The sequence below is a fragment of the Humulus lupulus genome, chromosome X, assembly GCF_963169125.1.
Source record: "Humulus lupulus chromosome X, drHumLupu1.1, whole genome shotgun sequence".
Taxonomy (NCBI): Eukaryota; Viridiplantae; Streptophyta; class Magnoliopsida; order Rosales; family Cannabaceae; genus Humulus; species Humulus lupulus.
In genome coordinates, this window is record NC_084802.1 from 262,312,783 (window position 1) to 262,456,961 (window position 144,179).

Genomic DNA, 144,179 nt, shown 5'->3' on the forward strand with positions numbered 1-144,179 from the left:
CGTGAATGATGGTGGTTGTCCGACGGTAAGGACGGCAGAACCTCGTTCTTGAACTGGTGAAGGCGGTTCAGCAACTCGTCGATAGGGCAGGCCCAGGACGTGCGCTCAGGCGAAGGTGCAGATACTGGGACTGCTGAAAACAGGCGACGACGCAGGGTGAGCAGGCGGTGAAGGATGTCGTCGGCTATATCAGACATAAACAGTTCCTCAGTTCTTGGAATGGCTAGAGAGTGTAAAAGTTTCAAATGAATGTCCGAGGAGTATTTATAGAGACCCAAATCCTGGTCTCTGATCCAGCGGATAGAAATCCCCCCATCGGATGGTCCAAAATCATGCAGGGCATTTATGAGCACTCGAGAGCTAGATCCTCGCCATTTCAATCCAACGGCCCAGGAGAGGCGAATGTCAAAGGTCACCCCATCCTACGGTCCATCTCAGCATAGAAGCATTAATGAAGGACCCCTGTGCAGATGGGATGCTTCGAAATCCGTGCTGACACACTAGCCTAGGCCTAGCGACCCTTGAGGTGGTTAGGTGACCTTTCAAGGTCAAGTGCCATCTTTGTAGCAGTCGCTTGGCGACACGTGTATCCCTCGCCACAAAGCAGGACTTAGGTAAACAGACCCGGACACTGATAAATGGTCCGGGCTCCGCGTGCGGCCAGCGTCGTTGCCCTTTGCCACGAACCCACGATCCTAACCAGGAACTGGGATGGCACCCGTGGAGTACCAGGGAACAAGGCAAGCCTCCACCTCACAAACCCAGGCGAAGGCTTGAGGAGTAAATGTTATCCCTATTTCCTGCCTTGGGCCCGGGACGATGGTCCAGGCCCACACTCTGGGCAATTGGATTTGGGCCCGGCCCAGGCCCACTTAGCAGGGGAATGACCGGGAACGATGGCCAAGTGGGGTCCAGACCCAGACAGTGGCCATGATGGATGATCCAGGACGATAGTCCAGGAGACGTATGGCCAGTTGGGGTTACGACCGAAGTGTACGCAAAACGGTCCCGGAGCCTGGTAAACGATCCGGGCCTATGGTAAACGAAGAAGGGTAAAGGTAAACGAGCCCAGGTCAAGTCCTCCCGGTTGGCAAGAAAAAGCATCCGTGAACTTGAAGTCGCCCCACGACGCGTGGGGGTTGTCCCCACTTTTCACCTGCGGAAAAGGCCACATCGGGATTGCACGCCGTTGGTTCAGACCTGCGCTGCCAGTGCACTGACTGGCTTTGTCCCCTGAATCTGCCTCGTAACTCGGAGTGCCCAGACCAAAAGCCCCATTTTGTCGGTCGAAATGTAATTCTTGGGCCGCCCCATTGGGCCTTAATAATTTTTGGTCTTTTGTATTTTTATCCTTCGTATTGGGCCCCCGCCAGAGAAGCCAAGGGCACCCATATCTTTGATGGGCCCGGGTCATGCCGGGCCCAAGCCCAGTGCTCCTATGAGCCTGGAGAAGGGACCTCTCTTCGACTTGTATACAGTTATTCTGTCAAAATATAGAAAAAAACTCCATTGTAAGAGACTTTCCAAGCTCTAATACAACTGACTCGTGGACTAAGGCTCATTAACGCCCCAACCACGTAAAAAACCTGTTCTTACCCTCTAAATTTCATATCATTAATCTCGCTTATTTTTCATTAATACAGTTTCCGAAAATCTCGGTAAAGAGGTTGGTAACTTATATTTTTCATTTTTTTAAACAAAATATATAAATATATTTGATGATGTATGTTTTTATTTTTATTCACAAAAAAAAAATATTTGATAGCTATTATTTATAATTTTTAAAAATAAACATAAGAAAACTATGATAAAATAACAAATTAACAATTCAAAATATCGTTAATAGTTATGATAGAGAATTAACACTTTAAAACATATCAATAATTTACAAATGACCTCCAACTACTAAACACATCAACAATCTATGAGACTAACACGAAATCAAAAAATTGCATGGGATGTCGTTTTTTTACCAATGCATGGACGTTTACATATTGGTTGCGAACCAAAGTCCCATGCAGTGATGTACGACAAAAAAATATCTTACGTTGGTTGACACCAAACCGACATGCGGTATAAGACACCAAACATTGGTTGATCCACAAATGACATCTAAAAAGTGTCAATATAAGCCAATTTTGACGAATTTAGGACGCCATTTTCCTGGCGACAAACTTATGAGCTCGGAACAATTGTTCTGCGTCTGCACCCTTTTTTTGCTTATTATTTCTATGTGGAGCTCGTAGTTCTTTTATTCATACAGAGCTTTGAGCTCTTCATTCTTTAAGAGCTTTGAGCTCTTCTTCTGTTAAGAGCTTTGAGGTGTTTTGTGCTCTTTATTCATTCAGAACTTTGAGCTTTTCTTTTGTTTAGAGCAATTAGCTCTTCCTTACTTGTTATATCAAAACGATGGATTTCATCTTCTCAACCTTGCCACGCCATCAAGGAAAATCATTTCCCTCCAGTATAATTGTTGTTTAAAACGAAAAAAAAATTGTGTTTTATGCTCGTCACTATGTTCTGAATTTTTGTACAGTCAATCCAAATATTTGTAAGATAGGGTATATATTGATTTTTTTTTTTTTTAAAAGTTGAAAGTATTTTTGTAAATTACCCAATATCTTTAAAATAATTAGATAAATAAAACACTGGTCAAACATGCCTTAGAAAAAGGGGAAACTACACTAAAATTGAGTAAGGTATACGTGCAAGTGATCATAAGAAAAAGAGGCTATTTATAGTCAATACAAGGGTCATAGTCAACTGAGATCATATTCCAGGGATGCACTAGGTTATATATAGTGGAAACACAGATTTACAGTCAAAACAGGGTTATATATAGTCAAAACTAGTGTTATTTATGCCACAAACATGGCTTTCTTTATATAGTCGGAAGACTCAAAAAAAGGATTATATATAGGCAAAACAAAAGATTTTATTTTTGCTATATACCTGGTTTTTATTAGCCACAACAATCGTGGATGGTTCCTGTTTAATTACACACACACAAGAACTGTAAAGCCTTTCTCTCTGCCGATCTCTCCAAAAAAAATACAGAACCTGATTTGATATTGTCTTTTGGGTTTTCTTTTGTTTGGTTGTTGTTTGAGAAATTAAACAACAACTTATATAAAAAGAAAAAAACGAAAGAAAACCCAAAAAAAAGAAGTTAAAATTAAGAGAAAATGTGGTTTCCAAAACACCATTCCGAGAGAAAAGGAGGGAATGGATTGGTGGCAGTGGCCATAGACAAAGACAAGAACAGCCAAAATGCCCTTAAATGGGCTATTGACAATATTCTCCAAAGGGGACAAACTGTTGTTCTCATTCACGTCAAGCTCAAACAACACGGCTCCAACTCTTCAACTTCTTTTTCTACAAGTACGCAAGTCACTTATACAAATTATACACGCATGCATGCATGTATAGATATTCACATAATAAGTCAATCGTTTTTCTTTCTGGGATTTCACCTTTTTTAAGTATCCTTATGTATGCTATAAAATACTAATTTTATGTGTTTGTTTGTGTCTGCTTTTTTTTTTTTTTGCTATGCAGAGGTGGCAGAGGATTGTTCACTGATTTCCAAAGAACCTGATCCCCAGACAAGGGAGCTGTTCCTTCCTTTTCGATGTTTTTGTTCCCGTAAAGATGTAAGTGACAAAGTATCAAGTTTATGTAAAGTTGTTCTAAATATATCTATATATGCGTGTGTACGTAGTATCTGCTTTATTTATTTATTTATTTATTTAGATACAATGCAAAGACATCATGTTAGAAGACGTAGATGTAGCTAAAGCATTGATTGAGTACGTTTCCCAGGCGGCAATCGAGAATTTGGTTCTTGGTGCTTCGGTCAAAACGGGCTTCCTTAGGTACGTAATTAACTACCTTAAAAAACCTTCTTATAGACACCTGATTATTCACTGATTAAAATAGCATACTTATTGTTCTAACCATAAATGACTAGAAACTCAATGTGTCATTATGTGTCTATAATATTGTCGCTTGGATGTTTTGATCAAGCAAATAAATGCCTAGCCTAGAAGAGGTTTATCATTAACATTTTCTTATGTTGTGATTTTCTTTTTCCTTTTTTCCTTTGATTTGTAGATTCAAGATGACAGATATTCCTGGTAGCGTGGGAAAAGGGGCACCTGATTTTTGCAATGTGTATGTCATATCAAAGGGAAAGATTCAGTCAATGAGATCTGCCATGCGGCCAGCTCCGGCCAACTCTACCTTACGAGCTCAAATAATGAAACAATCAAGCCCAAAATCTAATGAGCCACAGGAGATACAAGTTTCCCTACCTACTACAAAAGGTCAGTTTTCTTTTTATACAATCTCACCTCCTCTTACATTACATGCTATATACTTTACCTCTGAATCTTTTATATCCTGTTTTTGCTCATTTCTTGTATCCTCCATCTTCTATATCAGCTGCTTTCGAGAAGCCACCAGACCCACTACGAAGATCCTATGATGAAATTGAATACTTCAGGTCAGTACTAATTATAACACTATACTGTGTATTACAACAAGAGAAACAATAACATTTTTTAGTGTGAGTGTGTCTATGAACATAATAATGGGCAAAGCAAAGGTTATATAGATAGCTAGCATTCTATGTATTGAATATTGAATATTAAATATGGTATTGGAAGCAGGTCTCCATTTACAAGCAGAAGAGGGCCAAATGGAAAGTCATATGGGGAACTTCCTATGTTAGACAGTGACATATCTTTTGTTAGCTCTGGAAGGCCAAGTCTTGACCGCATAATACATCCCTTATTCAATGAGAACGTAGACTCAGCAAAGACCTCTCCTAGGATGTCAATCGGTACAGAATTTGACTTTAACCACAGCTTTGAGTCTTTGCCGAATGGACGTAGGTCAGAGGATACCTTGTCTCCATCTGAGTTTTCTTCATTTTCTCAAGAGAGTGACTTATTATCATCTTCATCACCAGCCATGGTAAGGGCATATATATCAACTCATTTTGTTTACTTATCATCATTAGTGCTGGTGCGGGGAATGATGGCAATATTGACATTTGAAACTAAAGTGATGAAAATAGAAATGACATTTAATCTCAAATCACAGGAAGATGTGGAGGCTGAAATGAAGAGGCTAAAGCTTGAACTTAAGCAAACAATGGAAATGTATAGTACAGCATGCAAGGAAGCACTCTCAGCTAAACAGAAGGTATAAGAAATTGCATAGCTAACCATATGAGAATAGCCGGCATATGAGGATTTCATGGAATGTTTAATCTAATGTTTGCTCTATGTATATATATCTATATAGGCCATAGAACTCCAACGCTGGAAAAATGATGAAGAGAGGAGATTGGAAGAAGCAAGATTTGCGGAGGAAGCTGCGCTGGCAATCGCAGAAAAGGAGAGAGCTAAGTCCAAAGCAGCCATTGAGGCTGCAGAAGCTGCTAGAAGAATTGCAGACCTTGAAGTACAAAAAAGAGTCAATGCAGAATTGAAAGCAATCAAAGAATCAGAAGAGAGGAGGAAAGCAATTGAAGCTCTGTCAAAAACAGATCTAAGGTACAGAAGGTACTCAATTGAAGAGATAGAAGCTGCAACAGGGTTTTTCGATAAATCCCGCAAGATTGGAGAAGGAGGTTATGGGCCTGTATACAAATGTTATCTTGACCATACACCTGCAGCTATTAAGGTTCTTCGTCCAGATGCAGCTCAAGGAAGATCACAGTTTCAGCAAGAGGTATACAAATGTTATAGAAAATTTGAATCCAGAGAAAAACTATGATTGATTCTTCTTAACTTAAGTTGACTTTGCTTATAAAAAATAATGATGTACAGGTTGAAGTTCTGACCTGCATAAGGCATCCTAACATGGTGCTCCTTCTGGGAGCGTGCCCAGATTTTGGCTGCTTGGTTTATGAGTTCATGGCTAATGGGAGTTTGGAAGACCGTCTCTTCTGTCGAGGAAACACCCGTCCTCTTTCTTGGCAACTCAGGTTTAGAATTGCAGCTGAAATTGGCACTGGCTTATTGTTCCTCCACCAAACAAAGCCAGAGCCACTTGTGCACCGTGACCTTAAACCAGCAAACATCCTGCTTGATCGAAACTTCGTTAGCAAGATTAGTGATGTTGGCCTGGCCAGGCTAGTGCCCCCATCAATTGCCGATAATGTGACCCAATACCGCATGACATCCACTGCAGGAACTTTCTGCTATATTGATCCAGAATATCAGCAAACTGGAATGCTTGGTGTGAAGTCTGACATATACTCCCTAGGTATCATGTTTTTACAACTTATAACAGCAAAATCAGCAATGGGATTGACTCATCATGTGGAAAGGGCTATAGAAAAAGGGACTTTTGCTGAGATGTTGGATCCAGCTGTGCCAGATTGGCCCCATGAGGAAGCTTTAAGCTTTGGTAAACTGGCTCTCAAGTGTGCAGAGCTAAGACGAAAAGATAGACCAGACCTTGGCAACGTTATCCTCCCAGAACTCAACAGATTGAGAGCGCTTGCTGAAGATAATATGCAGCTAACATTGTTGGCTGGCGATGAAAGTCCAGGATTCAACCACAGCCAAGTCTCTGTAGTAAGTTTAACATTGCTCTCAACCTTTGTTTCACTGTTTACAATCACTAGCAGAACCAGCCTCCTTCAATCTCTTTATCATTAGCTAGCACACAAAATCAGCAGGAACTCTAGGTATACCCCAAATTCTAAGCGTAAAAGGGTCTTAATTCCATTCACCTACACATTTTGGCTAGAAGAAATGATTTTTTTTTTCTTTTTTTGAAATGGAGAAAGACATTATTTTGAAAGTTCAGAATATTTTGATTTAGTACCTTGGAGACTTGCAGACAAAGTATTAGTGATGTTTTATTTGTCACTTACATGATATTTTATGCCTTTTTTTTGGCAGGATAGTAACTCATTTACAAGCTCAATTGCTAGCTCAAGAACCCCATCATCCAGTATTGTGTCATAGTCGAAAGAAACCAAATATATATAACCATGAAAGGCTTGTAACAACACATGGTAAACGAGTAATTTTGTTAGAGAGTTGACTACATATATTTGAGTTCATATAATTAGTGTTATATGCCATATTGTACGAAGTACCGAGAAATGCTTACAAGGTTTCCATGGCACACATGAGGATGTGGTTTCTCTTCCTCCACTTCTGGTAATATTCGCGATTACACAACACCACCTTTCGAGTTTTGACTAAACTACTTGGCCTTTACTGAAAGTTGAAATAACTATGCTACGACGTAAGCCAGAGATGCCGGAACCAAAGAAGTTAGGTACTTTTTAAGCTACAGACGTGAATATAGTTTGGCCTGAATGATCATTTTAGGTATAGACTAGAGTTGTTCTGCTCATAAACAAATTAACAACCGAATATTCTGTGGTAAGTATTGTACATAAATTTTAGAAATATACATATATACAGGGTCTTTTTTTAAAATAAAATTAAAACATAAAAATCTCAAACAGGCAACAATGTTCGTTTTTCAATTGCAAAGACCATCTAAACTCTAAAAATGCTAATGGATGGATATGAACTAGTGTTAAGCAATTTCACTATCTTTGGTCGAAGAGTGAAAAATAGTATCACAGCCACACAGATCAGTATTACATATAATATAAATATTTATAGATATATTGTTACACTAGTTCTGGTTCACAGTTTATTGCTTATGGAAATATTTATTAACATCTTCCTTCAATGACTCAAATTTTTTGAGAATATCAATCTCAACTGAGCCTTGCATCACCCGGAAAAGGCTAATTAAATTGTAAAAAGAAAAAAATCCACCTAGACAAAATGATATCTATATAATTTTTTTTTGTCGCGAATGATATCTATATAAATAAATACAAAAACTTACAAAAGAATGTTTTTGTCCTGTACCCCTTCTAGCTGTGAAAAAGAATCTCAAGCATCTAAAGTGGACTGGTTCCCTTGTATAGCATAGTCAACTCACCACCAACAAAAAACAAGAGTTGCCTTGGGTTTGTGACAATAGTTGGTCACGGATCAGAAAAGCTTGTGCTTCCCTCCCTGTGCATCTCACGAGAATGACTACAAGGCCTCAACGGCTGCTTCAGCCTTCGATTTGGCCTTAGGTCGACCAGATTGTCTTACATCGGGACCATTTAAATACTTCAATGCTTTCTCTAGGTCGACTTCATTTGGTTTCACATTCTGCATATGAATCTCATGTCACCAACACATCCAACTGGGTATAAATCTGAGAAAATGTAGGGAGAACACAATTCAAGAGAAGACTAATAATAAATGGAAAGATACCTTAGGAACTGTAACAAAACTCCTTCTATATTTAACAACAGGCCCGCCCTTTGCCAATTTTAACACCACCGGCTGTCCATCGGCTGGATGGGAACCCTAGTAGGAGATGACAAGAAAAGGAAATTAGAGATCCGTTGAGACTGAGCAAAATAAGACAGGAGCAAGTTTAGGAGAGCGAAAAACAACCAGTGTCACCGGATAGCGAAGCAACTCAAGGGCATCTTCAAGTTTAACAGATTGAACGTCCTTTATCTGGAAAACGTATTAATTTCCCCACAAAAAATTAAACAAGGACAAAATCAAATCAAATCAAATACATAGGATAGGAATTCCAGGTAAGACACGATTCAATATGTATTCTGCTTTACATACATGGGAAAGGGAAGCTCTTTTAGGCAAGAAGCCCTTCCTATCCTCACCAAGCTGTACATAAAATCCATAAGGACCGCTCTTCAAAAGAATCTGCAGAAAGTGTGCTCTGTCAACTCATGCACGGAACATATTATGACGAGGTTGGAAGCTGAAAAAAGAAAGACTTCATTTCAGCTGATACAAAGATCAAAATTCTACCTTTTCATTGGAAGCTGGATTGAGCCCTAGCAACTTTGGCTCCTCTATAACGAGGTTGTTTTGAGGTGTTTCCTCCTCATCATCATCTTCCCCATATAATGTCTTAGCGATGTACCTTACTCCCAAGCAAGCAAACAACCAACAAATTTAGTTCTTGAATTAATGTCGTGGCAAGAAAATTGGAGTAAAAAATTGACATGAAACGTGCTCTTGCTTTCATAATATATAAAAGACCTACATTATTTGGTGCTCACAAAAATCAAGACAAAAATATCTCAGTATTTTCTTTCTTGTCTTCTCTACAGTAGTGGAATTCATCTCTAATTTAAAGACATTTGAAAACTGAGGCTTGAGAGTGAGAGAGACAGTTATTGTGGTTTATATTATTTACTGGATATCATAACAATCTTAACTCATACAATGTAAGTCAAAGGATAACCATTGAATTACTGTGTTCCTTTTTATGGTTTCTTTTTTCTTGGGTACAGAATGAACTATGAGAGTAGCTATATCCAGCAGGGTTAGCTCCAAGCCAAATTATCATGGGAAACATTATCCAATATTGACAGACAATTCTATGGTTACTGATGATTTCAACTCTAAAGAAAATAGTATCAAAATGACAGGTTTAAAGTCCAGCTCTTTCTCTTTCTTTCTTTTTTTCGGACCACCAGGTGCTTTAATATTAGTCAAAGCTAACATCAAATTCAAGTTACTGAATTTGAGGAAAAAAACAAAAAAAAGAAGCCACTGACTGTAGAAGCAATTAGGATTTATAAGAAATTCGAATTATCCAAATTGCTTGCTTAATTTGTTATTCATCTTAAAATTTGATTTTGATTAAGAGCTTATCCAATTTTAGTTTAAGGATCAGGTTGTTTAGTTCTACCTCTTTTTATGAATTCCTACTTTGTAGGACTCAGCTAAGCGGCTGAAGCTATATATAAACTCTTGTAATTCTTTTGTTTCTTAGTGAAGTGGATTTAACAATGTTTAAGTGTTTCCTTCCTTAACCAGCTTTACTCGTTATGTAATCTTCCTTTCATCTTATTGTTTGTTTTATCATTTTATTCTTCTTTTGACGATATGATTTTGACAACTTGTAAGTTTCAAATTAACTTCATAACTATTACTAAATTTTTAAAGAAAACATACTAATCTATATACTAAAATTTATCAAAGTGCACCAGACACTGTATAAGACAAAATATTCCTGTCCAGTCATTTCTACTGAAATCCAGTCCAAAGGTTTATTTAAATAACTAACTTCTTCGTGTGACTGGAGAATACATACCACAAGCGTAAAGCAAGCAACTAATGGCATACAGAACAGTTAGCTGAATACAGTAAGTTGTCCCCCGAAACCTATGCACACAAAGGAGCCAAAGACAACATATTATCAGGCAGTATAAAATGCTCCGAACTTACTTGCATTTTGGGTGTTGATCGCAGCCAATAAAGTAGCCGGCACCGAATCGACTGACTTTAAAAACCAATGTGCCCTCAAAACAGCTAAGAAGCAAAACCATGAAATAGACTAATTAAAATTTAAAATAAATAAATAAGCATTTAATTAGGCAGCATAGACATTCCCCATTAAAGAGGAATAATAGAAATCATGCCCCCCCTAAAAAATGATTAGCGCCAACCTTGAAAAGGAAAAAATTTAAAACCATCTAAGAACCATTATGCAAAGAACGGAAAAATAAAAGTAGAGAATTTTTAAAAAGCAATTCAGAAATGTAAAATAGAGAGGACAAGAATATTTCTACACAATACATTTTGCATAAAACTTTGCTATTACTTAATGTTGAAATTATCATTGATTTTAGGTGATATTACAGCCGTATTTTACAGCTGTGATCAGTTATTAATTTTCTCATTTGTAATAATGCTGATAGTATGTTATCAGAATATATCTTTATAAGCAATTAATTAGGAGAAAACTCTTATATATTCAACCTTAAATGAATGAATAAGTTACAGCACTATATATAAAGAATTTACAATAGATAAAATAGGAACTAACTAACTAATATCCTACGAAATAGGACCTGACTAAACAGCCTATGAATCAATCTTTATACAACTAATTCTACACTCCCCTCAGGATGATATATATCATACATCCTAAGCTTGTCTATTAATCGTTCAAACATAGGCTTAAAGAGAGCTTTTGTAAGAATATCTGCAGTCTGCTGTGAAGTAGGAATGTAGGAAACCTCAAGAATCCCTTCATCAATCTTTTCCTTTATAAAGTGACGATCAATTTTAACATGCTTTGTCCTATCATGATGAACAGGATTGTGCGAAATTGAGATTACAGCCTTGTTGTCACACCAAACAGTTATGGGACCTTGTTTTAGTATGTGTACTTCTTCAAGAAGATGCTTCAGCCAAAGAGCTTCACATATACCAAGAGCAATGAAACAGAGTTCAGCTTCAACACTACTCCTTGCTACCACAGTCTGCTTCTTACTTCGCCAAGTAACCAGGTTTCCAAAAACATAAGAACAATACCCAGAAGTAGACCTTCGATCATTCGGACAGCCTGCCCAATCAGCATCAACAAATACTTCAATACTCCTTTTAGCATGTTTTCTGAACATTAATCCTCCACCAAGAGTTCCCTTTAGATACTTAATATACGGTTCGCAGCATCTAAGTGACATTGGTACGGTGAATGCATGAACTAACTAATACATCTCACAGGAAATACAATATCTGGCCTGGTGTGTGCAAGATAAATTAATCTTCCAACCAGCCGCTGAAACATACCTCGGTCAACAGGTGAGTCCTTTGGATTTGCCTCTAGTTTGACATTCGGATCCATAGGAGTATCAACAGGTTTGCATCCCATTAATCATGTATCCCCTAGCAAGTCTAGAATATATGTTCGCTGTGAAACAAATATTCCATCTTAACTTCAAGCAACCTCCATTCCAAGAAAAAATCTTAGTTTCCCAAGATCCTTCATCTCAAAAGCTGCTACAAGGTGCTTTTTGATCCTGTCTATTTCTTCAAGATTATCACCAGTGATTATAATGTCGTCCACATAAACTATTAGTATAGCAATCTTGTCTTTAATTCTGTGATGAAACATAGTATGATCGGTGTGAGCTTGTTTGTAGCCTAACTGCAGAACTGTTCTGGTAAACCTATCAAACCAAGCCTTAGGAGATTGCTTTAGACCATAGAGAGCCTTCTTTAGACGAAAAACTTAACCCTTTTTATCCTTGTTAAACCCCAGTGACAGATCCATGTATACTTCTGTCAAATCACCATTCAGAAAGGCATTTTTGACATCTAGTTGAAAAAAAGGCCAATCTAAGTTGGCTGCAAGTGATACAACACTCGGATAGTATTGATTTTAGCCACAGGAGCAAAAGTCTCTTGGTAATCTATGCCATAAGTTTGTGTATACCCCTTGGCCACTAAATGCGCTTTGTACCTTTCAACTGATCCATCATTCTTGTACTTAATTGTAAAGACCCATTTGCACCCAACTAGATCTTTCCCTACTGGTAGGCTGACTATTTCCCATGTACCATTCTTTTCTAAGGCTTTGATCTCTTCACAGACTGCTGCATGCCACTATTTGTGTTGAAACGCTTCTTCAATATTTTTTGGTATCTTTGTTTCCGAGAGATTAGTTACCAAAGCTTGCAAAGATCTAGATAAGTGAGAATAGCCCAAAAAATCTGATATAGGATGTTTTATAGTACACAAACGAGTACCTTTACACAGAGCGATTGGCATATCCAATTCAGTGTTATCAGGATCTAAATTCGAGACAGATGATTGGTGTGCTGGAGGTGTCGGATTGGAGATACTTTCTATGTGCTTTCTTCTGCTGTAAGTTAAAGGAAAAAGGAGAAATTTGTGGTGCAACAGGTGCTGGCAATTGAGAACTTTCCTCATCAGAATTTCGAGATTCATGGGCAGGGGAAAAAATTAAGTCAGCTCCCTGATTTGGCTCAACTTTCTGAATTTGTGGAATATTTTGATTCAAATCAGAAAAATCAAAGATATTTTGCGAAATCTGTGGGATATTATTGGAAATATTTGGATTAATTTGATTTGAATTCAAATTAGAAATATTTTCTGGAATATTATGATTATCTTGATTTTGTTCCTGATTTTGGGGCAATAAAGTCTCCCCCTGAACCAAATTAGGAGGTGGATTTGAATTCCAAAAATATTCCCAATCGTGTGGAGCTGAACCAGAGAGGATCGAAAATTCGAGAGACATTTTCTGAGTAGAAGAAGCTGAATAAAAAAAATGATGTTCAAAAAAGGTGACATCTCGAGAAATAAAATATTTTCTTTGTGAGGAGAATAGCACCGGTAACCCTTTTGTGTAGAGGAATAACCAACAAAAACACATTTTTGACTTCTAGGATCCAATTTAGACCTAAGATGAGAATGAACATGAACAAAGACACTACAGCCAAAAATACGTAAAGGAAGATCAGAAAAAATGACTTTTTGGAAAGCATTCATGTAGGGCAGAAATTGGAGTTTTAAATTTTAAAACCCGAGATGGCAATCGATTTATTAAATAGCATGCAGTTAAAATTGCATCCCCCCAATAGTGTTTAGGCAAATTACTAGTAAAAAGTAAGGCACGAGCAACCTCTAGTAGATGCCGATTTTTCCTCTCAAAGACACCATTTTGTTGTGGTGTATCAACACAAGAACTTTGGTGAATGATACCTTTATTTGAACAAAAAACATTAAGAGTGAAATTAAAATATTAAGTTCCATTATCAGTTCGAAGAATTTGAATACGAGTGTCAAATTGAGTGAAAATCATGTTAAAAAATTGTTCAAATATATGCACAACTTCAGATTTGTCACGTAAAAGAAATATCCAACAAACACAAGAATGATCATCAATAAATGTAATAAACCACCTTTTATTTGAAATAGAAGAAATTTTTGAAGGATCCCATAGGTCACTATGAACAAGAGAAAAAGGTTTCGATGCATTATAAGAATGAATTGAAAAAGGAATTCTAGTGTGTTTAGCTAATTGACAAACTTCACACACAAAATTATCCGAGGAAAGAAATAATGAAGGAAACAAACGACGCATATAGGAGAAACTAGGATGGCCAAGGTGATGATGAAGCAATTTTATTTGGTGGTGACGCTGGGAAGAGGCAGATTCATGGACAGCTTGATAACAACTAACTACAGAAGGAGCACATGGAAAGTAGTACAATCCAGCCACTTCAACAGCACGCCCAATCATCTTCCCCAAGTCCTGATCCTGGAAAACACATAAATTCTTTGAGAAATTAGCCACACAATTAGAGTCTCGAGTTAATTTGCTAATGGAGAGCAAATTATATGACAACTTGGGAACGAATAGAACATTGTGTAACACGAAATGGGAATTAAAATTGATAGATCTGATTCCTTCGATGGGTGATATAGATCCATCTGCCAAAGTAACAGTACGAGTACCAAGATATTGTTTATATGAAGAGAAAATATTACGAGAACCCGACATATGCTCAGAAGCTCCTGAATCAATAATCCAAAACTCACCCAATGTATCTGACTCAGTCATAGCGAAAGAGGTAATACCATGAGCCATCAATGATTTAGAAGAGGAGAACAATTGGCCAATCTGTTCAAGTTGGGCTTGAGTGAAGGTCATGGAGGAGGAAGCAACTGTGTCAGATTTGGGGGTCGCGACATCTGATTTGGATGAAGTCGGAGGCTTAGGACCATTATTCTGGCACTGGTTGCGTGGAACCCAATCAGCAAGCTTACCGTGGAGCTTCCAACATGATTCTTTGGTATGGTGAGGCCGACTACAGTGTGTACACCAAAGAGGCGGACAGGAACCAGAAGATCGAGCAGCCATGGCAAATGCATCAGAATTAAGGGTCAGAGCAGAACTTGCAGAGGGACCACCAAGCATAATACGGCGACGTTGCTCTTCACGATGAACCTCCGAAAAAATAGAGTCAAGAGTCGGGAGAGTCTTATGGCTCAGAATACGACTACGGACATCATCAAGAACAGGATTCAGACCAGTCAAAAAATCATAGGTTCGTTCTGTGGCGAGTAATTTCCAATAGATCTCCTGATTTGTAGTGTCAGTCCAGATGGGCTGGGTAAAGAGGTCAAGTTCCTGCCAAAGTTTGATTAAAGAACTGTAATATTGAGTGACTGTACCTTCATCTTGACGCAGATTTCGAGAGCGATGTCGTAAATCGAACATTTGCGAAGAATCCTCCAAATCTAAATATGCTAAAATAACAACATCCCATATTGCTTTTGCTGTCGAGTAAAGAAGATAAATTTCAGCAACAAAGTCGTCCATTGAGTGTAGAAGCCACGTCATTACCATGGAATTGTTGATGTCCCAAGAAGCAAACGTTGGATCAGTAAAAGCTGGTTTAGGAATGGAATCATCAAGATAGCCAAAACGACCCTTTCCTCGAATGATGAGTTGAACTGACCGGGACCATTGAAGGTAATTCCGGCCATTCAATTTGAAGCTTGTGATTTGGAAAGGTAAGGAATTACCATCGATGGGAGTATGGTTGATTGGAGTGAGATTTGTGGAAGTAACGTTGGTGGTTGGAAGGTCGGTGGGAGTGATTGTGGGATTTGATTGATTGGTGTCCAAGGAGACATCAGATCCATCTGTCCCGCTCATTCCAAAATAATTCAAATTTTCTCAACCAAAAGACTGCGTTAAATCTGATACCATATAAGCAATTAATTAGGAGAAAACTCTTATATATTCAACCTTAAATGAATGAATAAGTTACAGCACTATATATAAAGAATTTACAATAGAAAAGATAGGAACTAACTAACTACTATCCTACAAAATAGGACCAGACTAAACAGCCCATGAATCAATCTTTATACGACTAATTCTACAATCTTTAAGTTTTATTCCTTGATTTCGCGAGAGATATTCTCTCCTGTAATCAAGGGATTTTCCTGATTATTTGTTATGCAGATTTGTTTCTGCTCTCTAGGATAAATACAATGTATTTTCTTGCTATGAAATAAGAAATAAAAAGATAAGTTCCTACTCTCTAAAAACTACATGGTAAATGATCCCAAATCTTGGCCAACAAATGACTAAACACAGGAGCCAACCAAACTACTGTTGAAGATAGTGCTATATCTGATTCAAAAGGTTTCAACAAGGAGCAAATAGAGATTTTACAAAAGTTGTTAAGCCAGCATGAAGCAACAACAACCAACTACACTATTGGAACTGGGTCCTTGGCACAGAGAAGTAAATTTTTAAATGCCTTAAAGGTTAAAAAGGAACAGACCAATACTTGGATTGTTATCTCAGGTGTTTCATACCACATGACTGGAGATGCATCAATTTTACAATATTATAAACCGTGTTCGGGTAATTTCTCTGTTCGAATAGCTGATGGCACTATATCCAAAGTGGCTGAAACTGGTTCAGTATTTATTTAAAAAAAAATCTCACTATTGACTCTGTTCTTTTGGTACCAAATTTGGATTTTAACTTACTGTCAGTAAGTAAACTGATAGGCCATTAATGAAATATACTTATGTAAGAAAGAAAAATAGAAGAGGGGCTGAGTGACGTGTATGGGGCTGAGGGAATTGGTGCTGACTAATAGGAGAGATAGTGCTTTAGTTAGTTACTGCTTTGTGTAATAAAGGGAGTAGTGGGAGAGGAGAGAGGTCATGGGAATTTTGTGGATTGTGGGAGAGACCAGGCTCTCGAATCTCTGGTGGTTTTCCTTTCCTTTTATTATTGTATTTCTTTGTTTCTGAGCAATACAAGCTGATTCTATACTGAGGCTACTATTAAGCTTCAGATTGGTAGTTGTTCTTGGTTAATTGCAGCAATTCAAATATTTCCTACTGCTAGAAACGTAACAAGTGGTATCAGAGCAGTCCAATTCTGAGGAGAATGGTTCAGCGTAAAGTTGAAGCACTTGAGGAGAGACTAGACGTGGTGCAAGAGGAATGGCAGGAGGAGTTGGAAGTGTCAAGAGAGAGAGATTATCCAAAGAGATTGCAGGGGGAAAAGAGGTAGTACAACACATTCTGGTGTTGGAGCAGCCAATCGATGACATTTAGAAAACTCTGGGGGCAATGCAGTAGAAATTAGATTTTGTACATATGCCTATCTAATATTTCTACACTCCCCCCTCAAGTTGAGTTGTATATGTTATACAAACCCAGCCTGGAATTGAATTCTTCAAAACTTTTCTTGGTAGGGCCTTTGTTAGGATGTCGGCAATCTGTTTCTTTATAGGAATGTAGTTAAGCTCAATGATCTTTGAATTCACCTTCTCAAAAATAAAGTGTCTATCTATTTCAACATGTTTAATTCTGTCATGGTGAATCGGATATTTAGCAATGCTAATTGCAGTTTAACCATTATTGTACATTTTAAAGGACTCAGGAGAGTCACCTCAATTCATTCATAAGCCTTTTAATCCACATTCCTTCAAAAATACCTAAGGCCAAAGCACGATATTTTGATTCCGCACTACTCCTTGAGACCACAAACTGTTTTTTGCTGCACCAAGTGACTAAATTACCCTAAATATAGGTGCAATAACCACTGGTTGATTGTCACTAAAGTCTATGTAAACTTCTAAGTCTCGGTTGTTGTGTTTTATGAAGTGCAAACCGAGACCTGGTGTCATTTTTAGATACCTTAGAATACAATACACTGCTTCCAAGTGCTCACAAAGACTGTGCATATGTTGACTCACAAAGCTGACAGGCAAGGCAAGTGAAGACCGGCAACAACGAGCTGTGGACAACGATATTTCATCAAATCCCACTCCAATTTCACCAACGGTTCCGACTCCGCCAATGACTTCGACTCCATCGGCGTCGGGCCAAACTCCAACACTGTCGTCGGCTCCTATGGACTCGCGTTACACAACCCAAGCTCTGGGTATGGATTTTCGACCGCCTAGGATGGAACTTCCATTGTTCTCGGGGGATAATCCAGATGGGTGGATATATAAAGCTCAGAGATATTTTTTGTTGACCCGTTTGTCGGAAGCTCAGATGTTGGAAGCAACGGTGGTGGGGTTGGAGGGTGATGCATTGACTTGGTTTCAATGGGAAAATTAGAGGAGGTCGGTGACGTCTTGGGCTACGCTGAAACAGAGAATTCTTCTGCGATTCGGAGCGGTTCCAGTTGGGTCTCCTTTGGAGGAATTCATGTCCCTGGTGCAGACGACCAGCGTCCGGGACTATCCTCTGAAATGGGAAGCCTTAACTTCACGGGTGTCGGAAGTTATGAACATATTCTGGAGGGGAGTTTTGTGAAGGGGCTGAAGGAAGAAATTATAGGGGCTCTGCATATCTTGCAACCCGTGGGCTTGGCCCAGATTATGGAGACGGCCCAAAGGGTTGAAGAAGGGCACCAGTTTTTCGCACCAGGCCAGGGCTCTAGGGTCCCAATAGCCAGACCAAATCTCAGCCCAATCACACCATACCGAGCAATCATGCACCCATTCGGTGCTAGATCCTTGAATCCAGCTTCGCTGAGTAACACACCTTCCCCTCCGAATTCTACTTCGAGTGTCTCCAAGAATACGAAGTCCCATCCTACCCGTCGGTTGTTGGAAGCCGAGTACCAAGATAAGAAGGCAAGGGGGGTCTGTTTTAAATGTGATAAGAAGTTCCATAGGGGTCATGAGTGTGAGCAAAAGTTCTTACAGGTTTTATTGACCTTGGATGAGGAGGAGCTTATATCTCCATCAGAATCACCACCCCCAACACCAGATTCGGAGGAGGCAATGGGGTCGGAGGAGACATTGGCTACACTGTCCTTAAATTCTTTGGTGGGTATTTCATCTGCTCATACGATGAAGCTGGCTGGTCACATTGGGCAGCAACCCGTAACGGTGCTTATTGACAGTGGAGCAACCCACAACTTCATTCCCATGGAAGTAGTGAATGCAGTAAGCATTCTGATCACTCCAACATGTTATGGCATCCTTTTGGGGACGGGGGGAAAGGTGCGTACCGAGGGTATATGTGCTCAACTCGAGTTGGACTTGGGAGCATTGAGAGTGGTCACAGATTTTCTTCCACTGGAACTGGGAGGTGCAAATGTTATTTTGGGTATAAAGTGGCTAGAGACTTTGGGGAATATGAAAGTAAATTGGAGAACAATGATGATGCGTTTTGAGATGGACGGGGTTTGGGTAACACTACAAGGAGACCCGAGTTTATGTAAATCGCCTATCTCTTTGAAGGCGATGATACATACGGTGGAACATGAGGGAATGGGATTTTGGGTTCATATGGGAACGCTACAGACAGCGGCTGTAGAGTCACCAGGAGCTTCCACCAGCGGTAGCACACCTTCTTCAACGCTACAGTAAGGTTTTCTCTATGCCAACTGGTTTGCCTCCAAGTAGAGCACGAGAACATACCATTAACTTGAGAGGAGTTGTGCCAGTCTCAGTGCACCCTTATAGATATGCTCAAGTGCAAAAAGATGAAATAGAAAGATTGGTGTTGGAGATGATTCAAGCAGGGATCATTAGGCCGAGTACAAGTCTATTCTCGAGCCCGGTGTTATTAGTCAAGAAAAAGGATGGAAGTTGGAGATTTTGTGTGGATTATCGGGCTCTGAATAGGGAGACGGTGGCTGACAAGTTTCCTATTCCAGTGATTGACGAATTGTTGGATGAGTTGCACGGAGCACAAGTATTCTCTAAGTTGGACTTGAAGTCAGGGTACCATCAAATTCGGGTGGCAGCGCAAGATATTGAGAAGACGACATTCCGTACACATGAAGGCCATTACGAATTTCTGGTCATGCCTTTTGGCCTCACTAACGCACCTGCTACGTTCCAAGGGCTCATGAATGAGGTGTTCCGGGAGTTTTTGCGAAATTTGTGTTGGTTTTTTTTTCGACATCTTGATCTATAGTTCATCGTTGGAGAACCATTTATGCCATTTAGAGCTAGTTTTGGATAAGTTGGCTCATCACTGTTTGTATGCGAACAGAAAAAAATGCTTATTCGCTCAAGCAAGTGTAGAATATCTTGGTCATGTTATCTCGGCCAATGGGGTGGCAGCGGACCCGAGCAAAGTGGAGGCAATGGTGAATTGGCCAACACCTAAATCGATCAAAGAGCTAAGGCGATTCTTAGGCCTAACAGGGTATTATCGCAAATTTGTAAAAGGTTATGGGCACATTGCTCGGCCCTTAACGAATCAGCTCAAGAAGGACGCTTTTGGTTGGACCCCAACCGTTCAAGTGGCCTTTGCTCAGCTCAAAAATGCCATGTGCATAGTGCCTATATTGGCATTACCTGACTTTACAACCCCTTTTATTTTGGAAGCCGATGCCTTGGGGTCGGGATTGGGATTGGGAGCAGTGCTAATGCAAATCCAACGGCCCATAGCTTTTTACAGTCAAGTCTTGTCTCCAAGAGCGCAAACTAAGTCGATTTATGAGCGGGAGTTAATGGTGATTGTATTAGCAATACAAAAATGGAGACCATACTTCCTGGGACGTAAGTTTCTGGTTAGGACGGATCAGCGAAGCCTCAAGTACTTGTTGGAGCAAAGATTGGTAGCAACGGAGCACCAAAAATGGTTAACCAAGCTGCTTGGTTATGACTTTGAGATTCAGTTCAGGCCTGAGCTGGAAAATAAGGCAACTGATGCCTTATCAAGAATGCATACTGAAATTTCGTTGGCTGCAATTTCGATTCCTAATGTGCTGTCAATACCGGACTTGCAAGCACATATTGCTTCAAATCCAACTCTATCTAAGGTAGTGCAGGACCTAAAAGATGGTCGGGACAGCGGGGGATACTCCTTGGTTCAACGCTGCCTCAAATTCAAGGGACGTTTGGTACTACCAGCCACATCGCTGTTTATACCCCTACTCCTTCAGGAATATCACAGCAGTAGTATGGGGGGACATTCGGGGGTTTTTAAAACTTTTCAGAGGCTTGCAAGTGACTTGTACTGGTCGGGAATGCGAAGAGATGTCCAGAAATTTGTCGCTGAGTGCGTAGTGTGTCAACGGAGCAAGTATATTGCTCAATCTCCTGCTGGTTTGTTGCAACCATTGCCGATTCCAGAACAGGTTTGGGAGGATATATCGCTTGACTTTATTGAAGGATTACCGATTTCAAATGGCTTTGACTCGATATTAGTGGTGGTCGATTGTTTGAGTAAGTATAGTCATTTTGTTTCGCTGCAACATCCTTTTACAGCCATTTCAGTAGCTGTTGCATTTGTCCGCAAGATCGTCAAATTACATGGAATCCCTCAATCCATCGTCTCAGACAGAGACAATTTTTTTGAGTCTTTTTTGAAAGGAGTTGTTTCGTTTGCAGGGCACTAAGCTTAAGCATAGCACAGCTTACCATCCTCAATCCGATGGGCAACGGAGGTAGTTAATCGATGCTTGGAAACTTATCTCCGTTGTTTTGTGAGCTCCAAGCCAAATCAATGGTCCAAATGGCTTCCTTGGGCGAAATATTGGTACAATACAGCCTTTCACTCTTCAGCTGGAATGACACCATTTAGAGCATTGTATTGCCGTGACCCTCCACCCCTTATACGCTTTGAACCAGCAAGCACTCGAGTGTCGGCAGTGGAGCAAAACTTGCAGGCTCGGGATGACATACTGAATTTGTTAAAACAGAATCTTCATCGAGCCCAACAGAAAACGAAAGTCCAAGCAGATAGGAAGAGAAAAGATGTTCAGTTTGGAGTAGGAGACAAGGTTTATGTAAAATTGAGACCGTACAGGCAACGGACAGTAGCAAAGAGGCTGAATGAAAAGTTGGCTCCACGATACTTTGGTCCTTTTCCCATTACTGCCCGAATAGGTACAGCAGCATATAAGCTCCAGCTCCCACCTGATGCATCCATCCATCCAGTTTTTCACGTCTCCATGCTCAAGGCCGCATTGGGTCCGCATCAACATGCTACTGACCTGCCTCCAGGGCTATCTGCGGAGCTGGAATGGATTTTGGAACCAGAGAAGGTGCTGGTAGTAAGGCCAGGCACTCATAAGGCAGCACCACAAGCTCTTATAAAATGGGCAAACCTACCAGAATTTGAGGCAACTTGGGAGGATTTCCAGGTAATCCAAAACCAATTTCCTGAATTTCACCTTGAGGACGAGGTGAGACTTGTGGCCAACGGTATTGATAGACCACCAGTGACCTTTGTATACACACGCAGGAACAGGAAAGGCAACAGTAAGGTGTCTGAAGAGGATAGTTAGTTGAGAGGTTAGCTAATCTGTTATGAGGGTAATGTTAGTGTGTGTGAGGGTGCAGAGTTGTATAGTGGAATGAGGATAAATGTTAGGGGAGGAGTTCAGTAGTGGTTATGTTGTAATTGATAGGGTGCAACCCCTTGTGGGAGAGATCTAGGCTCTCGAATTCCTAGCTAAATCAATACAGAAACTCACCATTTCTTCACACATTTTCCTGTTTTTACCATTTCTTCACATATTTTCCTGTTTTTACTAACCCCTGTGCAGGTGACTACCATTTGGCTGCTGCATAAACTGCCCAAGAGGTGTCGGAGTTGCATCAATTTTGTCCTTTGAGAAGTGGCTCACTTTGTGAGAAGAAGTGGTGACATGAGCAGCTGATTGTCAAGTGGGTTTGGCTGATTGAAGAAGTTGAGTAACAGCCATTGATTTGAGAAGCTGGTATTTTAGAGATTGACTTTTTAAGAAAGAGTTGGCTGGAATATGCTTGTGAGGATTGATTTTTTTTTTTTTTTGATGAAATCGTGGAAGCAGGAGGGAGTGTCGATGAAGACATCATCGGAAAAACTCGTTGTCGGGGTGCTGCACGCACCAACTCCCGCCGCGGATGTGGGAGAATGGTCGGAGATGGAGGCGGCGCGTGGGGCTCACGCGCAGCTCTGCTAGGCATCGGACTTCGGGGTTTTGCTGGCCGAAGGTGTAGCAAGCTGCCAGTGTAGGAGGTGAGAGTAGAAGATCACCCTAAAATGGTTTTCTAAGGTTGAGCTCAAGAGTTCAAAATCCTAAAATTTTTTTTTTTTTTTTTTTTTTTTTGAGAAAAGGCAGAGAAAAAAAAAATTGGAACTTTCCAATTTTTGGACTACTAATGCTCTCATACCATGTCGTTTTTGTGTGAATAATACATCTAACCTGATTTTATTGATGAATAGAATGACCTATATATAGGCTGAATACAAAGATCTAGACAAGTAAAAATAAGAAAAAAAAAATTACAACCTAAACTTAGTTGTACAATATACTCTAGCTATTTACAATAAGATAAAACATATGCCTATCTAATATTTCTACAAAAATTAAACACAATCAAATAATTATTGTCATTGGTTGCTAATCAAGATTGGGCTCTACATCAACTCGATGTTAAGAATACATTTCTTAACGACAATTTGGAAGAAGAGGTGTATATGGACATTCCTCAAGGTTTAGTACAAAGGATGCAAACTTAATAACTCTCTTTACAGACTCTAAACAATCTCCACGAGCTTGGTTTGATCGTTTCACCAAGGCTGTTTAAAGATATGGCCACTCTCAACCAGACCACACATTGTTTGTTAAACACTCTAATGGAGGAAAGATAGCAATAATTATTGTATATGTGGAAGATATTAAATTGACTGGTGATCATGAGTAAGAACTGTGCAGACTCAAAGATTTGTTAGCAAAAGAGAGTAAAATCAAAGACTTCGGAAATCTCAAATATTTCCTAGGAATGGAAGTTGCTCGATCAAGGAAAGGAATCAACGGAAGTATGTTCTAGACTTACTAAAAGAAACTGACATGCTAAGGAGTAAACCAACAAATACTCCCATGGATTGCAACATCAAGTTCAGCTTAGAGGATACGAATGCCCCAGTAGACAGAAAGATATCAAAGACTAGTAGGAAAGCTTATCTACCTGTCTCACCAGACCGTATATAGGCTTTGTTGTTAGTACTGTAAGTCAGTTTATGAATAATACAAGGGAATATCACATGAACATTGTGTACAAGGTACTACAGTATCGCAAGATGAATGGAGGTGAAATCTTAGTTAAAGGACCTATGAAGATGTATTGTGATAATCAAGCTGCCATTAGTATTGCAAAAAATCTTGTTCACCATGATCGAACTAAACATGTGGAGATTGATCGGCATTTCATTAAGGAAAAATTGGAGGAAGGGAATATTTCATTGATCTACACTCCAACAGGACTTCAAATAGCAATTATTCTTACCAAGGCTCTACCCAGAATCAAATTCGAAAATCTTAAGTCCAAGTTGGGTTTAACTAATATTTACAACCCAACGTTAGGGTAGTGTTGAAATTATCCTTGATTCTAGGTGATAATACACATGTATGATCAGAACTAATTTCTGAATATGTCTATTGAGCCTTCTCCATTACAATTCAATCTCAGAAAATACAAGAAAACTAAAGATAGAAGGGGAAATTCGAGGATCCCTTGAGCCTCCAATTGAATTCAAAAGGATTCCCACAGTTACAAAATATTCCACACCCACTACTATCAATTCCTTCTCTATTTATTAAGGCTTAACAAACTAGAACAGTCCTAACAAATTCTAGAATTATCTTAATAGTTCTGCCACCTGTCCTCTACAATACAGCCAGCTAGCACTGCTAATGGCTAACTCTCATATAATCCATATCCTAACACTGTATTTTACAGCTGTGATCAGTTATTACTTTTCTTATTTGTAATAATTATGATAGTATGTTATCAGAATATATCTTTAAGTTTTATACCTTGATTTCGTGAGAGATATTCTCTCCTATAATCAAGGGATTTTCCTGATTGTTTGTTAGGCAGATTTGTCTCTGCTAAATACGATGTATTCTCTTGCTGTGAAATAAGATGAAAAGAGAAGTTCCTACTCTCTAAAAACTACACTTAACCATCAGTTTCAGATCTTTTCAGAGCCCATCAGTCAATAGATACATTAAAATGTATTCACTCCTCATTCTCTAAAATTAAATTGTCAATAGGAGCATAAGCTATTCATCGATTGTATTTATTGAAGTCTTTACACTCATCAAAATACATGCAAACTAATGAAAATTGTAGTCACCAATGTCCAATGAAAGACATTGTTAATGCAAAGTGTGCATGTGAAGGATATTTGTATCAGTTAATAGTGGTTGCCAGTTGCTACATCCACAGTCCTTAGATCAAGATATAAAAGCAGGTAAAAATTATTTTCCACCAGTAAGATTCATATAGAATTGACAGCACAGCCATACCTTGGACATGTCCTGTTGCTATCAGGTAAAGAAGCAAACAAGGATTCCCCAAATTTTTTCTCCAACATCTTCTCCACCTGAAAAATCAAACCAGTAAATGTAATGCAGGAAATACATGAGAAAATATACTCATAGTTAACAATGAAGAAAAAATAAATAAAAAATTACCTGATGGATATGAACATTGGATGTGCTTTCACAATAAGAGCTGAATCGTGTCCAATAGTCTCCTAAGAGACCTTTCCATTCAGTTAAACCAGCAGAAACATTATCAAGCTGAAGCAAAGGACAACGAATGATTAACCACATAAGATAGATAATTATTTTGCTCTCTTGTGATAAGAAGTTTGAATTTATAATATGAGAGCATGAGAGAAAATACGAATTTTTCACATAACCCCACTGGTTATGTGAAGCAAAATATCCATTTCCCCACTGGAATTGGACGTAAAAATGATTCCGTTCTTGTTAATCATAGTAACACCCTTAATCGTTATTGGAGTTTCAAAACAGAGCACAAGGTATTCATGGTCACTTTGACCAATGATGGAGGGGCAGTTCGATTATGTGAAAGAACAAGGCTGTCTGGATTCGAGATTAGGCTGTCTTTAGAAGGCGCAAGGTGGCTGGTTGAAGAGATAAGGCGTTTGTTGTCCTTAAAGGATGTCAATAGGAAAGGTTTCAAAAGCTCTTTCAGGAACAACAATCAGAGGGTGACAATTGAATGTTTCAGAAACATCAGAGGAGTTTTTCTCAAAGTTTCTTCCTTCATTCGTAGTGCTGTTAGATGTGTCATTATCCCGGATGAAGGTTGGGAATCAAGCTGGATGGAATTGAAAAATTTCCTTCAAGGGTCGATTGGGAGACATGCAGGATTTACACAGATGGAGAAGAATCAAAAAACCAGTCTTTCTAAAAAGTCGTGGGCTTCCGTGGTAGCAGGGAAGGAAGAGAAGGAGGTTGATGATAAGTTTAGGAGCCGTGACAGTACAAATTATTTGGGTAAAAAGGGTCATGCTGTGTTAGTGCTTCGTAGCAAAAGCCAACACCAATGGAAGATGATTTTAGAAGGAATACTGAAAGTTTTAGGATTCAAGGTGGATTCAACTTTTGTGTCTGATGATAGAATGATTATTTGGTGCCCTCATGAAGAATTACAACAGGAACTAACATGTAGAAGGGAGATTACTATTGCAGGAGACAAGAAGATTTTTATACAACCTTGGAACTGGAAAAATCAGATGGCAAATAGGAAAGTTAGTTGTTTCCAAAACTGGATTGGGATTGAAGGCATCCCTCTGAATATTTGGAACATTCACGTGTTTAAGGTCATTAGGGATCTTTGTGGCGGTTTAATGGCGGTGGACAAAGGTACATTAGAGATGAGGGATATTTCTTGTGCTCGGCTGAGATTGGTTGGAGATTCCAAGGGATTCATTCCAGGTTCTATCACCCTGCGGTACGAAGGAAGTTTCATAGTTTTAAAGTTGTTTAAATTGGGTGGCCAGCCTTTTCTTCCCAAAGATGGTGGTCGAAGTTTGTGGGTAAGAAAGGGGGTTGAGGATAGAGAACAGCTTGGGGAAATTAAAAAAGGTTTTCCCAGTTCAGAAAAAGAGTGCTTTGCTCAGGAGGCGGCGCTGACGTGTCCAGTGGTGATCGGCAATTCGGCGGCGTTAGGGATGGGTCACCTGGAAGAGACAACAGGCATTCAAGACGTAACCAATTTTTCCCCTGATTTTCAGGAACCAGACGTTTGTCCCTTGATTGCTGGAAGAAACGGTGCAGTAGTTAAGAAGCTTTTTTCAAATAGGAAAGTATTAAGCTCAATTGAGGTGTCAAGAATTTATAACAGAATAAAAAATGATTTGGCTGTGAAAAATAATAAGGTGATAAGATCGCTTGGACTGCATGGGGGGGAGAAACATTTAAGTGACACGTGTGGTGATTTGTCAGTCTTTAAAAGTGGGGGAAGTTGGGCTAAGCAGCTGTGTTTGGGCTTAGTTTTCTGGGCCGAGAGGTTGAGTCTTTTTAAGGAACAAGTGGTTGTGAGGAAAGGAACTGTATGGGCCGAAAGGTCAGGTGAGGGTTTGGCTTTGATGCTGTCAAAAAAATTTCCTGAAGGCCCAAAAGTACTTTCGGAAGTGGACCCAGTAGGAGATCTGAAGTATTTTTTGTCTCCTAAGCTGTCAAAAATTCATCCTAAAGGCCCAAAAGAATTATCTAAAGTAACAGCATATTACTGGACCGATTTCTCCCTTCCAGAGAAGAAATTTTCTAATTCTGTTCTTATGAAGGACTTAGAGGAAGATCCCTCTGCATCTTCACAGGCACGCAATATTTTGGTGTATGAAAGTAGGAAAAAAACTTCAGGGATGTTAAAGCACTTCAATGGATGTGAGGAGGAGGAAAAAGAGGCAGAGATTGGATGGCTTGATACAGAGAGTTCTCAAGAAGCAGCCATTGATAAGGGCCTGGAGTTTGGGGGATCTTTCCTCGACGATGCAAGCCTGGATGGTGGAAATTCAGATGTGGATGAGGAAGATTTGATTGAGGAGGGAGATCAATTTTCTGTGGACACTATTGAACATATACGCAGTTTGTGGGAAGACAAGGAAGGATTGGAAAATTTTCCCAGCTTTGAAAATATGGATCCTAAGAGTGGGAAGGAAAGAAAGTTAAGTCGAGAGAAAATGGATGGTCCTTCTAATCTTGCTGAGGAAGATATTCAGTGTGAGAAAAAGGGAGGTTCGCAAGAGGTTCTTAGTGATTCTTTTGAGGGCACTCTAAAAGCAATGGGAGTGGAGTTAGTGTCAAAAAGTTTGGAAGTTGATGATGAGCCGAAGCAGGATTTGACTGATGTCAGGAAAAGAAGAGAATTGAAGAAATTGGCCTTTAATATAAATTATGGAGGAGGGAGTAAAAAAAAGCGGGGTTGTGGTATGTCTAAATGAGGATTCTTTCTTGGAATGTTCGAGGTAGTGGTGCTTTCGAAAAGAAGAGGGCTATAAAAGAGACGGTATGTAAAATTAATCCAGATATTCTTGTCCTTCAAGAGGTGAAAAGAAGTCAAGTGGATAGGCGCTTTGTTGGTAGTATCTGGCGTTCTAGATTCAGAGCTTGGGCACTTTTACCATCTGTTGGGAGATCAGGTGGGGTTCTGTTAGTGTGGGACACTAGATGTGTCAAGGTTTTGGATTCTTTAGTGGGTAATTTCTCCGTTTCCATTCTGGTTCAAGCAGAGGGTAATCCTCCTTGGTGGTTCTCAGGGATTTACGGTCCGGTGCGCTATGGTAATAGGGATGAGTTTTGGGATGAGATCGCAGGCTTAAGTGTTATTTGTGGGGATTCATGGTGTTTGGGGGGTGATTTTAATGTAGTTCGTCGGGTGGAAGAAAAGGCTAACAGCACTTCCAATACGAGGAGCATGAAAATTTTCAATGAGTTAATTACAGAGCTCAAGTTGGTGGATCCTAGACTCAACAATGGGAAATTTACTTGGTCGAATTTCAGGAAGCATCCTATTTGTTGTCGGCTGGACAGATTTCTTTTGGGTAGAAATTGGTCCATGCTTTTTCCTTTCATCAGACAGGAGGTGTGTGTGCGGGTGGTTTCGGATCATTGCCCGGTGATATTGGATACTAACCCCCCTCTTTGGGGTCCCGGACCTTTCAGATTCGATAATATTTGGCTGGAGCATAAGGAGTTTGGCTCAAATTTCTTTAAATGGTGGCATGGTCCGTCAATGAGAAGTGGGACTGGAAAAATTTTATGTTAAAATTGAGAGAAGTGCAACGGAGGGTTCAGTTGTGGAGTAGAAGGATCTATGGTACTAGGAAGTGGGAAAAGCAAGCACTAGAAAGGCGTATTACAGAGTTGGATAGGATGGAGGAAACTGGTAACTGGGATGATTCTCTTTTAGCTGATAGAAGTAAAGTTAAGAGGGAGTGGCAGAATTTGGTTCTAGAAGAGGAGAGAGGAAATTGGTTGAAGCTCAAGTGCCAATGGGCCAAAGATGGGGATTATAATTCCAGACTTTTCCATAGTATTCTCAGTGCTCGTAAAACAAAGAATTTCATATCTAGAATTGAGAGATTGGACGGGAGTATGTTAATCGGGGAAAGTGAGATTGCCGGCGAGATTGTCAGGTTTTTTTCTAATTTATATTCAGCGGGTGTGCGTCATTGGAATGGAATTCGGGATTTAGAGTGGAGAAGACTACCTGGCATCGTAAGTTCATTTATTGAGAGGCTGTTTGAGGAGGAGGAGATCAAACAAGCTGTTTTTGATTGTTCTGGAGATAAGGCACCAGGGCCTGATGGGTTTTCTCTGGCTGTGTTTCATTCAAATTGGGATGTCATTAAGGATGATTTAGTGGAGGTTTTTAAGGAGTTCCAAGCCGACGGTTCTATCCCGATGGGTTCCAACAATACTTACATATGTCTTATTCCAAAAAAGCTCAATAGTTGTCGCGTGAATGATTTTAGACCAATTAGCCTTGTCACGAGTGTGTATAAGATTATTTCAAAAGTTTTAGCCAATAGACTGAAAGGGGTGCTATCAGAGACTATTTCAGAAATCCAGGGTGCGTTTGTAGAAGGTAGACAGATTTTAGATTCTGTTCTAGTGGCTAATGAAGCAGTGGAAGAATATCGGAGTAAAGGGAAGAGGGGTTGGGTGTTCAAGATTGATTTTGAAAAAGCGTATGATTGTGTGGAGTGGGATTTTTTGGATTTTGTCCTAGAACAAAAAGGTTTCGGCGCTCTTTGGCGAAAGTGGATGAGGGGTTGTCTCACTTCTGTCTCCTTTTCAGTATTTGTGAATGGGAAGCCTTGGGGTAAATTTGGGGCCTCTCGTGGGCTTCGTCAAGGGGACCCTTTATCTCCTTTTCTGTTCACCATTGTGGCGGATGTTATTAGTAGTTTGGTGGACAAAGCAAAGGCAAATTCAGTTATTGAAGGATTTAGGGTGGGCAAGGACAAGGTAGAGGTGGGTCATCTGCAATTTGCTGATGATACAGTATTCTTTATAAATGACGAGGTGTCACTTCAGGCTCTTCTAGATATTCTCAAGGCCTTTTCGGCCAATTCAGATTTGCAAATCAATTTGCAAAAGTGTCAATTGTTAGGGCTTAATGTGGAGGAGGTTGTGATTTCTCGTGCTTCATGTATTGGGTGTGAGGTTGGAAAATGGCCAATGAGGTATTTAGGTCTTCCTTTGGGAGGCAATCCGAGCCTTAAGTCTTTTTGGGAGCCAGTTGTGGATAAGTGTGCAAATCGGTTAGCTGGGTAGAAGAGTGCCTTTCTTTCTAGAGGGGGTCGACTGACTTTGATTCAATCAGTGTTATCATCTTTACCGGTGTATTATTTGTCGCTGTTCAGGGCTCCGAAAAATATTTTGAAGAGTTTGGAAAGGCTGATGTGCGTTTTTTTTTGGGATGGGGCAGATAACAAGGGGTCAGAGCATCTGGTAGCTTGGAAAGATGTTTGTAAACCAATTTTTCAGGGTGGTCTTGGAATAGGCCATCTAGAAGAAAGAAACAAAGCCTTTCTTCTTAAATGGTTATGGAGATTCCCTTTGGAGCGTAATTCACTTTGGCACAAAGTGGTGGTGAGTCGTTATGGCCAGGCGGAAAATTTGTGGGACACAAGGTCGATGGGGAGATTTACTGCGAGGGGCCTGTGGAAGGACATCTCTTCTCCTTATGGCGAGTACTTGGGGATGGTTCACTTTAAAGTGGGGCGCGGAGATTTGGTGAGGTTTTGGGAGGATGTTTGGATTGAAGGGCAAGCATTGAAGGACAGGTTTTCGAATTTGGCCATCATTTCTCAAGCTCAGAACATTCCAATTTATGAGTTGGGTGTTTCTAAGGACGGGGGAGAAGGGGTGGATTGAGATTTTCGTTTTAGAAGGCCTCTTTTCGATAGGGAAGTAATTTCTTTGATTGAGCTACTAAGGGTTTTGGAGTTTGTTAAGTTACCGTCTATTTTGGACGATAGGAGGGTTTGGGAGGCTGATCCCAGCGAGTTGTTTTCTTGCAAGTCCGCTTTTCAGAAGCTAAATTTTAATGATGTTTGGGCGGATGTGTTGTGGGCAAGGATCTTGTGGAAAAGCCCAGTCCCTCCTAAAATAAAGGTTTTCAGCTGGTTATAGTGTTTGGAGAAACTTAGTGTTAATGATGTTCTACAGCGTCGCTGTCCGTATCTAAGCCTCTCTCCTAGCTGGTGTGTTTGTTGTAAAAAAGCGGCTGAATCTGTATCTCATCTATTCTTGTTTTGCGAGTTGGCCCAGTCAATTTGGTAATAAGCTGTGGAGGGCCAAAATATTAGCTACTTTTTGGGCAATTTGGTTAGAACGGAATAGCAGAATCTTTGACGAAAAGACTAGCCTTCCTTTAATTATTTGGGAGAGAATTAAATTTTGGGTGGCTACTTGGGTATATCGCACAAAGGGTTTTGAGGGTTTATCCTTTTTGGATCTCTCTAGAGAGTGGAAGAGTTTTTTGGTAGTGTAGTCTGGGCTGTAGGGGGTGTCCCTTTGTCCTTGTATTATTTTCTTATTTGTACCAAGGTTTTCCTCCGCCATAAGCGAGGGTTATTAATTATTTGAGTGGGGGCCGGGACTAGTGCCTGGTTCTATCTCTTTTTTTCAAAAAAAAAAAAAAAAGTTCGTTTTTTCCAAAAGATAATTAATTATAGTAACAACAACAACAAAAGTAATAATATCAAGTCATATTATAACAAGTGCAGAATAGTGATTGCAGAAAGATCATCATGTAACCAAAAGTAGTCTAGGTGAAAATTTATAAGTCAATGTAATCTAATAACAGGATAAGTACCTCAGTCTCCATATCAGCAGTAAAACTGTAGTCGGTAACCTCAGAAAAATGGTGACTGAGAAACGCTGAAACCTATTGATAACAATAATATACCAGATATAAAAAAATAATAAATAAATAAAAATGAGGTTCCATATCAAAGTGAAATCTTATTTCATGGTAACGAAATTATGTTCAAAAGAAAAATGTAACATTAAGCAACAGAGAAAGCAGATTACCAAAGATATCAAGAGAACAGTGAACGTGCAAATAAGTCAAAAAAAAAAAAATGGACCGACTTTTTGTTATAAATTGAAAGTAACAATGCTATGAAATTACATGGTTTGTCAAATAAATCAACACCTTGCATATCGTATCATTAGAAAAGATTGTCCAAAAACATATCATAGTAACAGTTGTTTGTAGTGTTTTAACAAAGTTCTTGATTTCACTTTTTAAAAGATGAGTGATAGAATAGTAGATTACCAGTAATTAAAAATAGTAAAAATGCAAAACATACCATGCGACCACGAAATTCTGGATGTAGAACACGGCTTTTCACTGTCACGTAGTTTCTATCCTGCATCATTAAATTAGAGGTCAAAATTCCACATCGCGAAAAGAAGAGGGTTATTTACAAACTAAGTTCATCAAAGCTAACATTCAGCTTTAGTGATGGGCCAAGTGGGGACCGAAAATATGTGTGTCAAAACAATTCACATGCCCAACTAAGCTGAGCTTGGAGTTACTCCAGCAAGTTTAAGAATAAACTTCATCCTAGGATTGAGCTTGGACTCCTCAATAAGACCAAATTAAACAAGGGCTCACTGTCCATGAAGGCATAGGTTACTTGCTACGTAATCAAGTACCGCATAATTCCAAAATGAATTCAGAACCACAAACGTAACTTGTACTAACATAAGAGAACCTAAAAACGTAAGCTTCAATTATTTGCAGCTCAACATTACCTGTAAAACTTTCAATGTAGATGCATAGGTTGAAGGCCTTCCTATCCCAAGCTCCTCCATTTTCTTAACCTGGAAAGGACAGCGAAAGAAGTTGAAATGAATTGCATATAAAAAGGAAGGATTTTTCTGTTCTGTTATTTATATTGTCTAGCTTCCTATTTCCCAAATATATAGCCAACATTGATAATGCTAATAGTAAAATGAAATATCACAAATTCCTACCAATGACCCCTCAGAGTAGCGTAAAGGAGGCTGGGTATGATGCTGCTTGAGTTCCACATCAAGCAAATATAATGGATCTCCAGACTACCAAAAAAGAAAAATGAGAAGCTTTAGCAAATTTATGCAAGATTACCTGCATCGAATCCCTATTTTAACTGAACACAATTAAGGTCTACTACTTAATTTAGAACCCAATGGTATTTTCTTTGCTAATAACATCTAAATATTTTATAACTAGTAAATTTGAAAAATTAACACCTTTGCCAAAAAAAATAAAAATAAACAGGAAATAAGACACAAAGTAAGAAAAAGTAGCCTATCATGTTACCTTCAATGAATCAAGAGTTGCAAACATTTCATTGCGATCAATTCCTTCATTTTCTTTATATCTGACTTCTGCAGCTTCCATGTCCTAAAATAAAACAGATCCAGAAATTACAAAATCCCTCATGAATAATTGCAACTAAACACTAGCAACGCAAGAAATTCAACGAAAAGAAAAAGAGGCAGATGTCCCTCCTAGATCCCAACTATAGAACTGCTAAATAAAAGAAAATAATTTACCTCATTTTGGACATGTAGAATTTCACAATTAATCTTCTCAAACTACCCATAAAAAATTTTATAAAAAATTGACAAACCAAAAACAAGACTTAAAGCATAGAAATATTTGAAATTGCATGGACCGCAGCGCCAAGATGTACTTATGAGGTTTCGTCTCAAAAAAAGAAATGAAAAGAAAGATGCACTTAAGAGTTAGGAGAAATGAAATGGGGCAAAGGTATGAAAACATCAAGATTCATATCACAACTTAGACCTAAACAAATAAAGTTTTCAATAAACTTACCCCACTTTCTTTTTTCTTCTTTTAATTAAATAACCTTAAAGCATTCTCCCTCATTTGAATACAACGAACGTACAAGTTTTGGATTTTTTAGGATTATTGCATGGTAACTCAGGTGGATTCAACAGTAATGATAATTCAACGTGTTCCTTATAGATGATGTGGACAAATTCTCAAAATTTATTTTGGTAAGAATATTAGAAATTAATGAAGTTAGTTTGCAAACATTCACTTTTTTTGAAAAAGAGACAAAGGTCACATGTCTAGTGACCTCCTCCCAAGTTTATTGAGAGTCCTCACTTGTGGCTGAGGAAAACCATGTTACAGGTATCAGCATAAAAAGGCTAAATAATAGTACAAAACCCAAAATACAACAGCAAACACACAACAGAGACAATACATCAAAATAGATCCAAAAATAAAGCATAGGTGATAAACCAAAGAAAGGAAATCTCATTGCATAACGCTTCTCCAATCTCTGCTAAGATCTTGGAAAGAAAGCCCCTCAAAACCTTTAGTCTTGTAAACCCAAGTTGCAACCCAGAATTTGGCTCTCTCCCACAAAACTATTGAGTCATTCCCTAAATCTTTGAAGATTCTTCCGTTTCTTTCTGTCCAAACTGCCCAGAAAATGGCTAGAATGACTGCTGTCCACAGTTTGGAGATCCTCCTGCACCCTTTCAGTTTACACAACAACAGCTGGCTGCAAGATTGGGGCATACACCACTGAATACCAAATTCTCTGAACAAAATCTGCCACAAAAGCTGGCTGAATGGGCACTCGAGGAATAAGTGGGATATTGTTTCTCCATTTCTCTTACAACACACGCACCAGCCTGGAGACAAGGCCATATCAGGTACTGTTTGTACAAGGCTGCGATACCTTTCCAAGGCCCTCTAAGTGATAGTCTTTCACCTTTTCTAGTATCCCAGAAGTTATCAGCAGCGCCATATCTACTTTTTATTACTTTATGCCATAATGGCTTGTCTTCGTTAGGGAACCTCCACAGCCATTTCATAAGAAAAGCTTTGTTTCTCACATCAAAATTACCTATTCCAAGTCCTCATTGATCTCTAGGTTTGCACACCATATCCCAAGCCACCAGATGTTCAGATCCTAATAACCTTTTCTTTCCCCACTAAAAAACCCTTGAGTGAGAAGAGTTGATGGCTTTATCCACCATCCTTCCAAGGACATCCACCACAATAGTAAACAAGAAAGGGGATAGAGGGTCTCCTTGTCTTAGTCCCCTAGTACCTTGAAATTTTCCTCTAGGTCTCCCATTGATTTATATAGAATAGGAGACTGAAGATAGGCATCCCCTTATCCATCTTCTCCACTTATGCCCGAACCCTTTCCTTTCCATCACCATATCCAGGAAGTCTCACTCCACTGTCATATGCCTTCTCAAAGTCGATTTTGAACACTATTCCCCTTTTGCTTTTGTATTCCTCCAGCCTCATTGGCCTCCAATACTAAGTCTAATATCTGCCTACCATCCACAACGGGAGGTGTCAAGGCATCAACTCGGAGTCAAGGCATCAACTCGAAGGATCACCTTAGGCAGATGCCTAGGCCATCTAAAATGCACGCCTTCAATGCACATGCCTCAAAGGATACAAGGTGTTTGCCTAAGCAAATCTTATATAATTATGCATAGCTTATTAGCTTTGAGCTCTTTTAAATTGAAAACAACATTAGTTTTAGAAGCCAACAACTTGGGCTGCACAAAACCAACTAAAATGGCCCTAAGCAACCTTTTGAAAAAGGGAGATTATAATTAATGGACATATTATCACCTGCATGTTTAATTAATGTCCCTTACTTAAACTGATTTTAGATAAATGATCATTCTACTTTAGAGTTATTGGCGCAAAAACCCTTTATCTTTACAATTTCTTACACTCAACACTCCAATCTTTATTTTCGATGGCAATACCTTCCAAACTATCATTCCATTGGCAAATGTTGGCAAATTGACAGTCTCGTAATTTTCACTTTGTTATATGCCAGCATGGACACACGTGGCCATATAAAACAAAAGAATTATGAACAACGATTGGAGGGGTTAAGTCTAAGAAATTGTAAAGATAGGAAGTTTTGCCACCAATTACTCTTTAAGAATAAGTAATGAATTATGACATGGCATTAGTTTTAGATGATCACATGTGTCCATGCTAGCAAATAACGGAGTGAAACTAACGAGAATGTCAATTTGCCAACAGAATAGTGGTTTGGGAAGTATTGCCACCAAAAATAAAGGTTGGGGGTTAAGTGTAAAAAAATTATCAAAATAAAGGGGTTTTGCCGCCAATTATTCTTTACATTATACAATTGTCCATAAAATGTTATACAACTATACATTATTTATATAGCACTACACAAAACTATAGAGTATAGACTAGTGATCACCATACAAAAATGATTATATACACCAAAATTATAATTATATCATTATATACCAAAATTTATATATACTAACCAAGTATGATTACAACTCAAACGATACATGCTAACTAACTAAGTAAAATATTAAAGGGTTTATATTTTTTTGGACCCTGAGTTTTGTCTCCTTACCTGTTTAGACATTGTGTTTTGACAAATTATTTTTTGGACTCTGTGTTTCATACAATGGTTAAAATAGAACCCTACACCCGATTTTAGTCGAAATTTTTTGAACTAAAATCACAAATTATTCACCAAACTAACAATTCAAAACAAAAGCACTATCATCCTGCCTAATAAAACCCAAATCTTTTCAAAAGTTACACTATAATACTCAAAATCTTTTCTTTTTTTTTTTTGTAGTAGCAATAATACATTGCGTCTAGAAATCGGTGCAGCCATTGATACCCAGGATTAACGTATGACGTAAGAACACACGTGGCACAATTTTAAAGGTCCATGTTATTTTAATTATTTAAAAACAAATAAAAATAATTTAAAATTAAAAAATCCAAAAAGTATTACAAAAAATTAAACTTATTATAAAAAAAAGAAAAAAGAATCACACAGATTCAATTTTAAACTAATAAATAACCACTTATAATCATCATTAGAAAAAATTAAAATTAAAAACCCTTTCAACCGTTCCCACTTTGCTACTGCATCTTTTTCATCTTCATCATCATTATCATCTTCTTCTTACTGCTACTATAGGTTTGCTGGAGGTGGCTAAGGTTAGAGGGGATCGTGGAACCATCGAAGAACTTGGGATCGTGGAATCGTCAACAAACTTGTGACACAGGGAACTCTAGGAGTTGTAGAAGGGATGCTCGTCGAACGGCTAGAGATCTCAAAGTTGCAGATCTACCTTCACCTCTGTGTTGCTATGAATGCACGCATCGATGGAGGGTGGTGGTGGTTCAACTGGGTTGCATCGTGGCTGGGCGACCTATGCAACGAGGCTGAACAAAGATGAAGGCCTTGCCGTTGTGGCTGGGTGATGCCTCCGGCGAAGAAGATGATTCCCACTAGGCAGATCTGAATTTATTTTTGTATTTTTTTGTTCTAAAACTCGTACTGTTTTTTTGGGTTTAAATTTTTGGGTACCATTTTTCTAGGTTCTTCCCCTTGAAAAAATTAATCATGACTATGGAAGAAGGCTGTAACGCGACTCTTCCATATCAAGATAATGTTAGGATATGAATTATATGGAATTTAGCATTTACCAGTGCCATTCTATCTTTCGTTTCCTTGTATTTTTTGGGATTGAATTTCAATGGAGAAGGCTCAATAGCCATTTTCAGATTTTAGTTCCTATCAATTGAAAATAATTTAACCCTCTCTACTATCCTCTCCTCCTCTATTTATTCATGCTCAACAAACTAGAACATTCCTAACCAATTCTAGAATCATCTCGATAGTCTTGCCACCAGTCACTACTAAATGTTAAATCCCATATAATCCATATCCTAACATATAACAGTAGTTTTCTCATAAATGAGAATTGAAAATGCCATACTACAAGTGGTGAAACAAAGTCAAATAGAATATGTGCTAGTGATTTAGGTCAATTTTTCAAAACAAAACAAAAAACACAACACAATGCCAGTATATTATGGTAATTTGGAAAGAAAGAAAAAAAGTAACGAGCATGATATCATCTGATAAAGACAGAGGCACATATGAAACAAGCAAAGAGAAGAAAACGGTTGATACCTTGAAGGCTGCTTGATATCCAGGGAACTCAACCCTTGAGCTTGCAGATCGAAAAATAATGAATTCATCGCCATTTCCAACATCAAGTTGTATCTGGTTAAATTAAACAAATAAATCAGCCTGCAGACCATTAATATTTACACACACCCCCTTAACAGACAAAAAAAACTACAGTTGTCTACAAGAAAGAGAGCTATATTTTACTTTCCACCTATAGTAATAGTAAGGAAATTCTTATGCCAACCTGCTTAATGGTAGCAGGTTCCATTTGACATGCCATTGTGCGACACCAGATAAGAGTATACAGCTTCAAGGAATCTTTGTCCAGTGTTCCTTGAAGTGTTGCTACAAGTGGATATCAAACAATTTATGATCAATAGTCATATAAAAGATCAAAAAGATATTGATAACAAACTCAAAATAAAAATAAAAGACAAGGAAAGAAAATTGATCGAGAGAAAAAAAAAAAAAAAAAACAGATAGTAAGCATCATGTAATACACAAAATATATTTACTTACATGGCAGTCTTGAAATATCAGTGGGTCTAATGGCTTCATGAGCCTCTTGAGCATTCTTCACTTTCTTAAAATATTTCTGAGCACCAACTGATGCAAAACCTTTCCCATACCTGCAGAAAATATCCTTATTAACTAATCAAATAAAACATATAGCTAGTTAAACAATAGCAAAACACATCATTTGCATTTCAACAAACATCAAGGTGCACAAATGAAAGGCATACAAGTAAATAACTCTTGGAAGAGAATAGTAAGCATCTATCTATCCTTAGAATTAGTCCACTTCTATTGTTACCTCTTGATTTCTCCAGCCAACTATAAACCCATTCTAAATTCGACCTCGTATGATTTTATATGAATTCTCTTATATTTAACATACATCTATCCCTAGGAGAATTTGGGCAAGAAAAAATGGTCAAAATTCAGGTGAACTTTCATTACGTTGCCTAGGAACAAGCAACGCGTCGCACGTCCATAATGAGCGACACCGACGTATAGGTGGCAACATGGTAGGTGACGCATCGCCAAGGACGCATAAAGGCAGTGATACTTGAGGCGATGTCGCCAATTTCTAAAAATATTTGTTCCAAAAGTTAAAAAATTTTAAATTGCAACATCCGGGACAAGCCTAGGTCGCTGCTAACACTATTTAAAGGATCTTGGAGCGTTCAAAGGGACTGATTACTGAGTTTGTGAATAATCATTGTTTATTCATCAAAGAGAATTGCCTATTAATAGGCAGATTACAACTGAAAACTATAGGCTAAGTTGTACAATAAATCTAGGTCAACTAATCTCCTAAAAATTAGGAATAAACAATATATTAGGAAATAAAATAATTTTGCTTCCCTAAAGGAATGATGCTGAATAAATACAAGAAATTTACATAATTCTACACTCCCCCTCAAGCTGGGCTATGTATATCAAACATTCCCAGCTTGCACACTAATTCATCAAAAGTAGTCCTGTGAAGAGCTTTGGTAAGAACATCGGCTGTTTGAAGTCTTGATGGAGTATAGATAGTCTGAATCGTGGCACTCTCAATCTTCTAGGTGATGCTATCTCAATATGTTTTGTTCTGTCATGATGAACAGGATTTTTTGCTATGCTAATAGCAGCCTGATTATCACAAAGCAATTTTAGACTCTCCTGATTATCACAAAGTAATCTTTCCAGCCAAATCCCTTCACAAACACCTAGAGCAAGAGCTCTAAATTCTGCTTCAGCTGAACTTCTAGACACCATTGATTGTTTCTTACTTCTCCAAGTCACTAGATTACCCCAAACATAAGAGCAATATCCTGAGGTACTCCTGTCTGTTACATCTCCAGCCCAGTCTGCATCAGTGTAGACCTTGTTCTCTCTACTATCACTTTTCTTGAATAGAAGACCTTTCCCAGGATTCATCTTGAGGTATCTTGAGATTCTAGTAACAGCTTCCATGTGTTCTTCGGTAGGATTGTTCATGTATTGACTGACAACACTAACTGAGAAACCAATGTCAAGTCTGGTATGAGATAGATAGATCAGGCATCCAACTAGCTGTTGATATCTCCCCCTATCCACTGGTGTCTTGTCCATTCCTGAGCCCACCTTTTTGTTGGAATCCATTGGAGTTGAGGCCAGTTTGCATCCAAGCATTCCTATTTCCTTTAGTAAGTCTAGAACATACTTACGTTGAGAAACAAAGATGCCATGTCTCGATCGAGCAATTTCCATGCCTAGAAAATATCTAAGATTCCCAAGATCTTTAATTTCGAATTCCTTGGATAAGAAGTCTTTCAATCTCTCCATCTCCTCCTTATAGTCACTTGTCAGTATTATGTCATCCACATAAACAATTAGGATAGCTATCCTTTATCTGATGAGAATCTGACAAAGTGTGATCTACTTGATTTAGTGAATTTTCCAAACCATGCCCACGGAGACAGTTCAAGACCATACAAAGATTTCTTGAGTTGGCAAACTTTGTCTCGATTGGAGGAGTTCTTGAAGCCCGGCGGTGTCCATATAAACTTTTTCAAGGTCACCGTTCAGGAAGGCATTTTTCACATCAAGTTGATGTAGAGGCCAATATTTATTTGCAGCAAGGGATAACAGTACACGTACAGCACAAAAGTTTCTTGATAATCGATTCCATAGGATTGAGTGAAGCCTTTAGCAACAAGGCGAGCCTAAAACCTCTCAATGCTTCCATCTGCTTTGTGTTTAACAGTAAACACCCACTTGCAACCCACAGATCTCTTCCCAAGTAGTAGATTTGTGATTGTCCAAGCACTATTTTCCACCAAAGCATTAATCTCATTTTCTATAGCCTCTTTCCATCGAGATTCAAACAGTGCCTCTTGGATTGTGTGAGGAATTTGTATGCTATCGATAACAAAGACAAACGCCTGATGGGATGGTGATAATATTTTATAGGACACAACATTGCCAATAGGATGTTCAGTACATGCACGAACTCCCTTTCTCAATGCAATTGGCAAATCTAAATCATCATTTATCTAAACAAGATTATCGTGGTTAGAATTACTTAAACCCGAATGAGTTTCTGGAGAGTGAGGATCCGGTTTCGATTCATGGTGGTCCTCCAGACGTGTTGTGTGCTCTATATCTTTACCAGATTTTTTCCTTCTAGTATAGACAAGAGTTTCTTTGTTTTCTGGTCCTTGACGAGGAGCAAGAGTCATGGATGGATCTGAAGAGTTTTCGATGATTTGGGAACCTAAGAGATTAGACGAAGGACTAGATGAAGCTTTGATTGTCTATGACTTGAGAGGTGGAAGAACCCTCATGGTGAATACTAGGAGATGAAGTATTGATACTCAGAATAGTGTCCCAAAGATGAAATTCACTTGCATTCTCCCCCTGAATCTCAAATTTGTAGTAAGCATGTTTTTCAAAAAATATGACATCCATAGAGTCATAAATTTTTCGAGTTATAGAATAACATTTATAACCCTTTTGATGAGAGGAATAACCAATAAATATACACTTGATAGATTTAGGGTCTAGCTTACTACGATTTTGAGAATGAAGATGAACGAAGGTTGTGCAGCCAAAAACCTTAGGATCAAGAAGACTAATGAACCTTGTATGAGGGAATGCTTGCAAGATTGTATGACATGGAGTTTGAAAGTTGAGTACCCGAGACGGCATTCAATTGATAAGATAGGTAGTTGTAAGAACAGCTTCACCCCAAAATATTTGAGAACCTGAATAGAGAACATGAGAGAACGAGCAACTTCTAAGAGATGTCTATTTTTCCACTCAGCGACCCCATTTTGTTGAGGAGTATCGACACAAGAGCTTAAGTGTAGAATACCTTGTTGTGTGAGATAAGATCCGCGAATGGAATTGAAGAAATCTGTGGCATTGTCGGTCTTGAGGATTTGAATTTTAGTGTGAAATTGAGTTTGAATCATTGAATGAAAATATCACTGACTTCTGATTTTGTTTTCATGAGAAACACCCAAGTTAACCTAGTATGATCATCGATAAAAGATACAAACCATTTTTGTCTAGTTATAGTGTTTACACGTGAAGGACCCCACGCATCACTATGAATCAATGAAAAATGTTTGGAAGATTTATATGGTATTCTAGAATAGGTATTTCGAGTGTTTTGCAAAATGACAGATTTCACAACAAAATGAGTTTGGATTTTTATTAATAAATAAAGAGGGAAACATCTTTGACAAATACAATAAAGGGATAATTGCGGCATAAGTACCCAATATTTGGATTTTGTACGCGGCATAGACCCAATGTTTATTTTTAGTAGCAATAGTACCCAAAGTCAGTAAAAGTGTAATTCCGTCATTCTCCCCCGTTAGGTCTTAATGAGCTGATTAGGCAGACACGTGTCACGTTTTTATTGTTCCAAATCATAATTATTTTTAAAATATTATTGAGCTCGACCAATCACAGAGTGGCATGTGTTGGTCCAGTCCTCACAAAACGTAGAACTAACGGAAGAGGCTGACGGAATTACACTTTTACTGACTTTGGGTACTATTGCCACTAAAAATAAACATTGAGTCTATGCTGCGTACAAAACCCAAACATTGGGTACTTATGCCGCAAATATCCCTACAAAAAATTTGGATGACCAAGACGTAGTGTCCCAACATAATATCACCATCTTTATTCAAAATAGACGGCTTCTTTAGAGAAAACAAACTGAATTTTTGAGCTGTCCCAACGGATTGTGTCATCTTGTAGGATATAGAGCCCACAACACATCTTAGCACTGCCAATCATCTTCTCAGAATCCAATTCCTAAAACACAAATTTGAGTCAAACTTAGTTACACAATTTAGGTCACCAGTAAATTTACTAATAGACAGTAAATTACAATCCAGTTGAGGCACATAGAGAACAGAAGTGAGAGTTAGGTTCTGATTTATCTTTACTGAACTCAAACCCTCAACCTTAGAGGTTGTGCCATATGCAATTTTCACTGTATGATGCTCTGGACTTGTGTGAAACTCAAAAAAAATATTTGCATCTCCTATCATATGGTCTGAGGCTCCCGAATCAAGAATCCAAGGATTAGTAGTTCTTTTATTGACAATAAGAGCTACAGAATTGTTACCTTTCATGGCCAACAGCCCTGTACCAGGTGTAGTAATCGGTTGTGTGGTGATGTGTGACTGACTTAAGAGTTTCTGAAGTGCCTCTAATTGTGCCGTAGTGAACGGTGATGAATCAGATCTGTCCTTTCCTTCAGCACTGGTACTTGAAGTGGCAACAGCATTCCCATGACTCTCCTTGTCTTTATATGACTTTGGCTTCCAATCAGTAGGTTTTCCATGAATTTTCCAGCATTTTTCTCTGAAATGTCCAGGCTTACGGCAGTGATCACACCATGGACGACCCTTCTGTTGTCGATGATCCTGATTGGCACCTTGGAATTGTCCTCGGGCAGCAAGGGCAAAGGATTCTTGAGTGGATGGAAGAGTGGAAGAGCCCATCATGACCTTTCTGCTTTCTTCATGCCTACCCTCTGAGAATGCTTCTTTGACTGGAGGAAGAGGCTTGGTACTCATGATTCTACTCCTGGCTGCATCAAGATCCTTATTGAGACCATGAAGAAATTTGAAAGTTCTCTTTTTCTCCACAATGCTTCGGTATAAAGTAGAGTCTTTAGTACACTTCCAAGAATAGGATTCGAACATATCCAATTACTGCCAATACCGGGTAAGAGTGTTGAAGTATTGTGCGACAGAGGTATCTTCTTGACGGAGATCAGTAAGAGCAGCTTCAATCTCAAATAGTTCTGATGTATTTTCAGAACTTGAATGAGTCTTTAACAGCATCCCATAGATCCTTGGCTGTCGCATATAGAAGAAAATTTTCTCCTATATCGTAGTTCATGGAACTAATCAGCCAAGATTTAATCACGTGATTATATGCCTTCCATGTTTTATATGTTGGATCATTTGTTTTTGGAGTATCGATCTCTCCTATGAGGTATTCCTCCTTCCCTTTTCCACCTACGCCCATTGAATCAATTATTCCTTATGACAAAATCAGGTGCACCTTATACACTTCCACATGATCAACCAAATATTCCACCATTTCCATTTAACACTATTATGGTCTTGTGTCTTGTGCTCATCTATTCATGAATTATCCCAGGTATAATTCCAAAACTTTTGTGATAGGCGATGCTCCCTTCAAGTACATATAGGTTAAGTTCTTCTTGCATCTTTATTATTTTTTAGATGCTTGTTGCACTCAATCGAACTTTATTTAAAGCTAGGGGGTGGAACGAGGTTGCAAGGTGTCTCAGGGGGGTTCTAAAAAGACAAAGCCTGCAGAAGAATGAGAAACAGAAATCGAATATGGAGGATAACGAGTCTGTTAGGACAGGTGCTTCGAGGCCTTCTTACGCGAACATAGTAAAACAGACAAAAGAAAAAACGAGAAACCAACCTGGTGGCAGAAACAACGATTCAGATCATGGAGGAGGAATGAAGGCAAACGACGAGGCAATGAAGGCTAACGGCGGGTGGAGCAAACACGTAAAACAGAGTCATCATCTAGCAAATAAGAGCTTCCACAAAATAATACAGAATCGGGGCACTAATAAGCTAAGGTATTAGGACTTCTTACCAAAGGGGAATGGGAGTTTCAGACCAAGGAACAAGTTCCCGAGAGAGACACTGAGTCAGAAAAACTTTCACGAATTTTTACAAGCGGAAAACTGCGATAAGGACTGGAACAGGGCTTTAATAATGTTTAGAGATAATAGTAAGGTGGGATGGAGTGTTATTTTCTATAATCTTTCTCGGGAAATCAAGAGGAAATTAGTGGCTAGCCAAATGTATGATGATCGAATCATAATCTGGTGTAAGAATGAAGAAGAGATGGAGAGTTTGCTGAAGCTTCACAAGACTGTAATACCGGGTACAGGGGGCACGGAGGTCTCTTTTAGTAGATGGTCCATTGAAGAACAACACAGAGATATTAAAATAGACTGCAGGAGTTCTTGGATTGGTGTTGAAGGACTGCCTCTAAATTTATGGAATATAAAGAACATGAGGAAAATTGGTGACATGTGTGGAGGCTTGCTAGATGTGGAGAAGGATACAGCAAAAAAAACTTACATCATTTGAGACTCAAGATGGAAGGGGATGAAGAGGGTTTTGTACTTGAATATATTCGACTGCAACATGATGGTACTGAATTTTCCTTAAAATTATTCAGACTTAATGATTGGGGTTATAGATTTCATGGTTTTCTCAATACAATATGGCAGGAAGAGGGAGTTGTATTAGGAGTTGGGTTGAACGGCGACTCTGGGGGGAGGAGGTCGTCGGACAACAGGTTCCAGTACCGTCTGTCGGTGGAGCGGATGTTGTCGACGGCAAGGATTCTGGTGAGGAGAAGATCGAAGGGCCTTGGAGTGCAGAAATCGAAGGTGACAGCGTAGAGGTCGAGGTCGAGTTAGGAGAGACCCAGGAATTTGAGCCACAATCATTAAGCATAAAGGGGAGGCGATTATTCCCTGTAGAATCGAGTGGGGGAATCGAGGCTGATTACAGCAAAGAGCCGCAATCTTGCACGACTCCAGAGAAATTCAGGGAGGAGAATACGATTAGTCTTCACAGGGTTTTTAATCGTATTTATTGCTCACTCTTATTAAAGGAACCGGAGCCTAGGTTTTATTTAAAATTAAATATTAACCAAAAAGAGTTGGGCCAAAGGGGTTCTGGGCTTGGCGGGCCTTTATCTATTTTTCTGGAACCTAGGCAGGAGAGTTGGAGAATAGAGAAATGGGCCCTTAGGGGAATGAATTCATTTAAACTGAATAAAGAGCCAAGGTGGGAGATAAGGGGGAGCCAACGTGGCAGCTGGGAAAGGAAACTTCATGTCGCTGATGTGTCAAATGCAGAGTGGTCCAATATTCCCCAATTAAGAATGGTTCAAAAAGAAAGGGAGCAGATGGATTTTGTGAGGGGCTTTTTTATTAACAACCTCAGGAAAGTTAGTCCGAAGGCTAGGATAGCTTTTTCAAAGGCTGCAATAATTTTTTGGTCTGATTTTGTCAAGACAGCAAAGCAACAAAAGAATTCAGTCCTGTTAAAAGACGGAACAATTCTAGAAAATGAGGAGGAAAAGGTAGAAGGGCAGCTGCTTGTTTATAGAAGGAAAAAGAAAGGTAGTTCTAAGGGGGTTATGATGAATCCAGAAATAATGAAAAATAATATGGAATGCAATATAGAAGAACTGGAAAGGATTGAAGATTTTCAAGAGGAAGGCATGAATGATGACAGCTCGGAGGGGTGTCGTTCAGAGGAGGAAGATGACTACTCTATAATTCCTACAGAGAGAGTAGAAGAGATTTTACCAGATATGAGAAAGCTATGGAATAGTGGAGATATGAAAGAGTTGGGGGATGATATATCCTTACAACACAGATCCTATAACGGATATATGAGTGGGGCATCAAGGAAAGAAAGTACGGAGAAAGGGGGAATGGAGCCAAGTCAGAGTCACGAGAATGATTGGAGTAAGGTATCTGAATCGTTGAGTGAATTGGGGATGACGGTGGTAATTCAGAAAACAAGGAGTAGGGAACTGAAAAACTTGGCATGTAACATAAATTATGATAACAAATCTAAGAAGAAATGGGGAAGGGGACTACAGATAAATGAAGATCTTGACATAGAATGTGAGGGGAAGTGGGGCAGCTGAGAAACGAAAGACTATTAAGGCTACGATATGCAAGATTAACCCGGATCTTATTGTGTTACAAGAAGTTAAAAGGGAGATGGTGGACAGAAAATTTGTTGGAAGCATTTGGAGGTCTAGATTTAAAGCATGGTCTCTACTACCAGCCATGGGGAGATCAGGAGGTACTTTAATTGTTTGGGATTCGAGAAACATTAAAGTGTTGGACTCTTTAGTAGGAGAGTTTTCTATATCGGTACTTATTGAAGCTGAGGGTAAGGAACCTTGGTGGTTTTCAAGAGTCTATGGACCCAGTAGATACGGTGAGAGATCTGATTTTTGGGATGAGATAGCAGGATTAAGTGCTATATGTGGTGATAAATGGTGTTTGGGGGGTGATTTTAATGTAGTTAGAAGGCTGGAAGAGAAGTTAAACAGTACAACCGTGACTAAAAGCATGAAGCTTTTTGATGATCTAATAAGACAGTTGAGACTTGTGGATCCTAAGCTGAATGATGGTCAATTTACATGGTCAGGTTTTAGACAGCACCCAATTTGCTGTAGATTGGATAGATTCCTATTTTCTAGCAGATGGAATGAGATATTCCCATTTGTTAGACAAGAGGTACATGTTAGAATTGTTTCAGACCATAACCCGGTTGTTTTGGACTCCAACCCACCCAAGTGGGGGCCAAGTCCCTTCCGCTTTGACAATATGTGGCTAGAACACAGTTCTTTTAAGAAGGAATTTGCAATATGGTGGAAGAATGCTAGAGCAAAGGGTTGGCCAGGATACACTTTTATGGAAAGACTAAAAATAATTGAAGGGAAGGTGAAGGAGTGGAGCAATAAGGTATTTGGAAGCAAAAAGATTCTAAAACAAACATTAGAAAGGAGAATCTCTGAGCTGGATAGATTGGAAGGAAGTGACTACTGGAGCTTACAATTAATGGAGAAAGGAGATCACTTAAGAAGGAATGGCAACAATTGCTTTTCGAAGAAGAGAGAGGAATTTGGCTGAAATCTAAATGCAAGTGGGCTAAAGACGGGGATGCAAAAGTTTTTCCATTGTTTGCTAAATGCCAGAAAGGCCAAAAACTTCATCTCTAGAATTGAAAGGGAGGATGGGGTAATATTGGAAAAAGAGAACGAGATAGTAGATGAAATCACTTCTTTTTACACTAATTTGTATAGATCAGAACACCGAGAAGTGATTGGAATCAAGGGAATTGAGTGGAAGGCAGTCCCGGACTTCCTAGCTTCACATCTGGAAAGACCGTTTGAAGAAGAGGAAGTGAAAAAGGCAGTGTTTGAATGTGATGGGGACAAAGCTCCAGGTCCAGATGGCTTCTCAATGGCAATGTACCAGAGGAATTGGGATATCTTAAAAGGTGATGTGATGAGGGTGTTTAAAAGGTTTTCAGAAGATGGTATTATCCATGGGAATATGAATGAGACGTACATTTGCCTTATCCCCAAAAAACTGAATAGCTGTAAGGTGAAGGATTATAGGCCGATAAGCTTAATTACAAGCTTGTACAAGATAATTTCCAAAGTACTGGCTATCAGGCTACGAGGGGTATTGGATGACACTATTTCTGAAACTCAGTCTGCTTTCGTGGAAAATAGACAGATTTTAGATTCGGTATTGGTGGCAAACGAGGCGGTGGAGGAATATAGAAGCAAAGGAATAAGTGGTATAGTTTTCAAAATAGATTTTGAGAAAGCTTATGACTATGTTGATTGGGAATTTTTAGACATGGTACTAGCAAAGAAAGGATTTGGCCATAAATGGAGGAAGTGGATAAAAGGTTGTGTATCCTCAGCATCTTACTCTATATTTATAAATGGAAGACCGAGGGAAGATCTATGGGGCAAGGGGTCTAAGGCTAGGGGATCCGTTATCACCTTTTCTATTCAATTTGGTAGTGGACGTACTTGGAAGGATGGTAGACAAAGCTATTGAGTCCTCTCTTTATAATGGATTTCTTGTGGGGAGGGAGAAGGTATCGGTAAGTCATTTACAATTTGCGGATGATACGATATTCTTCATTAAAGATGAAGGTTCAGTTCAAAAGTTACTTGATATTCTAAAGACTTTTTGCTCTGCATCTGGGATGAATGTCAACATGAGTAAAAGTCAAATTTTGGGTTTGAACATGGAGGAGGAGGTGGTTGATTCCTTGGCGAGTTCGGTAGGGTGTGAGGTGGGTCAGTGGCCCTTGAAGTACTTAGGGCTGCCTTTGGGGGGGAATCCTAAGAAACAAGCGTTCTGAGATCAAGTTCTAGCAAAATTTGCGAAAAGATTAGATGGGTGGAAGGGCGCGTATTTGTCTCGAGGGGGTAGATTAACTATTATTCAATCTGTTTTATCACCCCTACCAACATACTTCCTTTCATTGTTTAGAGCACCCAAAACTGTTATCAACGTCCTTGAAAAGATGACGAGGGATTTCCTTTGGGAAGGGGGGGATCTGGGTGGGTGTGAGCATCTGGTGGCTTGGGAAAAGGTGTGTAAACCTCTTTTTCTAGGAGGGTTAGGTATTGGGCAGTTGGAAGCAAGAAACAAGGCTTTTTTGATGAAGTGGCTGTGGCGATTCCCGTTGGAAGACAAGACCCTTTGGCATAAGGTGATCAAAAGTAGATATGGGAGAGCTGATAACTTCTGGGATACGAAAAGAGGGGATTCTTTGTCGTTTAGAGGTCCGTGGAAGAGTATTGCAGCATTGTATGATGTATTTCTAACTAGGGTCCGGTTCAAGGTTGGTAATGGGAATAGAATCAGATTTTGGGAGGATGTTTGGGTGGGAGATGAATCCTTTATGAGACTATTTCCTAATCTTCTGCAGATTTCTAATGGGAAACAAAAAAGTATAAAAGAAATGGCGGGTGGGGGAGAAGGCTTGTCAATCTCTAACTCTGGATGGGACTTTCAGTTCAGAAGACACTTGAGAGATAGGGAGGTCCCTCATTTAGTAGGTCTGCTTCAGCTTCTTGAACAGAAATCAATTCTTGATGTGGTGGACGACTCTAGAATTTGGTCTCCAGGGTCTAATGGTATTTTTTCTTGTAAAAGTGTCTTTCAAAGCTTAGCTTCAGACCAGTATATTACACAAGGAAATTGGGCTAAGTCGATGTGGAAATGTTGTGCTCCATCTAGAATCAAAGTGTTTGGTTGGTTGTTAGCTTTGCAAAAGGTAAATGTTCAGGAGGTAATGCAAAAGAGAAGGCCATACCAGGTGTTGTCTCCGGGCTGGTGTGTTTGCTGCAAGAATGCTGATGAATCTCTTTCACATCTATTTCTTGAGTGCCCATTTAGCCAATGTCTATGGAATAGATTACTGAGAGAATTTGGTATAAGTTGGTGCATGCCAAAGAATTGTGCTGAGCTCTTGTCTTGTAAGATAGCTGGGGGGAAGAGGTCTGCTAGAATATGGGCAGCTACACTAATGGCTATCTTTTGGGCAGTATGACTTGAAAGGAATGGCAGAATTTTTGACAATTTAGAAAAGAAGAGTGAAGAAGTGTGGGATAAAGTTAAATTTTGGGTTGCAACATGGGTCTATAGGACAAAATACTTTGAAAATCTTTCATTTCAAGATCTTCACAGAGACTGGGGCTGTATTTTGTCCTAGGAAATTTCCCAAAATCAGAATCTGATCTGACCTATGACTTGTATTTATTTTCTATGTAATGGCTTTAATTCTGTAATAGTCCTAAGGTTTTCCTCCGCCTTAAGAGAGGGTCTTTAATGAAATTTGGGGGTCAATCACTGATTGACCTTGTCTCTTTAAAAAAAAAAAAGGAATTTTGATGGAACTTTGTAAAACTTACAACAAAGTAAAATTCAAATCAAAAAATACTTTACTTTATGTACCTACACCGTTATGTGCTGAAAAGTGAGGCCTATATTTAACCAAGTAGGGAAATGTTATGATTATTTAAATAGAAAATAGGGCAAATACTCATTTGGTACTTTGTGTTTTATCGAAATACACACTTGGTACCCTATGTTTATAATAATGATCATTTAGTACCCTATGTTTGTAATTCGTACTTGTTTAGTACCCTCCGCGAAAATCTGGTCAACATAAATTTAAAATATTACCATATTGCCCTTCATTTTAATGATTTATTTGATTTTCTTTTATTTTTGTTATTTTCAAATGATTTTAAAATATTTTATGAATTAATAAAACAAAAATAAAAAATATTTTTATAAATTAATCAATTAAAAAATTAAATCTAACCCCTAAACTTAGACGAAAAATTAAAATCATCACTCTAAACTTAAAAGCCAAAATTTAAATAGAATTCAAACAAAATAGTTTAATTGAAACTTTAAAAAAATTAGGATTTTAGTTTACTTTAATTACTTTTAAAATATTGCTTTAGTTTTTTTTTTTAAAAAACTTATATTTGGAATTAAAAATATTTATGTTTTTATAACCAATTAAAATTGTTTTATCAAATACTTTTATTTTAAAATTAATTAATTTATTTTTATTTAAAATTTATTTTCAATTACCTTTTCATTGATTGATTTATAAAATATTTTTTTGTTTTATTAATTCTATTAATAATTTTAAGGGTTTATACCTTTTTAACCCTTTTTGGACCTTGTGTTTTGTAAAATTATTCAAATAGAACCCTAAACTCAATTTTAGTCAGTTTTCTGAACTAAAATTACAAATAATTCACCAAACTAACAATTTAAAACAAAAACAAAATCATTTTGTATAACTGTTGTTATATTTAATTTTTTCTTCATCAAAATTGGGTTTAGGTGTATTTTAACCATTTTACAAAACACAGAGTCTAAAAAGAAATTTGTCAAAACATAAGGTCCAACCAGGTAATGGGACAAAACACAGGGTCCAAAAAAGTATAAACTCTAGTATTAAATCATTTTAAAAGAACAAAAATAACAGAAAATGAAATAAATCATTAAAAGGGGGGCAATATGGTCATATTTGAAACTTGTGTTGACCAGATTTCAGCATAAGGTAACAAACTAGTACGAATTACAAATAGAAGGTCCTGAATGATCATTATTATAAACATAGGGTACCAATTGTGTATTTCGATAAAACACAAAGTACCAAATGAGTATTTACCTTGTAAAATAAAATAATACACAAATAAGTGTAATGATCTAGAGAAAATTACACACGAGGTGTTAATTTTGAATTTTAGTAATTGGCAAAAAAAATTGACAAAATTGAGTTTGGATGAACACATTGAGGTGTAATAAATACATATAAACTTGTTGGAAGCAATTTGACAATTTTTTAAAAGATTTGGGCAAGAAAAGGGGTAAAAATTCAAGTGAACCTGCGTTGTGTCGCCTTGTCCATAATGAGTGACGCTGATGTACACGTGGCAACGTGTCACCACCTAGTAGGCAACACGTCGCTTAGGATGCATAAAGACGGCAATGTGTCGCTACTTTTTTTAATTTTGGCTCAAAAAGTTGCATTTTTTAAAATGCAACATATGAGACAAGCCTAAGTCGTTACTAATACTTATGTCTTAGCGTTCAAAAGGACTAATAACACTTTTGCACTTTCTCTAACCTCTCTCTCTACTCTCTAGCTCTCAAAAATTAACCATTTCCTCCAAGATACTCATCAAGAAATTGCTTGCTTGAAAATTTCAAAAGCTTGTTATATCTCAATTCTCATTTTTCTATTGAAAAACTCTCAAGAAAATTTCTCAATTTGAAATCAAAGCCTTGGTTGTGTTATTTTCATTTTGTTACCTTGTATCATTTGTATATTTACTTTCTCCATTGTTGACCAAAACCCTCATCCCTAACAAGCACCTCTATTGGTACCACACAATTTCTCCACCCAGCTACCAACGTCATCCTCTTATGAATAGATATAAATTCTCTTAGCTTTAAAATATCTCACCTAATTCTTGCTAAAATATATAGAATTTTAATTAATTATGTAATATATGATTTGCACTAAAGTTGAAATTAGCGAGCTATAAGTAGCACAAAACCAGGTCTTAATTTCAGCAGAAGCAGGATTTCAATTAAACCATAACTTAAATAATTATTTAAAAATGGGATTTCTTTGCATCACCTTTCAGTTACCAATGAGCGTATGTCCTTGACAGCTTCATCAGAAATCTAAAATCCATAGCAAAAAGTATTAGAAGAAATAAATAATTAAATAAGTAGCTATCGCTGCTACAAAACAGGACAATCAAACATCAATGCAAGAAAATATTCCTGTATCCAAAGTCATACATACGTGGAGTCCGTCTGTCCGAGTATATGTTATCAGACCTGTTGCTTTGCCATCAGACAACTGAACCCCCTCATAAAGTTTCTGTGCAAGCTGCATTGACAATTAGTAAATTCTATTAGCAAAACACATCAATTAAAAGGTTGTTAAAAAATAATCACCGGCAGTCATCTGCTTGCTGCACCAAATGGAAAAAATGTTAGTGGTAAAGATATAGAAATACAAATTAATAACATAAACTCCCCCAAACCTTCATAGTATGTGTTGATGAAAAATGCAATTTATTAGCAGCATCCTGCTGAAGCGTTGATGTTATGTATGGCGTTGGAGGGTTTTTCCGTATTTGGTTTACTTTATGCCTGACCACCCTGAGATTAACTGAATTGATCTTATTTTCAATCTCTTTTGCCTCTGTAAGAGAACTAATAGATAGCTGATTCAACTTTTTGGAATAATAATTAGTCAAGTGTGCTGGGAAGGAAACAGCATTGTCCACCGAATTCAATTCATTCTTGCTCAACTCAATCTTAACAGTCCAATACTCCTGTGGTTTAAATTGGTCTATTTCCATTTCTCTGTCACATATGAGACCCAAAGCCGCAGATTGGACTCGCCCGGCAGACTGACAACCTGGTAATTTCCGCCATAATAATGGTGAAATATTAAATCCAATCAGATAATCAAGAGCTCGCCGTGCAAGGTAGGCATGAACCAAGTTTACATCAATTTCTCTTGGAGACAACAGTGCTTTTTTTATGGATGGCTCAGTTATTTCATGAAAAACAACTCGTGATACAGTAATATCTTCACGTAAGGCATCCTGTTGTTGCAACATCTCAAATATGTGCCAAGCAATAGCCTCTCCTTCTCGATCAGGATCTGATGCAAGAATAAGATTTTCTGCTCTGATGAGAAATGCAAAGAAAGAAGAACGAGAATATTCAGAAACATTTCATCAAAATTGATCAGAGAAAGAAAAGTATAACAGTGAAAAAAAATGTTGGTTAACTGCCTAGAGCATTCAGTAGTTTTTCTTGCAATTAAAAAAAGAGAAGTGAGTTGTCCCACATTCTTTAGAAGGGTGTATGTATGGGTTTAAAGACATATGGCACATGTCTCAACACATCTCTAAGTTTTAGATGATCTTTTTCTGTGAGTAGTGGTTTTATTCCCATTTAGCATTAAAGGAGAAGATAAACATTTCCCATTGAAGAATTTAAAGAAAGGACAATATTTTCCACAACTAAAACAAGCCAAATTTGAAAAAAAAAAAAAAAAATCTTCATTATACCACAAACGTAACATCATAAATGCAACTTCAGGTTGATTAATCTCACAGAAAAAGATGAAAATCATACCCACTTAGCGCAACCTTTATGCTCTTAAGATGAGTCCAGGCTGCAGAAGGTACTTCCCACACCATACTAAATTCGTCATCAGGCCGAACAGATCCTGACCTAGCAGCCAAATCTCGAACGTGACCATAACTGGGCAGAACTTCAAACATGTCACCTAGATATCCCTGAATGACCTTTGCCTTTGTAACAGACTCTACCACTACAACAGATTTTCCAGTTGGGGGGTACAACTGCTTCAGGTTCATTTGTCCCTGAGGTTTTATTTGCCCCACCTGTTGTGCTTTTTGTTTCTGTTGCAAACTATTAGCTGCTTTCACAGGTTTCCCCTTTCTACTAGAGTTCCCACTTTTCTTATCAGACGAGAGTTTTGTTGAAGAACTCCTGACCACTTCCTCGGGTCTTTTCTTACTTTCCTTCAACTGAAAAACTGTAGTGTTAGTTGAATAATATTATAACGAGAACAGGAATAATCTTGTTTTTTCTTAGTAATCAGTATTTGCTTACCTTTGAAGCCTGATCATGGCCAGTCTTGCTCTTACCTGATTTCATTGCTCGAGAAGTACCTTTGGCTCCTTTCGCTGTACCATCCTTAAGCAGTGTATCCCCCGTTTGTTCTGTACTTTTCTTGGTTCCTGACTTCTTCTTTCCACTGACTTTAGAGGTCTCAATACTATTGCTGATGGGTGAACTTGAAAAAAACAATCCCGGGTTTGTATTATCCTTTTTGCCACCAACTAATACTTCACTTGAAGCTTCTAAGTCAATATCTTTGGAGGTACTAGAACCGGTTCCACTGTTTTTGCGTTTAGCAGCCAATGCCAATGCTCGATTCCTGTGTTTATTAACCCCTTGTAATCCAAAAGTACTTCTGCCACTTTTTCCATCTTGTTTACCCACATTGTCAAGTTTACTTGTCATGGTTTTCACTTGGGAAAAAAATCTCTTGGTAAGAGTTCCATAAGTGTGTAAGCTTGAATTAATACCCTTATAAAAGGATGCATTACTAAAATTATTCACAAGTCCAAAAGAACTTAGGAAGCCAAGTCCTAACCGAGAGTTTGAGGTAAGAGCACATTGGGATCCATCTCCACAACTTCTGATAAGATTAAAGTTTTGTCCAATTTTCGCCTGATTGGTTGAGATTATGCTGGACAATTTGACTTTTTTAAACCTAATCAGAGAAGATTTTCTACCTCTGTCACTCGTCCCAAAAGATGAATATGGTAAACAAGTAGCCGGGTATTTATATATTACATTGCACTGCAGCTGAAACACCCATCCAACAATATTAAAAAATAATAATAAATAAATACCATAAACTAAACTCAGAAACAAAACATAGCAAATCAAGATATTGAACTTAAAAATAAATGCAAAGAAACAAACAAATGAGAACACATTACTAACAAAAATAGCACAAAATGTTTTAAGACCTCGTTGTTTTTTATTGAGTTTGTTTCTGAAAATTATGGTGCCACCTAACATGAATCAATTTTTCGTATGAGTAAATTAAATGGAACTTTTACAATTATCAAATCTACCTAATATATTATTGGTAAACAGAGAATTAAAAAAAATGCTCAAAACTGATATAAAGTTCTCATAAGAGAAGTGTAAGACAGCAGCCAAAAACAAATGTGATAGTGAAGTATTGCAGAGAAGAAGTGTAATAGAAAATTTTGAGTTCATACATATAATAATGATAACCATAATAAATTTAAGAAAGCAGGCATGAAAATGACACAAAGGTAAAAAAAGGAGAAGATAATGAAATTGAGATTAAGTACCTTAGCCATGAAGGGGCGGAGTTGCAGAGCTGATGAAGTAGAAGAGTTCGAGAAAGAAACAGAAACTGTGGTTGTGGTGGCCGAACACAAACCCCTCTGAAGCTGAATCATCGCCATTACAGTTTCATGGTTTTTTATTTCAGATATATATATATATATATATGTATGTATGTATATAGTAGAGAGAGATGGAGAAGAGAGGGTAGGGTGGGGTGGCTCTGTATGGCAAGGGTTTTTCCTTTCGGAAAAGGGTTTTGGATGTGTTATGAGAAATGTAAACGCTAAATTTTTCTCTTTTTGTAAAACGCTAACCACCAATAGTTTTTTTTTTCGGGGGGGGGGACTATGGGTAATTTGAAGAATGATTTTTTTAGCCTAAAAATTCTTTTTTTATATATAAATACTAAAAAACAAAACGGTCCCTCGGTTATTTAAAAAATTATATTTTATTTTTCTAATACAAGAGATATTTGCGGCAAAAATACATAAATTATTGTGTTTGTAACACTTAATTACCTAAGTTATTTTTTTAGCAGCGAAAGTACCTTCCGCCCATGTTTTGATACAGTTTAGTGCATCTGTTTGTTTCACCATTAAGTTTGTTACCATAGCGTGAAATTTATTTATAACTTGGATACTTTTACCGCATATATCTCATAAATTGGGTACTTTTCGCCACAAATATATCTTAATTTTGGTACTTTCACCGCAAATATTCATTTAATTGGGCACTTTTGTATACATGTCATAATCAAACTTAACGGTGAAAATTGACGGTTGTACTAAATTGTACCAAAACATGGACAGAAGGTACTTTCGCCACTAAAAAAATAACTTAAGTACTTAAGTGTTACAAACATAATAAATTTAGTACTTTTACTGCAAATATCTCTTACTATAATAAAAAAGAGTATGAATAATATATTAATACACTAAATATAATAAACTGCACTAAAAACAATAATTTAAATATTGTTGACGCAGTTTTTCGCCAACAGCAAATTATGAAAATAGTTGGGATGAATTAGTGCTTAATGATAAACTGCAATAAGAAAATGATACTCAAGATCACCAGAAAAGAACTCTCAAGAACACTCGTATTTTTTACGTGGTTCGGTGGTTAAAATCCACCTAGTCCACGAGTCTATATTATTATTGTTTTTCTCTCTAAATTTTGACAGAGTTTTTGTATTACAAAAACAATCCTCCTTTTCCTTATCCAAGATCTTAGTATTTGTAGAGAAACTCCTTGGACAGGCCTTGGGGTCATCACGTGACTTAACCCCCAGTGTAATCTGTACCACACTAATTATAAATATTACAATTCATCCTAAGGCATGGTCCGATCATTAGGTAAAACTGATCTTGGATCCTCAGGGATCAACGGACATGCCCTATCTGACCATGCACGTCTATATAATGTATCCGGGTTTTCAGGGATCCGCGGACATGCCATGTCTGACCATGCACGTCTATAAAATGTATCCGGGTTTCTAAGGATCCAAGGATACGTCAGGTCTCCAGCGTACCCCGAGCTGAATGCACCGTGAGCTCGTGTAATGGATGCTATGCCTTATAATCATTACAAGCTCGTATTATTGACATAGGGAACTGTGCTGCCTTTGTGGAGAAAATACAGACTTATGGATCATCTATTACAGTTCTTTACTCGCCGCTGTACATGAGCTAAATAAAATACTCGTGCTGAATTTTAGGATGCACATTTTCCCCCCAAGTCCCTGCTCGTGTTTTATGACGTCACCTTCTGACTTACACGGTGGGGACTTTTTAACTTCCATCGCGATTACCCAGGCTTGCCCACTACTCGAGTATTGGACACATGGAACACTATGATCGGCGTCTATTCGAGTTTCGAGGACTGCAATAATGGTCTAGCCAACTTTTTGTCACCGTTTTGCCCTTCGAAACATAGCCCTTGGATCTGGTTTTGGCCAAATCGGGTGGCTCACATTGATCTATGTCACTTACGTATAAAAAGGGATAGACAATTCCCACAAACCACCATCTTTCATTGGAAAATTTTCTCCATCTTCTATCTTCTGTGTTTTCAAACCTCCTTTCTTCTCAGAGAAAAGAAAAAACCCCAAAACTCTTTGTTCCAAAATCTTTCGGAGACCCAGCTGTTCAGCTGCCCAGGAGTGAGTCTTCCAATCCTTACGAAATACACCTCCTCTATCGACGACCATACTGTAAGTCTTATCACTTCACATGGGCTCTTTCTTTATTGATTTCTGCATTTTATTTACCATGCTCCTTCATGCTTCGCCGTAGTCAATATTATGGTGTCTTCTTGATTTTTTGCCACATAGGTTTCAACTTTAGGTTTACGCAGAAGGTTTGGAACCTTTCCTAAAATTATGATATTCACGACATAGGATATTTTCTGGGTAGGTTTGGGTAACTTTTGGCAACTTTTGAAAACACCCATTCGGTGTATAGAAGATGAAAGGTTAGGGTTCAAAAATCAAATTTCTTAGGGAACACGCTTTCTTGGGTGGTTTTTCTCTAAACTGCCCCCCAAGGACAGTAGTGGCTAGGTTTTTTCTGACACACGGATCCCTAAACACCAGGGATTTGTTGGGGAAACCGAAGCGCGTAGCGTAGGATAGCGCATGGCATCACGCAACGGGCTGAGATTAACTCAGCTCGGGCATCAAAAGCACCATTTCCCTTCGTGCTTTCTTGCCTTTATCTTTATAAAATATTAGGTCGCCTATTAAGTGACTCGTCGTTCTTGTTCGCTAGGCAATCTAATGGCACCCAAGAAGAGCGTACCCAAGAAGAGTGCAGCCGGCCCCTCGTCTCAACAAACCAACAAGGGAAAAGAGATCGCCTCCGAATCTCCTATTCCTCATTTCGGCCTTGCGGTGGAGAAGGAGATCGTGGTTGATCCTAACGAGTTCTTCGAGACAGAGACAATTGTCTCCAAGATCACGACCCAAGGAAGGGTCAATAAAATAATGTTGAGCCACAACATAGAGGTTGGGTCCGATGTCCTTATTGCTCGCCCTCCGCTCGAAGGGGAACGGAGGTGCGCACCACTCCAGGATGACTTTGCGGCCTGGAGTGATGAGCACTTAAAGGCAGGGGCCTTCCTTCCCCTTGACCAATACTTTGCTGACTTCCTTAACTATGTGAAATTGGCACCGTTTCAGCTCCCCGCCCCCCAACTCATACCGGCTTCTGGCGGGGCTGAAATACCTCTTTTTAAAACACCAGTGGGAGGTCCCCACTATGGCGGACCTCCTCTATTTTTTCTGCCTTAAGGCCAACCCGGAGCAAAAAGCCCAAGGTGATGGATTCTACAACCTCACCCGGTTCCCGAATTCAGCCTCGGTGATCGAGCTCCCCAGCCACCCTAACGACTTTAAGGACCAATTCATTATGTCGAATGGGTTCCGCAACTGCGAGCATCGATACCTCAATCGCCCTCGTAAGTCTTTTTTCTTTTTTTTAGCTCGTGAAATCATTCTTTTTTACTTAATAGCTATACTCCTTGTACTCATACTGATTGAGTTTGCTATATTTTTTTTTGTGTAGCCATATTTGCGAGGACGGAGAAGTCTGCGACCCTCGGGGGTTAGTATAAGACTTTATCTAGGCTTCCAGCCCGTGAGAAGGATTACAGCTAGCTCGTTAACGACATCACGATGCTAGTGTGTCAATTGATCGGCGAAGGCCAAATGTTGTCCTTAAGAAGGACCTGGGCTACCTTTCCGGTAGTCCATAAGCTCCCACCTCCCCAAGAAGAAAACCCCGACATTGCTGACGAGGAGGAACAAGAAGAAGACGAGGTCCCTCTTGTGAGGAAGAGGCGGGCTCCCGAGGCTGCCTGGGGCCCTAATCTAGAATGAGTTGCATCGGGGGCAGCTGCCGGCCCCTCCGGCCAAGGTAACCCATATCCCTTTAAGGAACTAGACAAGGTTGTCGCTGATTTTAGGTTAGTTAGATTTAACCCCAACCATCTCGTTCACCGCCATTCTAGTAATCCAGATCGCAACCTAACCCTGCTCCAGTGTGTGGATCATCTAGTGTTACGTTATGATATGGATTATCCTAAGGGTACCTGTAACGACCCAAAATTTGCTAATAAGGCTTAAGGGCCTTGATTAGTGTGTCGGGAGGGCATAAATGGGATTAGAGTGAATATTACTGACTTGAATGTGTGAATATGTGATTGATGATGATTATATGATAATTAATGATATTATGTGATAATATGAAATATTTATGTGATATATGTGAGAACCACATTATTATGTGGCCAGGTTCATAGAGCGCAACTCGAGACGATCCTAGGGTCAGATAGCGGGAAAAGTCACAACGGGACTTAAGATATGACTTTGGGCAAGTCAAGGGTATTTTAGGTATCGGGTAGTGGTTTGGACTGTCGGGTTACGAAAATAAATATATGGAGATATATTTGAGGTTAGGATGTCTAGGCGGGAACATTGGGGGATTTTACCGTTTTGGCCTCGGGGACGGTTTGGGCACCCCGAGCCTTGAGATTAATTTAGAAATAAGATAAACTTAAGGGAACTTTTGGAAGAAAAAGATAAACCAACCAAAACACTTTTCCTCAGCTCTCTCTCTCTCAAGGGAAAACAAAGGGAAGAAAAAACACTGAAATTCTAAGCGAAAATCAGCTGAAGCTTGGTGGATTGAGGGAATAATCTAGAGGCTTAGCTTAGGAATTAATCAAGACTAAGGTAAGGGTTAATCCATGTGTTTTCCAGAAGTTTGATTTTGTATATCAACTGGTTATTGAGGTGCTGTCCAACTATTGATTAGGGTGGAATTGAGCTGGGAAACTTGGAATCAGCTGGACTTTGGTTAGAGGAAAGATTCTGTTAACAAGGTAAGCTCTTCTCCATGAATTAGAGGTTTGAATTTGGGTTCTTGACTGGTTAGTTTTAGGTGTTTATGTTCTTGGGTTTCATAAATTAAAAAGAGAATTCTAGTGTGTGTGTTGGGCTGGGTTTTCTGTGAAATTGTGTTGTTTAAGTCATGTTAAAAGTGTTGGGGTTGTTGGGTGTTGAAGTGGGGAGCTTAAGAGTGGTTTTAGCTGAGGTTTTGAGCCTTGAAATGGTGGATTTTATGGGTTCAAAGGGAAGGGTCGCGACTCTGTTCTAGAGCGCTGCAGCCCTAGGATGAAAAAGGGTCAAGGAGGCTTGGCCATGGGAGGGTGCCGCGGCGTCCAAAGCAAGGGCCGCGGCGCGCGTCTTTGCTCAGGATAGTCTTGGTTCTGCTTTGAGGCTAGGGCCGCGGCTAAGCTTCAAGGGCCGCAACCCTTGGTTGTACACATGAACTTTTGAGGGTTTTAGGCACGGGGATGTTGCTAGTATGCTCGAGATTGATTTCACCACCGTGCTTGGTGGAATTCGGATTCCCGAGGGTTAGTTTTGTAACCGGAAACCTATATTCGAGTATTAATGGAACCTTATACTTTGGTTGTGACTAGGTGATAAAGGCTTAGGCTCGGGATCGGATCGTGCTTGAGAGGCGTTGCTCATAATCAATAACCGTACAGACTAAAGGTAAGAAAACTACACCCGGTTGAATATTTGAACGGGACTAAGGGCTCCCTAATATAGATAACTGAAAGAATGGTATTATGCCATGTAAATTGTAACCAACGGCCTAACCGAGCCACGGTTAACTTGTGCAATTGGCACGGCTCGGACACTGGTATCCGAGGACAACTTATTATGCACTGAGCTCGGTTTAAGCGGGCCGGAGTCAGTGGGTTAAACAGAGGGTGCGGCCTAAGGTGTCGGCCCTAGTATTTGTGTAAAGTGAATGTTTTACTTGACTATTGGTGAGATTGTTGAATAATCTATGTGTGGTTGCGGTTGCTTGTATCTTGAAGTATGCTCTTAAGCTATGGGTTGAATAATTGAACATGTTTACTAGAATATCTGTTTGAGATTGCGATATATGTTGTGTATGTTGTTTTCTTGTTGGGCCTCGGCTCACGGGTGCTGCGTGATGCAGGTAAAGGCAAAGGCAAGGTCGATTAGCCCTGATTGGAGAGCTCTGCAGGGTGAATGTACATGGCAGGCCGCTCAGCCGCCACGGTTGAGGAGATTACAGGGACGAGAGGACCAGAACCTTGTATTTTTCCTTAGTATGGCTAATGTTCACTTTTAACTGTTGAGCTTTGCGAACCAGCTTTTAAACACTGATCTTTTGGGGATCCCTACTGTAAACTGTTTATAATTTATAAAATGTATCTTTTGAGAACAAAATGTCTTTTAACCCTAGAACACTTAAACTAATGACACATTTTTATATTAATGACTTGGTTAGCAAGTTTTGCACTTTATAAACATACAGTGTAGCGGTCTTGGCTATCCAGGGTGTTACAACTTGGTATCAGAGCGTCCTAGGTTTAAGGGCTCCTGAAGACAGGCTGGACATGTACATTCGCTGCTAGAGACAAGCTCAAATCAGGGTTTGGTAATGTGTATATGTGTTTATTTGCTTATGTGCTGGTGATGAGCTGTGAATGTGTTATATATTGGATTATTAGGAAACATGAGGTACTGATAGGGCCTGGCCCTTGACTGTTGTGTGAAAATATTGAGGCATGTTTATTAACATCGTTGTGCGTGTAAATGAATATATGGATGATTAATTGCATATAGTGCATGAATGGTTGCTTATATGACAGTTGTTTGAAAGTGGTTGTGTTTTTCTGGTGGATCTTGGAAAAGTTTTTACCCTATCATCATGGTCTAACTGCCGAGTCGTTATTTGTAGATTGACTTGGATAGCTATGCGTCCAAGAAAGTCTACACGATTAGCTGGCACTAGGTCTGGGGCCGGGAATGATGACCAGGGCTAGAACCCTCCGCCAGTCCCTGAGAACTGGCAGCAGTTAATGGTTGATATGCAGTCTCAACTATAGAGTCAGGACGAGCAGATCCGTATTCTGTGACAGCAGGCTCCATCAGGGAGTGTTGCCCTTATCGTACCACCTGCAGTGGTACCAGTTGTGCAGCTTGGGGAGGTTGTTAACAAGTGGGAACCGTTATATGAGCGGTTCAGGAAGCAGCAACCCCCAATCTTTGAGGGTGGACCGGATCCGTTAAAAGCCGAGCAATGGCTAACTATGATCACTATAATCCTGGATTTATGAGGACTGAGGGGCATGAAAGAGTGGCCTGTGCCACTTATATGTTGAGGGAGGATGCCCGCATTTCGTGGGAAGTGGCATCGCAGACCAGGGATGTTACCACCTTAACTTGGGAAGGTTTCAAAGATTTGTTTAGCCAGAAGTACTACAATGTTGCTGTCAGAGCAGCAAAGGTTAATGAGTTCGTGAGTTTGGTACAGGGCAATATGACTGTTACTGAGTATGCCCTGAAATTTGATAGGCTTGTGAAGTTTGCACCAGATCTTGTGCCTACTGATGCTGCTAGGCAAGTTCATTTTATCAGGGGGCTTAATGCCATGATAGCCCGGGATGTTGAGAAGGCTCTTACCGCTGAGGAAGCGGAGAATAAGATATGGAGGGATAGTGCAGCAAGAAGGGAGGGCCGCAGAGCGGTGCCTCCATATTCTGGGTCTGGTAGGGGCGGAGGCGTCAGTGACTTCAAGAGGAAGGCTCCTGACACTTCGGGCACTCCTGGTCCTGATAGGAGGGGTCGGGGTGGTCAGGGTGGCCGTCAGGATGGCGGTGAGGCATGGCGGACCTATCCAGAGTGCTCGAGGTGTAGAAGACGCCATCTGGGCGAGTGTCGGGCCAAGGCATGCTTTGTGTGTGGGGCATTAGGGCATCTTAGGAAGGACTGCCCAATGGTGAAGAAAGGTGAAGCAGGAAAGGTGGATAGCTTGACTCCAGCTCGAGTGTTCACCTTGACTCAGGCAGAGGCCGAGGCTAGTCCCTCGGTAGTGACAGGTCAGCTTTCTAGTGCTGGCTTTCCTTTTACAGTATTGATTGATTCTGGTGCTACACATTCTTTTGTTTCTAGTAGAGTGATTGATAGATTGTGTAGACCTAGTGAGTATCGGACTGCAGGGTTTGGGACTTTGCTGCCTATAGGAGAACTGGTAGTCTCTAGGAGATGGGTTAGGGCACTGCCAGTGATGGTTGATAGTAGGGAACTTTCGGTAGATTTGATTGAGCTAGATATGGAGGATTTTGACATGATCCTAGGGATGGACTGGTTGGCTAGATATGGGGCTATGATTGATTGCAGGAAGAAGATGGTTATTTTTGAGCCTGGGGGCGAGGACCCTTTTGTCTTTGTGGGTGCAGTGTCTGGACCCCACATACCCATGATTTCAGTATTGAGAGCCAGAGACTTGTTGCAGGGGGGATGCATAGGTTTTCTGGCTAGTGTAGTGGATACTGCTAGAGTTATGCCGGCAGGGCCAGGAGAGACTAGATTGGTGTGTGAGTTTTTGGATGTATTTCCTGAGGATCTTCCAGGGTTGCCGCCGTGCAGGGAGATTCAGTTTGAGATTGAATTGGCACCGGGGACAGAACCAGTATCAAGGACACCATACAAAATGGCACCAGCAAAACTGAAAGAGTTGAAGATACAGTTGCAAGAACTTCTGGATTTGGGGTTTATCAGGCTTAGCTACTCTCCATGGGGTGCTCCAGTGTTGTTCATTAAGAAGGACGGGACTTTGAGGATGTGCATCGATTACAGAGAATTGAATAAGTTAACTATTAAGAATAAGTACCCTCTACCAAGGATTGATGACTTGTTCGATCAGCTGCAAGGTAAGACGGTGTTCTCAAAGATTGATCTTCGATCTGGTTATCACCAGCTGAGGATCAAAGATGAGGATATACCGAAGATGGCCTTCCGGACACGGTATGGGCATTATGAGTTCTTGGTCATGTCTTTTGGTCTGACCAATGCCCCAGCTGTAACGATCCAAAATCACTAATAAGGTTTAAGGGCCTTGATTGGTGTGCCAGGAGGGCATGTCGGGATTTATGTGTGATTTTATTAGTTAAATGCATGGTTATGATTTAAAGCATGTTATTTGACTATTTATTTATCTGAGATGCATGACTATGTGTATTAGTATGCATGTAGGCCCTGATAGTGTTTGAAGGGCATAATTGTAATTTTGGCCATGATTGGGCACAGCTGTATTGATGTGTGATAAATGTATTCTGTGAATTGTACCACGTGAGTGTGGTGTTATTATTGTGATACACGTGCCGAGACGGTCCGAGTGAGAGAGCCAATTTAACTTAAGAGTCACAACGGGAAGTTGTACCCGGCTCGGGAGGAGCCTAGGGGTACCTTGGGAATTTTATGGTTAAGTTGAGATTTAGCGGGTAATGGTTATTGGAGATTTAGTAACCTGGGTAACCGTTAGTTACTACTGAGAGTAACAAGTTCTAGGTAGAAAATGGTAGAAATGGAATAGAAGTAAAATGACTTATGTGCCCTTGAGGTTTAGTTAGGAAAGGATAGGCAAGGAGGGGTAAAATGGTTATTTGGCTGGGAAATTTATATATGGCAGCTGGGTATTAAGGGGTACACGGTTTGGGGCTTGGTCACTTGAGGCTTTGATAGAAATTGAAGAGAAGAAAGAGAAGGAGAAAGAAGAGATGGGGCAAGCAAAAAGAAAAGAAAAAGAAGGGTAGAAGGGCTGAAGTGGGGGCTTAGGAGAAGTTCAAGGAAGCTTGTTGGGTGGATTCTTCACTTAAGGTATGGATTTTATACACACTTAAGTTTGGGTTCTGTGTTGATTTAAGGAATTTAATGCTTGAGTTAAGCTTTTCAAGGTTTTGGTTTGGATTGCTGAAATTTAAGATCAAAGGTGTGGATCTTGGGTGTGTTGATGTTTTGATCTTGATTCTAGTGTCTATAGGTTGTTAGATTGTTCATATGAAGTTTGGAATTGAGTTTTGGGGTTGAGATATGTGTTTGGGATGGTTTAAGGTGAGGTTTAGAGAGTAAAATGGTGGTTTTTTTCTGGGTTCGAAGGGTCGGGCCGCGGCATGGCTCTTGGTGAGCCGCGGCCCTTCGAAGAAGTTACATGCTGAGGGAGAAGGGCGGGCCGCGGCATGGCCCAAGTAATGCAGCGGCCCTTACCTGTTTTGGAGCCTTTGGGGGTTCTGTTTGGGGGCCATGTCGCGGCATGGGTGGCCTATGCCGCGGCGCTTAAGGGATTTTGGGATTTTGAAATTTTAGGCTTGGGAATTTAACCTAGGGTGCTCGGGGTTGAGTCTTTTACCATATTTGGTGAAGTTCAACGTTCCGAGTACTAGAGCTTGGCTTGGAAGCTCATTTAAGGTTGTTAATGGTGTCTTTCTTCATGGTTGTGACTAGGTGTTAAGCTAGGGCTCGAGGATCGGATCGCTCTCAAGGTGTATCGCCCGTAACTATCTCATTTGAAAGCTAAAGGTAAGAAAACTATAACACCCGTAGGATAGGGCATGGGCCCATAGTGTGATTGCGGGGCACGACCCTATATTGCATGTTGCATGATGAGATGATTTCCGGGCATGGCCCTATATTGCATGACATGTTAGGATGCAGACTTAAATGAATTATTATTCGTTCGAATGTTGTTGTGTTATACTATATGTGTGATTATAATAAAATGAACGGCAAGGGCCGAGAGCAGCGTAGGCCGGGTGCGGCAGCGGGGCTGGAAGTAACACTTAGCACATGGGATGCTATAGTCAGGGCAGGGCCCGGTGGATACATGTGTTATCCTTACGGTGTGAACCGATACCCCAGGCTTCGGTAAGGGTTCTGGGGCGGCATGGCCGTGTTTGCTTAGTATAATGGTTGACTTGTTATCTGTGGATTATCTGATATGATAGACTGTATAAATTGCATATGTTATGTTCTGCATGAGTTTTCTTGCTGGGCTTCGGCTCACGGGTGCTCTGTGTTGCAGGTAAGGGCAATGTCTGAGTCAACCAACCATGAGTATGGAGAGCGTGAAGCGACGCGTACATGTGTTGGCCTGTCCGACTGCTTTGGTTGGGGTTTATTCGAAAATGGCTGTAATAATCTATGATTTTAGTACTGATCAACTGTAAACTTATTTCAAGATGTAAATAGTTTTCAAACCTTATTTTGGGATCCCAAATGTCTATTACTAGAAGTTTTTATTGAAACAACGCATTTTCATAGGTTACAGCCTTAACTTTTAATTAGTCACACTTTCATTTCAAAACCTCGGTTAGCGAGATCATTGCACACTGTTTTGTCTTAAAACTCACTTAGTAACGGCTTTAAGGAAGTAGGGCGTTACACCAGCAGCTTTCATGGATCTGATGAACAGGGTGTTCAAGGACTTCTTGGATCAGTTCGTCATTGTCTTCATCGACGACATTTTGGTATACTCCAGTTCAGAGGCAGAGCATGAGCAACATCTCCGACAGGTTTTGCAGAGGTTAAGGGAGCATCAGTTATACGCCAAGTTTAAGAAGTGTGAGTTTTGGCTACCAGAGGTGACCTTCCTTGGACATATAGTTGGGGCAGAAGGGATTAAGGTGGGTCTGTCCAAGGTAGAAGCAGTTAGGGATTGGCCGAGGCCGAGGAATGCCTCGGAGGTGCGGAGTTTCCTTGGGTTGGTTGGTTATTACAGGCGGTTCGTGGAAGGGTTCTCCAAGATTTCTTCACCGATGACAGAGTTGACAAGGAAGAATCAGAAGTTCGGCTGGTCAGAGAAGTGTGAGAACAACTTTCAGGAGTTGAAGCAACAACTTATTTCTGCACTTGTGTTGAGTCTTCCTTCGGAGGAAGGGAAGTTTGTGGTCTACTGTGATGCGTGGAGGTTGGGTTTAGGCTGCGTGCTGATGCAGAATGAGAAAGTTATAGCCTATGCATATCGACAGTTGAAGGAATATGAGCAGAGGTATCCGACTCACAATTTGGAGTTAGCAGCAGTGGTATTCGCACTAAAGGTGTGGCATCATTATCTATATGGAGAAAAGTGCGAGATATACACTGACCACAAGAGTCTGAAGTATTTCTTTACTCAGAAGGATCTGAATATGAGGCAGAGACGTTGGTTGGAGTTGGTTAAGGATTATGACTATGATATCCTTTACCACCCTGGGAAAGCCAACGTGGTGGCAGATGCGTTGAGCCGGAGGGGCCCAGGACAATTGTATAGTTCTACCCAGATCTCAAGGAATTGGCTGATGATATGGTCAGGGCAAGGATAAAACTGGTGGTAGGCCAGTTAGCCAATATCACTTTGCAGTCGACCCGGTTAAAGCGGGTCAAGGAGGGTTAATTGACAGATGTGCAGTTGCAGGAAACTAGGCAGCAGGTTTTAGCGGGAACAGCTAAGGATTATTTTGTTTCTGAGACAGGTTTGCTTCGGTATCAGGGACGGATATGTGTTCCGGTAGATGAGAGGATTAGACGGGAGATATTGGATGAGTCTCACACTACACCATACTCACTTCATCCGAGTACCACGAAGATGTATCAGGATCTACGGACATTATATTGGTGGCCCGGGATGAAGAAGGATGTGGTTGAGTATGTGTCTAGATGTTTAACATGTCAGCAGGTTAAGGCTGAGCATCAGCGACCAGCGGAATTGCTTCAGCCTCTAGGTATCCCGGAGTGGAAATGGGAGGATATTACGATGGATTTCGTGGGAGGGTTACCCAGGACAGTTGGATTTCATGACTCAGTGTGGGTGACAGTAGACAGATACACCAAGTCAGCTCATTTTCTACCAGTGAGGTCGACTTATACAGTGGAGCAGTATGCAGAGTTGTATGTGAGGGAGATAGTTTGTATCCATGGGGTTCCAAAGTCTATTGTATCTGATCGAGATCCTATCTTTACCTCTAAGTTCTGGGGAGCTCTGCAGAGAGCCATGGGGACTCAGCTAAAGTTTAGCACAACTTTTCATCCTCAGACTGATGGACAGTCTGAGAGGACGATTCAGGTATTGGAGGACATGCTTAGGGCATGTGTGATTGATTTCGAGTGATCTTGGAGTAAGTATCTCCCATTGATCGAGTTTTCATATAACAACAGTTACCAGTCCACGATTGGGGTGGCTCCTTATGAGATGTTATATGGAAGAAAGTGCAGATCGCCCATTCACTGGGATGAGATGGGTGAGAGAAGGTATTTGGGACCAGATATGGTTCAGAAAACTAATGAGGCCATTGAGAAGATTCGAGCTAGAATGCTTGCCTCGTAGAGTAGGCAGAAAAGCTACGCTGATCCCAAGCGTAGGAACGTGGAGTTCCAGGTTGGGGACCACGTGTTTCTGCGAGTCTCACCATTGAGGGGTGTGAGGAGGTTTGGAGTGAAGGGCAAGTTGAGCCCTCGATTTTTTGGACCTTTTGAGATCCTAGAGAGGATTAGACAGGCGGCTTATAGGCTGGCCTTGCCACCGTCATTATCAGGAGTTCACAACGTGTTCCATGTCTCTATGTTGTGTAAGTATGTTTCTGATACAACACATGTGTCGAGATATGAGGACTTGGAGTTGCAGACAGACTTGTCCTAAGAGGAGAGACCAGTTCAGATTTTGGATCGGAAGGACAAAGTTCTGCGGAATAAGACGATACCGTTAGTGAAAGAGTTATGGAGGAATAACAAGATCGAGGAAGCGACCTGGGAGTTAGAGTCAGCGATGTGGGATCAGCATCCCGAGCTATTCAGGTAAATTTCGAAGACGAAATTCTCATTAGGAGGGGATAGTTGTAACGACCCAAAATTCGCTAATAAGGCTTAAGGGCCTTGATTAGTGTGTCGGGAGGGTATAAATGGGATTAGAGTGAATATTACTGACTTGAATGTGTGAATATGTGATTGATGATGATTATATGATAATTAATGATATTATGTGATAATATGAAATATTTATGTGATATATGTGAGAACCACATTATTATGTGGCCAGGTTCATAGAGCGCAACTCGAGACGATCCTAGGGTCAGATAGCGAGAAAAGTCACAACGGGACTTAAGATATGACTTTGGGCAAGTCAAGGGTATTTTAGGTATCGGGTAGTGGTTTGGACTGTCGGGTTACGAAAATAAATATATGGAGATATATTTGAGGTTAGGATGTTTAGGCGGGAGCATTGGGGGATTTTACCGTTTTGGCCTCGGGGACGGTTCCGGCACCCCGAGCCTTGGGATTAATTTAGCAATAAGATAAACTTAAGGAAACTTTTGGAAGAAAAAGATAAACCGACCAAAACACTTTTCCTCAGCTCTCTCTCTCTCAAGGGAAAACAAAGGGAAGAAAAAACACTGAAATTCTAAGGGAAAACGAGCTTAAGCTTGGTGGATTGAGGGAATAATCTAGAGGCTTAGCTCAGGAATTAATCAAGACTAAGGTAAGGGTTAATCCATGTGTTTTCCAGAAGTTTGATTTTGTATATCAACTGGTTATTGAGGTGCTGTCCAACTATTGATTAGGGTGGAATTGAGCTGGGATACTTGGAATCAGCTGGACTTTGGTTAGAGGAAAGATTCTGTTAACAAGGTAAGCTCTTCTCCATGAATTAGTGGTTTGAATTTGGGTTATTGACTGGTTAGTTTTAGGTGTTTATGTTCTTGGGTTTCTAAAATTAAAAAGAGAATTCTAGTGTGTGTGTTGGGCTGGGTTTTCTGTGAAATTGTGTTGTTTAAGTCATGTTAAAAGTGTTGGGGTTGTTGGGTGTTGAAGTGGGGAGCTTAAGAGTGGTTTTAGCTGAGGTTTTGAGCCTTGAAATGGTGGATTTTCTGGGTTCGAAGGGAAGGGCCGTGACTCTGTTCTAGAGCGCTGCGGCCCTAGGATGAAAAAGGGCCAAGGAGGCTCGGCCATGGGAGGCCGCCGCGGCGTCCAAAGCAAGGGTCGCGGCGCGTGTCTTTGCTCAGGATAGTCTTGGTTCTGCTTTGGGGCTAGGGTCGTGGCTAAGCTTCAAGGGCTGCAGCCCTTGGTTATACACATGAACTTTTGAGGGTTTTAGGCATGGGGATGTGGTCTAGTATGCTCGGGATTGATTTCACCACCGTGCTTGGTGGAATTCGGATTCCTGGGGGTTAGTTTTGTAACCAGAAACCTATATTCGAGTATTAATGGAACCCTATACTTTGGTTGTGACTAGGTGATAAAGGCTTAGGCTCGGGATTGGATCGTGCTTGAGAGGCGTTGCTCATAATCAATAACTGTACAGACTAAAGGTAAGAAAACTACACCCGGTTGAATATTTGAACGGGACTAAGGGCTCCCTAATATAGATAACTGAAAGAATGGTATTATGCCATGTAAATTGTAACCAACGGCCTAAGCGAGCTACGGTTAACTTGTGCAATTGGCACGGCTCGAACACTGGTATCCGAGGACAGCTTATTATGCAATGAGCTCGGTTTAAGCAGGCCGGAGTCAGTGGGTTAAATAGAGGGTGCGACCTAAGGTGTCGGCCCTAGTATTTGTGTAAAGAGAATGTTTTACTTGACTATTAGTGAGATTGTTGAATAATCTATGTGTGGTTGTGGTTGCTTGTATCTTGAAGTATGCTCTTAAGCTATGGGTTGAATAATTGAACATGTTTACTAGAATATCTGTTTGAGATTGCTATATATGTTGTGTATGTTGTTTTCTTGCTGGGCCTCGGCTCACGGGTGCTGCGTGGTGCAGGTAAAGGCAAAGGCAAGGTCGATTAGCCCTGATTGGAGAGCTCTGCAGGGTGAATGTACATGGTCGGCCGCTCAGCCTCCACGGTTGAGGAGATTACAGGGACGAGAGGACCAGAACCTTATATTTTGCCTTAGTATGGCTAATGGTCACTTTTAACTGTTGAGCTTTGCGAACCAGCTTTTAAACACTGATCTTTTGGGGATCCCTACTGTAAACTGTTTATAATTTATAAAATGTATCTTTTGAGACCAAAATGTCTTTTAACCCTAGAACACTTAAACCAATGAAACATTTTTATATTAATGACTTGGTTAGCAAGTCTTGCACTTTATAAACATACAGTGTAGCGGTCTTGGCTATCCAAAGCGTTACAGTATCGTTGTATTAGACAACACTACAACCTTTAGGTCATCTATTTTTGAGGAATATGGGACCAACCGTAGGTCGTTGCCTTCTTTGCTCCAAGGCATCTTTGCCCCTGGATTTAGGCAATGTGTAGATGAGTCTAGCCCCGAGGTAGGAGTTGAGCCTGAACCTCCCATAATTCAAGAAATTGTAGACTTAGACTCCCCCTCTCCTCTAGCAGTCCCAAGGCCAGAGGTCGTGACAATAGACTCCTCCCCTAGCCCGGAGGGTAGGACTATCATTTATTTCTTTTATGTAAACTGATGACTTTACTTGTATATTAACGTCCTTCTCATTCTTTTCAGGCGAAGAAATGGCACAACCAGGAGCTCCCAACATCCGAACGATTTTCCAGGAGGAAAAAACCAGCTTGGGGCCTGTCGTAAAGAAACCCCGGTACACAACAAAGAAGACACCCCCTACGACAAGGAATACTTCCAAATCTCCGGCTAAGGGGAAAGGCACAAGCTCGGCAGCTCCGGCTCCCATTGCGACGGAAAAAAGGGGTCCTCCTCTGCCTCCTCCTCGATTTCCACATGCTCTTGCTTAGGATCAGACAGTACAAGCTAATCCCACAACTCCTATTGTCCCCAACACCACCATGGGCATCCCAGTCAATCCTCAGGATTTTGAGAAGATCCCTGATACTTTTCGGGGGACTCTCTATGAGATGGCGAACCAAGTGGTGGAGCACATATACAAAGCCAACCCGAGGGACCTGAGGACAATAGAAGAGAGGAGCCCGGAGAATGTAACGCCCTACTTCCTTAGAGCCGTTACTAAGTGAGTTTAAAATCGTGCTTTCAACTCGCTAATCGAGGTTTTAAGTCAAACAGTGTAATAAAGCCATAAGCAAAGGAAAGACTTGAGAAATAGTAATTTCCATAGAAAATTATAAAAGTTTTACACTTGGGATCCTAAAATACAGTTTAGAAATATTTACAACATATAAGCTAAACCAAGTCGACTAGACGACAAAATCTAGGTTTATTTACAAGCATCTCCCAAAATCCTCTGGCTGTGACAGCCAGGCTGGCCAAACATGTACACGCCGCCTCACGCCTGCTGTACTCATGGTTGGTTGATCTTCTCTTTACCCTTACCTGCACCACAGAGCATCTGTGAGCCGAAGCCCAGCAAGAAAACCCACAAATAGATAACATACACAACACATATATCAAGCTTATAAACAGGCCACCAATGGCTGAACACATACGGTCTAGCCATCCCAGGCGTTTACCAAGCCCTGGGTTCGCGGACCACGCCGTGAGGATATCCCAGGTATCCTTCTAGGGACTCGCCCTGGCAACTCGCACTCCACGTGCTCAACGCTGCTCCCGGCCCCTTGCCGTTCTCGGCCTCGCACTCAACGTGCCCAATGCTGTTCCCGGCCCTTCGCCGTTCTCGATCTACACCGTTCCCGGCTCAAGCCGACCATTCACATCACAGTATACATAGCATAGCAAGCAAGTATAGAATTCTAGCATATTCAATTAAAGGGCTATGCCCCGCAGTTCTAACATATTGGGCTCGGCCCTGCATATCAATTCTATTCAAATACATTGGGCACAGCCCTGCACACAAGCTCTATGGGAACAAGGGTTTTTTTACCTGAGTTCCAAGCTTTCTGAGCACCGATGCCACGAGCACAGTCCTCTAACGTGAGCCTTGCTGAAACCCTAGTCACAACACATTAACAATGTCCATCCATCAAATTCTAATCCAATAAATAACTTCGAGCCATAACCCTAACCTCCGAGACCTTGAATTCTATCAATCCGGGTGATAAAATCCATCCCGAGCCTTACCCATTAAGTTCCCCAGCCTAAATACCCTTAAAAACTCAGATTGGCACTAAGGGTCGCGGCCCCACCCACAAGAGCCGCTCCTAGCCTCGAAATAGAGGCTAGCACCACACTGACCCCCACACGGGCCGCGGCGCACATGAGCTTCTCGGCCTCCCATGGCCGAGCGCGCACACGGGCCGCAGCGCGCCCCTCCTAGGGCCGCGACTCTCACCTTCAAACCCATAATTTTCCATCTTCTTCCCTACCTTTTCCTCAAGCTAACTCACTCAAAGCCTACTTAACAAACCTAGATAAATAACACATGTATACTAGCTCAATACCAACACTAAAACCCATCAGAAATCTGCTCCAAAATCCTACTAGAATACCCAAAAATAGATTAAGCTTGACTAACATGCATGCTCTAGGAAACCAGCAACAATTCTTAACATAATCCCAACAATTAGAGCTTACCTTGCTGAACTCAATCCCAGAAGTTGATCCTCAATCCTCAAGCTTTAAACTCCTAAGTTTCCTCAGCCAATTCCTTGCTTAAGCTAGTTTCCACCAAAATTTCCTTGAGTTTTGTCTTAGGGAGTGAAAGAGAAGAAGAGATAAGGTTTATCTTCAGTTGGGAGGAGGTGAGTTGGTTCCTAAGTCCTCTAAACAATTCCTTCCTTTTTTTTATTAACTTAAGTCTAAAGGGTTACCTCAAGGCTCGGGGTACCAAAACGTCCCCGAGGGCAAAATGGTAAATTTCCCCAATATTCCCGCCTAGACATTCTATCCTCAAATATATCTCCAAATATTTATTTTCATGTCCCGATAACCCCATAACACACTTAGTACCCAAATTACCCCTCAACTCGCCCCGAGTCCGAATCTCAACCCCGTTGTGACTTTCTGACTAACCGCTCACCAGGACTGTCTCGGATCGTGCTGCACAGACATATCACATATACATAACATTTACCACATTTATACCCCTAATATCCAGATGGGGCCCACATGCACATTTAACTCAATTAAACATGCATCATAATCACATATTCACATAAATCCACATATAAGCATAATAAATCATTTATTGCCCTCCAGGCACACTAATCATGGCCTAAGCCCGATTAGCAAATTCGGGTCGTTACAGAGAACGTCCTGGAGTCTGCCTTGGGGATGACCCTCACAGTAGGATAACTTTCCTCAGTTGAACATATATGTATTATTTTTTCTTTTTATTTTACCCCGTATGCGTCTAACTTGTTTCCTTATTTTTTGCAATCGGTCCTGGCTCAGCACCGCAGTATAGCCCGGGTTAGGGCTAGGAATGAGGAGCTTCAGGCTGAGCTCTGGGTTGCCCAGACCACCCTGACTGCTACCAAAGCTACCCTTGCAGCTGCTCAAAAAGGCGAGCTCAATGCCAAGGCTACCCTTGCATCATCTCAAGAAAGCGAGCAGGCTACAAAGGTTGCCTTGGCCACTCTTCAAGTTGGGGTTGCTGAGGCCAAAGCCAAGCAGCTGGAGGCCGAGGTTGCTGTTAAAGAGAAGAAAGCGGCCTCGCTGTCCTCCATGGAGAGCATGTTGTATCACTGCTGGGCCTTCAACCCAAATGGTAACTTCTCCTTCCTGGCTCCTGAAGTGTGGGATCCATACCTCGAGAAGTTCAAAGCTCGGATCCTACAAGAGCAGTTTGAGACCGGGGATGCTTCCACCGCAGGCGAGCAGGAGACTGAAGAGGTTACATCCTCACAGCGCCTTGGAGGGGCTTGATGACATTTTCCCTTCTTTTCTTTTTTCTTTTTGTAAACATTCGGCATTTGGCCTAGTTTGAGGTTATTTTTCCTCGAGACAATTTGCTTTTAATTCACATATCTAATTTTTTATCTATTTGTCTTTTCCTTGATTGTCTCTTATGTTTATGCTTTTCTAGACTTGCACATTCAAAATCTTAGGAATTGATTTTTAGATCGGGATAGATATTTTGAATTTGGTTATATCCAAAATTAATGTGTTGATTTATATCATACATGTTAAGTATCAGGCCTTGGACCCGGTTTTATCCAGGATTTTAAATATTTCAAACTTAGTCCACGTTAGGTTTACTGCTATTTCAAGCTTCTAGGGAAGCCATCGAATTTTCAAATTTGCTAACTTCTACGTTTTGGACCTAGTTGTATCCAAGGTTTTAAATGATTTAAAACTTAGTTCGTGATAGGTTTATTGACACCTTGTGTTTTCTTAAAAAAAACATCGATTATTCAATTTTACTAACTTCTAAGTTTTGGACCTGGTTGTATCCAGGATAGTTTTGTACCTGGTTATATCCAGGATTTTAAGTGTTTCAAATGTTCTGATCTATCTCGGGTTATATGCTCCCCAAATAACCAGAATGCGAACTTTCTCGGTTACTTGGACAAATGTTATCATACGAACTAATATATAAATAAGCTATATGAAAGACAAGAAATACATAATGATCCCTTCATTTCTTAATCAAATGGATTTTATAACTAAGCCTTACATAGATGGATGGTATCATCATTGATAGTACTTCTTCAGGTGCATGGCATTCTAGGTCCGTGGGACTGTTTCTCCATTAAGTCGAGCTAATTTGAAAGTTCCTTCACGCATGAATTCCACTATTTGATAGGGCCCTTCCTAGTTCGGACCTAAAGCACCATCTTTGGGGTCCTTGTTTGCCAAAAAGACCCTTCGGAGGACTAGGTCCCCCAAACCAAAACTACGCCTTTTGACCTTGGAATTAAAATAACGAGTGATTTTTTGTTGGTAATGCGCGAGCTGTAGTTGTGAGTCCTCTCATTTCTCATCAATTAGGTTGACAGACGCCTTGAGCAACTCATCATTCCGCTCCTGGTTGAATGTCTAGAGCCTGTGCGTGGTTACTTTTGTTTCGACGGGAAGGACGGCTTCACTTCCGAAAGTCAGGGAGAAAGGGGTATGTCCCGTGGAAGTCCGGTGGGAGGTCTGGTACGCCCATATTACCTGCGGGAGCTGCTCAGGCTAGACTCCCTTGGCCTCGTCTAACCTTTTCTTAAGACTCCCCTTGAGGGTCTTCTTCACGGCCTCGACCTGCCCATTGGCATGTGAGAAACTTTTAACTATGTCGTACTTTTCACAAAACTCAGTGAAGAGATCACTGTCGAACTGAGTTCCATTATCTGACACGATCTTCTAAGGTAGCCCAAACCGGCACACAATGCTCTTAATCACAAAGTCGAGGACTTTTTTTGAGGTGATGGTTGCCAAAGACTCGGCCTCTACCCACTTCGTGAAATAATCTATGGCCACCACCGCATAACGAACTCCTCCCTTTCCTGTAGGTAAAGCTCCTATTAAATCAATTCCCCATACTGCAAATGGCCACGGGGATGAGATCATTGTTAGCTCGACCGGCGAAGCTCCTGCGACTGTGGCGAATCGTTGGCATTTGCAGCACTTTCGAACATGGGAGAGGGAATCTTTTGTTAAAGTGGGCCAAAAATAACCCTGCCTCAATATTTTTAAGGCCAGGTTTTGCCCCCCAGCATGATCCACACAGAAGCCTTCATGCACCTCTTACAGAATAGTTTTTGCCTCCTCTGGCAGAACACGCCGTAGAAGAGGCAAGGAAGGGCCACGTCGGTACAATGTTCCATCCACGAGTACATATATTGGAGCTTGATAAAGTACCCTTCTCGCGTCTTTTCTTTCTTCAGGTAGCTTCCCTGTTGGAAGATATTCTATCATGGGGGTCATCCAGGTCGGCCTAGTGTCGATCATCTCGACCCCCATTGCGCTTCCTGCCATGCTTGGACTTCCCAAGAATTCCATCGATACTACGTTCAAAGTCTCAGCTTCCTTGGAGGTGGCGAGCCTCGCCAAAGCGTCTGCGTTAGTGTTCTACTCGCAGCAGATCTGTTTGACGGTGCCATACTCAAATTCTGATAGCTCTTTCTTCACCTTAGCTAGGTAAGCTTCCATCTTGGTACCCCGCACTTGGTATTCTCCTAACACTTGATTGACTACGAGCTGGGAATCGCTATAACACTGAACGGCCCTGGCCTTCAATTCCTTTGCCACTCTAAGCCCGGCTAACAAAGCCTCATATTCTGCTTCATTGTTTGATGCCTCAAACCCGAATTGTAGCGCGGTATGGAATCGATGCCCTTCCAGAGAGATCAATATGATCCCAGCTTTGGACCCGTTCTCGTTAGAGGAGCCATCCACGAATATTCTCCACAACATCTGTACTGGTTCTTTCAAAATCTCCTCTTGAAATCTGGTGCATTCAGCCATGAAATCAACAAGGGCCTGGCTTTTGATCGATGTTAGTGGTACGTACAATACTTCGAACTGGCTGAGTTCGACTGCCCATTTTAAGAGACACCCCGATGCTTCAGGTTTTTCTAATACCTACCTTAGAGGTTGGTCGATCATGACATGGATTGAATGGGATTGGAAGTACGGCCTAAGCTTCCTGGAGGCTAATATAAGGCAGAATGCCATCTTTTCCATTAGGGGATACCGTGATTCAGCTCCGAGAAGTCTTTTTCTTATATAATATACTGGTTTCTAAACCCGGTCTTCTTCCTGGACCAACACGGCGCTGGCTTCATTTTCTGTCACAGCCAAATAAAGGAATAGGGGCTCCCCTACCACTAGCTTAGACAATACTGGGGGTTCGGCCAAATGCATTTTTAGATCGAGAAATTCCTGTTCGCACTCCTCAGTCCATTCAAATTTCTTATTCCCTCGGAGCAAGTTATAGAATGGCAATCATTTGTCAATGGATTTTGAAATGAACCGATTAAGGGCTGCCACTCTTCCAGTCAGGCTCTGGACTTCTTTACGCGAGCTAGGCGAAGGCATTTCCAATAATGACCTGATTTTATCTGGATTTGCCTCTATCCCCCTTGTATTGACTATGAATCCTAGAAACTTTCCCGACTCCACTCCAAAAGTACACTTCTGGGGATTCAACCTCATGTTATATTTCCTTAGGATCTCAAAACATTCATTTAGGTCGGATACATGGTTGTCGGCAGTCTTGGATTTGACTAACATATCGTCGACATACACTTCCATGTTTTTTCCGATCTGCCCAACGAACATTTTGTTAACTAACCGTTGGTAGGTAGCCTCGGCGTTCTTTAATTTGAAGGGCATAACTTTATAAGAGTATACGTTCGTTAGAGTCATAAAACTAGTATGCTCCTGGTCTGCAGGATTCATCGCGATCTGGTTATATCCAGATTACGCATCCATGAAGGACATGAGCTCGTGCCCCACAGTGGCATCTACCAACTGATCGATTCTCGGCAATGGAAAGCAATCCTTAGGACAAGCTTTGTTTAGGTCGGAGAAATAGATGCAGGTCCACCACTTTCCATATGGCTTCGGGACCAGAACAGGATTCGCGACCTAGATCAGATATTTTGCTTCACGAATGAACTCGCACTTTAATAACCGAGCTACTTCTTCCTCCAATGCCTCAGCTCGGGTTGTTCCTAAACGTCTCTGTTTTTGGGATTTCGCAGGTACACTTTTATCCAAGTTTAGGGTGTGCATGATCACACTCGGGCTTATTCCCACCATGTCTTCATGGGACCAAGCGAAAATATCTAGATTCCCTTGTAAAAAATTTATCAGCTTCGTTTTCCTCTCATCGTCAAGATTTTTCCCAATCTTAACGATTCTCAAAGCGTCTTTGGGATCGATATTTACCTCCTCAAGCTCTTCGATAGCTTGGAGCTCTGATCTATCCTCGCCCATTCACGGATCGATATCATCACTTGGGGCGATGCCTCTATCCTTGGCTTTCTGAGGTTCTTCCGTTCCAAAAGGAACTTTTACTTCATGGGACTCCTTGCCTCCATCATGTATGGCTATTGTTTGCTGCCCGAGTTAGGATTTTCCCTTCATGGAAATGCTATAGCATTCCTTGGCAGCGAGTTGATCGCCTTTGACAGTGCATGTTCTCGCAAAGGAGGGGAATTTGATTGCTAGGTGGCAGATAGAGGATATGGCTTCAAACGTCATCAACGCAGGTCGACCCAAGATCGAATTATAGGTCGTTGGACTATCAATGACCACAAACTCAAGGAGTTTGGAGACAGTTCGTGAACCTTCACCCAATGTCACCACTAGTTCAATCGTCCCGATAGCCGCTCATCCCTCACCGGAAAATCCATATAAAATCATGGAAGTTGCCTTCAGGTCAGTTACACATAACCCCATTTTTTCTAAGGTGGACCTAATGAGTAAATTCACAGAACTCCCATTATCTACTAGTATCCTTCTCACTCTTCGGTTGGCAAGTTGAATCGTCACGACTAGAGGGTCGTTGTGTGGGAATTGGACATGGCTGGCGTCTTCCTCCATAAAAATGATTGGTTGCTTTTCTAACCGCTGGTGCTTTGATAGTCGTTGCTCCGGGATGAACTCCACTCCGTTGTGGGATTTCAACTCATTGATATACCTCTTCTGGGCACCTCTGCTCGTGCCTGCCAGGTGAGGACCTCCATAAATGGTTTCTATATCTCCTCCCGTGATCGTAGGAGGGTTGTCTTGATTAACTTGATCTCCATTTTGATTCATTGGAGCCTCCAAAGTTGATGGAATGTTTTGTCCAGCAGGCTGTCTGGGAGTTCCTCGATTCCGGGCGTACTGAGCCAAAGGTCCCGCCCTAATGAGAGTCTCAATCTCATCCTTTAATTGTCTGCATGCATCAGTATTATGACCAATATCATTGTGGAACCGACAAAATTTCGAGGGACCTCTCTTCGCCTTATGATTCTTTAACGGCTCTGGCTTCTTCCACGGAAGGCGGGCATAATTCGCCAAGAAGATGCGCTCTCTAGTATTCGTGAGGTCGGAATAAGTTGCATAGATCGATTTAAACTTCACCACAGATTTGTTTTTCTTTAACCTACTCTGACTGCTTTCACCATTTCCCTTTCTTTTACTACTCCCTTGGTTATTCTGGGCAATGGTTTGAACTATAGCACCGACCACATTTGTTGCTGTTCCAATGGGTTGAACAGGGGCTTGGCTGGCTCCTGCAACAGAAGCTCGTGCCTCTTTTAGATTAATCCACCTTTGAGCTTGGTTTAGGAACTCATCCACAGTGTTAACTCCCTTTCTCTATAGTTCTTGCCATAGGTTGCCTCCCACAAGGATCCCCGTCCTCATTGCCATGAGTTTAGAACTATCGTCGGCGTCTCGAGCTTGTGCGGCAACATTGGCAAACCTACTCAGGTATGCTTTCAAAGGTTCTCCGGGCTGCTGCTTTACATTTTCCAGGGAGTCAGCCTTAATCAGAGTTGCCTGAGAAGCCCTGAAAGCTCTCTTGAAATCAGTAGAGAAATTCTTTCATGAGCTGATAAAGTGTTTTTTGTACAGTTTAAACCATTGCCTAGCCGGCCTGATCAGAGTCAAGGGGAATATTAGGCACCTTAGCTCGGGTCCAATGTTGTGGGCCATCATCAGGGTGTTGAACACTCCCAAGTGGTCGGACGGATCTCCATCAAATTTGGATAAATAGGGCATCTTGAAACCCGGTGGGTATGCAGTTGTCGCAATGTTCGGGGCGAAAAGCTCGAGCTCATCCCCTGAATCATATTCATCTTTTTCCTTTTCTGATAGGAGTCTTTTCATCAGCTCCTCCATCTGGGCTAACCTTTCGAGGGCTTGGTCTTTGACTCCTTGGTTATTTTGGGGCTGTTCCACAGCTCCCATCCTACCGTACGCGTTTGGCGGGTTTTTGTCCCTCCAAGTCCGAGCTTGGTTTGGTGGGACATTCCCGTTATCACGTACTTCAGAAGGACCTCCCTCTTGACGAGTGTAACTGACTCCATTTTGGGCTGAATTTCTCCTCTGTGAGTTTAGGCGATCTCGAAGATTAGTTTGGGGATCGACTTAAGGGCTCTGAGCCGAACTCAGGTGATTTCTCAAATCTGTATTAGACCTGCCACTTCGACGACTCTCAGTCCAATAACTCCCATTAGCGAAGCTTAGTGCTCGCGGTTGAGGATGAGGATCTGGGATACTACCGCATGTCCGCAGGGCATAAGTAGGGGCAGCAGGAGGAGGATTTCTCCTGCTGTCCCCATATGCAGGAACATTTCGCACAGAACGAGGCGGTGTTGGATGTCTTATGGGCGATGGGGGATGCCTAACTGGTGAGGCAATTCTTGTCCCATTAGTAGGGGTGTTCATATAAACCATAAACTGCGGTTTGGAACCAAACCGCACCGCACCAAACTGCCAAAAACCGTAACCGGTGAAACCATTTTTCGATGGTTTGGTTTAACCGGACTGCTCAACTTTAATGGTTTGGTCACGGTTTCTAATTTTTTAAAACCAATTAAACCGGACCAGACTGTGAGTTTTTCTAAAAAAATAATTTTTAGAAATGATGGTTCAAAGGTTTGAACCCCTACACTTAAATTAATATAAAGTCTACCAAACCATCCAAGCCAAACAATTTAATTGTTTAGGATATGTTTTTAGTAGTATTTAATACATGCACAAATTTATAAAACTAAAAAAAGAGAAATGTAAAGTCCCACATTGTTTAGAAAGTAAACATTTCTTTTTCTCACTTCTATAAAATGATTCAAAATACCTAAACTTACAACAACAAAGACAATAAGCTTCTTGTTGACTTTTATGGTCTTAAAAGTAAAGCTAAAACTATTATTATTTAAATACAATTATTTAGTTAATTATTTTATAATAAAAAAAGTTTTAAATTTTAATAATTTGGTTATATGGTTAAAACCAAACCAAACCGCACCAAATTGTTTATTTATGGTTTGGTTTGGTTTTTTAATTTTAATGGTTTGGTTTGGTTATTCATTTTGAAAAAACCGCACCAGCGGTTTGGTTTAAAAATTCTTCTAAACCGCACCAAACCAAACCATGTACACCCCTACCCGTCAGGACGAACCAAATTATCTCGCGGTCGTTCTGCTCCACCATTTCTAACTTTCTACGTCTGGTGATCTGATCGTGACACAGGAGGGTTGGTTGGAACATGTTGCCTTTGTGAGTTTTCCCCAGATCTTCCCCGTGGGTTTCCATGGGCGTTTCCAGGTGCATACGACGGTGGTACTAAACTTGGGGTCGAGGTCCTAATCGACCGGCTGACTTGCCGATGACCCCTGGGTGGGCCATTAGGCTGAACATCTTGGTGATCTTGTGCCATGGGTGCAGAACTTGGGGCCAAGGTCCTAAAAGGTCTACTTGGTTTGGATTGGTCATTCCGGCGGGACTTATGAGACCCGCCTTGCCTCTTTCCGACATTAATGTCGGTTGCAAGAGGGGGTAGCCGAGCCAAAACCTCCTCGATTTACTTATTTGCTTTGGCCAAATGGCTTCTTAACTGCATGTTTTCCAGTTCTACCGTAGTCAAGTAATTCGTGTTCGGATTCGGTGGCAATGATGTCGAACTCCCAATGTCGTTGTGGCCCATCAGTTGTTTTCCCGATTGTTGCTGGCTTTTAGGGCTATGCTCATTTGAAATAACAGTATGGTGAACCTCCTGCCCACCAGGCTGTTCCATTTCATTACCGTGCCTCGATCAAGTGACCACCATGATGAACTTTGATTGGGATTTTGATGAAAGCACTAATCCACAACTCTCAATGAAAGCACCAAAATGTTGACACGGTTTTTGCCAACAGCGAATTATGAAAATAGCTGGGATGAATTAGTGCTTAATGATAAACCACAATAAGAAAATGATACTAAAAAGCACCAGAAAAGAGCTCCCAAGAACACTTGTCTTTTTTACACGGTTTGGTGGTTAAAATCCACCTAGTCCACGAGTCTATATTATTACTGTTTTTCTCTCTAAATTTTGACAGAGTTTTTGTATTACAGAAACAATCATCTTTTTCCTTATCCAAGATCTTAGTATTTATAGAGAAACTCCTTGGACATGCCTTGGGGTCATCACGTGACTTAACCCCCAGTGTTATCTGTACCACACTAATTATAAATATTACAATTCATCCTAAGGCATGGTCCGATCATTAGGTAAAACTGATATTGGATCCTCATGGATCAACGGACATGCCCTGTCTGACCATGCACGTCTATATAACATATCTGGGTTTTCAGGGATCCGCGGACATGTCATGTCTGACCATGCACGTCTATATATAACGTATCCGGGTTTCTAAGGATCCAAGGATACATCAGGTCTCCAGCGTACCTTGAGCTGAATGCACCGTGAACTCGTGTCACGGATGCTATGCCTTATAATCATTACAAGCTTGTGCTTATTGCTTTGCATTCCCCAGCTCGTATTATTGACCTGGGGAACCGTGCTGCCTTTGTGAAGAAAATATTGATTGTGTTTTACCCGAATACGCAATCAGCCACTGTGTTTTGTTAAATGACAATTCGAACCCTGTGTTTTATAAAATGGATCAAAATAGTACCCTAGACCTGATTTTGGTCAAAATATTTTATATTATAAGATCAATTATCGGGTCGTTAGTGATGCGATGGGTTCAAAGAAGTGAAGAAAGTGGTCGAGGAGTTTAGAATGAAAGATTATATTTGAATTTTTTTTTTCAAAATTGGGTATAAAGTACTATTTTGATCCATTTTGTAAACATACAGGGCCCGAATTGTCATTTAACAAAACAAGGGGACGATCACGTATTTGAGAAAAACACAAAGGCCAAAATGGTATTTTCCCTTCTTTTATTAATTATTTATTTTTTTATTTAACTTATTTTGTTTATCCAAACATATATGTGGTAGTATAATAGACATAAATATACATATTTTCTTATTTTGCTCTTTAGTTTTTTTAACGAGAAATTACTTATTTTAGTTCCTCTAGCCATTAATTAAATAATATATATTTATATATAGCTTTTTGTTGGCTTTAAAATTTTTTAAATTAAATAACTAAAATTTTATCCAATAAACTTTTTAAATTCATAGTTTTAATTTAGATTTTTTTAATATTTTATTATATTGTGTTGACACAGTTTTTCGCCATAGTAGATTAAGAAATCCAATAACAAAGATATTAGTGCTCTTTTCTAAACCGTAATGAATTATATGAACAACCTTTTACACTCACAATTTTACGTGGTTCAGTGGTTAAAATCCACCTAGTCCACGAGACAATATTATTATTCTCTCACAATTTTTGCAGAGTTTCTGTATTACAAAAAGCAATCTCTTTTCCTGTCCATTATCCCTGATATTTATAATGGACATTCCTGGACAGGTTTGGGTAACCGTGTGCATAAATATGGTAAAAAATTAATCAAGATAATTCACATTTACATAGGGATACGATTGCCTATGGAAATTACTCCTGTTATCTCAGGCAATAAATGTGTAACACAGCCTGGTCATTAATGTGCGTATAATGAGCTTCCAAGTCTTTCGGGATCCTTCACTGCACGTCATGACCAGGTTTCCACGAGCTAAACATCTTCATAGAGCTGGTGATCGAAGAGTGTACGAACTTTAGTTCGGATTAAGTTCAGAGCATCCTAAAGGCGATCTAGCCATTACATGTCTCAAACTTGATTATTGTCCTGCGAGGCGATCTGAAGATTATCTGCATGTCACACTGCCAAGTACTAACTTGAGCTGCTCACATCAACATTAGCTAGATGTTCTACTCGCTTGCTTTTTCCACGTGTTAATTTACCAGCTGTACCCTTAGCTGAGTGATTGAATCCACGCTTATTTTTAGGGTACAACAATTGCCCCCAAGCTCCTGCTCGTGCATGACGTCATTTTCTGACACGCACAGTAGAGGCTTTTAGGCTTCCATCTTGCAATATCGTGTCCATCCACTACTCGAGTGTGAAACAGGTGGTCGTCTATAATTGGCGTCTATTCGGATTTCAAGGACTGTAACATCTGTCCTGTCAACTTTTTGACACTGTAGGGGTTATTTAATCTTAGCCTTTAGATCCTGAGCTGACCCGATCGGATGGCCTAGATTAATTGCTAAAACTTACGTATAAATAGGAAGACTAGGCCTAAACTTTAGCACCTTTGCATTCAAAAAAATTCCTTTCAGAAACAAAACCTCCATTTTTCTCTCAAAACCCTTTGCCATTCTTCCATTCTTCAGAAGTTCTCAGACGATTCTCATCGAAGCAATCACTATTTCCCTTGATCGACCATCTGAACTGTAAGTGTTTGTATACTTGGTTTAAATTTCTCACTCTTATTTTCACTAAGTTCCTCTTACTTCAAAATTTAGTATAGTTTCTTACTTTGGGTATGTTTGAACTTAATAGAGATTGGTGATTGGCCAAGAACACAATATTAGGCTTGGTTAGGAATAATGTGCGTAAGAAATGGGGAGATTTTTGGGTTTTGAAAGGGTATGGCATATGATTTAGCATTTGGATTGCTTGTTTATGCGTGAGAAGTTTAAGGGTTTCTTAGGTTCAAAACTTGGTAGCTTAAGGGCTACGGTTCCCTGAGCAGTTTTACAATAAACCGCCTTCAGAAAAAAAAAGTAATGGGTCTGACACGCAAATCCTGAAGTATCAGGGAATTTCTCGAGTCTATAGCGTGTGCCCTAGGACTGTGCGTGGAAACACGCGTGGCCTAGGACTATGCGTGGAAACACGTGTGGGTGCTAGGACATAGCTTAGCTTGCGTAGATTTAGGATTAAATAAACCGCACTCAAACCCTTGGGTCACATACCTTTATTGTTGTAGCTAGGCATTATTTTAGGTCGCCACTAATATGTCACTTTGTTGTCAGGCGAGCTAGATCATGGCCCAACAAAAGAGAAACATTACAGGCTCTTCTTCTCAGAGCAAAGATAAGGGCAAGCAGATCATATCTGATTCTCCTATTATCCACTTCGGCCTAGTGGTGGAAAGGGAGATTGTAGTAGATCGTGATGCTTTTTTTGAGGCTGAGCACATCGTGTCCCGAATAATGACTCATGGGAAGGTGAACAAGATACTTCTAAGCCATGGGATCGAGATGGGGACTGAGGGCCTTATCGCCCAACCTCCGTTGGAAGAAGAGCGGAGTTGCGCCTCACTTCAAGATGACTTTGGGGCCTGGAGTGACGAGCACCTGAAAGCAGGTGCTTTTCTTCCCCTGGACCAGTACTTTGTAGACTTCTTAAACTACGTTGAACTGGCTCCATTCCAGCACCCCCCAAACTCGTTTCGGCTTTTGGCGGGGTTAAAATATTTATTTTTTAGGCACGAGTGGGAGGTCCCCACCCTGACTAATATTATGTACTTCTTCTGCCTCAAAGCCAGCCTTGATCAAAAGAGACGAGGTAACAACTTCTACTACCTTACTCGTTTCCCCAACACGACATCCACCATTGACCTCCCCAGTCACCCAAATGACTATAAAGATCAGTTCTTTATGTTGAATGGGTTCAACAATTGCACTCACCGATACTTCAACCGTTCTCGTAAGTCTTCTAACTTTTTGAAACCCATGCGTGAATTCCTTTTTTTTTTTATTAAGTTTAACCCTCCTAACTGAGTTTGTTCTTTGTGCAGCTATATTCAAGAGAACAGGGCAATCTAAGACCCTTGGAGGTCAATACGAGACACTATCCCATCTTCCTTCAAAGGAGAAGGAATTCTGAAAGGTAGTGAACGATGCTACCATGGTGGCCTGCAATCTGATATGCAAAGATCAAACACTGTCTATCAGAACCCGAGGTCCTCCTCCCATGCTTCTCGAGCTTCCCCCTCCTCAAGAAGTCCTACCCACCATTGAAGACGCCGGGGAGGAAGAAGGGGTGGCGTCGTTGTGTGCAAGAGAAGAGCTCCCGAGGATAGGCAACATCCTGACCCAAACCGAGTTGAGTCCGGGGCAGCAGCCGACACTTCCGGGCAAGGTAACCCTTATAGAGAGTTAGATCGGGCTACTACCAGTTTTATGCTAATCTGATTCAACCCACGTCAGCTTGTGAGTCGACATCCTATTGACCCGGACCTAGACACAACCCTCCTCCAATGTGTGGATCATTTGGTGGTACTCTACGACCATAGCTACCCCAGATGCATTGTTGTGGTAGACAATACCCTCCATTTTAGGTCCACCATTTTTACGGAATATGGTATGAATCGTAGGACATGACCTTCCTTATGTTAGGGTGATTTCTCCCCCGATTTTAGGCAATCTGTAGATGAGTCCAGCCCAGAAGAAGAGCCTAAACCCCCTAGGACCTAGGGTGTAATAATTCTAGAGTCCCCCCCACCTCCGATAGTCCAGGAGTTAGAGGTTTTACCCAATCCAGTTCATAACCCCGAGTCAATTGTAAGAGATTCCTCCTCTAGCTCGGAGGGTAGGATTCTTGCTTTGTTCTTTTCTTTGCATTATTTTGACTAACTATTTCTTGTATCTGAATCCTCTGCTCGTTCCTTTGCTTGCAAAGAGATGGATTTGCCGGATGCCTTGGGTTTAAAGGGTGCCTTCAAGGCTGGTGGGGTTGGAGGTGAGCCCATGATAAAAAGTGCTAGAGTGACAAAGAAACATGCTTCCAAGACTTGAACTTCCACCGAGTCTCCTGTCAAAGATAAAGGTGCCAGCTCCACCCAGGAGCAACAATGACAGACTCAACCCCCAGCTCCGGTAGCGGCAGTCACCATCCTTGTGGTTCCTCCTCCTCTTCCTCGACATATACCTACCTTGATTCCTCAAGTGATTTAGGGAAAAACCCCCTTCGCTCAGATCCCCTCCGTTTAGATCCCGGTAAAGCCACTCGAGTTGGCAAGGATCCTATAAGCCTTCTGAGGGACTGTGTATGAGATGGTGAGCCATATGGTGGGCCATGCATACAAAACCAATGTTAAGGATCTGAGGGCCATGGAGGGGCGTACTCCCAAAGATGTTCTCGAGTCCACCATGGGAATGAACCTCGCTGCAAGTCACCTTCATTCCTCCTATAGTACTTCTTTTTCTTTTCCTTTTTTTTTACTAACCTTGACCTGCATTTTCCCTTTGTAGTCTGTCCCGGCTCAACTCCGCGGTGTTGCTCGAGTTTGAGCTAGGAGTGATGAGATCCAAGCCGCTCTAACCACCTCCCAAGAAAGTGAGCGATCTGCCAAGGTTGCCCTGGATGCCGCCCAGGAGAGCGAGCAGATCGCCAAAGACCAGGTTGTGGAAGTGAGCCAACAACTGGACCAGCTACTGGCCGAGAATGATAGCCTCAAAAAGAAGCTTGACGAGGTCGAGACCAAAGCCAAGGAGGAGGCCGAGAGGGCGAGGATGGAGATTGCAGACTCGACGAATTCTCTGGAGGAGATGCCATACTGGTGCTGGGCTTTCAACCAAGACAGAGATTTTTGTTGGGAAAACTTATTCAGGAACTTGTTTATTTTCATGTAAATCTTATATTAAACCAATTAATGTGAGACAACCTAGAACATGTTTCTAAAATTGAATTCATACAGAGATAATGATAAGAACACTTACATTATACGCAGCGAAATGATAGAGTCCTTCCTTCAGTTTCTCTAACCCTTCTATCCTTTCTATTGCAGAGTATTACCAAGAAACTGAACCGTTCTTGGAATCACCTAGACTAGGGTGGGAAATTCTCAACACATGAGATAGATACAGAGAGAAGAAGAGAAAAGAATAATGAGGCTTAGAAAATGACTTATGTTTGTAGAGAGAATCTAAAACCTACTAGATCTTCTGATCTTCTTAGACACTTGTTCAAAAACATATATTTTCAACTCTCACTTAGCATTCTTTTTATAGACTCAATTAAGCCATTTAATTTAATTAAAAAATCAATAATATAATAGATAATATAAGTCCTAGGTCAAAATTTTCATGGGCTTTAGGCCCGTGGAATTTCTCATTTAATTATAAGCCTGTTGGACTTAAAATCAAGGCCTGTATTATTTTCTTTTGAATTAATTTAATTAAATAATTATTTAAATCCTTTATCAAATTAATTATTTATAATTTGAACCTTGATTTAAACTTATTATTAATTTAGATACCAATTTATCTTAATTAACAAATCTACCCTAATTTCTCTTTTCTTCTCTAAATTACATAACTCTTTGAAACTATCCAAAATTGACCTGGTCAACTTTGATAATTCTAATTGATAATTAAATCAATTAATTGAGACTATCTAGATGATTTTATCCAAGGTACAGTGGGGACCGTGGGCCTATGAAATCAAGCTTCAATAAGTTATCATAAATCTAACAAATAAATTTATTAACTACTCGTGAATCCACTAAAGACTTGGAATTGCACTATTGAATTCATAGAATGCTCTATAACAAATATAGATACGTTATTAATTATCCATTGTTACAACCATAATTGTCACTCAATCCTCTATAGATGGTCTACAATGAGATGGGACTAAAATATAGTTTTACCCCTCATTGTATTTTATCCTTAAAACACTTAGTTCGTTATAAATGATATTTCAGTAAACTAATATTAATTACTGAAATGAGATCTCTATCATTTAGCACATTGAACCAAACTAAAAGGAAACCATCGTTTCACTTCTTCATCAAAAGCTATAGATGTTCATATCTATGATTAACACTCCCACTCAATTATACTACTGAGTTCCCAAGATGTAAGTATGAGCTAGTCCGTAGGGTAAGCTGGTAAAGAACAAGTCAAAGAACTCAAATAATACAATCAGTTAGAATACTAACCACTCAGAATTGAGATTGAATTGACCTATGGTCAACTATATGATATGACTAGAATAGATAATAACAGTATGTTTACTTATTCTATCTGTTGATGTGATTTTTCGCCAACAGTGAATTATATGAATAACTGGGACGGATTAGTGCTTAATGGTAAACCGTACTAAGAAAATGATAATGCTCAAGGATGTTGGCAATTAGCTGCAAAGAAAATGATCATTCCTTTTTACGTGGTTCGGAGGTTAAAATCCCCCTAGTCCATGAGTCGATATTATTGCTATATACTTATCTCTATTTTTACAGAGTATTTGCAATACAGAAAGAATCCAACCCCTTGCACTACTCAGGATCCTGGTATTTATATAATTCACTGTTGGTGAAAAAGCCGCATCAATAGTTTGGTGCCTTTCATTGAGATGATTTAGGTTAGTGCTATCGCGAAAAGTTTATCATGGTGGTCACTCGAGGCATGGTAACGAAACAGATCAGCATGGTGGGCATGAGGCTCACCATACCGCTGTGTCCAACGAACAAAACCCAGAGATTCAGCAACGATTGGGGAAACAACCGATGGGCCATGACGACACTAGAAGTTCAGTGCCCCTACCACCAAACTCGAACCCAAGTTACCTGACGACGGTGGAGATGGAAAACATGAAGTTGAGGAGCCATCTAGCCAAAGCAAATAAGCAAATCGAGGAAGTCTTGGCCCAGATACCCCCTCTTGCGACCGACGTTAACGTCGAAAAGAGGCAAAGCAGGACTCACAAGTCCCGCCGGGATAGTCGTCCCTGGCCCAGTCGATCAGTTAGAACCTTAACCCCGAGTTCTGTGCCCATGTCGCGCCATCACCAGGAAACTATGTTTGATGATTTTCCCAGGGACCATAAACGAGTCAGCCGGTCAGTTAGAACTTCAACCCCAAGTTCGGCTCCACCATCGAATGCACCTAGGAGAGCTTGAGACGGTTCAAGAGGAGATCTAAGGGGAGCTCGCATGGCCAACCTGCTCCGGCTAGCCCCCCCGCGCAGCGATCAGATCGCCAAATGCAGAGGGCTGGAGGCGTTGGAGCAGAGAGACCACGAGCTAGTTTGGTCTGACCTAACGGAACTAGAATTGTATCACCGATCAGACATCCTCCTTCACCGATAAGATATCCATATCCTCCTCATCCTGCCCGAGACATTCCTGCATACGGAAATAACAGGAGGAACTTTCCTCCTACTGTTCCTGCTCATCCCCCACGAGCGCACGGAAATGTCCCAGATCCTCACCCTCGACAGCAGGCTTTGAGCTTCTCTAATGGGAGTTATTGGACCGAAAGCCACTGAAGTGGCAGATCTGGTGGAGACCTGAGAAATCATCTAAGTTCGGCACAAAGCCCTCAAGCTGCCCCGAGGACCGACCTTCGAGATCGCCTCAACTCGTAGAGGGGAGATCTGACAAGAAATGAAAGTCATGCTCACCGAGAGGATGGTCATTCCGAAATACGTGACAACGGGAATGTCCCACCAAACCAAGCTCAAGCTTGGAGGGATAATAACCCGCCTAACGTGTACAATGAGACGGAAGCTGTTGAACAGCCCCAGAACAACCAAGGGATCAAAGACCAAACACTCGAAAGGTTAGCTCAGATGGAGGAGCTAATGAAGAGAATCCTATCAGAAAAGGGAAAAGATGAATACGACTCGGGGGACGAGCTTGAGCTTTTTACCCCCAACATCGCAGCAATGGTGTACCCACCAGGTTTCAGGATGCCCCATCTATCCCAATTCGATGGGGACGGAGATCTGTCAGATCACTTGGGGATGTTCAACACCCTGATGATGGCCCATAATATCGGGCCTGAGCTGAGATGCTTGATATTCCCTTTGACTCTGATCGGGCCAGCTAGGCAATGGTTTAAGCAATATAAGAAACATTCTATCAGCTCGTGGAAAATTTTCTTTGCCGATTTCAAGAGGGCATTCCGAGCCTCTCAAGCAGTTCGCATCAAGGTGGACTCCCTTGCAAATGTAAAGCAGTAGCCCGGAGAACCCTTAAAAGCTTATCTAAGCAGGTTTGCCAACATCGCGGCCCGAGCTAGAGACGTGGATGAAAGTTCCAGACTCATGGCTATGAGAACTAGAATCCTTGTTGGGGGTGATCTATGGAAAGAAATCCAGAGGAAGGGTGTCAGCACCATGGATGAATTCCTGAACAAGGCCCAGAGATGGATAAACTTGGAAGAAGCATGAGCATCGGTCGCAAGAACTGGCCAAGTCCCTGACCAGCCCACTGGAGCAGAAATAGACGTCGTAATTACGACTCAAACCGTTGCCTAGAATAACCAGGGGGAGGAAGCAAGAGAAAGGGAAATGGAGAGGGCGACCAGAATGGTCCTAAGAAAAACAAGCCTGTGGAGAAGTTCAAACTAGTCTACGCTACTTATGCCGACCTCACGGATACTAGAGAGCGTATTTTTCTGGCAAATTCTGCTCGTCTTCCATGGAAAAAGCTGGATCCCTTGAAAAATCAAAGTGCAAAAAGGGATCGTTCCAAATTTTATCGATTCCACAATGACATTGGTCACAACACAGATGATTGCAAGCATTTGAAAGATGAGATTGAAACGCTCATCAGGCCGGGCCCTTGGCTCAGTATGCGCGGAATCGAGTCCCTTCTAGTCAGCCCACTGGGCAAAGCACTCAACAAGCTTCGGAGGCTCCTATGAACCAGCCCGGGGCCTGGGTAAATTAGGATACCCCTCCTCCCATAGTGGGGGGAGAAATTACCACCATCTCTGGAGGCCCTCCTCTGGCAGGCATGAGCAGAGGTGCCCAGAAAAGATACATCAATGAACTGAGGTCTCATAACGGAGTTAAGTTTATCTCGTAGCAACATCTGCCTAAACAACAACGATTGGAGAGACAACCAATCAGTTTTATCGAAGAAGATGCTAGTCATGTCCAGTTCCCGTACAAAGATCCTCTAGTCATAACCGCCCAGCTCGCCAATCGGAGAGTTAGAAGGATACTAGTTGATAATGGAAGTTCGGTGAACCTGTTGTTTTGGTCCACGCTATAAAACATGGGGTTGTCTGTAATCGAGCTGAAGGCCACCTCCATGATGTTGTACGAGTTTTCTGGCGAAGGGTCGGTAGCGATAGGAACAATCAAGTTAGTAATAACCTTGGGTGAGGGACCCCGAACTGTTTCCAAGCTCCTCGAGTTTGTGGTCATCGATTGTCCCACCGCGTACAATGCAATTTTGGGTCGGCCTACGTTGATGGCATTCGAAGCCATAACTTCTATCCGCCATCTCGTAGTCAAATTCCCCTCTTCTACAAGGATATGTACGGTTCGAGGTGATCAGCTCGCTGCCAGGGAATGCTATAGCATTTCCATGAAGGGAAAGTCACAACCCGGGCAGCAGACGATGCCCATCCAAGACAGGAACAAGGAATCCCAAGAAGTGAGGGATAACCTTGCGATAGAAGAACCTCAACAAGACGATGGTGTAGGTACAATCCTGAGTGATGATATCGACCCAAGAATAGGCGAAGATAGATCCGAGCTCTAGGCTATCGAAGAGTTCGAAGAGGTAAACATCGATCCTAAAGACCCTTCGAGGGTGGTTAGGCTCGGGAAAAACCTTGGCGGCGAGAGAAAGGCAGAGCTGTTGAAATTTTTGCAAGGAAATCTAGACGTTTTCGCCTGGGCTCATGAAGACATGGTAGGGATAAGCCCGAGTGTCATCATGCATACCCTTAACTTGGACAAAAGCATGCCTGCGAAGTCCTAGAAACAGAGGCGTCTGGGCACGACCTGAGCTGCAGCCCTGGAAGAGGAAGTAGCTCGACTTTTAAAATGCAGCTTTATTCGCGAAGCAAAATACCCGATTTGGGTTGCCAATCCTGTTCTGGTTCCAAAACCTAATGGAAAGTGGTGGACCTGCATCGACTTCTCTGACCTGAATAAAGCATGTCCCAAGGATTGCTTCCCCTTGCCAAGAATTGGCCAATTGGTGGATGCCACGGCGGGACACAAGCCCATGTCCTTCATGGATGCATACTCTGGTTATAACCAGATCGCTATGAATCCCGCGGACCAGGAACATACAAGCTTCATGACTCCAAGCAACGTCTATTGTTATAAAGTCATGCCCTTCGGGCTGAAGAATGCAGGAGCTACATATCAAAGATTGGTTAACAGAATGTTCGCTAATCAGATTGGGAAAAACATGGAAGTGAATGTTGACGACATGTTAGTCAAGTCGAAAACAACCGATAACCATGTTCCCGATCTGAGGGAGTGTTTCGAGATCCTAAGGAAGTATGGTATGAGGTTGAATCCCCAAAAATGTACCTTCAGAGTGGCATCGGGAAAATTTATGGGGTTCATAGTCAACACTAGAGGGATAGAGGCAAACCCTGACAAATTCAGATCGCTGCTCGAAATGCAACTGCCCAGGTCGCGAAAAGACGTCCAGAGTCTGACAGGAAGAGTGGTAGCCCTTAATCGGTTTATTTTCAAGTCTACTGACAAGTGTTTGCCATTCTATAACCTGCTCTGGGGGAACAAAAAGTTTGAATGGATCGAAGAGTGCGAGCGGGCCTTCCTCGATCTAAAAATGCATTTAGCCAAGCCGCCGGCGTTATCTAAACCAACGGCAGGAGAACCTCTTTTTCTTTACTTAGCTGTTACGGAAGATGCGGCTAGTGCCGTGCTGGTCCGGGAAGAAGATTGAGTTCAAAAGCCAGTCTATTACATTAGCAAAAGACTTCTCAGAGCTGAATCACGGTATCCTTTAATGGAAAAGATGGCTTTCTGCCTTATCATGACCTCCAGAAAGCTTAGACCGTACTTCCAGTCCCATTCAATCTACGTCATGACCGATCAACCTTTAAGGCAGGTACTCCAGAAACCTGAGGCATCGGGACGTCTTTTGAAATGGGCTATCGAGCTCAACCAGTTCAAAATATTGTACGTACCACGGACAGCAATCAAAGGCCAAGCTCTGGCTGATTTCATGGCTGAATGCACTGGATTCCAAGAGGAACCTGTGGGAGAACCGGTGCAGGCCTTGTGGAGAGTCTTTGTGGATGGTTCATCTAACAAAAATGAGTTCGAAGCTGGAATCATTTTGATATCCCTAGAGGGCATCATTTCCACTCCGCGTTACGATTCAGATTCGAGGTGTCCAACAACGAGGCCGAATACGAAGCTCTATTGGCTGAGCTTAGAGTGGAAAAGGAGTTGAAGGCCAGGGCCGTCTAGTGCTACAACGATACCTAGCTCGTGGTAAACCAAGTATTAGGGGAATACCAAGCATGGGGAACCAAGATGGCGACCTATCTGGCCAAGGTGAAGACAGAGCTGTCTGAATTTGAATACAGGCTAGTCGAGCAAATCCCTTGGGAGTAGAACGCCAATGCTGATGCTCTAGCAGGACTCGCCACCTCAAAGGAGGCCAAAACCTTGAGCCTGATACCGGTGGAATTCTTGGAAAGACCAAGCATGGTGGAGATCACAAGGGAGGTCGAGATGATCGATACCAGGCCGACCTGGATGACTCCCATAGTCGAATACCTTACAACAGGAAAGTTACCCGACGAGCAAAATGACGCGAGGAAGATACTATATCAAGCTCCGAGGTATACAATCATAGACGGAACGTTGTACTGGCGTGGCCTTTCCCTGCATCTTCTGCGATGCATTCTGCCGGAGGAGACTAAAACTATTTTGCAGGAGGTGCATGAAGGCTTTTGTGGAGATCACGCCGGGGGGCAAAACCTGGCCTTAAAAATATTGAGGCAAGGATATTATTGGCCCACTCTATCAAAGGACTCAATTTCCTACGTCCAAAAGTGTGACAAATGCCAACAGTTTGCTATGATCACCCGAGCTCCACCAGTCGAGCTGAAGATGATCTCGTCCCCATGGCCGTTTGTGGTTTGGGGAATTGATTTAATTGAAGCCCTGCCCACGAGAAAAGGAGGAGTTCGCTATGCAGTCATGGCCATTGACTATTTCACGAAGTGGGTAGAAGCAGAGCCCCTGGCAACAATAACGTCAAAGAGGGTCCTCGATTTTGTGGTTAAGAATATCGTCTGCCAGTTCGGACTGCCAAGGAAGATCGTATCAGATAATGGAACCCAGTTCAATAGCGACCTCTTCACTGAATTTTGTGAAAGACACGACATAATTAAGAGTTTTTCCTTAGTGGCCTATCCCCAGGCTAATGGGCAGGTCAAAGCTGTGAAAAAAATGCTCAAGGCAAGCCTTAAAAAGAGGCTAGATGAGGCCAAGGGAGTTTGGCCCGAGCAGTTCCCGCAGGTACTGTGGGCATACCGGACCTCACATCAAACTTCAACGGGGCACATCCCTTTTTCTCTGACTTTCGAAAGTGAGGCCATCCTTCTTGTCGAAACAAAGATAGCTACGCATAGGATCCATACCTTCAACTAGGAGCAGAATGATAAATTGCTCAGCGCGTCCCTTGACCTGATTGATGAAAAGCAAGAAGATTCATAGCTATGGCTCGCGCATTATCAACAAAAAATCACTCGTTACTTTAATACAAAGGTCAAGAAACGTGTCTTCGGATTGGGAGACCTGGTACTCTGAAGGGTGTTTTTAGCAGGCAAGGACCCCAAAGATGGTGCCTTAGGCCCGAGCTGGGAAGGGCCCTATCAAATAATTGAAATCATATAGGAAGGTACTTTCAAATTGGCCCGACTCAATGGGGAAGTGGTACCATGGACCAGGAACGCTATACATTTGAAAAAATACTATCAGTAATCAAACTACCTGTCTATGTAAGGCTTGGATATAAAAGCCAGTTAATTTTAAAAGAATATATAAAAAAAATGCTTATGGAGTATTTGTGTCTTTGTACGGTTTCATTTGTATGTTAGTTCAAAGTAACCCAGCAAGTCCACTTCCTGATTACTTGGGGGGGGGGGGGGGGGGTAGATAACCCGAGGACTAGGTTCAAAACTTGGAAGTTGGTTAAATTGATTAACCAGTGTTTTTTCTAAAAAAACACAAAGTGTCAATAAAACTAATGCGAACTAAGTTTTTAAAATTAAATGTTCTAGACACGACCAGGTTCCAAAACTTAGAAGTTGGTTAAATTGATTAACCAGTGTTTTTTCTAAAAAACGCGAGGTGTCAATAAAACTAACGCGAACTAAGTTTTTAAAATTAAATATCCTGGACACGACTAGGTTCCAAAAATTAGAAGTTGGTTAAATTGATTAACCAGTGTTTTTTCTAAAAAACGCGAGGAGTCAATAAAACTAACGCGAACTAAATTTTTAAAATTAAATATCCTGGACACGACCAGGTTCCAAAACTTAAAAGTTGGTTAAATTGATTAACCAATGTTTTTTCTAAAAAACGTGAGGCGTCAATAAAACTAACACGAACTAAGTTTTTCAAATTAAATATCCTGGACACGACCAGGTTTCAGAAACTTAGAAGTTGGTTAATAACTTAACGATGTTTCTTCTATAGAAAGGAGGTGTTAACAAAAATTAACGCGAACTAAATTGTCTCGAGCACATCATAATGTATAAACTTAGCATTTACAAATAAAAAATAAAATAAAAATACAAAAAAGCTCTAAGCTCCTCCAGGCCGCTCTTAGGACGTTACCTCCTCAGTCTCCTGCTCGCCAGCAGCAGAGGCCTCCCTGGTCTCAGTCTGCAGCTCCTGTTGTAGCCGAGCCTTGGACTTCTTGAGGTAGTGCCCCCACGAGTCGGAGGCCATAAAGGAGAAGCTGCTGTCCTGGTTGAAGGCCCAGCAGTGGTAAAGCATGCTCTCCATGGAGGATGTCAATGCTTTCTTCTCCTCTAGAAGGGCCGCCTTGACCTCTAGTTGTTTGGCCATGGCCCCCTTGAGCTTAGCCTGAAGGGCTGCCAAGGCAGCCTTCACCGCCTTCTCGCCTTCCTGAGCAGTGGTTAAGGCAGCTTTCGCCGCCTGTTCACCCGCCTGGGCTGCCATCAAGGCAGGCTTGGTGCTCTGTTCGCTCTGTTGAGAGGCGGCGAGAGTGGTTTGGGCCGCAGTCAGCTCGGCCTAGAGTTCATCATTCCTGGCCCTTGCCCGAGACATACTGCGATGTTGAGCCAGGGCCGCCTGCAAAAAGGCAGAGAAACAGTTAGGCACATACCAGGGAAAATAACAAAAATCAGGTCAGGAAAAGTGCTTATTGTGAGGTTCATTCCCAAGGCTGACTCCATGACGTTCTCTGGGCTCCTCTCCTCGATCGCCCTCAGGTCGTTGGGCTTGGCCTTGTAAAAATGTTCCACTACGTAGTTTGCCATCTCGTAGACAGTCCCCCGAAAAGTGTCTGGAATTTGCTCCAGGTCTTGGGGGTTGACAATAATGCGGACGGAGGAGGAAAGGGATTGCTGGAGCCGGGGGACCAGTTGGTGCTACCTGATCTCAAGCAGGAACTAGGGGAAGGCGAGAAGGGGGTGCGGCCGGACCCCTCTTCTCAGCAGGTGCGGTGGGCGTAGCTCCCGAGCCCGTGCCTGCCCCCTTGGCCAAGGATTTGGAAGTAGTCGCGGCCGGAGGAGTTTTCTTCGACGTAGGTCAAAGTTTCTTGACTAGGGGACCCCCGCTGGATCTCCCTTCCTGGAACATTGCCCGGATATCGGGTTCCCTTTGCTGTGCCATCTCCTCAACTGAAAAAGAAAGAGAAATATGTTAAGTATGCATACACGGTCATCAGTTTGCAAGGAAAGTACATTCAAGGTATCAAAAAATCCTACCCTCCGAGTTAGAGGAGGAGTCTATTTCCATGACCTCCGGCCTCAGAGCTACTATGGGGGAAGGAGAGTCTAAGTCAACCACTTCTTGGATTAAGGGAGATTCCGGGTAAGACTCTACCTCAGGGTTGGACTCGTCTACATATTACCTCAGTCCAGGGGCAACAACACCTTGAAGAAGAGATGGCCATGACCTAAGATTAGTTCCATACTCTTCAAAGAAGGCCAACCTAAAGGACAAGGTATTGTTCACCACTACGGGCCCCCTATGACCTAAAATAGACAGTATGTTTTCCAAGCGAAGGTTGCAAGCAGCGTAGAAGTAGGAGTCCTGGAGAAATCCTCAAGACTGGTCTTCTGAAGGGTTTTTGTGGCAAGAATACGGGGATATCTGGGATTTTAATAAGAAGAGGAAGAAGATTTTTTGAGACTCGGAAGAGAGAAAATGAAGAAAAATTTCAACTGAAAGGTGATGAATACTGAAAATGGCCAGCCCTATTTATACGTAAAAGGCATTAGGAAACAAGGACCGTCCAATCAAACTAATGCGAGATACGAGGGTCATAACTTGAAAGATGAAACAACGGCAAAAAGGTGGCCAGGCCATTTAATACAATCCTCGAAGCCCGAACAGATGCCAATCACGGTGTTCCACATGTCTGATACTCAAGTAATGGACAGGGTCTGGATGATCGCAATAGGAGTTTAAAAGTCCCTACCATGTAATTCAGAAGTGACGTCGTGGAACACGAGCAGGGACTTGGGGGCAAATGTACGCCCTGAAAATCAGCACGTACTTTTTTGAGACAGCTCGGGTACAATGAGCTAATAAAAAGCCATAATTGATGCACCACGTGTTCACCTCTCATCCGAGAACATTCGGTGCCATCCCCTATACAAATAGCTCGAGCTGTTGAGACATTTAACAACCTATCACCTGGAACCATTTTGTGTAATACGACATCAAAAGGCACGAGCTAACATTACGTTAAGCTTGGGGTACGCCAAAGGTCTGACGTACCTCAAGGTCTTTATAAAGTTGACTACGCAATATAAACGTGCATGATCAGACACCACACGCCTGATTTAGGTCATGCAGCCCATTACCTTTTTTATCTGTTGATTAGACCATACATCAATGTAAAATTTAGATATCAATCATCAATGTCGCAGAAATGATGTGAAGGATCAAGAGATCACGGGATGATCCCAATACCTACCCAGAGATCATTCTCTTATAAATACCAGGATCCTGGGTAGTGCAAGGGGTTGGATTCTTTCTGTAATGCAAATACTCTGTAAAAATATAGAGAAGTATATAGCAATAATATCGACTCGTGGACTAGGGGATTTTAACCTCCGAACCACATAAAAAGGAGTGATAATTTTCTTTACAGCTAATTGCCAACATCCTTGAGCATTATCATTTTCTTAGTACGGTTTACCATTAAGCACTAATCCATCCCAGTTATTCATATAATTCACTGTTGGCGAAAAATTGCGTCAACATTATCAACTGTCAATATCGGTCCAGTCCGATGTAACAAATACATTTGATCTTATCTACTTTGTTAATGTTTTGGAAAGAACATAACACTGCGATGTGTAAGTAGATCATATCGTAGATTGGAAAGTCAGTGTAAATTCTGTGCACTGACTTGTAACGCCCTACTTCCTTAGAGCCGTTACTAAGTGAGTTTTAAGACAAAACAGTGTGCAATGATCTCGCTAACCGAGGTTTTGAAACGAAAGTGTGACTAATTAAAAGTTAAGGCTGTAACCTTTGAAAATGCGTTGTTTCAATAAAAACTTCTAGTAATAGACATTTGGGATCCCAAAATAAGGTTTGAAAACCATTTACATCTTGAAATAAGTTTACAGTTGATCAGTACTAAAATCATAGATTATTACAGCCATTTTCGAATAAACCCCCAACCAAAGCAGTCGGGCAGGCCAAACATGTACACGTCGCTTCACACTCTCCGTACTCATGGTTGGTTGACTCAGTCTTTGCCCTTACCTGCAACACGAAGCACCCGTGAGCCGAAGCCCAGCAAGAAAACTCATGCAGAACATAACATATGCAAATATACAATTAATCATATCAGATAGTCCACAGATAAACAAGTCAACCATTAGACTAAGCAAACACGGCCATGCCGCCCCAGAAGCCTTACCGAAGCCTGGGGTATCGGTTCTCACCGTAAGGATAACACATGTATCCACCGGGCCCTGCCTTGACTATAGCATCCCATGTGCTAAGTGTTACTTCCAGCCCCGCTGCCGCACCCGGCTTACGCCGCTCTCGGCCCTTGCCGTTCATAATATTATAATCACACATATAGTATAACACAACAACATTCAAATGAATATTAATTCATTTAAGTCTGCATCCTAACATGTGATGCAATATAGGGCCGTGCCCTGCAATCATCTCATCATGCAACATGCAACATAGGGCCGTGCCTCGCAATCATACTATGGGCCCATGCCCTATCCTACGGGTGTTATATTTTTCTTACCTTTAGCTTTCAAATGAGTTAGTTACGGGCGATACACCTTGAGCGCGATCCGATCCTCGAGCCCTAGCTTAACACCTAGTCACAACCATGAAGAAAGACACCGTTAACAACCTTAAATGAGCTTCCAAGCCAAGTTCTAGTACTCGGAACGTTGAACTTCACCAAATATGGTAAAAGACTCAACCCCGAGCACCCTAGGTTAAATTCCCAAGCCTAAATTCTCAAAATCCCAAAATTCCTTAAGCGCCGCGGCATAGGCCACCCATGCCGCGGCATGGCCCCCAAACAGAACCCCCAAAGGCTCAAAAACAGGTAAGGGCCGCGGCATTGCTTGGGCCATGCCGCGACCCGCCCTTCTTCTTCAGCATGTAACTTCTTCGAAGGGCCGCGGCTCACCAAGAACCATGCCGCGGCCCGACCCTTCGAACCCAGAAAAAACCACCATTTTACTCTCTAAACCTCACCTTAAACCATCCCAAACACATATCTCAACCCCAAAACATCATAACCCAACTCAATAACACAATCATACTCAAAATCCACCCATTTGATCTCAACTTAAGAGATCTAAACCCATAAACCAAAAACATAAACCAAAGCTTAAACCATGCTTCAAATTTCACAAATCAAAACATAAATCAAACTTAATTATGCATAAATTCCTTACCTTAAGTAGAGAATCCAACCCTAAGCTTCCTTCATCCCCTAAGTCTCCAATTTCAGCTCCTCCACTCATCTTCTTCTTCTTCATGCCCTAGCTTTTCCTTCTCCTTTTTCTTCTCTTCAATTTATCAAAGCATCAAATGACCAAGCCCCAAACCGTGTACCCCTTAATACCCAGCTGCCATATATCAAATTCCCAGCCAAATGACCATTTTACCCCTCCTTGCCTATCTTTTCCTAACTAAACCTCAAGGGCACTTAAGTCTTTACACTTCTATTTCAATTCTATCACTTTCTATCTTAAAACTTGATACCCTCAGTAGTTACAAATGGTTACCCAGGTTACTCAATTACCAATAACTAACCACTCATTTTCAACTCAACTTATAAGATTCCCGAAGTACCCCTAGGCTCCTCCTGAGCCGGGTACAACTTCCCGTTGTGACTCTTAAGTTAATTTGCTCTCTCTCGGACCGTCTCAGCACGTGTATCACAATAATAACACCACACTCATGTGGTACAATTCACAGAATACATTTATCACATATCAATACAGCTGTGCCCAATCATGGCCAAAATTACAATTATGCCCTTCAAACACAATCAGGGCCTACATGCATACTAATACACATAGTCATGCATCTCAGATAAATAAATAGTCAAATAACATGCTATAAATCATAACCATGCATTTAACTAATAAAATCACACATAAATCCCGACATGCCCTCCTGGCACACCAATCAAGGCCCTTAAACCTTATTAGTGATTTTGGGTCGTTACATGACTAATCTTAGGTCTAACTTATTTTGAACATATAATCATATTTATATTCCACTGTGATTACGTCACTATAAATATGATTAGCTATATGCTCGAGATTTAATAGAAGTTTATATTAAACAAATAATCATGAAAATAAAACATGTGAGCAAAGTGATTGACCAAGTCAAAAAATAATTTCTATTCTTTTATTTATAATAAATGAGATTACAAAGAAATTGAGTTTTAATTAGCGCATAAAACCCCAACAAACTCTCACTTACACTAATTGAATCTAATGCCTTAATTCTACTAATCCCATTTCTTTGATATGCTTATCAAATTTAGCTTCTGGCAGTGTCTTCGTAAACAGATTTGGAAGATTGTCTTCATATGCAATTTTCATAACCTTCACATCTCCCTTGGCCTCATATTCTCGAATGATGTGATACTTCCTTTCTATATGCTTACTCCTCTTGTGACTTCGAGGTTCTTTCGAGTTGGCTATCGCTCCTGTATTGTCACAAAACAACACAAGCAGTTTATCCATTTTTGGAATAACACCAAAATCTGAATAGAACTTCTATAGCCAGACTATTTCCTTAGCTGCTTCTGACGCAGCTATGTACTCAGCCTCCATGGTGGAATATAAGATCGCAGACTGCCTTACACTTCTCCATATCACAGCTCCACCCCTAAGAGTAAACACCATTCCAGAAGTACACTTCCTATCATCAACATCAGTCTGTAAATCTGAATTGGTGTAGCCTATAGGGTTCAGAACACCACCCTTGTAGACTAACATATAATCCCTAGTTCGCCTTAAATACTTCAGAATATGCTTAACAACTATCCAATGTTCTGATCCTGGGTTTGACTGATGCCTGCTCACTACTCCCACTGCATAGTAGATATATGGTCTAGTACACAACATAGCATACATCAGACTTCCAACTGCAGATGTGTAAGGAAATTTTCTCATTGCATCTTCCTCTTTAGGAGTCTAGGGAGACTGCTTCTTTGAAAGATGAATTCCATGGCGGGACGGTAGACGTCCTTTCTTAGAATTTTTCATTGAGAAACGTTCAAGCACTTTATCAATGTAAGCTATTTGAGATAGAGCTAAGAATTTGTTCTTTCTATCCCTAATGATTTGGATACTTAGAACATAACTAGCTTCACCCAAATCCTTCATCTAGAATTGAGTCTTCAGCCAATTCTTCACATCTGACAATTTCTTAACATTGTTTCTAATGAGTAAGATATCATATACATAAAGAACCAGGAATACCATTATTTTATTTGCCTTCAGTTGGTAAACACAAGACTCATCAATATTTTGTTCAAAGCCATAGGTTTTGATTATTTCATCAAACCTAAGATTCCAGGAATGAGAAGCTTGCTTAAGTCCATAGATGGACCTATTCAACTTGCAAACTTTTCCTTCTTGTCCAGCTACTTTAAATCCTTCTGGTTGATCCATATAAATGACTTTGTCAAGCTTTCCATTAAGAAAAGTTGTCTTAACGTCCATTTTCCAGATCTCATAGTCGAGAGCGACTGCTATGGATAAGAGGATACGAATGGACTTGAGCATGGCTACCAGACTAAAAGTTTCCTCATAGTCCACACCTTCTCTTTGGGTATAACCATTTGCCACTAATCGAGCTTTATAAGTTTCGATATGTCCATCAAAACCTCGTTTCTTCTTGTAGATCCACTTGCACCCAATGGCTCTAAAGTCACTAGGTGCTTCCATAAGATCCCAGACAAAATTTGAGTACATGGACTCCATATCCTATTTCATGGCTTCAAGCCATAGTTCCTTTTTAGGGCTAGCCATTTCCTGTTTGAAAGACAATGGATCATCATCACTAGTGTCACCAATAACCATATTGGTTTCACCATCCAAACCATAGCGAACTAGGTTCCTAGAAACCCTCCCACTACGACATAGATCCGTGACTGTTTGCTCAGGAACAATGGTAATTTCTTCATTTAAATCGACTTGCATCAATTGGACATGAAGAGTGGGAATTTCATCATCAACTTGTGTTGATGACGATGGAACATTGGTTGGAGTCAATTCTTTAACCATCTCCTCTAAAACTACGTTGCTGTGTGGTTCGAAGTTTTGGACAGTCATTTTACAAAAAAGTAGCATTCGTAGAAGTAAACACTTTGAATGACTATAGAAAAGTCCATCCCGAGTACCTTTAGGATAGCCAACAAACATGAAAACTTCAGTTCGCGGTTCTAGCTTTCCCTTCTTTTTCCTCAGGACGTGGGCGGAGCACCCCCAGATTCTATAATGGCGTAAACTAGGTTCACAACAATTCCAGCATTCTAAAGGTGTTTTGGGGATTGATTTTGATGACAAGACATTGAGAATGTCATTCGCGGTTTCAATTGCATGTCCCTAGAATGAAGTTGGTAGAGTTGAGTAACTAAGCATGCATCTAACAATTTCCAATAAAGTTCTGTTCCGGCGTTCCACTACACCATTTTGTTGCGGAGTACCCAGGGCAGTAAGTTGTGATAAAATCCCAAGTTTAGTTAAATGATCTTGGAACTGCATATCCAAATATTCTCCACTCTATCAGATCGTAAGATCTTTAACGTTTTTCCTAATTGGTTCTGAGCCATTGCTAGGAATTCTTGAAACTTTGAAAATGTTTTTGATTTCCTATGCATTAGGTAAAGACATGAGTATCTAGAGTAATCATCAATGAAAGTGACGAAATACTTAAAACCAGCCCTGGCTTGTACATTCAAAGGTCCACAAACATTTGAATGAACAAGTCCAAGTGGTTCCTTGGCCCTATCCCCCTTTGCAGAGAATGGACACTTGGTCAGTTTGCCTTCTAGACAAGATTCATAGACATGTGATTCACCTAAGGTGTGTTCCCTTAAAGGCCTGTCCTTTGTTAGTCTTTGAATTCTATCATAGCCAATGTGACCTAGTCTCAAATGCCATAAATACGTCATGTTGTCATTTTTAGTCTTTTGATGTTTATTGGTCCTAGGTTTAGCTACTTTGAATAAATCATTGTTAAGAGTAAGGGGTTCGTTAGGTTGCAGAATATAAAGCCCGTTTTCCAAACATGCAATACACAATTGTGATCCATTGAAAGAAATAGATATATTAGAACTTGTGAAAGTTATAACAAGTTGTTCTAATTGCAACATGGAAACAGAAATTAAATTTCTACTAAAATTCGGAATAAAAAATACATCATTTAAAATTAAAAATTTATTTCCGAACTTCAGACAAGCTCTTCCTCTAGCTTGGACCGCAATGAACGCTCTGTTCCCAACTCTATGCTTTAAGCCGCCTTCATCCACTTCCTCCCATGATTCAAGAAGCTATAAAGAGTTACAAACATGATTAGTAGATCTAGAATCAATAATCCAAACAGATTTATCATTCTCTAAAACACATGTTTCCAAGATAAATGAACTATAATCATTACCTTTGTTTCTCGCTGCTAGAAACTTGGGGCAATCCTGTTTCCAATGCCCATTTTCTTTGTAGTGAAAACACACACCTTTAACATTCTTGTTTTTTTTTTGTTCTTCCCTTTAGGCGTCTGTGCATTTGGTTGTGCACTCATCTTTGCAGCCTTTTCAGGCTTGGGGTTGTTGTTTTGTCCATCTTTCCTCTTGTTTTCAGCTTTCGAAGACGAATCTTTGTTAGCTTCAGCCTTAGTTGGATCAGCAGCAGCAGTAGTAGTTGTCATCTTTTCTCCCCCCTTACTTAGTCCACCCATGATAGACTCAAAAGTCTAAAGTTCATTCATGAGCTGCGTCAGACCATAGTTGAGTTTATTCAACACATAGTTGGTGGTGAATGGCAGGAAAGTTGGAGAGAGACTGTTGAGGATAAAGCCAACTTGAGTTTCCTCATCTATTGTTGCTCCATTTAGTTCAGCTTCCTAAAAGTAGTTTGTCATTTTGATCAGATGATCGTGGACATGTTGTGAAGGTGCCATTCGAGCATTGACGGTGCCATCACTAACGTGCGGAGACGGTGCTCGTTCTGGGGATCCCTCAATCATGACGAACTCGGCGTTTTCACCAATCAACACTGTGTTGGTATTCTGCTTCCACTTAAGGAAGATCTCCAGTGAGTTTCTCCATAGAAAGTTGAAAAAGGATGGGAGTAGACACATCCATACTTAAAACTACTTATTATCAATAAAATAAAAATCAATCACTTTTTCTCAATAAAACTTCTATTCACTCTAATTTCAAGAAATAGCACAATATATACAAAAAATATGTATGATATGAGAAAAAAATACCAAAAACAATCATATCTCTATTTCTTTAGGTTTTTAACTAATCTATGATATCCTTGTCCCAGTTGGTGAGAGTAAAAAATACCACTAGTTAAATAAAGTTGTAAACTTATTTAATAATGGACACCATCATTAGCAATCTACTATTCGATCAAAATAAGAAAACAAAATCTCTTATTTTATGAGCTAGACCCACGGTTTCGATAATCAATAGATTTAGTCCTAATAGTCACCGTAGGGGTGATTCTAGTAGAATTTGACCTATAATTATCTATCTTTCGAAATCTAAACTTGTCATAATAATTAATGAACACCTTCTGTAGGGGGACGAATCAAAGCATCTCGAGGCCTCATTAAGCTATTGATCTTGTTAAAGATTGAATATAATTCTTAAAATAAGCTCATTAAAAAAATAGTATTTTTATTATTAATTTTAGAAAATTAATGACTATGTTTCTCCAAAAAATTATAAGAATAAAATTTTAAAACCAATCTCCTATAATTTTCTATTAATTCTAAAGTGTTACATTGAAACAAATTCAATTAATTTGTTGCTAATCAATATTTAGGTTTAACTATTATAATGAACATATACAATTAAGTCCAACTCAGGCAAATGGGCCTTAACAATTGGGCTTGTATGGAGGGCTGGGTCCAGTATGTCGTTCCCACTACTAAGGCCCTCATACTTCCATACAAGGTCCAAAAGAGAGTAATTTAAACCTTCATTTTATGAATTGTTATTAATTGATTAGACTCACTATACTCATGCAAATCAAATAGGCTTTCACAAGTGGAACCACCCACAATAGAGGAATTTAAACTTTACATTTTATAATGGGCCCAAATAAAATCTATCATTTTATGAATATTTTATTTGGCAAAATCCATATATCTAGCAAACATATGGGCCACTATATGCATCTAAGCTCAATTGCAAAAATACCACATATAATGCAAACAGACATGTTATAATTGGATGGGCCTAATCATGTTACTATATGAGCAAGTCTATGAATTTTATGCAAAAATACCACAATTAATTTTCTAGAATTTATCAAAAATTCGAATTAGTTAAATTTTTATAGAAAATAAGTCAATTTAAATGAAATTTATCAACAATTAACAATAGTTAATTTAAATTTCATTTATCAACAATAAACTTAGTTTAGGTTAATTTGAAAAAAAATTAATTTAATTTAAATAGGATTTATCAACAATTAACCATAGTTAATTTAAATCCCATTAAAAAAATATTTTAATAATTGGTTGAAAAAAATGATATTTTTTAAAATTGAACCAATTTTAAATTTTAAAATCAATATCTTAACTGTTTTTCAAAAAAATATAGTGATGTTACAACTATAAGCAAATATTTTAACAATTTAAAAAAATATATTAATAGATACAATAACCCTAAAATATCTCAAAACAGTTAAACAAATTCAAATATCCATAAAAATATCTAACTAACAAATTTCAAATGATTTAAATATTTGTTGACCCTCGATTTGGCCAATGACACGGAGTCAGAATAACGACAAAGAAATAAGAAGACAATCAAGAATGGAATCAAATGGTAAAGAAATGACACAAATGATTTATAGTGGTTCGGCCCCAATCGTCTCGTAATAGCCTACGTCCACTTAGTGATATTATTGATGTTGAATCCTAATGCCGTGATCAAAGAACTAGGGTTCTTGAGTTTCACAAGCCTTATGAGAATTACAACTTTTCGGTGGATAATCGCACTATGCTCTTTCTATGAGTACTCAGAAAAAAGGTTCAAAAGTCCTTTCCTTGAGCCCTCTCATTCATATTTATAGGCTCAAGGGGATTACATGGGCTAATGACCCATAATTATCCTTAATATCAGCGTTTTAAGGCAATAAAGAAAAAAGATCATAAATGTAGTTATTACAAGATTACATATCTTTAAAAGAAAGAAATCGAAGCATGCGACCAGACTGGTCGCATCTAATCACGAGATCTAATGAAGCAACAAGGAGCTGGTCGATAGGCGAACAACACCTCTTCACTTTGACGCTGCCATGTGCCAACCACGTGTAATAAATTCTTGCCACATCGTCAGGAGTCATTTTTGGGTAAACAATATTAAAAACTATAGAATAATCAGATATTAGTATCTTAAAATATCAGATTTAAAAAAATATATCAGATATTAAAAAATATCTTAAATATCTGATAACTTAATTATAATATTTTAATATATAAAAATATTTAAAATTAATTAGTTAACTTATTTTTAAATTTGAATTTGAATATTTGTAGAAAATATCTAATTTTTAAAAGATCAAACAACAAAAATATCATATTTCAAAAATCTTATATTTTCTTCTAATTTTAGAAGGATATAAGTCATAACATTTTCCTTATTGTTCAATGAAACTTTTCCAGATTCAACTCCCAATATATTATTAATATTTCCATGAAACTTTCTAGATTTAAACTTTGATATACTATAAACAATTCCACAAAATTTTATTAAAAAATACTTTGATTTACCCACTCAACACACTGCCCAAAATTCGTGAATCCCGTCTGCCCATAGTATTCCAGATTTGTACAAGTTTCATAGAACATGCATAACTCATAGCATACAAAATATTTTTGAGTGTTTCAAAATATTTTTATGAACTAATTCGATATGGCAGTGCTTGACCCTTTGGAAATCAAGTCGAAAACTTTGGCAACAAGCATAAGATCATGCAACTTAGTGGAACTTTGGATTCCAAGCTAATAACAAACCCTAACACGATGCATGCATAAGCCATACGTCATAAACACAATATTACAGGCCAAATGAAGAACATAACACATGACACACTCATACAAAACAAATTTCCTATGCTTGTACAAAACTTAAACCAAAGTTCACTACAGTTTTACCTTAGTTGCTCTAGGTTTTGGTTGTGTGTGTTCCTCCTAGGTTTTGGGCCTCACCACTATCCTTTAATATCTTCAAACCTCTCCTAAAACATCACCAAGTCAGATCATAACCCAAGGAAAAGAAAGAAACAAGGGAAGAAATGGAAATTTCGAAAGTAGAGGGTTACCTCCTTGATGATCAAGGTTGCATGCAAGCTTACTAAGTGAGCTTGAGATACTTGTGGCTCCCTTGAGCTTCTAGACTTTAAAACTGTGATTAAAAGTGGTTAATAGACAAGAACAAGAAGAAAGGGTGCAAGAACTCATCTTGAAACTTAGTTTCTCAAGCTTCCATGGAGGTTTTCTTGAGGAAACAAGGGAGAGAGAGAGAGAAACAAAATTGAGAGGGAGAGAGAGAGGAGAGTGATATGAATTGTTTAGAGCTTGATTGAAAGAAATGAGATTGAGAGAGAAAGAGAGAGTAGGGTGGCTACCAAGTGAGAGGATGGGTGATGTGAGGTGGGTTGGGGTGGAGTGGCTTCCTAGGCTCAACAAGTGTCACAAGACACTATTTAGAGTTGACCACATCATGCCAACAGCCTCATGCACTCAGCCACTTCTAATGATCCCTTAATTTTTCCACTTTGGTTTAAATAATTAACTTAAAATTATAGTGCATTCTCAGATTTTGGCATGAATGTCTTTTGAAATATGCCTAAAAGTCCACTTAAGGGGTGGTATAAACCTAAAGCCCATTACAACATGATAAAAATGTAAATATAACCATCCAAAATGTCATCTAAGTCCCCTTATAGTATTTGTGGAAACCATTATAATTTGTTTACCTCAATAATGACAAATAAGCATTTTCTCTCAAAATACATATTAGGATTCTTTCCTAAGAATTTTATTTAATATTCTCTCATAACATTGTTAATATTCCCATGCTCAAATTAAATGCTTTTGCCATAATTATTTATTATTAGAGATTTTATTCGTGTAAGGTATTTGTTTTGGTTTGGGATCAAAATTCTTAGTTTGACCAAAAGTTGATTAAATTCATAATAGTGCCACATCTTAATTTGAACTTTGATTTTCAAATTGTAATACAATCCCAGTTGATATATATATATTATGGGAATCCCAATCTGAATTGTTATTACAACATGCCCATAACGCGGGGCGTTACAGCCTCTGGGAAGTTCCTGGGGTTCATCGTCAATGCCTGAGGAATAAAATAAAGGCTAATCCAGAGAAAAATCAGAGCCTTGATAGAGATGCCATCCTCCAGAAAGCACAATGATATGCAAAGCCTAACTGGTCGGATCACAGCTCTTAGCCACTTTGTCTCCAAGGCAACCGATAAGTGCACTCCCTTCTTCAACACCCTCCAAGGAGGTCAAATGTTTGAATGGACGGAGGAGTGTGAACAGACATTCCAACAGTTGAAGGCACACATGGTGAACCCTCCTATTTTGTCGAAGCCCACAGATAGAGAGCCTCTTCTCCTCTACATGGATATCTCTGAGAATGCCATAAGTGTTGCCTTAGTTTGCGAGGAAGGTCGTGTCCAACATCCCATTTATTACGTGAGCAAAAGACTCCTCGGTGGGGAGTCCAGGTATCCGCTCATGGAGAAGTTGACTTTTTTCCTGATGACAGCTTCTCGGAAGCTAAGGCCCTACTTCTAGTCACATCCTATGAGGGTCCTCACCAACTAGCCTTTAAGGCAGGTCCTCTAGAAGTCGGAGTCCTTTAGAGACTCCTCAAATGGGTGGTCGAATTGAGTTAGTTCAACATCACTTCCCATTCGAGGACTGCCATAAAGGGACAAGCACTAGCAGATTTCATTGTCGAGTACATAGGAACACATGAGAGACCCGAGGAGGCCCAAGTGGTCGGGCTCGTATGGAAGCTGTTTATGGATGGGTCCTCCAATAAAAATGGAGCTGAAGCAGGTCTTATCTTGGTATCCCTCGACGGACATAGGGTTCACAGTACTTTGAGATTTGGCTTTGATGCCTCGAATAATGAAGTTGAGTATGAAGCACTTATTGCCAGACTCCGAGTAGCCCTAGAGCTCAAGGCTGAATGCCTCGATATTTTCAGCGACTCTCAACTCGTAGTGAACCAAGCCCATGAGACCAAGGTGGTCGCTATTTAGCTAAGATCCAGGAAATTCTACACAGTTTCAAAAGGTTTACCACTCGACAAGTGCCAAGGGAACAAAATTCCAATGCTATTGCCCTGGCTAAGCTTGCTACCACCAAAGATGCAGAGTTGATCAATGTGGTCCCAATAGACTACTTGGCCTCTCCAAGAATTTTAGCTTCTGAGGAGGTAGAGGTGGTCCATCCCCAGAACGGTTGCATGGAACCAATTGTTAAGTACCTTGCCTCTAAAGAGTTACCGTAGGACAAAAAAGCAGCTTGGAAGCTACTTTACAAGGCACCTCGGTACGTAATCATGGATAATAAGTTGTACATGAAAGATTATTCATTACTACTACTCTGGTGTGTGTCTGGGCAGGAAGCAAACTCATCCTCCGAGAAGTGCACGGGGGCTTTTGCGGGGCCCACACTGAGGGGCAGAACCTCGCCAAGAAAATTATGAGACAAGGATAATTCTGGCCTACAATGAATGGTGCTACAATGGACTATGTCAAGAAATGCGACAAGTGTCAACATTACGCCAATATCCCCCGAGATATTGCCCACGGGAAAGGGAAGAGTAAAGTAGGCTATTGTGGCAGTCGACTACTGCACGAAGTGGGTCGAGGCCAAGCCTCTCACTGCGATTATCTCCAAGAAGGCACTAGACTTTTCATTAAGAATATCGTTTGCCATTACGGGCTCTCGAGGAAGATAGTCTCCGACAACGGTCTGTAGTTTGACCGTGAGTTGTTCACTTACTTTTGTCAAAGGCATTGAGTCGTGAAGAGTTTCTCATCCGTAGCTCATCTGCAGGAAAATCGACAAGTGGAAGCCATCAACAAAATGCTTAAAGCACTTTGAAGAAAAGGCTAGAATAGGGAAAAGATGCTTCGCCTGAGGAGTTGCCTAAAGCATTGTGGAGCTACCGCACCACTGCTAGGACCTGTACTGGCCATTCACCCTTCTCCAAGGCCTACGAGTATGAAGCCATGCTCCCAGTTGAGGCAGTAATCTCCATGCACCGAACAGACACTTACAATCCAACCACAAATCATGCTTTACTCTGAGAATCTCTGGACCTTGTGGAGGAGCTCCGAGAAGCTTCATAGCAACGTGTAGCATCCTCCCAAAAAAAGTGGCAATATATTTCAACTCCAAAGTGAAAGATAGGAAATTTGGGGTCAAAGACTTGGTGTTGCGGAGAGTTTTTCTGGCAACTCGAGATCTAGATGCTGGAGTATTAGGCCTAACTGGGAAGGCCCATACCAAGTCAAGAGCATCGTGCGTCCTGGGACATATAAACTTCCCTGACTTAACGGGGAAGATAGCGCCCCACACTTGGAATATCGAGCATCTTCGCTGGTATTACCAGTAATATGAGCAATGTATTTTCTAAATTTTGTTATCATTTGTAGCCTCCGAGCACATTAATGGAAATCCTGTACAAAACACGATATATGAAATTCAGAGAATTTGCTTATATTGTCTAGTTTAAATTTTTAGTATTTGTTTATTTACATTTACTACTTGAGGAGTACCCGCTCGCTGACCTAGACAAGTGAATGAAGACTACTCACTGATCACTTGGGGGGCATATTTGGATCTCCTTCTAGGGCAACTGCTCGTGGAGAACGACCTAGCAAACTAAGCTTATCACGAAACCTAGGGAACTGAGCTTATCATGAGCAGAGTAAACCTAGTGTCAATGCTTGTGGAGCACGACCTAGGGAGCTAAGTTTATCATGAGCGAAGTAAACCTAGTATCAATGTTTGCAAGAACGAAATAACCTAGGGAACTAAGCCTAATAAGAGTAGGGTAAACCTAGCATTATAGAAATCTAAGTAGCCTACGGGTGCAACACTTGAATTATCTTTAGAGGATTATGCACTTGAGGAACAATAACAAGTCCCTGACTTCCAACAAGTGAACAAAAACTCTGAGACACCAGTAGTAGGGTAAAAGCCTCGAGTTGCCAAAACTCGAGCATCGTAGAACCCAATAACCCAGGGGCGGAGAACTTGAACTATGTCTAGAGGATCTCGCGGTCGAGGACTACTAATGGGTTCCTGATTTCCAAAGAACCCCGAGTAATCTATACTCAGAGGTCAAACTAGAGTCATCATGACTTTAACGAAAGAGACCCAAGTCCCTGGTCTGGACTGGCAAAGGCCCAGTGTCACTTCTCGAGGACTAGGTGCTCATGAAGTAACGCTGAGTTCTCGAATCCTAAGTTTATTTGGCCTCCTATGCCCTGATTCATTTAGAACTCAAGGATAGACATCAAGTTCTCACACTTGGTAGTGAACTAAAGTTACTTCCGACGACTAATAGCCTGTGAAGCAGCATTAAACGCTAAAGGCGCCAAAGTACTAGTGGGATCGACAAGGCCTGAGTCACCAAGACTCAAGCACAAGTCCCCAGTTGCATTAGCTAGGGTAGTTAAGATCTAAGTCACATGACTAAGGCCCACATACATTGGAAAAATTAAGGTTAAATAAAACAAATAACCAATTACATTAAAAGTTGAAGACAAAACCTTATAATTTTAAGACCAATTCACATGTTATTAAACAGGAAATCAAAGTGTGAAAGTAATAAAATGAAGGCAAGTAATTAGTGCATGCAAAGGCAATTCTTGAAGGTTAAAAGTACACAGATTGTGCTTCAGGGCTTGAGCAATAAATTGTTTATACCTCAAAGAGACTCAGAAAAGGAATGGCACGAAAGGCTAAAAGCAGCAAGAGGATTAGTCTTAGCCTGGAGGAACCTCCTCGATGACGTTGATGATAGGGTCCACATCTAGTACCACTCCAACTTCCTTGGCCGTGGGATTGGCAGATTTTGCAACTGTCGCTGCCCGTAGACGCTCCTCGAAGAGTAGCTGGTACTTGTCTACTTTGTCGGTGAAGTCTAAGCTCATCTCCTGGTTATGGAACCAGGCCACGTAAAATGCGTCCTCCTTGATGGTGTCAACCTCCTTCTTGAAGAGTAGCTGCCTCCCGCTGAAGAGACTTTGCCTTCTCCACAGCTTGCAGAGCCTTGTCTTCATTAGCTCGGGCTTTGTCCAGGGCCTTCGTGGTCTCTCCACAAGCCTTGGTGACCTCCTCCACGGCCCGTGCATCCTCCTTTATGGACTTAGCAGTCTCCTCCTTCCCTCTTTGGGATTCTTCCTTAGCAGCCTGGAACTCCTCGACTGTTCTCTAGGTTGCCACTTTAAGCACCTTCGTGCAGGCCTGCTCATCTTCAAGTGAGATCCGCAGGCGGACCAGTTCCTCCGGGGTCACCCTGACCCTCGCCTTTAGTGCCACAACCTTGTTCTGGGCTTGTTGGAGTTCATAAGATTTCTTCATCATTATGTCCCTGAGGTGTTGGCAGGCCAATGCTGACTGTAAATCAAGACATACAACTGGTCAGTCGGTACCACACTAGAAAAAAACAAAGTAGATAGCTGATAGAAAGAGATAACTTACACGTATGGTGGTATGTCGACATAAGGCGACGAGGGATTCCTCGTTGTTATTGCCCAGTTGGGCGAAGCTGCGAGCAGTCATTGGTCTTTCCCTGACCCTCTAGAGAAGCTGCGATGCCAGTGAAGCAACCACTTCTACCAGCTTGGTGGCAAACAAGGTCTCCAACTCAACACGACCTATCGGGGGCACGATAGGCCTTTCCCTCAGAGGCCTTCACGGTCTCATGAAGGGCTCTATTCCCCTCTCCATGTGAGCCTCGAAATGGTGGAGCATGGTCTGGAAGCACCCCAACATCTCAACCCTGACTCCGGGTATACTAGGAGTCAGGGTTGAGCCACTAATTCCTAGCTCTCCACTCTTGGATTCTCCTCACCGGCTGGTGAAGGGGAAAAGGAGATCTCATAAATAGGCATGTCCTCTGCCTTAGGAACCTCTTACTGGGGAAGGAGGTCCGTTGCTGCTTCACCGGTGGGGGAGGTGCCACTTCCTCCCGAGGCCGCCATGATCCTCCTGCAGCGGATGAACTTGGACCCACTCCGAGTCCAAGGGATAATTGAGCGATATCACCCAACCCAATGTATTTTGCATGATCAAAGCAATAGTTAGCAATTGCAGAGTTCAAAATAATGTTAACAAAAAAGTAAACGCGCAAGTCGAGAGCATGGGGGCTTCTCAAAAGCCCCACCACTAAGCTCCTTTGAGTGAAGAACTGAACGTGCAAAATCCCTAATTAAACTTTCCATATCCTTGGTATTGTTAGTCTCATATTGGCAAAACCAATTTTCATGGAAAGATGTAACATCGTCCAGGGGAATGAATCCCTGTGGAGGGAACTGTCTCCGTAGGAGGTGGAGATATACATCTATTAAATCTTGGTAATCTTGGAACTCCTCCATGGTCAAGTGACAGTGGGAGGTTAGCCTACACTAGAGATGCAACGGAGAAACCCACATGTGCTCAGGACTTACAGCGTCTCCTACTTGTCTAGCATTTCCTCCTCCAGCTTCTAATCTTCCCGAGCTTCTTAAGCTGCTTGGACAACTTGAGCGCTTTCGAACCGCTCCTCCAATAGTTGTTGGTTGAAGATTTTGATGACCTGTCCATCGATCTAGATGATATGGTAGGAGGCCAGTTCTTGGAACTTATTAGAATTCCTTAAACTGGCCAGGTCCATGTTACTTATGCGTTGTCCTGATTGGAGAAGGCCCACTTCCCTTAGGTTCTCCTCCATCACCAAATAGCTTAATTCCAGCTCAATATTTGGAAAGGTCTTCATATCTTGCAGGTGGTCTTCATACACCTGGGCGAAGGGGGTCTGACGGAAAGGGCCTATATCCATGAAAATTACTAAGTATGGGACTATCTATGGCTACGCGAAAAATAAAAAAGCTTGGCTATGAGAATACTCACCAACTTTGGAGAATTCGAGCATAAGTGTGGGGTTGGCATGCGTCGGGAAGCCATTGGTGAAGAAGATGTGGTCCTTGAAGTCATGAGAATGATTCTCATTGTGATATGGTGCCTTATGTTGTACCACAAAAAATACGAGCTAAATTACCCTGCACGGGGTATAGTTGGCAGAAAAGTGTATGAAGAAAGTGTACATATAGAGCTTCTTGTTAAATCTGGAGTGAACAAATCGAGTCTCCAAATTGCCTCTTGCGCCAATATCTTAATTCGAGATGCACGACATCCAGATTGCCTTCGTGAAACTCTGAATGTGACCTATGTCAACTCAGATTAGTTCTTTGACACCCAGCTCGACGGAGGTGTTCAACGCGTGGAAACCTGGTGATGACGCACAATGAAGGATCCCAAAAGACTCAGAAATTCCTGATACAATCATTAATGCTCATATATTATTCTATATTTATTACTCGATATTGTGGGCATAGAATCATAGGCATTAATGTATTTATATTAATGGGATGTTGCCCAAAAATGTATGTTACCATATTTATGCACAGTTACCAAAAACTGTCCAGGAAGAATTCCTTATAAATACATGAGAGAATGGACAGAGAGGGGTATCTAAATTTTCTATACTGAAACTCTGGTGAAATTGTCACAAACAATTTAACGGTGAGAACAAAAAAAATTAATAAGAGTGACTTGTGGACTAGGTGGATTTTAACCTCTGAACCACGTAAAAAGTGTGTGAGGGTTCTTGATATTTTTTATTTGTCCAATTATGATTTAGCAAAAGCCTAATCTCTCCATTTTTGGATTCCTTATTCCACTGTTTGTGAAAAACCGCGTCAACAGATTGGTACTTTCGTTAAGAGCAGATTAGGCTTGGATCCTCATATAAAATCCAACCCAGTAACAACTATGGTGGTCACACGATCAATGTGTGACAATGAGATTGGTCAGCCTGAGGATCTGGGAGGCAAACGTATGACCATCCCCACTGGAGAAGGAACATATGTGCCAATACATCATGGAAAACAACAAGTAAAATAGGACAATGTTGACTATCAGCATCACGGACACAAAATCAAAATCTAGGGTGCTTGACCGCTGTCGAGATTGAAAATGCCCAATTAAGGAGTCACCTCTCCCCGACCAATGGGCAAATCAAGGAAATTCTAGCTCGATTACCCCCTCCTATAACCGTTGTTAACATCAGAAGGAGGCAAAGTGGGTCCCATAGGTCCCGCAGGAATAATCGACCTAACATCAGTTGATCTGTTCGGACTGCAACTCCGTGCTCCATACCTCCTAAACGAATACAGCAAAATACATAACCTACCAATCCTCACAAGAACCATCGACCTCATGTCAGTCGATTTGTTCGAGCTGTGACCTCGAGTCTTGTACCTTCTAAATGGATCCCACGGAATGCTTAATCTGCCAACCCTCATTGGAATGATCATTTAACTCACACTCCCAGGAAATAACCTGGGCAAACAGGGGGTGGTTGGACTGGTTTGAGGAGAAGAGAAATCTCAGCAAATCCATTCGTGTCTCGCCCAGAAGCTCTGACACAGAGAAATGAAACCGCATTGCCTCCAACCTGGGAAATTGGAGTAGACTAAGGATGGCCTAATCTAGTGCGTCACGATGGAACAAGGATAACTTCACCAATAAGGAATCCTCCATCGCCGATTCTACATCCAACGCCACCTCGCACACAGAGGAATGCTTAAACCCTGGGCGATAGTAGGAGAAATCCTCCCCCCTTAGAAGACATTTATATCCCACGGTCTCATGCTAATAATCCAGGTCCTCGATCCTAGCCACGAGCTATAACCTTCACGAATGAAGCTACTAGACAGAGAGCTAGCGCAGAGGTAGGCATGAGAGTGATGTGAGGAATCACCTATGCTCCTCATAAAGCCTTCACTCTAACCCAAATTCTAACATGCGTGATCATCTGATGAGGAGCTCGAGCCTTTTGCTCCTAACATTGCGGCAGCTCCATATCCTATTGGCTTCATGATGCCGACCATGGTCACGTATGATGGAACCACCAACCCGTCCAATCACCTCAGAACCTTCAATACATTAATGATGGCCTACAACATTGGGTTCGAACTAAGATGTATCTTGTCCCCATCAACAATGAATGGACCAATCAAGTAATGGTTCAATAAGTACAAGAAACATTCAATCACCTTGTGGAAGAAACTATCTTCTGAGTTTAAGAAGCAGTTTTGAGTTGCGAAGGAAGTTTGTGTTGAAGCCCATTCATTGGCCAACATCAAACAGCAGCCTGGTGAATTCCTGAAGGCATATCTGAACCAGTTTACCAATGCAGCAGCCCGAGCTAGGGATGCTGATTAAAGCTCCAAGCTCATGGCTATGTAGACATGGATCATAGTAGGAGGTGATTAATGGAGAGAACTCCGACGGAAAGGAGCTAAGAGTGTAGATAAATTCCCGATTCGTTGTCACAGGAGCTAAAAAGCATAATATTCTGTTGCAGGAACTTGCTAGGCCCCTGTTCACCACGTTGGAGTGGTAACAGATGCTATATCTACAGCTCAACCAGCTACCTAGAATAACTAGGCAGGGGTAATAAGTAGAAGGGGATTGGTGAGGGAGACCAGAATGACACTAAAAAGAATAAGCCCTATGAAAATTTCAAGTCCATCTACACTGCCTATAATGGTCTGAAAGATACACAAGAGCGTATCTTTTTGACAAACTGTAATTGCCTTCCATGGAAGAAACCGGAGCCCCTGAGGCACCAGAGGGCGAAGAGAGACCCATCAAAATTCTGCTGATATCACAATGACATCGGCCACAACATTGATCATTGCCATTAGTTAAAAGATGAGATCAAGACTCTCATCCAGGTTGGACCATTAGGTCAATATGCCCGAAACAGAGTACTTCCCTACCACCCATCGGGGCAAAATATTCAACCAGCTCAGGAAAATCTGGTCAATCAACCCCAGCTCAACTAGATCATTGGAATCAAATTGCCCCTCCTCCAATAGAATGGAGGTACATAGCCACTATTGCTGAAGGACCTCATCTGGTGGGCACGAGTAATGGGGCCTAGAAGAGTTACATAAAGGAGTTCAAAACCCATCATGGTATTGAGTTTGTTCTGGAGCAAAGGTTGTGAAAACAATAGGGGTTGGAGAAAAAACCAATCATTTTCACAGAAGAGGACACTAGCCACGTCTAGTTCTAGCATAATGATCCGCTGGTGATAACCATTTAGCTCGCCAATCGAAGAGTACGAAGAATACTAATTGATAATGGGAGCTCTGTAAACATATTGTTCAGGTCCACCCTAGAAAAGATGGGTTGTTTGTAGCTGATCTTAAGGTGACCTCGATGACCCTACATGGATTTTCGAGAGAGGGAACATAAACCAGAGGGACGATTGGACTTGTAGTGACACTAGTTCAATGTAATCGATTGCCCGGTTGCATACAATGAAATTTTGGGATGACCCGCGCTGATTATTTTGAAGATATCACCTCAATCCAACATTTAACAATTAAGTTCCCCTCGACCTCAGGTATATGTACATTAAGAGGAGATCAGCTTGCTACCAGAGAATGTTATAGCACTGCTATAAAGGGAAAATCACAACCCAGACAGCAAGTGATGGTCATCATCGAAGGAAATGAGGAGCCTTGGGTAATGGAATTGCCCATGGGGTGGAAGAAACTCAGGAAGAAGATAACGAGGTTGCCCAATAGGATGACATTGATTCAAGATTAGGCGAAGACAAGTCTGAGCTCCAAGCATTGGAGGAGCTCGAGGAAATTAGTATTGACCAAGAGGTACCTTCAAGGGTTGTAAAGATTGGAAAGAATCCCAGAACTGAAAGGAAGAAGGAGCTGGTCAAGTTTGTAAGAAATAACCTGGACGTCTTTGCTTATTCACATGAAGATATGGTGGGAATCAATCCAAATGTTATGATGCATACTTTGAATTTGGACAGGAATGTGCCTGCAAAGGTAAAAAAATGGAGGCTTTTGGGGAAGGAACGATCAAAAGCATTAGAAGAAGAAGTAGTTCGCTTACTTAATTGTGGGTTCATAAGAGAAGCAAAATATCTGACCTGGATTGCTAACCATGTCTTGGTCCCAAAGCCCAATGGAAAGAGGAGAACTTGTATTGACTTCTCCAACCTTAATAAGGCATGTCTTAAGGATTGTATTCCACTACCTAGAATTGATCAGTTAATAGACGCGACAACCGGTCATGAGCTCATGTCTTTCATGGACGCATATTCTAGATATAACTAGATCGTGATGAACCTTGTAGACCAAGAGCACACCAGCTTCATGACTAAGCATAATGTATATTGCTACAAGGTTATGCCATTCAGGCTGAAGAATGCTAGTGCAACGTACCAACGACTGGTCAACAAAATGTTCGTTAAACAATTTAGGAAAAATATGGAAGTGTACGTCGATGATATGCTCATTAAATCAAAGACTGCCAGCAACCATGTATCCACCCTGGAAGAATGTTTTGGTGTGCTAAGGAAATATGGCATGAAAATAAATATCCAGAAGTGCACCTTTGGGGTTTCCTCAATAAAATTTTTGGGCTTCATAGTCAACACAAGGGGGAAATAGGCGAAGTCAGAGAAGATCAGGTCATTACTAGAAATGCCTTCGCCTAGGTCGCGTAAAGAAGTACAGAGCTTAACTAGAAAGGTGGCGACCCTAAATTGCTTCATTACAAAATCCACTTACAAGTGTCTCCCATTCTACAACTTGCTCAGGGGAAACAAAAAGTTTGAGTGGACCAAAGAATGCGAGCAGGCATTTCAGCATCTCAAAACTCACCTGGTTGAACCCCTCATATTATCAAAACCAGCAGCTGGGGAATGTTTGTTCTTATACGTAGTTATGACAAAAAATGCGGTCAGTGCCGTTTTAGCTTGAGAAGAAAATCAAGTGAAAAAATCGGTGTACTATGTGAGGAAAAGGCTTCTGGGAGCTGAATCCAGATACCCTTTAATAGAAAAACTCATGTTCTGCTTGATCTTGGCCTCAAGAAAACTCAGGCCATATTTCTAGTCCCACACCGTCCACGTCTTAACTGATCAACCTTTAAGGCAGGTTTTGCAAAAACCTAAGGCATCGGAATGTTTGCTTAACTAGGCCATCGAACTCAGTCAGTTTGAGATATTATATAAGCCACGAACAACAATCAAGAGTCAAGCGCTCACTGATTTTGTGGAAAAATGCACAGTTTTCCAGGACAAGCCAATGAGGGAACTAGTGCAAGAATTGTGGAAATTTTTCATTGATAGATCATCTAACAAGAACGGATCTAGAGCATGGATAATTTTGATGTCGCCTAAAGGACATCGATTCCATACAACTTCGAGGTTTAGTTTTGAAGCATCCAACAATGAGGTAGAGTATGAGGCTATCTTGGCAGGAGTACGAGTGGTAAAAGAACTCAAAGCAAAGGTGATTCAATGTTATAGTGATTCCTAGCTCGTGGTTAATCAGATATTGGGGGAGTAACAAGCTCAAGGTATCAAAATGGTGTCTTATCTAGCTAAGGTTAAAGATGAGTTATCTGAGTTTGAGTTCTGTTCCATTGAGCAAGAACCCCGCGAGCAGAACACTAATCCTAATGCTCTGGCTCGACTTGCCACCACCAAGGAAGCGGACACATCAAATGTGTTTGTAGAGCTCTTGGAACTACCAAGTATCAAGAAGGATTTAGTGGAATTTGGAGTAATTTGCATAGAACCGACCTGGATGACTTCTATTGTTGAGTACCTCATGGCCGGTATACTAAAGGAGAGCTTAATGAAACGACCAGAGGAAGCTAAGGAAATATGGCCCGAGCATCTCCCGCAAGTAATTTGAGCCGACAAGACCTCACATCACACCTCCACAGCGGACACTCTAATTGAGGCACTAGTGACATCACATAGGCAGAAAACCTTTGATCAGGATCGAAACCATGACTTGCTCAATGCATCTCTGGATCTGATCGAGGAAAAAAAAGAGGAGTGACAATTGCAGCTCGCCCATTATTAGCAGAGGATCGCTCGCTACTTTAACTTGAATGTCAAAGGACGAAGACTCGAACCGGGTGATTTAGTGCTCCGAAGGGTATTTTTGGCAAACAAAGATCCTAAAGATGGTTTATTGGGACGGAACTGAGAAGGACCCTACAAGAACGTAGAAATCTTACGTGAAAGAACCTTCAAACTAGCTTGGTTAAGTGTAGAATCGGTCCCCCGGACCTGGAACGCTCTACATCTAAAAAAATACTATCAGTAATAGGACGATTTTGTTAGTTTTTAATGTTTTTAGTATTTTTCTGTATAAGGCTTATTTATAAAAGTTGTTCTATTTTAATAACACATGATTGCTACATAATATAAATGTGGAATCAATATTTTATCTTAATCATGAGCTCATTTTGTAAAACCGATCTAGAATATTCATAAATTATGATCGATTGGGAGGCATATAACCCTCGAATAGTCTTTGAAGTATTCAACAAATTTATATAAAAGTTGCGCAACATATAATTTGGAAAATTGATTATTCTACACTTTTTAAAGCTTGAATTTTCAAAGAAATTTCGAATATGAACTAAATTAAGAAAATTCAAAGTAAATCAAAACCTAGAAATCAATTAGGAAAACTCCTAGATATAACTAGGTCCGAGGCCTAATTCCTAACAGGTATAACAATATTAGGCGAGCAAACTCTTGGATATAACCAGGTCCGATGTCTGATTCCTAACAAGTATAATGCTATTAGGTGAGCAAACTCCTAGATATAACAAGGTCATCAACCAGAATTAACTAGTCCAGCCATGAGGCGTTTATCTCGATCTAAAGATAATCCCTATAATTGTAAATGTACAAGGACTTAAAGTTCATAAACATGGCAAGATAATAGGTTAAGGGGGACAAAAATAAATAAGAAATGAATGAAAATGTACTAACACAAGTATATGAATAACTTGAGGAGAAATAACCTCGAACTATCTGAAGGCGATTGTCTCAGCTTTTGACCTGAAATAAAACATAATATATATAATATATTTATATAAAAAGAAGGATGAGGATTCCCTAAACATCAATGTGCTCCAGTAACTTGCTCTTGTTATTTCACCTCATCATCGCCCCCTTCAGCAGCTCCAGAAGCCTCCATGGTCTCGGAGGGCTCTTGCGAGAGATGACTCAGGAACTTGGCGAGGTAATGCCCTCAAAGCTCTGCGTCCAGACATAAGAAATATCCTTTCTAGTTGTATGCCCAGCACTGGTATAGCATCTCCTACAGGGTGTTCGTTTCCTCGGCAACATCCTGCTGCGCCTTCTCGGCATCTTTCTTAGCTTTCTCTTCAACCTTGGACAATTTCTTTTTGAGCACGTCAACTTCCTCAAATTCTTGTTGAGGCTATCGACCTCGACTTGAAGTTGGTCTCGATGCTGGCTCACTTCGATTACCCATCCCTTGGTGATTTTCTTGTTGTCTTGGGATGCCGCTATAGCGGCCCTAGCCACATCCCTTTGAGCTGGGATCCTGGCGATGCCGCAGATTTGAGCTAAGAAAGACTATAAAAGAAAAATACATAATAGGATTAGCTCGTAAAAAATAAGGATGTAACGAGAAATGGGATAACTTACAGTCAGATTGATTCCCAAGGCAGACTCTATGACTTTCTCCGGGGAATTCTCCTCTATGGCCCTCAGGTCCTTGACGTTCACCTGGTTGGTGTGAGCCACCAGATGATTTGCCATCTCATGGAGGGGACCACGAAGTGCTTCCAGAATCCTTGCAACCTCGAGCGGCATGAGTGGGAGTTGCGTGTCTAGAAGCTGAGCAGATGGGGCTTCTCCCTGAATAACTTGAGGAATCGAAGCAGGTTCGCAAGGAGGAGGAGGAGGAAATTCATGAATGGTAACTGCAGTTACCCGAGCTAGCGGTAGCTTTTGCTACTGCTGTTTTTGGGTGGAGTTGGCACCTTTATCCTTTGCATGGGATCCAGTGATAGCTTCAGCTCTGGAGGTTGTTTTCTTTGATATTCTTGCCTTCTTGATGATGGGTCCAGTTCTGACCCCACCAGCTTTGAAGGCGCTCTTCAGGTCCATATCTTCGTCTGCAAAAAGGCAAGCAGAAGAGTCAGATCCAAGAAATCATTACTTAGGATAACACAAAAGAATAGAACAAAAACCCTACCATCCGAGCTAGATGAGGAAACTACTATGATTGACTCTGTATTATGAATCGGGTTGAGTAAAACCTATAGCTTTTGGATTATCGGAGGAGGGGGAGATTCTATTATTATTACATTTTGGGACCTACGAGGTTAAGGCTCCTCGTCTATACTAGACTCGTGCTCGACCTGCATAATACCTGGGGTAAAGACACCATGACACATGGAAGGCCATGACAAAATGTTTGTATAGTATTCTTCAAAAATAGTGGAGCTAAAATGAAAGGTATTATCTACCACTATGCTACGTTTGGGGTAGCTATGATCGTGGCGCACGAATAATTGGTCAACGCACTAGAGAAGGGTCATGCTTAGGTCCGGATCTACCGGATGTCGACTCACGAGCTGCCTCAGGTTGAATCGGATTAGCCTAAAATTGGCAGCAACTCTATTCATTTCTCTATATTGATTACCTTGGCCAGAGGTGCTAGATGCTACGCCCGATTCAGCTCAAACTTGGCTAGGATCTTTTCTATTCTTGGGAACCCTTATTTTGCGTACCAACGGTGCGACCTCCTCTTCTTCATCAACCTCTTCAGTGACTGGGAATAGCTCCTGGGGAGGAGGGAGCTCGGGAAGGGGGCCTAGGGACCTAATGGCCAACGCCTAATCCTAGCTGATCACCTTGCAAGCCACCATGGTGGCATCATTCACCACCACTCTGAACTCTTTCTCTTTTACAGGAGCACGGAACAAAGTCTCATATTGACCTTTCAAGGTATTTGACCGCTACATTCTCTTATATATAGCTGCATAAGATAACAACTCGATCTATTAATCTCAAACTTGGTCAATAAAGGTTTCAAGTACAAAGTTAAAGAAGCTAAGAAACTTATGAGGATGGTTGAAATATCAATGGGTGCAGTTCTTGAACTCGTTTGACATAAAGAATTGATCCTTATAGTCATTCGGGTTGCTTGGGAGGTCGATGATGGAGGGTGTGCTAAGAATATGGTGAGGTAGTAGAAGCCATCACCTCGCCCCTTTGACTCTGGATTGGCCTTGAGGCAAAAGAAATACATAATATCGGCGGTGGTGGGGGCGTCCCACTTGTTCTTCAAAAATAAATATTTCAACCCCACTAGGAGTCAATACGAGTTTGGGGGGAGTTGGAATGGTGCTAGTTATACGTAGTTTAAAAAATCTATGAAATACTAATCCAGGGGAAGAAAGACACTTGCCTTCAGGTGTTCATCACTACAAGCCCTAAAGTCATCCTGGAGCGAGGTGCAGTTCCGTTCTCCCTCCGACGGAGGGTGGGCAACAAGACCCTTAGAGCCCAACTTGATCAGTGACTCAGTAAAATTTTGTTCACCTTGCCCCGAGTCTTTATCTGGCGTTGGGGTTAACCATGATCTTCCTATCCACCACTAGGACGAAGTGGGAAATAGGGGTCTCGTGTGCAATCTTCTTACCTTTATTCTTATTTTGGGAAGAAGATCTCGCTAGTGACTTCACTTGGTTGGCCATAATTTGGTTCGCCTAGAGACAAAGCAACCTATTAGAGGCGACCTAAGATTCAACCTTACTACGTTTATAAAATTGAGGCAACCTAGAGTTTTGGATTTGATCTATTCGACCTAAGACATATACGAGCTAAGATTTCCCCTAGCGCCAATACGTGTCACTACTAAAAAATTGATGTGGTACCAAAGTTTTTAACCATGGTAAGAACGTTCATAAAATAGTTATGATACCGTTGTACCATGCAATGTTGTGCCATGTACTAGCAGGAGACGACAGTTCAAATAAAATTGTCGTCTTATGTACCACAGGGGACGACAGTTGCTGTGCAAATGTCGTATCATGTAGTACATCATATGACATTTTATGGGCAAACATTGTTACATGAGACAACATGTTTTAAGCAAATGTCGTGTGGTACATGAGATGACGTAATATTTTGAACTGTCGTCCTATGATGTCTTCTAAGTGCAAAAAAAAAAAAAAAAAGCACTTAGGCAACAATTTTTTCAATACTAATGTACCATACATAAAAAATGGAAATTTTTTCCCTGTTTTAAACCTCTATATTCATTCAAAATTTCCTATATAATTATAATATAATCTAGATAAAATTACCCAGGACACAAAATCAATAGATTTATTATATTATAAAGCTAAAGTTACAAGATCAAGATGTATAATTCTTGCCTTAACTATGTAAATACATCCTTGTCTTAACTATGTAAGTATCCTTGCCTTAATTATGTAAGTGCATGTACTAACTATAATTAGCCTGTTTTGAATTGTGATTTCAAAAGTTACCCTAGCTTCGGCGCATCCGCTCAAGGAGCTTAGCTGCCCATTCACTTCGAGTTTCATTGATTTCCTCACGGTTATATGTGTTCTTCCCACCACACTACAAAAATAAAAATAAAAAATTAAGTTGGAAACTAAATTGAATAGAATTGTAGTTCAACTATTATAAATAAACTTACATTAGTAGTTAACCATCAGATAGGTGCCTTATGCAAGCAATACTCCTTCATCATCCTTATGACATAAAAACCGCACTCTACCAATGATGTTTGACGAGGGAAATTGACTATTTTCCACTTGTAACTTTTTTCATTCCTCCCTGTCTTTCTCTTAATGTGCAAAGAGACACTATATAAACATCAATATGAAGAAAATATTATTATTTTTTTATTTTTGTATCACCATAGTATAATCTAAAATAAGTTCAAAATATATTACCTGTGCATAAGGTTTGTGAGATCATTTGGAGGAGAATTTCTAAGTGGATCGAGATAGTAACAAATGTGATTATATGGGTCAATGATCACTAACATCTAGTGATGTCTGCATTGAAAACAAATTTATTAATATAACTTTAATTAATAGCTCATAAGAAAGATCAATATTAATATTTTACTCACTCGAAATGGTATGTCATTAACCAAGTTTTACCCATCACTGTGTTATTGATATGGTCTGAGATAATTTTAGCCCGATTATCTATATTGGCCCCGATTTTTGATGACTGTGATGCCTCAATGAAACCAAACAAGTGTGATATCTCTTTATCGCATAACTCAGAATATATTATACATCATACATGAAAGTTAATCATATTATATATATGCTTCAAAAGAAACTAAACTATAAAATGTTTGTTAATTTAAAATTTATCTGATATTGAATGAAATGCAAGACGCATCGATTTCCTCCATAAGTCCAAAGTGTGCTATATCCTCATGTGAGATATATAAGGTATACACATCGTCCATATTATCGGCCTCCACCAGAATGTCAATCATGAAACCTAGTTCTACGTAACCCATAAGCATCTTAAAAAATATAGGAAAGTCTTGTTGGAACCTTGACAATGATCAGTGGCTTACTAGCGATACTTGACCCAACCTCTTGTTGAGTTGTGGGAAGTCATTGTGGAGGATGTTTCAGGTCTTGTGTTGGCAGACCAGTTGGTGAAATACTCTTTATTTTCTTTTTTAGTCTCTTGGATTCCTTCATAATAAACATAGAATAATTTAGATAAAAATTCACAAAAAAAATCAAATTCTCTTTTGCAGCTTTTGTTACCTATTCATGATCACAAGTAATGATAAAATACGATGGCCATGCAACATAACTATTGAGTGCATGAACCACAGGGGTCATCTCATCCCCAACTTTTGAGCAAGGTAGTTTTGCACTCTGATCTAGAGATTCAGCAACAACAATGCAATAGTCACCACACTCTAATTTGACCCCATGTACTTCGCCTTTGGTAGCCATCACCCGTCCAAGAGCCACAACATCACCACTTTGTCCAACATATAGTTTGCACTTAACATCTTTCTGCAATGATGTAATAGTTAGTATAAGTTTAATTATCATTTCTTAAATAATAAAAGAGAATTTACCTTTGGTTAGTTAGCATGAATAGTAGGTGTGGGTGATTCATACGAAGGGGTAGTGTCAATTTGTGCCTCAACCTCCGAAGAAGCGGGAATAGGTGCCTCAACTTCTGGAGCTGAGTTAATCAATGCCTCAACTTGTGGAGTTGAGTGAATTGGTGCCTCAACTTCTGGGGTTGAATGAATCGGTGCCTCAAATTCTACTGTATTTCTGTGAGAGTGGCTACCAAAGCTAGACTAACTACAAAAGTTAGCTTGCATATGTGCCATCTTCGTCAATAACTCTTCAAACTTCAACATGAACGATTCATTCAAACTCTCAATCTCCTCTCTATATCGTATGTTGGATTGTTGTTGAAGCTCAATTTGTTTTTTCTGCAAGCCACTTAGACCCCCCCCCCCCCCTAAACAGGCTTATGAAAATAGTCTCTTTGTGTTACACCCCAACTCTGCCCTCGAACTCGACCTGGGTGCTCAGCAGTTCCCAAAACATGTGTCAAGATGTCATTCATTCTAATCTCAATGAGTTTGCCCTCTTTTTTTTTATCAAGCATGTCCTCCTGCAAAAAAATTAATCAATTATTTATTTGTTACCAAAATATAGAATAATTAACAATACTCATAAATGTTTCTCAACTTACAATGGCCTCTCCTATGATCTTGTCACTCGGTGGCATAGTTACCAAAAGAATCCTTTCTAGCCTCCTTCCAAAGTATAGAGTGATCTATCTGCTCAGTTGTGCCCCATTTAGCTTGCTGTATATAATAGAATTATGTTAATTTAAAGATTAAATGAAGAAAATATAAAATTAGACATAAATCATTCTATATGTTTACTTACTATATCAACTTCCAATTCAGTATAGCTATGGCATGAAGTCCTATGAGGGTACTGTAAATGATTACGATGGTCTTGTTGTAATTTTCTAACAGCTAGAAAATCTTTGGATGTCCTTTTCTTGACAAATTATTTCCAATGTGTTTCTTCTATCTGATAGCGTGGTGGAGGTTTATCGAGAACATGAGGGTCTGCTTCTAATAGACTTGGGTCGTCAACGTAAGGGACTACAAATTTCTTGTTCAAATTACTTTTGAATTGTCTCCATTTAGTACCAACTGAGCTCATAATATCTTTTAGCATCTTCTCATTTAGGTGGAAAGCTAGCTGCACATTGTTTAAGAAATATTATTAAGCAAAAGAAAATTATAAAATATTCATTAATTTATTTCAAAACATGTAAAGCGTCTTACATTGACATCTTTCCATAAGCTATACAATATTGATTGGGGAACATTGCGCCAATTGTTTATGTTAATTGGCACCATAGTTTTGGCTTGCATTCCTAAATAACACTGAAGCTCTCTATTTGGGGTCTTGATTGATTTCCCTCGCCTGTTGAACCTCAAATGGCGTTTGATTCCTTTTATTTTATCTGCTATAATCTTTGCCAATCGCACTATGCTTCGTGTACGCTTATGTGTCTTGATTTTACCTTCTATGTTCTCTTCACCATTATCTCCTTCCTCGTGGTCATGAACATCCATGGAATCAACACTTGTCGGCTCATCCATGGAATCAATATCAACCTGGTCATCGACATCACCCTCTAAGTGCTCCTCAAGATGATCATCAGATTGGTCCATGATCCTATCAACATAGGAAGCACAAAATATTACAACATAGGAAAAGTTACATGTGTGACAAAATTTTAAGATTAATATTGTAAATTTAAAGTAAAAGATAATATGTTATGTCATTAATAAAAATGAAATCTTACAATCCAGATTCCATCACCGTCTTTTCTTACATATGGCCCAATAGTTGCTTCAGCTCCCGTAAACTCAGGGATATTACCACTCTCCTTTTTTTTTCTCCAGAAGTTCATAATTCAACAAAGTCACATTGATAGTCGTCGTCCAATTTTCATCTTGGTTGTGAAGCAAGCACTATTGACCATCTTGATGAAGTAGGATCATCAACGTAGAGCACTTGATTAGCTTGAGTTGCCATTATAAATGAGTATTCTTTATGCTCTGTTTTCTTCAAATCCACTTAAATGAAGCCTAACTTTTCTTTCTCCACACCATGTTTGATATCCACCCAATCACACTTGAACATCGGCATCCTAAATTCACGGTAATCAAGCTCCCATATTTCTTGGATGACACCAAAAAACTTCATGCACCATATATAGGGTTTTTATCACGAGCACTATACACTTGTAGGGTTTGAGCTACAATACTTACAGCACTATTTTGGGTGACCCTAACATCATCACAGGCTTTAGTGTTGAACCTACACCCGTTAATAAAAAATGCATCGTGCTTAATTTCCAATCGAGTTGGACCTAATGAAAGCCATCTCAAAGTTTCAGTTACTACATGCAATTCTTTGGTCAACTCTTTTTGAATCTGCATTAATGAATAATACTTTAATAACACCTTACCAAGAAACCAATGTTGAACCTAAAGTAAGAAAAACACCTTATCAAGAAACCAATGTCGAAAGGTACGAAGATGCTCATCTTGAATCCACTTTCTACGTTTTGTTCGATTTGCCCTATTTAGATATTGTAGATGTTCTCTGGATTGAATAATATTGTTACTACAAATAACTCAAAAAAAAGGTCATGGTGGTTTAAAGAAGATTAGATTAAATAATTTACTTTATATAAAGTTGAACCTCAACCATATTCTCCAAGACATATTGATGAGAAACCTCCCAATCTTCTATTTCCATTAAAGTAGGTTTTCAATCGTTGATACACTTGTTTTCATTAAATTCCTCTATTTCTTTTATAGGAATTCCAATTGAGCCAACGTTTAGCATATACTCAGAACAAAACCCAACTACTTCTTCAGATATATAAGATTCAACTATACAACCCTTTGGACGATTTCGATTCCGCACATAACCCTTGTAAACATTCATTAACCTCTCGAAAGGGTACATCGATTGAAAACAAACTGGCCCACACAAAGTGACTTCTCTAACTAGGTGAACCGCTAAATGAATCATTATATCAAAGAAAGATGGAGGAAAATATTATTCGAACAAGCACAAAGTCTTTGCAATTTCTAATTGAATAATCTTCAACTTTGATACATTAATAACCTTGGAGCAAAGGACATTAAAGAAAAAATACATTCTTGTAATAGCATTTCTTACATGGTTTTCTAATAAGCCTCGAATAGCTATTGGAAGCATTTGCTACATTAACACATGGCATTCATGAGACTTTAGACCCTGTAGTCTACGTTCTTTCAAGGAAACCAAATTCTGAATATTCGATGAAAAACCATCTGACACCCTAATCTTTGCCAATGTATCACAAAATTGGCGTTTCTCATCTTTTTTTTTTTAACATGTAACATGGCGGAGGTAAGTATGTTTGATTCCCTTCTACTTAAGGCGCTAGCTCTTTCTTTAATTCAGACATTAGAACAAGATCACGACGAACATATATACTATCTTTAGTTTTTCCAGGAATATTTAATAAAGTTCCTATCAAACTATCACATATATTTTTCTCAATATGCATGACATTGAGATTGTGTCTCACTAATAAATGTCTCCAATTTGAAAAAAAATGACTTTTTCTTCCAACATGTAGTATTCATGGAATCATCATTCCTCACTTGATGTTCTTACTATGTTTTTGTTTCTTACTATTCTTACTTTTCCCTTTTGATTTGTCTCTACTCTCAATGTCTTCACCTTCTTTGATATTTGGGACTAGTTTTCAAAAACTATTATTTATCAAACAAATCTCATCATAAATCTCTTGACCAATTTTTATTGTGGGAGGCCCTCGCCATTCTTGCTCACCGTTAAAGACTTTCATTTGCTTCTGAAAATAATGCTCTTCATGTAGAAACCTTCTATGCCCCATGTAACAAGTCTTTTTACAAAACTTCAATCTTGTTGTACTTGTTTGTTCCCCACATATTAGGCATCCTTTATAAACCTTAACATAATACCCTGACAAGTTTCCATAAGCAGGGAAATCATTAATTTTCCATAACAGTAACCCTCTTAATATAAAATTTTCTTTACTAAAAGAATCATAGCAATCTACCCCATCCCACAACAACTTTAAATCATCTATCAACAGTGCCAAATAGATGTCTATATCATTTCTAGGTTGTTTAATTCCTGAAATTAACAAAGTCAACATTGTGAATCTTCTTTTCATGCATAAGTGAGGGGGGAGATTGTAAATGCATAATATCACTGGCCAACAACTGTAAGACAAGCTCATATTGCTAAATGGATTGATACCGTTAGCTGAAAGACCAAGTCGAAGATTCCTTAGATCATCTTTGATTACAGACCATTTCTCATCGATTGTTTTCCAAGCTGGCGAATCTGCTGGATGTCATAGTTTATCATCTTTGATCCTTCCATCCTCATGCCATCTTAAATTATTAGCATGTTCTGGAATCCAAAAGAACCGTATAAATCTTGGTATCGGTGGCAAATACCATAATACTTTGGCTAGAATCCCTTTCTTACATTCTTTTCCATCTGTACCTCTTCTCCATCTTGATGTCTTGCATGTAGGGAACTCAGATGCATTTTCTAAGTAGTTGCGGTATAAAACACAATCATTAGGACATGCATGTATCTTTTTATAATCCATTCCTAACGTACACAATTTTTTTTTGCCTCATAAAGTGAAGAAGGCATCTCATTGTCTTTCAGTAAAATCTCTTTCATCAAATTAAGCAACTTCGTGAAACTTATGTCACTCCAACCACTGCCAGCTTTTAAATTGTATAATTTTACCACAACTACCAACTTTGACATAGGTGACCCTGAAATAATTGGTTTCTCTGCATCTCCTAAGAACATTAAAAATTATTCTGGCCTATCCTCAAAATGATCATCTGCATCTCTCACCATCTCTATGGGGTCATCGAACACTTGAGAAAATTCAGTATTTTCAGTGTGTACTTTGGCGGTAGACTCAACTTGTTCTCCATGCCATATCCACTTAGCATAAGTTTTGTCTATCTCGTTGAAATACAAATGAATTTTTTTTCCTTTATGTCCAATTTTTTCAAATTAGAACACTTTTGACATGGACATTGAACTCTCTTAGGATCCACGACATTTTTTTAAGGCTATTTCAATAAAACTCTCAACTATATCCTCATACTCTTTTGATAACATATCTTTCATCATCCAACTCCTACCCATTTTTTTAAAATTTAGGCAGAGTCTCTCCTATCAGTTTGGCTAAAACCCTATGCACGTAGAAAATTCCCAAGACACAATCTTTACCAATTGACATTATTATGACTAATAAAGTAAACAATAAAAACAAACAAAAATAATATAACAAAGACAAATATCATGGAAGGCACAGTGTGTTGGGAATTTATGGCTTATATTTTTTAAATCAACAATGAATAATAGGAATAATTCAATATTACAAACCCTAGATGATAATCAAGAACCATATTCAAAGTATGAATGCAAATCTTGATACTTAAAGAACCATATTCAAAGTATGAAGGAAAATCTTGATGATCAAAGATTAAGTGATTAAATTATTATAACATAAATTTAGAAACATTTAATCATCAATACTAACAATAATAAACACAATTAAAAGTTAGGGTTTTAGAGAAATACAACCTTTGAATTGAACAATTGAATTTTCAAAGTTGGGAAACATCTAAAGGCTTATACATGAGAAGTATCGCTGCCCAAAATCTCTATTCCAAGTCTTCCCATCGTTGCTTAAGCCTTCACCAAGAAGGAATGCTTTAACAAGCCTTTGAAACTTACACAAGTAATGAAATGGTTGGCGAGTTTCTTGGAGAAATCTTATGATCTTTGAGAGATAGAGAGAGAGAGCGGTTAGAGAAAGAGTTGAAAAGTGTGATCAAGAATTTACAACTCTAATAACCCTTATTTATAGTGTTGGTGCTGTCATTAAGTCTAACCAATAGGATTAGAGCTTTTGAACACATTATTTGGAGCTAAAACCACGTAACCGTACGAACTTGTACGGACATGCTAGACGATGCATTGCCTGGCACTAGGTGACACATCGCCTAGTGACAGGCGGTACATCGCCTATAATGGTTTCTCAATGTTTTTCAACCCAAGTGACACATCACCTCTAGACGTGACCCACATGCTCAAAATGTGTCTTAAACACATCCAAATGCTCCCAAACTTTTTTGGCACCCTTAGATACCTCAATGTATCACTTTAGACCAAAAAATATCAATTATAATTGCCTATAACATAACTCATAATTTCACTTCAACTTGAGCGAAATCGTTAATTATTTTGCACCACATTGTGCAAACAACTTAACAATTAATTTAACAAAAATTCTCAACATTCCCCCACTTGGTTAAATATAATCCTCTCTTTTTATCTCAAACAGTATAGGATCATAAAGTAAAGTATCTTTCGATTTGAACTTTACTTTAATTAAACCATTACAAAGCTTTATCTTAATACTTGGTGTTTGAAAGATTGAATCAAGGATTCCTAGTGATAAAACTGGTAACACCTCATACACCTCCACTTGACCAATCATTCCATTTTCTGAAATTTTTGGGGAGAAACTCCAACTCCCATGATAGGTGGCACCGCCTCTAAGTTCACATAGGTGAAGTTCTTACAACATCTTTGCTACCTTTAGAAATGCTTGTTGTACACAACTAAACTTCATTAAAAGCCCTAGGCTTAACCCTTACTCGGTAGCAACCAATACTAACCATCTTGGATGAGACCCACATTTTTTTAGTGTTGAAACTATCCACTTATCAATGACTTGTTCTTACCCAATGAACTCTTTCCCTTGATGTTCACAAGTTTGGAGTTAGGTTGCCGCCATTGGTGAATATCTTATTCTAGGAGTTTCAGTCTCATCCCTCTAGAAGTAGAACTTACTAACCTCTTTGCAAGAGGTTTTGTAAATTGATCCGCTAAGTTCTCACATATATGAGATCGATATGATTCCATCTTGAATCAATTGTCTCACATACTCATGTCTTAGACTTATATGTCTAGACTTCCCATTATATAAGCCATTATAGGCTCTAGCTAATGTGGCTTGACTATCACAATGTATCGATATTGTCGATACCTCATCCTTGGAAATTGAGATATCAAACACTAGATCCCTAAGCCACTCAGCCTCTAGATGTAGTACATACTAACCTCTTCAAATGCATGCTCGTTTTGATATTTATACGCATATGTGATAGACTATTTGAATCTTGATTTTGACATCCTAAACTATTTGGAATTTCCTAAAAATTTGTGGGAGGTCCATTGTAAATACATTATACAATGTCATATAAAAAAATAGTGTTGCAACTTATCCATGTACCTAATATAATAAAAGTACCTATAAATATTGATTGAAAATAATTTCTACCAAATAATTTTTCTACATATATTAATAGAGAGAGAGTACTATTTCTAAAGGCCAATGAGACCTTTAATGTCTTAGGCTTTTATATACCAAATCAATTATCTAATCATACGATACTAATTTTATTGATGCATTTTTTTTCAGAAAAAAGGGATTTAGAAACACTGTTAGGGTGGAGTAATGGCCGGGATTGGTTTAGGCAACTTGGTACTCATGCCCAAGTCTAGGTGACTCGGAGATTGCTTGCCAAAGTTTAGGCCACTTGGGAATTGTGCTCAAGTCTAGGTGACTCGGGACTTGAAAGCCTTTTACAATTTTTGTTCTCGGGAACTCAATATTGCTTCGCGGGCGCATGGTCCTCGAGAAGTGACTTGAGTTCTTGATTTTAGGCAATTTAGGTTTATTTGTTCTTATAAGCCTTGAGACACTAGGTTTACTCTAATGTGCCCCGTATAGGATACTCTAACTAAGTTCCCTTGGTCATGCTTCTTGGGAACTCTCGCAAGCTCTACGACACTAGGTTTACCCTAAGGCGCTCCGTTTCAGTTCCTTGAAATAAATTCCCTAGGTCATGCTTCTTGAGGACTCTCGCAAGCTCTAAGATACTAGGTTTAGTATAAGGGATTCCATATGGGCTCCTCAAACTGAGTTCCTAAATCATGCTCCGTGATCGGGTTGTCCTTGTAGGCTAACTATCCCACTTATGCCCCACAATTGATCAGAGACTGGTCTACGTTCACTTGTCTAGGCCTGGGAGCGAGAACATCCTTAGATAGCAAACCTTAAATAAAAAATTACAAATACAAGTTAATTCTCTTAATTTCATCTATCGTGTATTGTATCTACGATTTTCATTAAGTGCTTGTAGGCTACATATCAGTTGTAAAATTAGAAAATACATAAACAACTTCCATTATTGGGAATACTAGGGAAGGTGTGACATTAAAGGACTGGGGTATCAACTCCTCATTTATTCGGGCCAACTTGTATGTCCCTGGACGTATGGTACTCTCGAATTGGTATGGACCTTCCCAGTAAGGGCCCAACACTCCAACACATGGATCTCGGGTTGCCAGAAAAACCCTTCACAACACTAAGTCCCCGACCTAGAACTTCCTGTCCTTTACTACTTTATAATTGAAATACTTGGCCACCTTTTGTTGGTAAGATGCTACACAGCTGTGAGCTTATTAAGCTCTTTAACAAGGTTCAATGATTCTTGAAGTAAATTATGGTTGGTGGTAGGGACATACGTCATTCGTCAGTGCGTGGAGATGGAAGTCTGAACTTAGAGCATGGCTTCATACCCGTAGGCCATGGAGAATGTCGAATGATTGGTGGAGGTCCTAGTAGTGGTATAGTAAATCCATAGTAATCTAGGTAGCTCCTCGGGCCAGCGCCTTTCTCCTGTTCCATCCTTCTTTTCAAAGTGGCCTTAAATGTCTTGTTGATCGCTTCCACTTGTCTATTTGCCCAAGGATGGGCTACGGAGGAGAAACTCTAGATGACTCCATGCGTTTCACAAAAGTTAGTGAACATATCACTATTGAATTGTAGGCCATTGTCAGAGACTATCTTCCTCAGGAGACTGTAGTGACAAATGATGTTCTTGATAAGGAAGTTTAGCGCCTTCTTGGAGGTGATTGTAGCAAGAGGTTTGACCTCAACCCACTTCGTGAAGTAGACGACTGCCACAATCACATACTTTACTCCTCCCTTTCATGTGGGCAAGGAACCTATCAGCTCAATGCCCCAGACTGCAAAGGGCCAATGGCTTTTCAATTAAGTGAGTTCATTGGGTAGAGCTCGGGGGATGTTAGCGTTTCTCTGACATTTATCGCATTTCTGGACATAATCCATCGAATCGATGTTCATCGTTGGCTAGAAGTACCCTTGTCGCAGAATCTTCTTGGCGAGGCTTTGCCCCCAACATGGTCACTGTAGAAGCCCTCATGTACTTATCGAAGGATGAATTTGGCTTCTTGCTTGGAAACACATCTGATTAGTAGCAGTGAATATCCTCATCTATATAATTTGTTTTCCATGATCATGTACCGAGGAGCCTAATAAAGTAGCTTCTGAGCCACATTCTTGTCCTACGGTAGTTCTCCAGATACTAGGTACTTCATTATTGGTCCCATCAAACCGTCCAAGGGCAGGACCATTTCCACTTCCTCGAGTGATGCTTGGAGAAGCCAACTAGTCAATTGGGACCACATTGAGCATCCCCATGTCCTTGGTGGTAGCTAGCTTTGCTAGAGCATCAACGTTTGAGTTTTGTTCCCATGGAAAATGTTGGATGGTAAATCTCACTACAACAAATAGCTATATTAATAACATAGTAAATGCGCATTATTAAAAAAATGCTACAGTAAGTAAAAAGAAATGAGGTGCTACTTTTTGGGGGTAAGATTTCGTGAGCCCGCCAATTTTTTTTGTCACTTTATTCTCCTACCAAAACTAAGCAACACTAAAGACTTAGCGAAACTAAAGAACTGTAAACTATACTTTACCGCCACCATCCCTTTTTCTCTCATTTTGTTGACTCTCCAGCCTCCACAAGATAGTGCTTCTCCTCCAACTACGACATGCTTCTCCTCCACCAATCACTATGTGCTTCGCCTCCACCTACCACAACGTGCTTCTCCTCCACCCACGATCATACAAGTGTTCTCCATCATCACGACATTCCCTTCCACCCCATCGGCAACACCCTCATCACAGGTGCTCTCTCTCGTCTCTCCCTCACTCTAGTAATGGTGGCCTTTAGCTTTGATTCATATTATATATATACATATATGTATATATACCATGACCGAATATTGAGTTGTTTGAATTCATTAAATAAAATCAGTGGTGGCCAAATGTTTATTCTTGCTATGTAGTGGCTCTAAGTTATGGTGTTTTTGATGAAGTAGTTATTAATATTTATTTTTCTACATGGTCTTTATTTTGGCTCTGTTATGTTGTCTTTTGGTGTTGAGTGAAAATATATTTAATCTTTACTTTTGTCATTATACTTTGTCGTTTTTTATTTATTTTGGGGTTTATGTATTTTTGTCTCTTTAGAGTAAAGAGCAGAGTTTTGGTAAAGAATAGAATATCATTTGATTTTTGGTGTTCTTTTTTTCTATTTTTGCTATGAGTTTGTTGCAGCAGGGCCCCCTGAGCTCGCCCCTGGGGGTCCTCGGGGACCTGGTGGGCATGGACTTGGTCTTGAGGCTCTTCCTGTCTTCTTGAAGCACCACTTGGATGCCCGTCTCTTGCATGGCTTCTCTTGTCATTCCTCCCTGCTCACATTAGTTGCTTAGTAAAAAATAAACTCCATGGAGGCTTAAGCTCACCCCCCAAGCCCTAGGGAGGCTTGAGCTCACCCCCCAAGTCTAGGGAGGTGCAAGTTTGATCCTCGCGGCTTTTCCTATCTCTTGGGATTCCTCTTGGGTGCTTTACTTGATGTGGAATTTTGACATCCACACTTGCCCCCCAGTCTATGGGAGGGTCTTTAGGTGTTCTTGTAGACTCTCTTTTTGCAATCTTTATGACATGCAAGGTATGTTAGAGAATATATTTTATTTCAATGGAAATGGTAAGAAATATTACAACTCTATGCAAAAAATACAATGGACAAGATGATTGATTAAAAAGAGTGTTACAGCTCTATAACTGAAAATACAAATAAACAAAGAAAAGGAAGAAGAAGAAGGGGAAGAAGAGAATGGTGAAAGATATAGCTCTAAACAAAAGATTACAAGTAAAGGAAAGGTGTTTGAAACAAAAGAAAAGAAGATTACAACTCTAAACAAAAGTTACAAGTAAATAGAAAATGAAAATAAGAAGAAAAGAAATAGAGAAAAATGTAAGAACAAAACAATAGTAAACTCTCACTTACACAACCTAAGTGAAGAGGGTTGGGGATCACCAACTTGAACAAGGTTTAAAACCTTTGCTCATTTCCCCCTAACTCAAGCACTAAGGGATCTCTCACATATTTTTTGGAAATGCTTTCTGGAATAATCAAGCCTCAAGGTGTATTTTCCAGCCAAGTGCTTTGTGGATGGAAAATGGTGTGTCTTACAAGTGAGCATTAGGTTCTTATTTATAGGGTTTGAGATACCCCTTTGAATTTCAAATTCCACCAACCCCTATGGATGTTACCAATGTTTAATTGGATGTTTATGGAATTAAAATGGAGATTTGGGAGTTATTTTGTAGAGTCCAAGAACTTTACTTAGCTAATTATTTAGTAGTATTATAGTATGTATAGTATTATCTTGGTAACTGTGGATTTTTGGTTCAGACCGGGAATTATTTGGACACTCATAGTAGTACTTATAGATTTTCTAAGTTTAACCTATAGTTTAAGAATATTAAGTTTAACCTAAGGTTTGATTATATGACTGATATTAAGAATAATATTTATTATTACTATAAGGTTTAGATGAGGACCAATAGAATTTTAAGCACATGTTATGAATGGGTGATTAAAGATTAAGTATTTTGAGGATTAAATTTAATAAGGAGTAAAGTTTGAATGCAATAGGGTCAGTCAGCAGCTTTGAATACGTTGAGGGCTTAGTCAAGGCTGTTTACTCCATTCAAACTTAGCTAAAAATGTGTAATTTCGTGTTTAATTAATCAGTGTGTGCCGATATATCGCAGCACATAGATACGGAAAACACGAGACGATGCACGACTGCCTCGGGCATACTGGCCCAGGCGATATATCGCCTCCTTCAATGTATTTTCAAAAGTTTTTGAATTCTTTTCCACTCAGCCATTCAACCTCTTGATAAGTCCAGCACCTTTTTGAACGAGTCTTCAGCCTCTGCTGAACGATTATTCAAATATTTTTCACCTAAAAAGCTATTATTTTTATTCAAGTAAAATCAAGATCCTTTCATTCCTAAACTCTATAAATAGGACCTAGTACCCAGCCATTATTCACCTTTTACTCTAAGTTCAGAAGCTGCAAGTGCTAGGAGAGTGTGAGAGTTAAACACTTGGGTGGGGAAATCATAAGCTTAATCATCTTAAGCTTATCAAACACTTTGGGAAGTAAGATTTCATAGTATTTCGGTTCGAGGGTTAGATTGATCTACAAGTCCTCAAGGTATTCAACCAAAACTCTAGTTCATTTGTTTTATGTTATTTTCTTTCTCATAGCCTTCTACTCAGTCTCCTAACCTCATTCTTATTTTGGTTAGGAAATCTAAGTTCTTGAGCACATAAGTTTCGGTAAGCATGTTTTTCAATGGTTTAGTCTTCCCATTCCTTTTCATCTCTTTTTCTTCATTAGACTCACTCTTTCTCATAATGGTTATTAGGAGTGTTCCAAAGTCCCAACGCTGTCCACATATCCCGGTAACTTTGGTAAGGAAAATAGGATAGAATCTATATGTTTTATGCTTGTGTTATCTTATGTGATATGTTATGAAACATGTTATAAATATGTTATGAAATGTGTATGTTTGTAGGCTTGGGCATATGACCCATATGACTAGCAAGACCCCAAATAGATTATGGGCATATGACCTACTTAGCTAGTAGGACCCCACTAATCTCATGGGCATATGACTTGTTTAGTCTATGGGACCCCAAGTAATAATGGCCATTATAATAAGTGTATGTAATAAGTGTTATGATATGTCTTTATGTTTATTACGAAATTTATGTTTATGACTATGTGTTAGATTTTCCTTGCTGGGCATTAGGCTCATTCCTTTTTGTTTTATGTGCAGGAAAATAGCTTTAGAGGCGGTAAGATTCGTGGACGCTTAGAGAATGTGTATCGATGGTGAATGGAGTTAAGGAGTCGAGAGTTCGATTTCTCGAGGATGTAGTCTTGTTTTACTTTTTTATGGTTTTACATGTATTTTCCGCACTTTCTATGTAACTCCTTTTTACTTTAAGTTATGTTTTGTTTTAAAGACAATGGGTACCCATATCCTACTTATTTTATGAAAGTAACTTTTGTTTCTACAAGTTTCTAATAAATTTATGGTATTTTCGCAAAATGTAAGTCTTATTAAGGTTTGTATGTATAGTTTCATTAATGGTCCAAAAATATAGAGTAGTGGGCTATTACAGTTGGTATCAGAGCAACGGTTCCTTCGCATGAAGTTCTCCTCGATACACACGCTCAAAGCTCCGAATCTGACCGCCAAGTAAGTGTTTAAGTTACAAGTTATTTTGCCTATGTGTATAGCTAACAACTTTAGTGTTTATGTTTTCAGTTAAGTATGAACGGAGCTTTAACCTACCAAGATATCCGAGCCATTAAGTCCTTAAAAAGAATAAGGGAGCCAAGAAACACCGTAGGAGCACTAGAAAGGATCACTCAAAGATTGCTCTTGTTTCACCAAGAGATAGATGGCCTTCAAGAGGCTAAGCAAATAATGTTAAGATCAACGGAACAATATGTACTAGTAATAAGGCTATTTAAAGATTTTCATACTGTAATAACAACCTTAGAAGAAATATGGGAAGACATGAATGATGAGAATGAACTACCATTAGCAATGAGATATTATTTCCTCTTAGTTAGGTTCACCGCAAAATTCGAGTTTCAGTTCACAAATGAGCAAAAACATAGAATTCTCACAAACCTTCCTAGAGGGCATTTTGATGCTCATGATAATGATGATTATGAGGAGATAGATGATGATATGTTAGATGACGGATCAGATGTAGAAGATCTCGATTTTTAGATTAGTAGTTTTCATTGTTGTTTTATTTCTTTCTTTATTTATGATTGTAATAAGTGAAAATTGTTTTTCCAAATGAATATCATGCTATTTTATTATCATGTATAAGTTTGATTTTTTTTGCAATCATAATAAGTAATAAATAATATGAATAATGACTAAGTTCGGTGAGGGTGGATACAAATCAATGAACCAAGTTTCCTTATTGAGAGTTAGGGGGCCATAGTAGTGGAAACGATTTTACTGATCTCAGCCCTCCCTCAAT

At 40.2% G+C, this 144,179-nt stretch overlaps 3 protein-coding genes across 4 annotated transcripts; 2 read left to right on the forward strand and 1 right to left on the reverse strand.

Moving 5' to 3' along the window:
* The first annotated feature begins 3,122 nt into the window (after positions 1 to 3,122).
* Positions 3,123 to 6,774, forward strand: LOC133803877 (U-box domain-containing protein 35). Its single transcript, XM_062242020.1, has 9 exons — positions 3,123 to 3,417; positions 3,580 to 3,653; positions 3,754 to 3,875; positions 4,114 to 4,325; positions 4,444 to 4,504; positions 4,671 to 4,977; positions 5,107 to 5,208; positions 5,311 to 5,739; positions 5,838 to 6,774. The coding sequence occupies exons 1-9, from the start codon at positions 3,186 to 3,188 to the stop codon at positions 6,672 to 6,674; spliced, it is 2,376 nt and encodes a 791-aa protein (XP_062098004.1). The 5' UTR covers positions 3,123 to 3,185; the 3' UTR covers positions 6,675 to 6,774.
* LOC133803876 (uncharacterized) lies at positions 4,162 to 56,551 on the reverse strand. Of its 2 annotated transcripts, XR_009878184.1 has the most exons (23): positions 56,268 to 56,551; positions 54,985 to 55,746; positions 54,481 to 54,899; positions 53,373 to 54,027; positions 53,129 to 53,215; positions 52,958 to 53,004; positions 38,685 to 38,794; positions 38,410 to 38,510; positions 38,166 to 38,258; positions 33,488 to 33,571; positions 33,160 to 33,243; positions 32,938 to 33,006; positions 32,490 to 32,549; positions 31,991 to 32,062; positions 25,324 to 25,431; positions 25,156 to 25,232; positions 10,314 to 10,397; positions 8,886 to 9,000; positions 8,688 to 8,777; positions 8,502 to 8,567; positions 8,316 to 8,411; positions 7,894 to 8,210; positions 4,162 to 4,480 (listed from the first exon to the last, which is right to left on the reverse strand). XR_009878184.1 is itself a non-coding variant. In XM_062242019.1 (22 exons), the coding sequence occupies exons 1-22, from the start codon at positions 56,382 to 56,384 to the stop codon at positions 8,088 to 8,090; spliced, it is 3,519 nt and encodes a 1,172-aa protein (XP_062098003.1). In that variant the 5' UTR covers positions 56,385 to 56,551; the 3' UTR covers positions 7,568 to 8,087. The 2 variants fall into 2 exon arrangements, 1 of the variants encoding a protein (XP_062098003.1); XM_062242019.1 differs by lacking the exon at positions 4,162 to 4,480 and having other exon boundaries at positions 7,568 to 8,210.
* A 55,368-nt stretch (positions 56,552 to 111,919) lies between these two features.
* On the forward strand, positions 111,920 to 112,806 carry LOC133806941 (uncharacterized). Its single transcript, XM_062245034.1, has 2 exons — positions 111,920 to 112,263; positions 112,458 to 112,806. The coding sequence occupies exons 1-2, from the start codon at positions 111,920 to 111,922 to the stop codon at positions 112,804 to 112,806; spliced, it is 693 nt and encodes a 230-aa protein (XP_062101018.1).
* Positions 112,807 to 144,179: the final 31,373 nt, after the last annotated feature.

Excerpts from the sequence above, each read along its gene's own strand:
- LOC133806941 (XM_062245034.1), top strand. The coding sequence starts at position 111,920 with ATGCCATCCTCCAGAAAGCACAATGATATGCAAAGCCTAACTGGTCGG. Across the intron at positions 112,264-112,457 it reads CTCCTCGGTGGGGAGTCCAG|GACTGCCATAAAGGGACAAG; the intron begins GTATCCGCTCAT and ends TTCCCATTCGAG.
- LOC133803876 (XM_062242019.1), bottom strand. The coding sequence starts at position 56,384 with ATGGCGATGATTCAGCTTCAGAGGGGTTTGTGTTCGGCCACCACAACC. Across the intron at positions 8,568-8,687 it reads AAAGAGCTTCCCTTTCCCAT|ATAAAGGACGTTCAATCTGT; the intron begins GTATGTAAAGCA and ends TACGTTTTCCAG. Across the intron at positions 8,412-8,501 it reads TTCGCTATCCGGTGACACTG|GGTTCCCATCCAGCCGATGG; the intron begins GTTGTTTTTCGC and ends ATCTCCTACTAG.
- LOC133803877 (XM_062242020.1), top strand. The coding sequence starts at position 3,186 with ATGTGGTTTCCAAAACACCATTCCGAGAGAAAAGGAGGGAATGGATTG. Across the intron at positions 3,418-3,579 it reads TACAAATTATACACGCATGC|TGATTTCCAAAGAACCTGAT; the intron begins ATGCATGTATAG and ends AGGATTGTTCAC. Across the intron at positions 5,209-5,310 it reads CACTCTCAGCTAAACAGAAG|GCCATAGAACTCCAACGCTG; the intron begins GTATAAGAAATT and ends ATATCTATATAG.